Raw genomic sequence first — 144179 nt, forward strand, 5'->3', positions numbered from 1 at the left:
CTGGTATTTGTCAAGTGGAGCAAAATTGAAGCTTTGTTCTCACCCAGACACTCCAAGGACAAAGGTAGTGGCAGAAGCTGAGCTCTGCTGGAATAAAAAGATAAGATGACCACTCCTGAGGTCAAGGAAAACTTCCCTGTCTGCATACGCACGGCAAGGCTCCTTGGGGAACAAAAGGGGAGGGGGTGCCACCCCATAATAAGTGTGGACATGCACCCATAGGCCTCTGCAGTGGGATCCATCTTAGCAAAACGTTGCACATATATGTTGGGGAGAGTCCTAGGACAGGTCAGGTGTGAAAGAGAAACAAGAGAATTGGCCAAATGTAAACAAAGACCCAGAAGGACTGCACTCCTCATTAGAGAGGACGCCTATATCCTTTCTGCCTTGCTTCTGACTTAGACTAACTTTCTCTGTGTGCTCTCCCATATGTTATGCTGTGTCTCTAATAATAAACTTTGTACCTGTTTTTACAGTTTTTGCCTCCTTGAAACACTCTTGCTTTCAATGGGGGTAAGAGCCAGGGGAACTTTGCTTCTAGCCTCTAGCCCCTGGTGGTCTAGTGGCTAGGAGTCCTGGTTTTCATCCAGGCTGCCCAGGTTGAATTCCTGGGCAGGGAACTGAGATCTCTCTTTGGGACTGCTCACTGCTGTCTCTCCAAGATCACCTGTGTGTGTGCCTGTGTATTTGTGGAGGGGGCAGGGGAGGGTCCTAGTCTATGCTGCAGGGGAGCGGGGCAGAGAATGAAGATCTAGAGTCTAAAGCAAAGGTCTGAGCCTTGAGGTATTTTCAGTCTAGCTTGAGAGGCTGTCTTTTCTCCCAGCAGAGATTTTCATCTTCAAGAACCAACTCACTATCCAAGAAAATCTCTCTTTTTCTTTTCTTGAAAGTGATATTGTATGCCTTTTATTTCTCTTCTCTGAACACGGGGAAACAAACGGGTGATTTTTCCTTTCTTGTCAAACTTCTCTTTCCCACATATTAATGAACAATGTTTGAGCACCTGTTCAATGCCAGACCCTGCTTTAGGTCCCAGGAGATATGCAGTTGGCAGGAAACACAAGGCCACTGAACTCATGGAGCTGACTTTCTGGCATAGAAGATAGACAATAAACAACGAATAATTGATAATTTCCTATTGCAGCAAGTGGTTTAAAGGGATAGTGGTGGGTAAAAATGGAAACTGGGTGGGGAAGGGCAGGGCTTAGAAGCGGCACGCTCTGGGATGGCCTCCTAAGGGGGTGATGTCCAAGCTGAGAAAGGATGAGAGCATGCCAGCCACCAGTGCTTCAGTGAAAGGGCATTCCAGGCTAAGGGAACACAAAATGCAAAAGCCCTGATGTGGAAGAGAGCATGGCACCAAACAAGGACAAAGAGGAAGTCATCGTGGCCACACAGGTGGACAGACTTCGGATCTTTTTGAAAAGCACAATGACCAGGAGTTGTTGGTGGACTAGATATGGAGGGTGAAGAAGTAAAGGAAATAGAGGGATCAAAGATAATGTCTAGGATTTGGGGCCTGGGTAGTCAGGTGGATTATGATGCCACTTAATGATGAACAGTTTGCACAGAAAGATGAATTCTGGACAAGTGGCCATGTCAAGTAGGCAAATAGATAACACAATCCTGGACAAATCAGAGAGGGAGCCAAACAAGGGCTCAGGTTGAACGAAGCCAACAATTCCGGTGTTAGTCTCAGTTCTGATGTTAGGCTATGCTATCTTGGGTACCACTTCATCACTTCAACAAACATGTACTGAGCATCCACTGTATGGACTTTTCAGCCACGGATACAGAAAAGGGGGAAGGAATCTTTTTTCCAGGGTACAATTTTTTGGTGGAAGTGGGAGGGTTTAACGGATGAAAAGAAGTAAGAGTGTGAGGAATAAGAATTGTGTGCCGATGGGTAGGGATCACTCATCTTTATTGGAATTTTCTTTTTTTTTTTTTCTCGGTATGCGGGCCTCTCACTGCTGTGGCCTCTCCCGTTGCGGAGCACAGGCTCCGGACGTGTAGGCTCAGCGGCCATGGCTCACGGGCCCAGCCGCTCTGCGGCATGTGGGATCTTCCCGGACCGGGGCACGAACCTGTGTTCCCTGCATCGGCAGGCAGTCTCTCAACCACTGTGCCACCAGGGAAGCCCTGGAATATTTCTTAATTCTTGTCACCTGGCTGTGCTGAGTTTCCCTGAGTACTTTAGGGGAAGGGGATCAGAATTGCAACATGACATTTTTCTATTTCAACAGGGATAGAATGGGACTTCTTTTACTTTGATTTCTTAGTTATGGAAGAGGAGACTGAATCTCAAAAATGTGTATAAGGCAATGAATTATATTTGGGTCCAGTGACCCATGAGTTGGCAGACTGATTCGAGGTAGGTTTTTTTGTTTTGTTTTGTTTTGGTTTGGTTTTACCCTGTCATGGCTTGTGAGACTGAGATTCAGGTAAGAGTAGGATGCATTTCTCACATATTTGTCTTTTTGCTTTTATAAAGTCCAAATACTTGTTCCGAATTTGTCTTTGTAATAAGGTACTATGCGACTAATTTTGCTTTCAAACAATGCAGAATGAGGGAAAAGTAGGTTTTCTACTAAGAATGAGGGCATTTACTAAAGTAGGAGACGAAGAGTGAGTTTTCCCTTTTCATTTATGTACTTGGGGTCTCCTCTATACAGGACACTCTAGTTGGGTTGGCAAACTTTTTCTGGAAAGGGGCAGATAGCAAATATTTTAGGTCTTGTGAGCCATGCCTTGTAAACCATGAAATCTATTGCAACTGTTCTGTCATTGTAGGTCAAAAGTAGCAATAGACAATATGCAAGTGAGAGCGTGTCTGTGTTTCAATGACGCTTTTTTTTTACGGACACGGAACTTTGAATTTCACATAATTTTCACGTGTCATGAAATACTCCTTTTGGTTTGTTTCGCCCACTTAGCTTACGTAGGCCAGCTCTACATTACATAAGGTATATCTTTGTAGTACAAACTCCTGACAGTTTTCTGGATTACAGTGCAAGTGCCTGACTGAAGCCGATGCATCCACTTCAAAGATGGCTATCTCAGAAAACCACATCACCAGATAGAGTCAGGCCCCACCTCTCATTGACTTAGATAACTGACCATTTGGCCTCTTTAATTCCTACTCCTAATGTTATAAACTCATCAGTAAAGGGTGTGTCTGCAAAAACCTAGGTCCCCAACCCTGGACCCCAATAAAAGCAGAAGCCCAGGCCCGGGCTCCCTTTCTACCTGTGACCTCATCATGTGGACCTAGATCTGCTGTGTACCCTCCAGGACCTGTGAGTAAGAACCCGTGTCTTTCAAACTTTCCTGATGGTTATTGCTGAGGGCATCTTGCGATCCTAAGAAGAACCACAACAGTGGGCCAGCCACGACGTTGGTTCTGAAAGGGGACATGTCTGTGGGAAGCTCTCAGTGGCCCCACGTGGTGCCCCAGGCATTTCTAGCCATAGCCTCACTATAGGTGGGATGAGGGCGGGAAACAATCTTGCTGCAGATCTCATATTTCAAAACTAATTAAAGACTTATTTTTATCCCCACAAAATAAGAGAAGATGGATGTGTTGGTGAACAGAAACGTCAAAAATTTAAAGCACAATAAATACTTGTAGTAAGACTTTTGGTATTACTATCGCCTTTTTCCAGGTCACCCCAAAATACTAAATTCAAACAATAGTTTGACTTAAGAGCAACTGTACTGTAGCAGTGGTCATCTTGCATCCCTGAGCTTAACCTTTTTTGGGGTCCTTCTTCCTAGCATTTTATAATATCTAATTTCCATTCTAAACTTATTCTTGGGAAGTGTTTTTGTACAACTGTACTATTATTACCACTTAGTGTTTGCAGAGTGTTTTGGACTCGATACATTTTCATCATAATCATGAGATGTTTACATTACTAGACAGTGTCCCAAATCATTCCTATAAGTTATGAGTAGCTACAATAATACCCTTAATCATGCAATAATGTCCCCAAATGGTGAGGACATCTATCACCAGCTAAATTGTTTGAAAAATGTGGTAACATTAGTGTTCTAAAGTAATCCTTTTTGGTTAACTAACATTGTTTTCTTGCTCTATTTAAAACTCTGTATAACTTACATATGTATCTTCTGAATCCAATAACTTCTGCTTCATTGAGTGACTAGAACTTCCTAGACCCTTTAAGATGAAGATAGTTTTTTTCCCCAGTGGGTTGAAAGGTAAATGAGAGTCAACAGACATGAAGGTCATTTCAGAGAGCACTCATATGTTATCAGCTTCTTAGTTTAAATGTGCAAACCTTCTCATGACATATGAAATAAACTTCCATTCAGATTTGTGTTCTATCAGTTGTCTGCAGATAGATCCTTTTTAACTGTCCTGCAGTACATTCCAAGGAACCAAACACAGACTTTTGAGTTTCACTGGATATGTAAGACTTCCTAGTGAGTCCCACAAATCAGTTAGTTTCCGGTTTAACTGTTGGCAGCCTCTTATTAAATGTAGAATTTCAGAAAATACCACAGTTCAGCCACAGATGGTGTATAAGAGCGTAGATCGTATAGCTCTTTAGTTTTGTTTTTCTAATTGAAGTATAGTTGATTTACAATGTTGTGTTAGTTTTAGATGTAGAGCAAAGTGATTCAATTATACACACATACACACATATATGTATAATTTTTTTCAAATTCTTTTCCTTTATAGGTTATTATAAAATATTGAGTAGAGTTCCCTGTGCTATACAGTAGGTCCTTTTTGGTGATCTATTTTATATATAGTAGTGTGTATATGTTAATACCAAACTCCTAATTTATTGCTATTCCCAGCCCCTTTCACCTTTGGTAAACATAACTTTGTTTTCTATGTCTGTGGGTCTATTTCTGTTTTGTATATAAGTTCATTTGTATCTTAGATTCCACATATAAGTGATATCATATGATATTTGTCTTTCTCTGTTTGGTTTATCTCACTTAATATGATACTCTCTAGGTCCATTCCTGTTGTTGCAAATGGCATTATTTCATTCTTTTTTATGGCTGAGTAATATTCCATTGTATATATGTACCACATCTTCTTTTTTTTTTTTTTTTTTTGTGGTACGCAGGCCTCTCACTGCTGTGGCCTCTCCCGTTGCGGAGCACAGGCTCCGGACGCGCAGGCTCAGCGGCCATGGCTCACGGGCCCAGCCGCTCCGCGGCATGTGGGATCTTCCTGGACCGGGGCACGAACCCGTGTCCCTTGTATTGGCAGGCGGACTCTCAACCACTGCGCCACCAGGGAAGCCCCTAGCACATCTTCTTTATCCATTCATCTGTCGATTGATATTTAGGTTACTTCCGTGTCTTGGCTAGGACTTCCAAGACAAGTGGTGAGAGTGGACATCCTTGTCTTGTTCCTGATCTTAGAGGAAAGGCTTTCAGCTTTTTACCATTGAGTGTGGTGTTAACTGTGGGTTTGTCATATATGGCCTTTATTATGTTGAGGTATGTTTCCTCTATGCCCACTTTCTGGAGAGTTTTTATCATAAATGGATGTTGAATTTTATCAAAAGCTTTTTCTGCATCTATTTAGGTAATCATATGGCTTTTATTCTTCAATTTGTTAATGTGGTGCATCACACTGACTGATTGGTGGGTATTAAAAAGTCCTTGCATCCCTGGGATAAATCCCACTTGTTCATGGTGTATGACCCTTTTAATGAATTGTTGGATTCAGTGTGCTAGTACTTTGTTGAGGATTTTTGCATCTGTGTTCATCAGTGATATTGGCCTATAATTTGTTTTTTTGTAGTATCTTTGTCTGGTTTTGGTATCAGGGTGATGGTGGCCTCATAGAATGAGTTCAGAAGTATTCCTTCCTCTGCAATTTTTGGAATAGTTTCAGAAGGACAGATGTTAACTCTTCTCTAAATATTTCATGGAATTCGCCTATGAAGCCATCTGGTCCCGGACTTTTGTTTGTTGGGAGTTTTTAAATCACAGATTCAATTTCAGTACTTGTAATTGGTCTGTTCATATTTATTTTCTATTTCTTCCTAGTTCAGTCTTGGGAGATTGTACCTTTCATTAATTTCTGTTCTGATCTTCGCAATTTCTTTCCTTCTACTAACTTTGGGTTTTGTTTGTTCTTCTTTCTCTAGTTGCTTTAGGTCTAATGTTCGGTCATTTATTTGAGATTTTTCTTGTGTCCTGAGGTAAGATTGTATCACTATAAACTTACCTCATAGAACTGCTTTGCTGCATCCTCCCATGGATTTTGGATTGTCATGTTTTCGTTTTCATTTGTCTCTAGGTTTTTTTCTTTTTGTCTGTGCCATGTGGCATGCAGGATCTTAGTTCCCCAACCAGGGATTGAACCCTTGCCCCTGCAGTGGAAGCATGGAGTCTTAACCACTAGACCGCCAAGGAAGTCCCTGTCTCTAGATATCTTTAATTTCCTCTTTGACTAGAAGTAAGTTATTTTTTAAAGTGAGGGATGGCTTATAGCATAATGAATCACAGCTTTCTGAAAACTACTAAGTTTGGATGCATATTTGATGCACAATTCTTAAGCAGCTATAGGAATAGAGTTCCTGAGTATGCATAGGAACTTGCATAGAGTATGCAAGTGGATGGCCAGATTTCTCTCTCATGGAAGAGAGGGCCCATCATTTGATGCACAGGGGAATGATCCAACGGTACATAGTCAGATTCCTGAAAAGACAGAAACACAGAGCACGGATCCTGTGTTCATTGTTTCTAAGAAAAGAAGAGTAAATGTTTGTGTATAGATCTTGAGACAGAATGTTCTATCTATCTTTCAGACTCTGTCTTTCAGACAGCAATGATTCATTTGTAGTATTATATGCATGGTGTTATGGATGGTTATGGATACTTGACAATTTCAGTCTTCAAAACACATATTGTTAGGCAGGCATTTAATTCTTTTAGGAAGTCTTTGAATCCTAACTTTAGGAGTCTTCTGGGTTACCCTTTACTGTGGGTTATCTGCACATTCAAAACCACCATTCTGTACTCTTAATAATATTATTTTTAGGATCCAGGTATCTACTGATGTTGGAATTGAAAGATATTTTACCTTAGTTTGGGTTATAAAATTCTAAACAAAGTTTTAGGGGTTAAACTCTTATCTAAAATGACCCCAGTTAGTGTCCCAATACAAACAATTAAAAAATAGAATTTCTGTTCTGGAAGTACTTTGGAAACAGGGTACTTAACTAAAGCTTCATGACCATTGAGCAATATTAAGAAATGCTACTTGTAAGTTTCCTTACCTCAGCCATCTTGCAGAATCAATCTCTTTACCCTCTCTTTTGGCTTAGCCTGTTAAATTTTTCTTTGAGTACCAAATCAAAGGCAATTTTTAGAAACTCCTTTTTGGATAAAATGGGAGAAAAAGGAAATACATGTCTTTAGATCTATTTAGATATCTTTGTTTATGGACTGTTCTTCAGGTTGAACCAATTTGTTATTTGTGGCATCCACAGATGTGCTGCTCATATTTCCTTTCAAGGAGCGATGCGTTGCCCATCCCAGAACAGCCTCCAGCTGTTAACTCCATTGCTCCTTTAGCCTTTGAGCAGAGATCATACTCTTCTCTTGGGGGTTCCAACCCATGCCTGAGCAAGATTGGAACAAAGGTCTAGCCATTGCTGCCCAACCTGGGACTCCTCTCAAGGGCAATTTTTAGAATCCCTTGTTGGACTGGCACAGATACAGTCACGTCTCAGTCTTTGTCTGATGACTTCGCCTGATAAATTCTTTCTCTCTTTCCTTTCAGAGGAGTTACTCTTCGATAAAAACTGACACTTCTGAGGAGCCGAGTCAAGATGGCACAGTGGGAAGACCCTGAGTTCACCTCCTCTCGTGGGCACACCAAAAATGACAACTACTTATAGAGCAACTATTGAGGAGAAAGACTGGAATCTACCGGAAAAGATCCTCTACAACTAGAAATATAAAGAAAGAACCACAACAAAACGGGTGTGGTTGGGGGAGGATGTGGTATAGTCAAGACCCATATCCCTGAATGGGCAACCCACAAACAAGAGGATAATTACAATTTCAGAGTTATCCCCAAGGAGCAAGGGGTCTAAGCCCCACATCAGGCTTCCCAACCTGGGGGGTCCTGCACTGGGAGGACAAGCCCCCCAGAACACTTGGGTGTGAAGGCCAGTGGGGCTTGATTTTAGGAGACCCAGAGTCTGTGGGAAACAAAGACTCCACTTTTAAAGGGCTTTCACAAGATCTCACACATTCTGGGACCCAGGGTAGAGCAGTAATTTGAAAGGAGCCTGGGTCAGACTCACCTGCTGATCTTGGAGAGGCTCCTAGAGAGGCAGGAGGCAACTGGAGCTCACCCTGGGGACATCGACACTGGTGGCAGCCATTTTTTGAAGCTTGTTCTATCACATGGACACGGGTGCTGGCAAGGACCGTTTTGTAATTTTCCCTCTAGCTTATTAGCCTCAGGACTGCCCAGCCCTGCCCACCAGCCTGTAGGCACCAATACTGGAATGCCTCAGGCTAAGCAACTAGCTGGGTGGGGACACAGCCCCATCCACTAGTAGTAGGCAGGCTGCCTTAAGACCCCTGAACCCACAGCCATCCCTGGGCATGGCTCTGTCCACCACAGAGCCCAGGACCTGGCCCAGTACGCAGGCACTAGACTGGATATCCCAGGGCCCTACAGCCAGAGAGTCTGGGACACAGCTCTGCCCACCATTAGGCAGCACCAGTCTGGGGACCTGCTAGATCTCAGCCCTACTCACTAGTGGGCTGACACAAGCTTCAGGACACCCTCAACCCTGCAGCCAGCTGTGTCAGGAACTGGCCTCACCCACCAGGAGGCTGACACTAGATCTGGGAATCCTGGCCCCATAACCACCCAACCCAGAACCTGGCTCTGCCCACCAGTGAGCCAGCACTACCCCGGAGACCCCCAGATTTTCACAGCCAGACTTCTCATGACCTAGCTCAGCCAACCAGCAACTGGCAGCCTCCAGGCAGGCCCTGGCAACCAATCAGACCTGGGACCAGCCATGCCTACAAGACCACTCACAGCCCACCACAACAGAAGGACCCACACAGCCTGCATGGGGCGGGGGGCAGGGAATCCCTAGAGGATATAGCTCTGGTGACCAGGGGGCAGTGCACTGCTGGGACACACAGGACATTGCCTACAAAGGGCCACTTCTCCAAGGCTGGGAAATGTAATCAACCTACCATATACATAAAAATAAAAACTGCAAATTAGGCAAAATGAGGAGATAGATGAACACGTTCCAAATGAAGGAGCAAGATAAAACCCCCAAAGAAGAACTAAGTGAAAGAGAGATAGGCAATCTACCAGATAAAGAGTTCAAGGTAATTATCATAAAGATGCTCAGAGAACTGCGGAGAAGACTGGGTGAACAGAGTGAGAATGAGAAGTTCTTAATGAAGAGTTATAAAATTTAAGACACAAACAGATGAAGAATACAATAACTGAAATGAAAAATACACTAGAAGGAATCAACAGTAGATTAAATGATACAGAGGAACAGACCAGCAAGCTGGAAGACAGTAGTGGAAATCACTGATGCTGAACAGAAAACAGAATGAAAAGAAGTGAGGACAGTTTAAGAGACCTCTGGGCCAACATCAAACATCCTAACATTCACATTATAGGGGTCCCAGAAGGAGGAGAAAGAGGAAAATGTCTGAGAATGTATTTGAAGACATAATAGCTGAAAACTTCCCTAACCTGGCAAAGCAAACAGTCACCCAAGTCCAGAAAGCACAGAGAGTCCCAAACAGGATTAATCCAAAGAGGTCCACACCAAGACACATTGTAATTAAATGGCAAAAATTAAAGACAAGAGAATATTAAAACCAGCAAGGGAAAAACAACGAGTCACATACAAGGGAACTCCCACTAGGCTGTCAGCTGAATTTTCAGCAGAAATTCTGCAAGCCAGAAAGGAGTGGCATGATATAGTTAAAGTGATGAAAGGGAAACGCCTACAACCAAGAATACTCTACCCAGCAAGGCTCTCATTCAGATTTGCAGACAAGCAAAAGCTAAAAGAGTTCAGCATCACCAAACCAGCTTTATAAGAAATATTAAAAGGACTTCTCTAAGCAAAAAAGAAAAGGCCACGACTAGAAACACGAAAATTAAAAAAGGAGAAAGCTCATCAGGAAAGGTAAATATACAATACAGGTAGTAAATCAACCATGTACAAAGCTAATAGGAAGGTTAAAAGACAAAAGGAGTAAAATGATGTCTGCAATAAGCAGTTAAGGAACACACAAAACAAAAAATGTAAGGTATGATGTCAAAAACAGTCATCGTGAGGAGAGGGTAGTAAAAATGAAGGGTTGTTAAAATGCATTTAAAATTAAGCGATCAGCAACTTAAAGTAATCACATATATGTATATAGGTTGCTTTATATTAACCTCATGGTACCCAGAAACCAAAAATATATAATAGATACACAAAAAGAGAAACAGTTATTATACATGTTTAACTGAAAGATTCAAACTCATAGAAGCAGACAGTTAAATGGTGGTTGCCAGGACTGGGGGAGGGGAAATGAGGAGTTTTTATTTAACAGGTACAAAGTTTCAGTTAGGCGAGATGAGTAAGTTCTAGAGCTCTGTTGTACAACATTGTGCCTATAGCTAACAATATTGTATGGCACACTTTTTAAGAGGGTAGATCTCATGTTAAACTTTTTTACCACGATAAAAAATAACATTTCTGTTCCCAAAGTTGCCATAAACACTGTTAAGAAATAACATAATACTTTGCAAATCCACAAGGATTAGTATCCAGAATGTATAAAGAATGTCATGCAAATCAGCTGAAGAACAAATTCTGCTCAATATGCTATAATAATGTAAATGGGAAAAGAATTTGAAAAAGGATGGATGTGTGTGTATGTATAACAGAATCCCTTTGTTGTACACCTGAAACTATCACAACATCGTTAATCAACCATACTCCAATATAAAATGAAAAATAAAGCAAATTCTGATACAAAATGGACAAAAGCCATCAACAGGCAGTATACAAAAGAGGAAATGTGATAAAAGCAATCTCATTAGTAATCATGACACAGTTAATTAAAATCCAGAAGCACCCTTTTCCCCTTCCAGACCGGCAAATATTGTTTCCTGAAACCAAGTGTTGGTGAGGCTGTGGAGAAACTCTAGAGGGAGGATAAACAAGTACAATAGCTGTATTGAGGAACTGCTAACTATCTAGGAAATAGTAGAATTGTATATTCTGTGTGTGTGCACATATACATGCTTATGCACCCCAGCATTTCCACTCCCTTGGAACTACACCCTAGAAGACCCAGGAACACTCATACATACGCAGGAGGAGCTGTGTACAAGGATGTAAATAGCAACATTATGAAAACTAGCAACGGGTGGCAAGTTAAATGTCCTTCAGCAAAGACTGGACACATAATTTGTGGCATGATCATACAATAAAATATCGAAAGCAATAATGAACAAAGATGTACAAAACAATAGTATATAATATTCATGGCTGCGTGATACTTACAGATCCAGAAATTCTACTGTCATACATTTCTGGCCTATAGAACTAGTCCACATCTCAGAAACAAGGAGGAGCAGCCACCCTAGTAGGAGGAAGCCCTTCATTTGATCAAACCCTGAGCCAAAGCCCACTCAGGAAACAGGAAGTTGTGAGGGGCCGGCTGCTTCCTGAGTTATAGCAGCCGAAGCCATGCTCAGATGTTGGTAGTTAACCACATTTTGGACAGCATTAGAGAATGTCCTATTAGCTCAACCTCCTAAAGTTTGGTATTTTATGCTCAAAATTGCAGATTAGTGGGACACATAAGCAAAATGTACCATTTGAGGGTTTCTAGAACTTTGTCATCTTTAGGCCTGTGAAAGTACCGTTAAATTGTCATAGAGCTCTTGATTCAGGTTTAGGGAGTTGTGGAGGCTTGTCATGGCCCACTCTCTTGTGTAACTCCTTCTCTGTTAGTGTGGTAGAAGCTGTGAATATGCTGAAATGTCATTCCTGTAATTATGTTACTTTATAGGGAGAAGAGGATTTTTTTTTTCAGTTGACTTTGAGTTAATCGAAATGGAGATTATCTGGGTGGGACTGATCTAATCACACAGGCCCTTTAAAGGCAGAGTTTTCTCTAGCTGGTGGCAGCAGTCATTAGAGAGATTTGGGAATGTGAGGAGGATCAGCCCTCTTGCTGGTCTGAAGCTGGAGGGGGCCAGGTGAGAGGACACATAGGCGGCTTTCAGGAGCTGAGAAACACCTGGTTGAGAGCCAGCGAGGAAACAGGGACCTCAGGTCTATAACCGCAAGGACATCCTGAATGAGGCTGGAAGCACATTCAAACCCAGATCCTGCAAATAAAAGCTCAGCCTGGCCGACATGTTGATTTTGGCCTCATGGGAACCTAAACAGAGAACCCAGTTGATCCTGCTTGGACTTATGACCTATAGAACTGTAAGGTAATGAGTGGTATTGCTTTATGTTGCCAAATTTATGGTGATATGTTATGTAGCCATAGGAAACTAATACAGAGGGTGTTTTGGGTGCTTGAGAAAATGGAAAGATCACAGTTGCTGGACCCCAGTGAGGTGGGAAAGAATAGTAGGGAATACCATGCAACAGTAAAGAGGAATACGTTTGATTTGATTTAAAAACATGCATGTAGCTCAAACACAGAAAGGTAAATGAAAAATGCAAGAGAAAACCGTAAGATACAGTGCACCAAACTATTTAGAAATATACATTAAAATATATTTTTCACATTTGTACACATGTTAAAAATTTTGGAAAGTAGTATGGAAGGATATATAGTAAATATTTTTAAGTGTGACCAATATATAGTAGGATATGGAATTGGCGATGCTGAATTAAGGAAAAGAATAATAAGAGGGTCTTTACAGAGATGAATGATGCTAGGTGGCCATGCTAAAGAGTATGATCACAGAGTTCTGTCTCCTGAGATTCACAGTTACAGCATGTAGTAGAACAAAACAGTAGACAAGAGAAAAAAACAAAAAATAAATTCAATTATAGCTAATATTTAAGCATTTACTATGTGCCAGATACTTTCCTAATTATGATTTGTATTAACATATTTAGTGCTTCCAATAAGCCTATGAGAGAGGTACTCTTATAGTCCCATTTTGCGTTGATTTGTACACAGTTTAGGTAGCTTACATAATGTCACACAGATAGTAAGAGTCCATAGAAATGAAAATCTAGTAGTCTGTTTCCAGAATCTATTTTCTTTTTTTTTTTTTTTTTTTTTTTTTTTTTTTGTTTTTTGTTTTTTTGTTGCGGTACGCGGGCCTCTCACTGTTGTGGCCTCTCCCGTTGCGGAGCACAGGCTCCGGACGCGCAGGCTCAGCGGCCATGGCTCCCGGGCCCAGCCGCTCCGCGGCATGTGGGATCTTCCCGGACTGGGGCACGACCCCGCGTCCCCTGCATCGGCAGGCGGACTCTCAACCACTGCGCCACCAGGGAAGCCCCAGAATCTATTTTCTTAACCACTGTGCTAAGGTAGGCTCACGGAGTCTCATTTCCATCAATGGATTTCATCTCCATCAGCAGTCTCCATATTGGAATATTTCTATGCGTGAGAGTACACGAAGACTTTCCAGGGGGAGTTCGTGCAGCAATAATTTCAGTGCATTTAATTTCCAGAGTCTCAACTGCCATTTATACTCTTTCCAAACACTGATCTTCCAGAGAATAAACATGAGTTCTCAGTGTCCTTTTATTTTACAAATATAAAATATCACTTGGGTTGGGCAAGATATTCTTTGATGGCATGGGTAATAAAAACTGGAGTGCCAAACAAAATAAAACATTGAAACACTGGCTTAGTAACACTTCCTTCATCAAGACAAGGGGTCAGCAAACTTTTTCTGGAAAGGGCCAAGTAATAAGAATTTTAGGCTTTGTGGTTTCTTTCACAGCAACTCAACTCTGATGTTATAGTGAAAAGCAGTTTAAGTAAATGAATGAATGTGGCTGTGTTTCAGGAAAATTTTACTCCTGGGCTGTAGTTTGCCAACCCCGTTTCTGTCTTTCCTTATCTTATGCATATTTATATTAAGGGTGAAGCTTGGCATCACGAATGGAGAAATTTGACCAGGATAGAATGCTCTGAGTTCAAACGGTCAAAAAATTATTGGTTTCTGATGCTGATTATTTTTATTTAATGTTTTAATTGAAAATATTAAAAAAATTTAAGACACGTTATATCAAACCCATGGATAAAATTGGATGTGATTTTTTTTTAATGAAGTATAGCTGATTTATGTTGTGTTAGTTTCAGGTGTACAGCACAGTGATTCAGATATATATATATGTATATGTGTATCTACATGTGTGTATATATATAATATATATATATTCTTTTTCAGATTCTTTTCCCTTATAGGTTATTACAAAATATTGAGTATAGTTCCCTGTGCTATACAGTAGGTTCCTGTTGGTTATCTGTTTTATATATAGTGGTGTATATATGTTAACCCCAAACTCCTAATTTATCCCTCCTCCCTCCTTTTCCTCTTTGGAAACCATAAGTTTGTTTTCCATGTCTATGAGTCTATTCTCTTTTGTAAATAAGTTCATGTTATCTTTTTAAAAAAATTCCACATATAAGTGATATCATATGATATTTGTCCTTCTCTGTCTGGCTTATTTAGTATGATAATCTCTAGGTCCATCCATGTTGCTGCAGATAGCTTTATTTCATTTTTTTTATGGCTGAGTAATATTCCACTGTGTGTGTATGTGTGTGTGTATATACCCACGTGATTGTCTTTTCAAATTGGTGTGCTAATAGATAGTTAAAACCTACTTTGTCAAATCATATTATGGATAATTCAAAAGATAGTCAATCCTTATCTTATTTTGTCTTATAAAATATTTAACATTTTCTCTCTCCTACTTTGATAGAGACTAGTCATATACTTATTAATCTCATTTGTTCTTGTTGGGCATACAGGAAAGCTGCATTTCCTAGTCTTTCCTGCAGTTGTCTTGGAGTTATGTGACAAACCTAAGTATGCGTTATGGGCTGAATTCTGCCACCCCCCAAATTCATGTATTGAAGTCCTAACCCCTAGTATCTCAAAGTGTGATTTTATGGAGATAGGGTCTTTAAAGAGATAATTAATATAAAATGAGGTCATGTGAATTGGCCTTAGTCCAGTATGACTGGCATCTGTAAAGAAAAGGAGATTAGGGTGTAGACATGCACAGAGAGAAGACCACGTATGGAGACACAGAGAAGATGATAATCCACAAGCCAAGGGAAGAGGCTTCCAGGAAAAAAACAATATTTCTGAAACTTTGATGTCAGAATTCTGGGATTCTACAGGATAGGGCAATAGAGCTGTCAGCTCTGAACATGCATTATCCTTCAAGGAAAGGGAGAGAATAACTCTGGAGGCGGTTTGGAGTTTGGCAGGGCTGACACTGCCACCACAGGCCCACAAGGCCCAGGGTCAACGGGCTGGGGCCGCTGCCCCTGTGGGCCTGGAGTGCAGAGCACGGAGCCAAAGAAGATTATTCTTGAGCCTTAAAATCTAATGGAATTTGCCCTGCTGGGTTTTGGACTTGCTTTCCAATTTCTCTTTTCCAGCTTCTCCCTTTTGGAATGGGAATGTCTATCCTATGCTTGCTCTACCTTGTATTTTGGAAGCAGATAACTTGTCTGGTTTCACAGGATCACAGCTGGAGAGGAATTTTGCCCCAGGATGAATCATACCTCAAGTCTCACCTATACTTGATTTAGATGATGTTTAGTTAATATTTTGGTCTTAAGAGTTGATGTTGGAATGGGTTAAGATTTGGGGGGATGTTGGGATGGGGTGACTGTAGTTTGCATGTGAGAAGGACATGGTTTTGGGGGGACCAGAGGGTGAATTGTTATGGCCTGAATGGTGTCCCTCCAAAATTGCATACTGAAGTCCTAACCCCCAGTAGATCAGAATGTGACTGTATTTGGAAATAGAGTCTTTAAAGACCTGATTAGGGTTATCTGAGGTTGTTAGGATGGGCCCTAATCCTTTATGGCTGGTGTCCTTAAAAGAAGAGGAAATTAGGACAGGGACACATACACACAGAGGTCCGTGTGTGAAGACACAGAGAGAAGATGGCCATCTACAAGCCAAGGAGAGAGGCCTCAGGAGAAACCAACCCTGCCCACACCTTGATCTCAGGCTTCTAGCTTCTTAGAATTGTGAGAAAATAAATTTCTGTTTTTAAGCCACCCAGTCTACGGTGCTTTGTCATGAAAGCCCCAGCTAACCAATGTAGTATGAGACTAATATTTGTTCTGCTCTGGGACATTTGACTCTGTTATTATGTTCACTGCCTAAAAAATCTTTTTTTTCTTCTATGCTGGTCTATAGTATTTAGATATGTTGACCCAAAACAAATAGACTGCCAGCTATTCCTCCAGCAAAGATGGGTTTATTTGGGACTAGCAGAGAGTTGCAATCTGGGGTCTGGAACCATGGCGAGCCACGTGCAAGTCCTGGCACAGCAAGGGCAGGAGAACACTTTAATAGGGACGAAAAAGGCTCCATGGCTTTTCACTGGCTGAGTCCCTGCCAGGAAAGAAGAGGATTGTTTCTTCTTCCTGTTGGGCTTTTATCATCCCAGGGCGTGAGAGCTCCGCCTTCCGGGTCTCACAACTCTATTTAATCGAGGTTTCTGTTTATTACATTTTTACAGATCATAGGTAGTGAAAATATTTGGCGGCACCTGGAGAATGGGTGTGATGAGATGTTTATGTTATCATTAACAGGTCACTTCTAGAAATAGTTACAAATATTACCTAAGAAGAGGCATACCCCTGATTCAGGACAAGTTCTGTTCAGAGAACACCGAAAAGATTTTAATTTAATTTTGGACCTGGTGGTGGTGTTGGACTAGTAATCAAAGCACCTTCTTTTTTTTTTTTTTTTTTTTGCGGTACGCGGGCCTCTCACTGTTGTGGCCTCTCCCGCTGCGGAGCACAGGCTCCAGACGCGCAGGCTCAGCGGCCATGGCTCACGGTCCCAGCTGCTCCGCAGCATGTGGGATCTTCCCGGACCGGGGCACGAACCCGTGTCCCTTGCATCGGCAGGCGGACTCTCAACCACTGCGCCACCAGGGAAGCCCAAAGCACCCTCATTTTTGGCCTAGCAATTACCACCTGCTTTGTTAATCTAGGACTAAGCCCTTCTCCATATTGCCTATCAGAAGCCCTATCAGTAAAATGAGAATATTTCTAGGTGTCTTCCATTTCCTTTATCGTTTTGGAAATAAATAGTGTGGGCTGAAATAGGAAATTTTTACCCACAGCACTAACTTCATTTATTTCCAGCAGTTCTTTAATTTATTCTAACCAGTCCTAAATAAATTAGTTGGATTTCTAGGCTATGCTATTCAGCATAACTAGGATTGACCTTTAACTACAGGTACTAAACAACCAATGAAAACATAAGCCTGCATGTAACAAGTTTTACATAGGATGAAGCACCCTAGCACAGTTCGTTAAGAAATAATAGATAACCTATTAGGAGAAAATGCATTTTATTATAATTCCTTATGAGGTTAAAGAGAGAGGCAGACCCTACTTAATAAGGGATCGTAAAGCAACAAAGGGGCATTCCATTTAAAATCAAATTATCAGGGACCTTGAAGATGGCCGAAGAGTAAGAGGTGGAGATCACCTTCCTCCCCACAGATACACCAGAAATACATCTACACGTGGAACAACTCCTACAGAACACCTACTGAAGGCTGGCAGAAGACCTCAGACCTCCCAAAAGGCAAGAAACTCCCCACGTACCTGGGTAAGGCAAAAGAAAAAACAGACAAAAGAATAGGGACGGCACCTGCACCAGTGGGAGGGCGCTGTGAAGGAGGAAAAGTTTCCACACACCAGGAAGCCCCTTCGCGGGCGGAGACTGCGGGTGGCGGAGGGGGAAGCTTCGGGGCCGCGGAGGAGAGCGCAGCAACAGGGGTGCGGAGGGCAAAGCGGGGAGATTCCTGCACAGACGATCGGTGCCGACCGGCACTCACCAGCCCGAGAGGCTCGTCTGCTCACCCGCCGGGGCGGGCGGGGCTGCGAGCTGAGGCTCGGGTTTCGGTTTCGGAGGGAGCGCAGGGAGAGGACTGGGGTTGGCGGCTTGAGCATAGCCTGAAGGGGTTAGTGCACCACGGCTAGCTGGGAAGGAGTCCGGGAAAAGTCTGCACCTGCCGAAGAGGCAAGAGACTTTTTCTTCCCTCTTTGTTTCCTGGTGCGCGAGGAGAGGGGTTTAAGAGCGCTGCTTAAAGGAACTCCAGAGACGGGCGCGAGCCGCGGCTAAAAGCGCGAACCCCAGAGCCGGGCGGGAGACGCTAAGGCTGCTGCTGCCGCCACCAAGGGGCCTGTGTGCGAGCACAGGTCACGCTCCACACCCCCCTTCCGCGGAGCCTGTGCAGCCCGCCACTGCCAGGGTCCCGGGATCCAGGGACAACTTCCCCGGGACAACGCACGGCGGGCCTCGGGCTGGTGCAACGTCACGCCGGCCTCTGCCACCGCAGGCCCGCCCCGCACGCACTCCGTGCCCCTCCCTCCCCCCTCCGGGCCTGAGTGAGCCAGAGCCCCCGAATCACCGGCTCCTTTAACCCCGTCCTGTCTGAGCGAAGAACAGACGCCCTCCAGCGACCTACATGCAGAGGCAGGGCCAAATCCAAAGCTGAGCCCCGGGAGCTGTGAGAACAAAGAAGAGAAAGGGAAATCTCTCCCAGCAGCCTCAGAAGCAGCGGATTAAAGCTCCACAATCAACTTGATATACCCTGCATCTGTGGAATACCTGAATAGACAAGGAATGATCCCAAATTGAAGAGGTGGACTTTAGGAGCGAGATCTATGATTTTTTTCCCTTTTCCTCTTTTTGTGAATGTGTATGTGTATGCTTCTGTGTGAGATCTTGTCTGTATACTCTTGCTTCCACCATTTGTCCTAGGGCTCTATCCGTCCATGGTTTTTTAAAAAAATTTTTTTCTTAATAATTAATTTAAATAACTTTATTATACTTTACCTTCGTTCTTTCTTTCTTTCCTTCCTTCCTTCCTTCCCGCCTTTAGACAACGAATCATCCCAAATTGAGGAGGTGGTCTCTGAGAGCAAGATTTATGATTTTTCCCCCTTTACCTCTTTTTGTGGGGGTGTATGTGTATGCTTCTGTGTAAGGTTTTGTCTGTATAGCTTTGCTTCCAACACTTGTCCTAAGGTTCTATCCGTCCCTTTTTTTTTCTAAATAAGTATTTTTTAATTCAATAACTTTATTATACTTTTATTTTCACTGTATCTTCTTTCTTTCTGTCTTTTTTCCTTCTTTCCCTCCTTCCTTCCTTCCTCCCTCCCTCCCTCCCTCCTTTCTTTCCTTCTTGCCTTCTTTCCTTCTTTCTTCCTTCCTTCCTTCCCTCCTTTCCTTCTTTCTTTCCTCATACTTCTACTAATTCTCTCTACTTTTTCTCCCTTTTATTCTGAGCCGTGTGGATGAAAGGCTCTTGGTGCTCCAGGCAGGAGTCAGGGCTCTGCCTCTGAGGTAGGAGAGCCAACTTCAGGACACTGGTCACCAAGAGACCTCCCAGCTCCACATAATATCAAACGGCGAAAATCTCCCAGAGACCTCCATCTTAACACCAGCACCCAGCTTCACTCAACAACCAGCAAGCCACAGTGCTGGACAACCTATGCCAAACAACTAGCAAAAACAGGAACACAACCCCACCCATTAGCAGAGAGGCTGCCTAAAATCATAATAAGGCCACAGACACCCCAAAACACACCACCTAGAAACAAATGACAATGGAGACACAATGACCCAAAACCTATGGGATGCAGCAAAAGCAGTTCTAAGGGGGAAGTTTATAGCAATACAAGTCCACCTTAAGAAGCAGGAAACATCTCGAATAAACAACCTAACCTTGCACCTCAAGCAATTAGAGAAAGAAGAACAAAAAAACCTCAAAGCTAGCAGAAGGAAAGAAATCATAAAGATCATATCAGAAATAAATGAAAAAGAAATGAAGGAAACAATAGCAAAGATCAATAAAACTAAAAGCTGGTTCTTTGAGAAGATAAACAAAATAGATAAACCACTAGCCAGACTCATCAAGAAAAAAAGGGAGAAGACTCAAATCAATAGAATTAGAAATGAAAAAGGAGAAGTAACAACTGACACTGCAGAAATAAAAAAGATCATAAGAGATTACTACAAGCAACTCTATGCCAATAAAATGGACAACGTGGAAGAAATGGACAAATTCTTAGAAAGGCACAACCTGCCAAGACTGAATCAGGAAGAAATAGAAAATATGAACAGACCAATCACACGCACTGAAATTGAAACTGTGATTAAAAATCTTCCAACAAACAAAAGCCCAGGACCAGATGGCTTCACAGGCGAATTCTATCAAACATTTAGAGAAGAGCTAACACCTATCCTTCTCAAACTCTTCCAAAATATAGCAGAGGGAGGAACACTCCCAAATTCCTTCTACGAGACCACCATCACCTTGATACCAAAACCAGACAAGGATGTCACAAAGAAAGAAAACTACAGGCCAATATCACTGATGAACATAGATGCAAAAATCCTCAACAAAATACTAGCAAACAGAATCCAACAGCACATTAAAAGGATCATACACCATGATCAAGTGGGGTTTATTCCAGGAATGCCAAGGATCCTTCAATATATGCAAATCTATCAATGTGATAAACCATATTAACAAATTGAAGGAGAAAAACCATATGATCATCTCAATAGATGCAGAGAAAGCTTTTGACAAAATTCAACACCCATTTATGATAAAAACCCTGCAGAAAGTAGTCACAGAGGGAACTTTCCTCGACATAATAAAGGTCATATATGACAAGCCCACAACAAACATCATCCTCAATGGTGAAAAACTGAAAGCATTTCCACTAAGATCAGGAACAAGACAAGGTTGCCCACTCTCACCACTCTTATTCAACATAGTTTTGGAAGTTTTAGCCACAGCAATCAGAGAAGAAAAGGAAATAAAAGGAATCCAAATTGGAAAAGAAGAAGTAAAGCTGTCACTGTTTGCAGATGACATGATACTATACATAGAGAATCCTAAAGATGCTACCAGAAAACTACTAGAGCTAATCAATGAATGGTAAATGGTAAAGTAGCAGGATACAAAATTAATGCACAGAAATCTCTGGCATTCCTATATACTAATGATGAAAAATCTGAAAGTGAAATCAAGAAAACACTCTCATTTACCACTGCAACAAAAAGAATAAAATATCTAGGAATAAACCTACCTAAGGAGACAAAAGACCTGTATGCAGAAAATTATAAGACACTGATGAAAGAAATTAAAGATGATACAAATAGATGGAGAGATATACCATGTTCTTGGATTGGAAGAATCAACATTGTGAAAATGACTCTACTACCCAAAGCAATCTATAGATTCAATGCAATCCCTATCAAACTACCATTGGCATTTTTCACAGAACTAGAACAAAAAATTTCACAATTTGTATGGAAACACAAAAGACCCCGAATAGCCAAAGCAATCTTGAGAACGAAAAAAGAAGCTGGAGGAATCAGGCTCCCTGACTTCAGACTATACTACAAAGCTACAGTAATCAAGACAGTATGGTACTGGCACAAAAACAGAAAGATAGATCAATGGAACAGGACAGAAAGCCCAGAGATAAACCCACACACATATGGCCACCTTATCTTTGATAAAGGTGGCAGGAATGTACAGTGGAGAAAGGACAGCCTCTTCAATAAGTGGTGCTGGGAAAACTGGACAGGTACATGTTAGATCACTCCCTAACACCATACACAAAAATAAGCTCAAAATGGATTAAAGACCTAAATGTAAGGCCAGAAACTATCAAACTCTTAGAGGGAAACATAGGCAGAACACTCTATGACATAAATCACAGCAAGATCCTTTCTGACCCACCTCCTAGAGTAATGGAAATAAAAACAAAAATAAACAAATGGGACCTAATGAAACTTCAAAGCTTTTGCACAGCAAAGGAACCATAATCAAGACCAAAAGACAACCCTCAGAATGGGAGAAAATATTTGCAAATGAAGCAACTGACAAAGGATTAATCTCCAAAATTTACAAGCAGCTCATGCAGCTCAATAACAAAAAAACAAACAACCCAATCCAAAAATGGGCAGAAGACCTAAATAGACATTTCTCCAAAGAAGACACACAGATGGCCAAGAAACACATGAAAAGCTGCTCAACATCACTAATTATTAGAGAAATGCAAATCAAAACTACAATGCGGTATCACCTCATACCAGTTAGAATGGGCATCATCAGAAAATCTACAAACAACAAATGCTGGAGAGGGTGTGGAGAAAAGGGAACACTCTTGCACTGCTGGTGGGAATGTGAATTGGTTCAGCCACTATGGAGAACAGTATGGAGGTTCCTTAAAAAACTACAAATAGAACTACCATATGACCCAGCAATCCCAGTACTGGGCATATATCCTGAAAAAACCAAAATTCAAAAAGAGTCATGTACCAAAATGTTCATTGCAGCTCTATTTACAATAGCCCAGAGATGGAAACAACCTAAGTGCCCATCATCGGATGAATGGATAAAGAAGATGTGGCACATATATACACTGGAATATTACTCAGCCATAAAAAGAAATGCAATTGAGCTATTTGTAATGAGGTGGATAGACCTAGAGTCTGTCATACAGAGTGAAGTAAGTCAGAAAGAAAAAGACAAATACCGTATGCTAACACATATATATGGAATTTAAGGAAAAAAATGTCATGAAGAACCTAGCGGTAAGACAGGAATAAACACGCAGACCTACTGGAGAACGGACTTGAGGATATGGGGAGGGGGAAGGGTGAGCTGTGACAGGGCGAGAGAGAGTCATGGACATATACACACTAACAAACGTAGTAAGGTAGATAGCTAGTGGGAAGCAGCCGCATGGCACAGGGATATCGGCTTGGTGCTTTGTGACTGCCTGGAGGGGTGGGAGGGAGGGAGACGCAAGAGGGAAGACATATGGGAACTTATGTATATGTATAACTGATTCACTTTGTTATAAAGCAGAAACTAACACACCATTGTAAAGCAATTATACCCCAATAAAGATGTTAAAAAAAGAACAATAAACATGGGAAAATGCCTAACAAAAATATAAATTAAAGCAAAGATACGTTTTTTTTAAAAAAAATCAAATTATCTAAAACATTTAAAAATGTAAGATAACAAACGGGCTCCTTAGACAGAAATCCAGCTTCTCATGTGCAGTGGTGCTACAGAGGGTTGAATCAGCTTCAAAATTCTCAGGTGGAGCAAGGTGGGCTGTGTGATTTCTCAGGTGGAGCAAGGTGAGCTGTGTGATTTTTTCAAGGGGTAGAACTGCACACTAAGGTAGTTTTTCTGCAAACAGAAGAAAGGAATGAGAATCTGCTAGTGTAGTTCTCTACCTTTTGTCTCGGAGGACCTAGTGTCCGTCCCTAAGTCACAGGGAGGGATGGAGAGGGCAGGTAAGAAAGAGGTAGTGTTTGGGATCATGTCCTAAGAAAATTAATATAGGAGTTATTTATGTCTAGGGATACAAATATTTTTGCTTCTCTTAACTATGAAATATATCAGAGATGTAACATGTTTAATATAGCATCTATAACACATCTCAAATTTTTAAAAGTGCTTACCATCTCTCTAGTATATAAACATCCAAAGTTTATAATAAATATATCTGTATGTATTCAGAATTTTCCTTCTCAGCTGTGTAGGAAGGAAAATCCATACAATTTAGGCAATATACTCCTTGGCAGATAGGCATTTAATCCTTTCAGGACAGAGTCTGAGTTTACGATATTTCTGAGTGCACACTATCATGGATTATCTACCTTACCCAAGTCCATGTTCTATGGTTTTGGTATTTTAAAACATTTCTCTTGGGCTTCCCTGGTGGCGCAGTGGTTGAGAGTCTGCCTGCCGATGCAGGGGACACGGGTTCGTGCCCCGGTCGGGGAAGATCCCACATGCCGCGGAGCGGCTGGGCCCGTGAGCCATGGCCGCTGAGCCTGTGCGTCCGGAGCCTGTGCTCCGCAACGGGAGAGGCCACAACAGTGAGAGGCCCACGTACCGCAAAAAAAAAAAAAAAGATAATGTCTAAATGAGCCAATAAGAGCCTATCCCATGGATAATGAAGTTAAAATATTTCACATTTAACTAGTTAAATCTAGTATTCTAGTAAACTCTACTTTGCCTATAAATTCATAGTAATCAGTCTACCCTCAGCCCCTTGTTGATTTAATCAGAACATCTAATATTCCCAATTAATTCTTGGCTAAGAGATAAGAAGTATAATTTGTAATATAGACACTGTGTTAATTGCAACAAAGCGATTTCTTAGTCTAAGAGCTACTAGATATATGGTGAAGTTAGACCTGCTGGTATCACACACAGCTTTCTACCACAGTGAAGAGAATTAACTGATGGAATGATACACCAGCTACTATGTCCTGCAAGTGTTTTATGAGCCAAGCACTGTTCTAACCTCTTTACGTGCATTCTCTCATTTAATCCTCACCACAACTCTGTGAAATAGACAGTATTACTTCCACTTTAAAGATGGGGAGACTGAGGCCCAGAGTTATTAAGTAACTTCCTCAAAGTCACACTGGTCATAAGTAGCAGAGCTGGGAGATGAAGAACACAGAATAATTTGACATCAAGAGAGAGAGGGTCTCAGGAGGCTTTGGTTAACCCTGTCACAGTAACTTAATCTCTCAGCTCTCCTCTCCTCCAAGAGCCTAAGGCAATTGAGAGGATATGGCATCAGTCTGGCATCCTAGACTCACCGAGGCACAGCACAGACCACAGGGATTGAAGCTCCAAGATCTGAGAACTTGGACTTAAAGATGATTTTAGATACAAAAAGGAGACGATCTTCTGGGAGGACCTGATGAGACAAAGGGAATGTGTACGTTGACTTCAAGATTCTGTTAGGAATTAGTGGTTCAGTCAACATCTCTTAAAAGTGGGCACACCCACACTGAAAGTTATCTTCCCAGTGGGACAGAGGACTGTTGTCTAAGTGGTCAGAATAATTAACATCTGGTTTGGGTATGGTTCATACGAGGCGAGAGTACTTGCTGGTTGAGTTTGAATAATATTGCTTCAAAGTCGTTATTTATTATTATCAGGAAAAAGTTTATAACTTCTCTTGACAAACTTTTTAGATTCTAGGAGTCCTTAAAATACTGAACATTTGAATATTAGATGAGTGAGAGATGTCTAATTATAAAGAATACTTTAAATAGGTTTATATGGTCTTCCAAAATAATAAGGAAATGTGAAAAATGTAGTACACACCATATGAAGATTTCATCTCATCATCTGGAGACTGCCAGATGAATATTTGGGCATTTTTTCTTTGTTTATTCTCAATATTATTTAACATAATTGAAACTCTCTTATTAGCTTATCTGGCCCTGCCATTCATTCTCACCAACATCCTAATATATATATTTTTTACAGGAACTTGAAGATACTATTAAAATTTGTTTTAAAAAGACACTAAATCTTTGTTTCTTAGTTTTTGAGGGGAGAAAAGTGAAAGGAAATGACTCTTCCCTTGGGGCTTCTCACGGGAGGTTAGGTGTTATAAGATTGATGACATGTGAACACAAGGCATCGGACCTACCTATGAGGCTTTCAAACTATCCATATCCCTCCTCAGACTGATGCCCTTGATCTACCCATCCTGACTCCCAAACCAGGGAGGGGCACCAGAAGCTCTGATGGGAGCCAAGGTGTCAGGAAGTGGTCAGGCAGTCATTTGAGGTATCAGATGTGTCAACCACTCCCACTCTTCCTCCATTTGCCTGCAGCCAGGAGGGACTGGCTGCTTCTTAAGACTATAAAAATTTAGAGGGATGTGAAGCTATTTGCTTAGCTTTTACACTACAGAGCAGGGATGGGCGAAGTTTTGTAAGGGGCTAGATAGTACACCCTTTTGGCTTTGTGGGCCGTGACTCCTCTGTTCCAGCTACTCAATTCTGCCCTTATAGTGTCAAAGTAGCCACAGACAATTAGTAAATGCATGAATGAATGAACATGGTTGTGTTCCAATAAAACCAAATTTACGCACACTGAAATTTGAATTTTAAATACTTTTTACCTATCACAAAACATTATTCTTCTTTTAATCATTTAAACATTAAAATATATTTTCTTAGCTCATGGACCACATAAACGTAGATGGTGGGCCAGATCAGGCCTGCAGCCTGTAATTTGCTGACCCCTGGTATAGAGAAGAAAAAAATAAGCCTGTTCTTTTCTAAAATTAGGGCAAATTCCACGTCTTATTTAGGTTTGCATTCTCCAGCGGGAGGTACAACTGATTGACAAGTGGATACTGTTCATTCCTACCTTCCTTCACTGCCCATGGCCTTGATATGACATTTGGCAAAATCAGTTTAGCTTGTTATTAGGGAAAAAAACTAATAAAACCCCCACAGCCTGCAGTTTGTGAGCCTGAATGTCTCTGAGATGACTTAGTTAATTAGGAGGATACCTAATTACCTCAATCCTGATGTTGCAATCAGTGGGATGGTATTGAAACTCATAAAATCTTTGATACACTGAGGTTACAGGACATCGATCTCCTAGAAACACTTCATCAGGAGCCACAGGTAGACCTTATCAAATGCAGTTGACTTAACCCTGGCCAAGAACAAAGAGGGGCTGCATCGTACATATACTATTGGGAGGAAGAAAAGAGAAAGTGTCAGATAATACAGTGGTCCCACTTCAGGGAAGCTCAGGGCCAGTTAACAATAAAAGACACCCTCATTGGCAGAGAAAAACAAACTTTTGAGGTGATTTTCCTAGTCCTACCTTTAGAACACTCACATGCCCTCCCATCTCCAAGAAGAATCCAAGTGATCCAATCCAAGTGATGAGAATTAACCCAAACAAGATCTTAGATGCCTTATTTTTCAGTTCTAAGTGGAAGACCATCTCCCTTAGGACATTTATATTAGTAATTATGGACAATTACTAATATAATTACTAATGGACAATTACTAATATAATTACTACCTTTATTCCTGATTTAAATTCCTGGAAAGCGAAACCTTTGCTCTAATCTTGGTATCCCTGTTTAGTTTTGATATTTTCTCAAGCAATACAGTCATTTGACCAAAATTAACAAAGCTAGGATAGAAATCTACTGATCATAGCTTAACCCAGTGCAATTTTTCAATACTTCATTTTCTCTTACTACTAACCGTGACCTAGTAATTATTTTCATGTCTTTTTTTTTTTTTTTTTTTTTTTGCAGTACGCGGGCCTCTCACTGTCGTGGCCTGTCCCGCTGCGGAGCACAGTCTCCGGACGTGCAGGCTCAGCGGCCACGGCTCACGGGCCCGGCCGCTCCACGGCTGTGGGATCCTCCCGGACCGGGGCACAAACCCACGTCCCCTGCATCAGCAGGCGGAACCCCAACCACTGCGCCACCAGGGAAGCCCAGTAATTATTTTCTTTAAAATTTTGTCCTCTTTGCATGAGAATATAAGCTCCATGAGAATGGAGACTTGGTCTGTTTTGTTCATTGTTGTAATGCTTAGAGCCAAGAATAAGCCAATACAATAACTGCTCAATACGCATTTGTTGACTGAATATATGAACGATACTTGCCTGTCGCTGAGAAAGCGAGAAGCAGGCACAGAGCCCCCCGATCACTGGGCTGTGTTTTAGGAGAACTAAACAGAAGTAAAACTTGGACTTGTGATGAAGAGAAGGGCCCAAAGATGAAGTCTTCTAGATGAGCTTCTAAAGGATCAAAGAGAACCAGTGTTCAAGATATATAATACCCTGCCAGTCAAAAGACAATCAAAGAGATAATATTTATAACTGAAACATTCAAGTTTGCTAAAGGCCAAGAAACAAGGTGGTGAAATATAGGACCTGGCAGTTAAACCCCAGAGTAATTTGGGACTGCTGGTAAATTAGAGGATAAATTGGAAAATCTGAGAAGGAATTATCTGCTCTTTTAAATAGGCAGGCAGGGACTTCCCTGGCAGTGCAGTGGTTAAGACTCTGAGCTTCCACCACAGGGCGCACGGGTTCCATCCCTGGTGGGGGAACTAAGATCCCTCATGCCACACAGTGTGGTCAAAATGTAAAAGAAATATAAATTTATTTAAAAAAATAGACAGGCATAGAACTACTGGAAGGTTACCTATGGTGGGACTGACTAGCTTTTAGGGGTAAACTGTTCACAGTCCCAAAGCCATCTTTAGCTGCCAAATTACCTCAATCCTGATGTTGCTATCAGTGGGATGGTATTGTAGGACTGAGAATCTCAGTCCTACAATTGTGAAAGTGACTCCACATAAAACAACTGGCCTATGAAAAGAAACGAAATCGAGTTATTTGTAGTGAGGTGGATGGGCCTAGAGTCTGTCATACAGAGTGCAGTAAGTCAGAAAGAGAAAAACAAATACCGTATGCTAACACACATATATGGAATCTTAAAAAAAAAAAAATGGTTCTGAAGAACCTAGGGGCAGGACAGGAATAAAGATGCAGACGTAGAGAATGGACTTGAGGACACGGGGAGTGGGAAAGGTAAGCTGGGACGAAGTGAGAGAGTGGCATTGACATATATACACTACCAAATGTAAAATAGATAGCTAGTGGGAAGCAGCCATATAGCACAGGGAGATCAGCTCTGTGCTTTGAGACCACCTAGAGGGGTGGGGTAGGGAGGGCGGGAGGGAGACGCAAGACAGAGGAGATATGGGGATATATGTATATGTATAGCTGATTCACTGTTATAAAGCACAAACTAACACACCATTGCAAAGCAATTATACTCCAATGAAGATGTTAAAAAAAAAAAACAAAGAGGGCTTCCCTGGTGGCGCAGTGGTTGAGAGTCCGCCTGCCGATGCAGGGGACACGGGTCCGTGCCCCGGTCCGGGAAGATCCCACATGCCACGGAGCGGCTGGGACCACGAGCCATGGCCGCTGAGCCTGCGCGTCCGGAGCCTGTGCTCCGCAACGGGAGAGGCCACAGCAGTGAGAGAGGCCCGCGGACGGCAAAAAAAACCCAAAACAAAACAAAGAAACACAACTGGCCTGTCCATTCTCCCTTTTTGGCTCGTATATGGTGGGTGGACTAGGTATTCGCCCTTTACACAGAGAGGAAGAGGGTGACTTGAACATTAAATCACTTGCTATTCCGGGCAGTGAGATTTAGTGCAACGGCCCTGGTTGGCGACTTGCCAAAACAGAAAGGCCAGTGTTGTCAGAAGGTAACAAACCAAGAATGAAATAATGCCATTTTCAGCAACAAAGATGGACCTGGAGGTTATCATGCAAAGTGAAGTCAGTCAGACAGAGAAAGGCAAATATTTGATACATATACATACACTGTGAACGTGTTTCTCCAAGGTCTGTTCCCAAGCATCACTGTCCACAGCTGAAGCCAAGATAACCTGTGTCCATCTCAGATATACGGAAACTTCTTCAATCTAATTAACCAACCCAATGAGCTACCCTTAACGGGGAAAGGGATATTATGGGGAAAAGGAAGGTGCCAGGGGTGAAGGCAGGTGGGGAAACAGGGCATTCCCACCTCAACCATCCAAAGCAGATCATCTAGTGTAGGCCCTTAGCTATTAGCAATGTAGCAGCTAACTGAAATGTTCAGATTTGCAAAGTCAAAGACGCAGCCTCATTACTGATCATCAATTACCCACCAAGTCTCCTATTACTCTGTAAATACCTGGCTGTTCTCCAGAGCAAGCCCAAATCAGAGAAGAAAGGAGTTGCAGTACCAGAAAAAGCTCCATCTGGCCGGATCCCAAGGCAACATCCGCTCGGGAAACAGGAAGTTGTGAGAGGTCCAATTGCCTTGTATTAATATAACTGAAGCCCGTCAGGTGTCTACAATAATCCATCACTTTGGGCAGCCTGGGGAGAGCCTTTACTCTTTATAAGCAAAACCTCCTAAAATTTAGTATTTTATTATTATAGGTACTAATGATTAATAAGGTGAGTAAAATGTATCATTTGAATATTAGCACTGAGCAAAGTTTATAAAGCTATGTGTTTCTCCAGAGAAACAGGACCAACAGGATGTATGTATGTATTTTTTGTAAGGAATTGGCTCAAATTCATGACATGTGATTGTGGAGGCTGAAAAGCCCCAAGATCTTTAGCTGGCAAGCTGGGGACACAGGAGAACTGATAATGTACTTCTAATCCAAAGGCCTGCAGGCTCAAGATCCAGAAAGAACCAATGTTTCAGCCTGAGTCTAAAGGCAGGAAAAACCAATATCCCAGCTCAAAGGCAACCAGGCAGAAGCCACGCCCTCATTCAGCCTTTTTGTTCTATTCAGGCCTTCAGCTGATGGGATGAGGCCCACCCACCTTAGGCCGACAATCTTCTTTACTCGGTTTACAGATTCAAATGTTACTCTCATCCAGAAACACCCTCACGAATACACCCAGAATAATATTAGACCAAATATCTTTTTTTTTTTTTTTGCGGTACGTGGGCCTCTCACTGTTGTGGCCTCTCCCGTTGCGGAGCACAGGCTCTGGACGCGCAGGCTCAGCGGCCATGGCTCACGGGCCCGGCCGCTCCGCGGCATGTGGGATCTTCCCTGACCGGGTCACGAACCTGTGTCCCCTGCATCGGCAGGCGGACTCTCAACCACTGTGCCACCAGGGAAGTCCCCAAATGTAGTTTTAAAAAAAAGAGATAGATACAGCCATCTTTCTTTAAATCGAGAGCTTCCTACAGGGAAGCTCTGGATTTAAAGGAAGGATTGGACTAAGGAGGAGCTAAGAAAACTTAAATAGTATTATTCTCGATGGGAGAAGAGGCAGTTAGATACGGGAGAATAGCTGATAACGTGAACTAATGTAATTTAGTGAGAAGGGGTGAATGCATGAACTGTGAGTGGGAAGGGAGGACAGATAGGACAAGGATGACTTAATGAGAGCAAATGAGAGATAAGAGGAGAGACCGGTTAAATGTGAGAAGCCTCAGACTCTATTTCTGAGAGAAGAGATAACAGTGTGAGCTCATCAGTTATTCAACAATGCTGACTGGAACCAACGAGAAGATAATATCTAGGGCTAACTGGAACCACCCATTCTCAGCTTTTAGGAAAGAACAATCAGACTTAGCCTGGAAGCCCAATGTCTCATGGTCATCAAGACACCACCCTTTCAAACTACTATTAGCCAGAGTCCACTCACTCCTGGCACTTCCCCAGAACACGTCTACGTCAGAGAAACAAGTAGAAGGTCACTCCACAAGGGCCTTCATTATGCTAGGTCACAGGTTAAGAACACCTTGGGTGGGCAGAAGTTGAGAGGAGCTGGGAAGCCTGAAGTGGGTTTATACCTAATAACACACTTAAATGCATATGATGACCCATTACTCTGGAGAACAAAGAGAAAGCCCTTGACACGCTTATAACTCCACCCTCCTGAGGTATGAAGTGCAGGATGTTATTGTGTCAACCCAAATAGAAGCATTTTGCGAGTCATGTTTAGGACTTTTGAAGTGCCAGGGAGGGTGCTGTCCACAGGCTAACCTTCAGTACTATTATAGGGTGGTTCCCAAAGTGGGGTCCCCAGGGTGGCAGCCTCAGCGCCACCTGGGAACTTGTTAGAAATGCAAATTCTTAGTCCCACCCTGGGAGTGGAAGCCCAATAGTCAGTGTTTTTTAACAGGCTCCCCAGGTGATCCTGAGAGCCACTTTCCTTTGCAGGGGGCTGCCCATGTGGGATGATTCTAGGAACGCCAAGCCTCTGGTCGAAATGCTGAGATACTAATTATTCCCTGTTAGAGTTCATCTTTCAGGTTTGAAGTCTGCTATCCATCTGGGAAAGACGAGAGGAGTAGCTTCATCTACTTCCCACTTTAGACAAAATCAAACTAGGTAGAGTTACACTTCCGAAAGAGATTTCAGGGGTCAAGTTAAGCACACGTTGTTATCATTGGCCAACGCAAGACGTCTCTTGATTTAACTGAGTTAATGCATGAATCCCTCCTCCACCACAGGCGACTCTTCGGATGTATTTAATGACTACCTTCTGAGTCCAATGTGAAATGTGTGCTCTCCTCCCCACCCCATCTAAAATTTCACATACAGTAAGATTTCATATCCCTCTTCCTTTTTCATTTTTCCTTCTTAGCACTAAACACGTACAACCTATTTTACCCCTCTATTTTGTTTGTTTTTTCTTATTAGGGTATAGGGTCAAAAAGGGAAGAGATTTTTGTTTTTAAAATTCATGTATTCTTCAGGCATGAAACAATATTTTGCTCATAGAAACCTCTCAGTATATACTGGTTAACTGAATGAATGGTACTGTGGCAGCGTAACTGAAGTAGCAAATCACTGATGATTCTATTTCAAGTACAGTTCTGTACAGAATTGACTTCTAGGCTGAAGTCAACAGTGTGGGATAGTCTTGCAGTGGGCCTCTTCAAATATGCATGTGCTAGAAGATATGATTTTTGTATCTATCTGTCTCTTCATTCATCCCTACACATTTTTTTTTGGTGGGAGGAGGTTTGTTTTGGAATCTTGGCTTGTATACATGATTTCTGCAGTTTTCGGGGGGTTTGGATTGCTCCCTGAATGGCTTTGTTTACTAAAACATTGCTAAGAGCAGTAAAAATAAAAGATCATTAGAAGAAAAGGTGGAAAGGGGAGTTGCACAGTTAGCTGGTCAAGTATCAGGAACTCTGGCACTGGCAACACAGGCAGGGTGAGGTGGGGGGGGTCTCTTTAGGTGTGTTGCCGATGTTACAGATGCAGACTCAGCTGGACAGTTTCTTAATACCTGAGCCCTATGTAGGGAAGTTTTCAGAGTCTTGGTCTTGCCCTAGGCAGACTGAGATCAAGGTGCCCTGTACCCTCACCGAGAAACTAAGCTGCTTCTTGTAGAAATGACAGTGTAAAGGACCTGGGCTCTTCAGAAAGTGTCTTTTCTTGGCTTGAAATCAGGCCAATTAGACATGCAAATTGAAAACATCTATTATTAGTAATGTCTGCACAGAAATTGTGGGGCTTACGAGGGCAGGGCTGGCTCAGCAGTTAAGAGCTCATCCAGGTCCACGACCAGAAGCTCAACGGGCAGTTTGGACTCTGGAAAAACTCTGTCCTGTATCTGGGGATATTTTCCCTTCTCCACCATGTTATACCACAGAAAGTGACTTGTGTTTGAATCATTACCGCAGAGCATACGATTGAGATTCCTCTGATGGTAACATGGCTTTGAAGTTGTAAAAGGTGATACATCTTGACAGAAGTAAACTTTGAAAAGGCATCAGTAGACATGATCAGAATTTTCTGTGCAAGTAGCCGCTTGACACAGAATCTTTGGGACCAAGAATGGGAGGGTTGTTGATATTGCTTGTATTGGGGGATGTGTCATAGAATGACCAAGTGACTGTTGGAGGAACACATGGACAGAGACAAAATCCAACCCTCTGAGCTTGTATTATAGAATAATTTGGCGGGGGGATCTAAGTAGACATCCGGTTCACTCAGGCTTCTGAGCTCTCTCTGCTTCTAGTGGATTTCAACTTCTATTCACTCTCTTGCAAGCAAGCTTACTGGCCATATCCCTGCATGCAACTAGCACCAGTTTTCAACACCTGGGTGCTAAATAGCTACTGAGAACAACGTTGGTAATAACCTTTCCCCCAGCTCCCACCTTTCTGGTAACTCAGCCCAACAGCTTAGAATGCTACATGAGAAATCCAATAAATACAGATATACCGTAAAGTAGGTCAAGTTTTATTCATGGACTTGTGGCCACTTTGAAAGTTAAAAACACAGATGGCCTTTCTCAAAGGCATCGTGGTTATAACTGATTAAAACCAATTAAAAATATGTAAATATATAAAAATAAAATGCCACATGACATTGTTGAACTGGGTTACTTCTGTGGTGCTGCTGGATGTCCAAGAGCACAGCTTCTACAGTTCATAGGGGAACGGAGGAGTCACGTTCCTCAGAAGGGAGTAGTTGTGTGGGCCAGAAAAAGGTCCCTGGTGGCACAGCGGTTGAGAGTCCGCCTGCCGATGCAGGGGACATGGGTTCGAGTCCTGGTCCGGGAAGATCCCACATGCCGCGAGCAACTAAGCCCGTGCACCACAACTGAGCCTGCGCTCTGGAGCCCGCGAGCCACAACTACTGAGGCCATGCGCCACAACTACTGAAGCCCACGCTCCTGGAGCCTGTTCTCTGCAACAAGAGAAGCCACTGCAATGAGAAGCCCGCGCACCGCAACGCTCGCTGCAACTAGTGAAAGCCCACGTACAGCAATGAAGACCCAAGGCAGCCAAAAATCAAAAAATTAATTAATTAAAAAAAGAATAACACATTATCCTGTCCTGTTCAACACCCTCCGCCCCTCACCGCCCCTCATCCTTCGCCGTGGGCTAATAAATTACGGACATGTCTCAAAGTTTATTAATAGGTTTCCAAAGAGCTAATGAAGTCCTATTCCTTTTACTCAAAAGACTACATCAGTCAGGTGGGAAGCTGAGAGACAAGAGCTCGCTGACAAAGAATGGCAGAGGACACTGATGCAAAACAGTGGTTTTCGAGTCATTCTACCTATAATTAAATCTAGGGCTTTCCAGCTGTGACATTAGCAACTCATTTAACATGCCTGTGACCAACTGTCTCAAAGATTAAATAGGGGCGATATTAGTGACTCATGCCTAGGGTTGATAATGACGATTAAAATGCCTGAACTTCTTGTAAACTTGTGGTTGGCACATAGTAAATGTTCAGTAAGTGGGATTACTGTCATTAGCAAGGGCTAAACAGCATTTTTTGCTCAAAAGCTGTTGCCTGAAAGAATCTGTGCTTAGCAAACGTTCTAGTTCTGTGTAATTCCAATTGGTTTATAAGAAATTGTATACTTACTGCTCAAACTATAGAATTTTCTTTTTCTTTTTAAAAGTGGGCTGTTGGGTGCTTTTTTTTTTCTTTTTTTTTTGCGGTACACGGGCCTCTCACTGTTGTGGCCTCTCCTGTTGCCGAGCACAGGCTCCGGACGCACAGGCCCAGCGCCCATGGCTCACAGGCCCAGCCGCTCCGCGGCATGTGGGATCTTCCCGGACCGGGGCACGAACCCGTGCCCCCTGCATTGGCAGGCGGACTCTCAACCACTGCGCCACCAGGGAAGCCCTATAATACATATTAGACAGTAGTATCAATAGTTAATTTCTTGACTGTAATAATTATGTTGTGTTATGTAGCTGAGTATCCTTGTTCTTAGGAGATTCAGGTTCAAGTATTTAAGAATGAATGTCACGGTATCTGTACCATACTTGAAACTGTTCAGAAGAATTATAAATGTAAATATACAAAATCATACACACAGGATATAAGAGAGCGAATACAGCAAAATATTAACAATTGGTGAATCTAAGTAAATGCTATATTGGTATTCATTGTAAATGCTTTCAACTTTTCTGCAGGTTTGAAACCTGAAAAAAAATGGTGGGGGAAGTGTTATCGAATAGGCCCATAGGTGCAGAGAAGACTTGGTTCTTTGGACGTTGTTTACCTGCACTTTTCATTTAATCAGAACCCGCGATCTCCAGTAATACAATGATTAGGAGAAAATACAGCACTCTTGAGGAAAGAACCATTCAAGCTGCATTAGTGATGTGTCAGCTGCGTGTGGCAAGTCTATTGCATTTTCCTGTTTACTTAATACGCCTTACCCTGCGTCAGAGGAGATGGGGGCCTCTGTGCTGTTAGCAAATGTTCCTCCTTATTTCTTTGATTTGGTCTGCATGGGGTCTATAACCAGGTATGAATAAGAGAGAATACAGAAGAGCAGTTGTGATTTAAGTGGTATGATGGCCTCTTAAAAAATCGTGTAGGGCTTCCCTGGTGGAGCAGTGGTTGAGAATCTGCCTGCCGATGCAGGGAACACAGGTTCGAGCCCTGGTCTGGGAAGATCCCACATGCCGCGGAGCGACTAGGGCCGTGAGCCACAATTAGTGAGCCTGCGCATCTGGAGCCTGTGCTCCGCAACGAGAGGCCGTGATAGTGAGAGGCCTGCGCACCGCGATGAAGAGTGGCCCCCGCTTGCCGCAACTAAAGAAAGCCCTCGCACAGAAACGAAGACTCAACACAGCCATGAATACATAAATAAATAAAATTTTTTTAAAAAATCGTGTAAGTAGTTCCCTTTATGGCTTTCCGAAATGGGCTTAACCCTGATTGTCAACTGGTAGCTAGTTCTACGTGTTTCCAATCAGATTCATGGTTTTATCATTGCGTGGATGCCATCTTGGCCTTCCCTTCTGACCACCTAACATGCTGATCCCAATATATTATTTTCATATTTTATGAACAAGTCAGAGGCATCTTAAATTTTGGTAGATTCTCTTTTGTCGTCATCTTTCTTCTAATACTTAGTCCCATGCTTGTCATACAATGTATGTTACTGAATTTAACCAAACTAGGATTAGTTGCTTAGAGATTTCTGGGAGAGATTTCTGGGCTTCAGGACTGAGAAGACATTGGCTTTCTTAACTCTGGTTATGGTGATTGAAGGTTGGAACACATAGTAAAGGGAATGAACAGCTGCGTTTGATTGGATTCTGATGACTTTGCCTCCACACACACTCAGGCTCTGTACAGATTGAGATTTCTCTGCCATTTATTTGCCGGATTTCTTTGAGTGAGATACTTGAGGTTTCTGTACCTAAGCTGAACCATATGCTAACATCCCTCCCTCACAGGGATACAGTGAGGCTGGAATAAGATAATTCATTTAAAGCATTTGAACAGTGCCAGTCTACTGAACACCCTCCAAAGGAAGTTGTTTTCACAATTATTTTTATCTATTTAAGAAGGAACCTTAGTTTGCTCCAGTATGCCTACCTTCTACTATTGGAGTTAATATTGATTAATATCACCATTGGTGCATTTTCTCCACCTGGGTTGGCCAAAAAGTTTGTTCGGGTTTTTCCGTAAGCCTAACCAACTTTTTGGCCAACTCGATAGAATGTTTTAATTCTGCAAAGAAGAACATCAGTGAATGTGTTCAAGATGCCTTTTTCCCCCCCTAGGAATCTATAGAGAGATTGCACCTTTGACATCATTAAAACCAGTGCTATGGCATCGTTCCCCAGGCTTTCACATCATCCTGACTGATCAAAGCTAAAAGCTAAGGACTTCCTCCTTCTGATAACCCTCAGAGCTGCATAACTGTGGATACACTTGAACAAATCTTAAATCATGTGTGCTCATTTTCCATAAGCAAATTTAGCTGCTCCAGAGGGTGAGTCAATATATCCATCATATGCTCCCAACCCTATATCATATTTGTGTTTATTTGATATTTTTCTCCTATTCAGGTTTTAACTGCTCTATTATATGCCTCCTCCCCATGGCCCTTGATACATAGACTAGCTTCTTTACTAGCTTCTTTACTAGGAGACCTAACACCAAGTCCTAGGTGATTCCTTTCTCTTCTCTTTCCTTCCTCACAATTAGTCCAAATGCCAATAGATAGGTTTGAGCAAGGTAGGCCTCTGTGCCGGGGGTTTGAAGTAACTTTTGTGACCCCAAGTTGGGGGTTGAAGCTCCACTGGTATTACGATAGTGTTCACACAAGGGTATAGGGTGAAGGGGCTTGGTTCAGGGTTTTAAAACTCAAGCCACTTCCTAGTTGAGTGAAAAGGACATTTGCTTGGAGGAGCAACATAACCTTGGGTATCAGAGCACTGGTGGGATGTGAAGAGGTTATCCACATGGGGAGGGATGGTCACAGCATGGGGGGGCAGTGTTGGGGCCTGAGTGAGGGGAGTATAGTTTATACATGGTGGGGATGGGGGGGTGATAGTAGATTGTTTCATACAGAGATTTTGGTCTGAAAATTTCATTTATTTTTGGGGGGGGGTTTGTTAAAACTATCTTTATTGCCTAAAATGTTTTTGTCTTTTTTTGAAATAAAAATATGTTTTCACAAATATTACACAACCACAACCTTATTGTAAAACATGCAAACAATGAAGAAATATACAGAACAAGATATAAAAATCACTTTTTTTATGGAAGTATAGTTGATTTACAGTGTTGTGTTAGTTTCTGGTGTACAGCAAAGTGATTCAGTTACACATGTATGTACATATTCTTTTTCATATTCTCTCCCCTCATGAATTATTAGAAGACATTTAATCTAGTTCCCTATGCTCTACAGTAGGACCTTGTTGTTTATCTATATTATATATAGTAGTTTGAATCTGCTAATCCCAAACTCCTAACTTATCCCTCCCCCAAACCCCCTTTTCCCTCTGGTACCCATGAGTTTCTTTTTTTTTTATAGGTCATTTTTTCCTTTATTATAATCCATTCAAGACAGCCCACACATTTTTAGTTAATAATACCAGAATCACAAGACAGGAGGTAACATTGTTTATATAGCAACTGGGCTGGGAATAAGCTAACACAACACTGAAAATCAACTATACTTCAATTAAAAAAACGACAAAATGCAATGCAAACTTCAAGGTGAGATTTGGAATTACATGCTGTTGCCACGAATTGATGTACCAAGCTTGTTAGTATTCCCAGCCCACTTGCTACGTGAGTTTGTTTTCTGTGTCTGTGAGTCCGTTTCTGTTTTGTAAAGGAGTTCATTTGTGTCATGTTTTAGCTTCCACATGTAAGTGATAAGATATGGTAAAAAATTACTCTTTACCTTCAAATTCCTCTATTTTTCTCCCCTAGATAAAACTCTCTCAACAGTTTGCTGTGAATTCTACAAAGGCATCTATCTATCTATTTATCTACACACATTCAAACATTCTGAAAAGCTCATTTATTAAAGATAATGGAAGTCAGACTTCTCACTATTAGAGAAGGGAATTAAAAATATAGAAAAAAATATAGAAAAAACCTTGAAATGAACCATATAGGTTTGAATTCAAATTGGAGATGTGAATTTGAACTCATGGTTTTCAAGTTATAGAAATCATGTAAATCTAAGCATGCACATACCTTGCTCCTTCATCTGCTGCATATTTCTCTTCTTATTTTGTTTAACTTACTGTGTTTGGGTCTCCTTTTCGCAGGCTGCAGGTTCGTAGTTCCTGTTGTTTTTGGTGTCTGCCCCCAGTGGGTGAGGTTGGCTCAGTGGGCTGTGTAGGCTTCCTGGTGGAGGTGACTGGCGTCTGTGTTCTGGTGGGTGGGGCTAGATCTTGTCTTTCTGGTGGGCAGGGCCGCGTCCGGTGGCGTGTTTTGGGGTGTCTGTGAATTTAGTATGATTTTAGGCAGCCTCTCTGCTAATGAGTGGGGCTGTGTTCCTATCTTGCTAGCTGCTATCTTTGGCATGGGGCAACCAGCGCTGGAGTCTGCTGGCTGTTGGGCGGAGCTGGGTCTTAGCGTTGAGATGGAGACCTCTGGGAGAGCTCTCGCCGATTGATATTACGTGGAGCTGGGAGGACTCTGGTGGTCCAATGTCCTGAACTCTCCTCTCCCACCCCAGAGGCTCAGGCCTGACACCTGGCCGGAGCACCGAGACCCCGTCAGCCACACGTCATAAGAAGTTCTTCATAAGATCCCCAAGATGATTTCCCCTAGTCCTGTGATAACTTCATAGCCACCTCCTGTTGCTACTGCATGGAGCTCGAGTGTTGAGCATTGGCTTCCAACGCCAGAGACGCCAATCATCCCCACCTGAGCAGGTGTCTCCCTAAGCATTCGTATAAACATACGTCTGTTTTTGTAGTTTTATCCACAGACAGGCCATGGGAATAGTGACCCTCCATAACAATGATCACATCTAGCACACACATCTCAGTTCCTAAATACCATGTTCTACTTAAACCAGAGTTCCATGGAGTAACAGCCAACACCAGGGCTGGGGCAGGAGAAGTACAAGTTAAACCGGGAACAACTTTTGGTGCCAACAATTGGGAAAGTGCTCAAAGAACGCTGCAGAAATGTCAAAATTATATAGGAACTATTTCAAGGGGCTCCTCCTGGTCAAATCTGAAATAATTTGAGCATAAATATAAATAATGATAGTAATGAGTTATAATCTACATAATTAAATAGGAAATCACAAGTGTATACTAATATAAGCAAGTAAGTTGAAAGATTAATGAGGAACAGGATATTTACAGTTTCAGAGTATCTCCCCATAAAACATAAATCAAGGGCTTCCCTGGTGGCGCAGTGGTTGAGAGTCCGCCTGCCGATGCAGGGGACACGGGTTCGTGCCCCGATCCGGGAAGATCCCACATGCCGCGGAGCGGCTGGGACCGTGAGCCATGGCCGCTGAGCCTGCGCGTCCGGAACCTGTTCTCCGCAACGGGAGAGGCCACAACAGTGAGAGGCCCGCATACCGACAACAACAAAATATATATATAAATCAATTACAAAGTGAGAAAGAGGAACTTTACAGTGAAGAAGCCTGGAGGAAAGTACCTTAATCAAGCGACCAAATTTGCATCATCAGTAATGGGAAAAATTGAAGTTGAGTACCACTTGATAGGATGCAATAAGAACCGGACACCACTGCTGTGATAATCCTGCAAACCTAATGAAGAAGAAATATCAAACACAAATTGAGTGCAATGTACAACATACAAATGTCGAGGTCATGAAAAATCAAGGAAAGATTGAAGAAATGTTGGAGAATAAAGAGATATGACAGCTACGTGCACCACAACATGTGAGTCTGAACTGGATTTTATTTTATCATTATTTTTTGCTATAAAGGCCATTAATGAGACAATTGGAGAAATTTGAAAGATGTTAATATTAAGTTTTTGATTTTGATGATACTCAAACTTTTGGTGTCAGGACCTCTGACACCAAATAGTCTTTAAGATATTGAGAATTCCAAAGAAATTTGTTTATGTGGGTTTACTCTATGCAAATTACCATATTAAAAATTAAAGTAAAATTTTAAAATCTTTATTAAATAGCTGCAATAAACCTGTCATGTGTTAACATAAGTAATAAGCATTTTATAAAAAATAATTATTTTCACAAAAAATGGAAGAGTAACATTGTTTTACATGTTTGCAAGTCTCCAGTCCAGTTTAATAGAAGACCGCTAGATTCTCATATGTCCTTCTACATTAAGGCTTTGTGATATGTTACTTTGGTTAAAGTATGTGAAAAAAACTTTGCCTCCAACAAATATGTCTTTGGAAAAGGGAGGAATATTTTAATACTCTTCAAATAATTGTGGCTGTTGTTTGATACCACTAATTCTCTACAAAAGGTAGTTCTTCAAGGTTAGTTGCAGTGTGGAAACAGAAAATATATCAATGAACATTTCATACTCAGTTATATTAAAGTCCATTGATCTCGCTTGTATTTTGAATGAAACGTTTACACATGCATGCTTATATCACAGTATGCATTGGTTATGTGGAAAATATTGGTTCACTCAGTTAGGCAGAACTTCCAAATGTTAACATGTTTCATTATGCAATATAAAAAAGAAATATCACAGTTGCACTCTGAATGTGCGGAATGCAAGTTTTCTAAATTTTGCTTGTAAACTTGAATTTTATTTCTGGATACAAAAACTGTCAGTTGTTTTCTTTGAAGTGCCAGCCAATATTTCATTCTGTTTCTAAAAATATCTGTCAAAAACCCAAGTGCAAATAGTCAGTGTTTGTCTGACAGTCATTCTTGCAGGTAAATATGATGTTCTATGAAAAAACGTGTTCAGCTCACAAATCAAACAACCAATTGCATAATCTCCACGTTTTGATACACAGCAGAAGTGCTTCATTCACACTTTCCATTTTATAATGCAGAATATTAAAAAGACATGTACTCAAGAGTCAATCAACATTTAATAAAATGAATAATTTTTACTGCTTTTTTTTTTTTTCTTTGCGGTACGCGGGCCTCTCACTGTTGTGGCCTCTCCCATCGCGGAGTACAGGCTCCAGACGCGTAGGCTAGGCTCAGCGGCCATGGCTCACGGGCCCAGCCGCTCCGCGGCATGTAGGATCCTCCCGGACCGGGTCACGAACCCGTGTCCCCTGCATCGGCACGCGGACTCTCAACCACTGCGCCACCAGGGAAGCCCTACTGTTTTGATTCTTAAGTGAAACTGGCTTCTACTGCGAGTATGTGGTGGTGAAGAATACAACGATGACTAACACAGCTTGGTGGCGCTGCCTTTCTTGCTTAGGCAGTGGTGTTGACCCCCATTGTTTTTATACATCTGTGCAAAGGTCAACATGGTGAAAAGGGCATATTATGTCTTAGCATTATTATGAAAATAGTTTTGATCCTGTGGGCCCACAGCATCCAAGGACAACATATTGAGAATCATTGCAGTGGGAGAATGTCCTTATTTGCAGGAAACATACTCTAAAATATTTAGGAATGAGGGAGTATCATATTAGCAAATTATTCCCAAAATGTTCAGGAAAAAATAAGTTACGTATATTTGCAACATTTCTCTAAGTTAGAAATTGCTTAAAAATAAGATTTATATATTATCTCTGCCTTATCTCTATCCATTTTACATTAAAGTTATATTGAAATTCCATTATCCTTTCACAACAAAATTTGGAATTAAAATTGGAATTTCAGAAAAATGGACTTTGCTCATTCTGTGGCTTTGAGTAGTCCCAGGAACACTGCATAAAACCCTGGAATTAACTGTGCTCAAGTTTGAGGAAAACAGTCATGTGTTATATGTTTTTTTTGTACGCTATTAATTTTGGCTAGACTGTTTACCTTTATCTCTAAATATTCAAAACAAACTTATAAGGTAGGTAGTATCATTATCTCCTTTTTACAGAGTATGAACGTGAGCCTTGTTTAACTTTCCCAAATTTATATAAACTGAGTGGAGAAATTAGTCTATGATTCTAATTAAGCTCTTAACTAGTAGACACAGGTGCCTTTAGGAAAAAAATATTAAGATGCCTATATTGGAATGATTTGAAAGTTAACTGTAAAGTTTATGAATTTTAGATGAAAGAAATGTTAATAGCATCAGGAGAAAGTTTTTTAAAAAAAGAAAATGAAAGACAAAATAGTAACGCGGACTTATCTTTGTCTTTCTTCAGCTCTCTTTTGTCTTTGTAGTTGGTGACTGGGTTCTCCAGGCCTTCCATATGCAGGAACTGTGTGAGTCCCCGCTCTGAGGTTTCACTCTCCGTTAGAGGACGTGATGTTGGAAACGAAAGTCCTTGTTGTGACATGTAGGGAAGCCCTGTGCACGTGCTTATTTGAAAGCAGACTGTAACATTGAAAATATAATTCAGATGTCACTGAAAACAATGATAGGCCTTCGACTCTGATTCTTTGAAGTTTATTTACTGTGAGCCTTGATTTCCAAGTTCACTTTAAAACTAAAAATGTCACGATTGACATTTTAGCAAAAACAAGAAAGATCTTTAGCTGGAACTTTTATTCCAACTATTAAAATGAATTTATGTTTATTATATATAAAATTATAATACATATGTATATAAAACATGAGGAGAAATATATATATATATTTACCCTTATGATATTGTGTGTGTGTATATCTTGTGTTATAAGCAAATAATTTTAAGGCTTGACCCAACTAGAGTAACTAGAACAATTTATGGAAGAATTAACAGAGATGAATTTGTGGATTTTCTTGAGGTCAAGAAAGACGGCTTTTTGGGGCTTCCCTGGTGGCGCAGTGGTTGAGAGTCTGCCTGCCGATGCAGGGGACGCGGGTTCCTGCCCCAGTCCGGGAAGATCCCACATGCTGCGGAGCGGCTGGGCCCGTGAGCCATGGCCGCTGAGCCTGCACGTCCAGAGCCTGTGCTCCACAACGGGAGAGGCCACAACAGTGAGAGGCCCGCGAACAAAAAAAAAAAAAATACGGTTTTTCTTTAGGTCTCTGTCTCAGGAATTAAAGTCACTTTATCACCTCTGCTGCTGATTCTTCCACAGCCAAACCTGTAGAAATTAAGAAATAATAGTCTTTTGATTTCAAATATGTACGATTTAGGTTATTCCGCATATTAGATGACACCTGAAAATCACCTAGTGAAAAGAGTTTTCTATGCTTCAGCTTTTTTGGAAGTGTGTGCCTTGCCAGCTTCTCAGATGATTTTAACAGGCCTCAGGCACACACAGTTATCAATTAGCACTCTTCACCTGATGGGCCTCTTTGAGCATCAGGGTTGGGGTAATCAGGAGAGTCTCAGGTTTTAGTTGGTTGACACTGTGGAAACCACCCCGTGGGTGATCTAACTAAGTAGCGAAATGAAGGCAGCTGAGCATGGGATGCCATATAAAATCACGTAAGCAGTTACCACTTCCTATGTCCCAAGAAGTCCTAGGCTGGGGGTCTGCTCACATGGAGGTCTCTATGGCTTCAGAAATCTTGATTCTCCTTGCTGCCTTGATTTGGCCTTGCGCTGAGAACATCAACGGTAAATGAATTAGAGAATGCTTCCTTGCAGGGTTACTCAGAATGACTGCTTTCCATCTTTCCAAGCAGGTGCTCTACTCCCTATAGAGATCTGATCTTACCATTTGCTAGAAAAGAAGTGCTTTCAGGCCAACTGGACTCGAGTCTTTATATTGAAGACACATTTTAACTTTCTGCCTAAATGTCTGAGATGTTTCTTTCTTCTGTGTTATGATCTTCTATCTGAATCCTCATTTGCAGAGATTCTTCAGAAATAGTCCTCGGCTCTACGTTTCAGGCTCTGCCCTTTTGAACTCACTGCCAATTACCAGTACTTGGTGGTATTGCAAGATATTTGATTGTATCTTTACTGACCTTCCTGCTTCCAGGCCCTTCTTATTTCCCCTTGATGATGATACTGCTCTTTTGTTCCTTTTAAAATTCTATCTGGCCTTCCCTCATGTTAAATTCATCAGCAGTTCTGCAAAGCCAATAGGATAAAGCTAAATCAGTGTCTGGTCTGTCTATAAATTGATTCAATATCTTTTCTATTATACCTGGTGTAGTCTCCATTTTTTTTGTGTTATCCAGATGCTTCCCAGCTTCAAGGCCAGACTAAATTTCAACTACTCTAAGGCAGCATTTCAATATTACTTTTTGTGTTCTCTAAGTTTTTTTGAAAGTCACTTGATGTTCCTGTTTCCTTCTGCTTGAAGTGGGGTCTTTTTTGGGGAAATGATATGTGAATTTCTTACCCATTTGGCCTATAAGCCCTTTCTGAACAAGGACCACATTTAGTTTCTGATCTTTCCATTTTACCTAAGATGAATCTTTCAGAATGCCTAGGTTACTGCAGCTCACCCTGTGGCAGTTAACTATTGGCATTTCGGTAATTTCAATCATTTAATTCCATACATGTGGAGAAAGGGCAGTGTGACCTGTGAGTCAGAGAAGAATTCCAGTTATCTGGGAAGGGTGAGTAGGGTGTTCAGGCCTGGCTATGGTACATGATGCTTGGGTACAAGGAAGGTTCTACCTCAGTTAGTGTATGCACAGCTATGCATGTTCCTCAGGCTTTTTTTCAAACAATTTCTCAGCTACTTGAGACACAAGCTCAGAATGTCAAACTGAAACTTGACCCTAAAACTAGTATGAACAAAAAGTAGTGAAGCCAGAAGCATGGACTTCCTGTATGTCCATATCCACTTACCCTTTTGAATCTATCCTAATCCAATTGTTGGAACCTTTATTCATTTAGGAAGGATTTCCCTGGTAATCTTATCTAGCTGACGTTAGAACAATATTTTGAACACGTGGAGAGAGGTGATCTGGAGGTTACAAACACTGATGTAGAACACCTGCCTTCTCCAAAGCCTACTTTTTTCTTAAACACCTCCCTACATTTTCTTACTTTCTTGATGATTTATCCTTAAAAACCAAGAACTTCCAGGCTCAAATGTGCTGGAGGTATCTCGCTCATTAATCGTAGAACTATTTCTTCATGCTGGGAAGATTCAGATTTTCCAAAGTGTTTAAGAGAATCCTGGATGTCCTCCAAGGCCTACTAGGTCTCTATGACTCGTTTGGAAACTTTCCTCAAGATTTGAATGACTAGCTATTTTCGTTGTGTGATCTTACTTTATTACTTTGCAATGGATATGTAAATGAGCACTGTCACATAGAAAAGAAGATAGTAAATGACAGTTAGCCCCTCTGACACATGACTAGCTTACTTACAGTCATGTTAGGTTTATTTGTGAGAAGTTTGAGATACTAAAATATTGACGGCAGATGGTCATTTTTTAAAAGTTTTATTTTTTTATAATTTTAAAAGGTTATACTCCATTTATAGTTATTACAAAATGTTGGCTATATTCTCCATATTGTACAATACATCCTTGTAGCCTATCTTACACCCGATAGTTTGTACCTCCCACTTGCTCACCCCTATATGCCCCCCTCCCCACCAGTAATCACTAACTTGTTCTCTATATCTGTGGGTGTTTCTTTTTTGTTATACTCACTATAGTTCATTGTATTTTTTAGCTTCCACATAAGTGATATCATGCAGTATTTGTCTTTCTCTGTCTGACTTATCTCACTTAGCATAGTGCCCTCCAAGTCCATCCATGTTGCTGCAAATGGCAAGATTTCATTCTTTTTTCTGGCTGAGTGGTGTTCTATTGTGTGTGTATATATACCACATCTTCTATATCCATTCATCTGCTGATGGATGCTTAGGTCGCTTCCTTATTTTGGCAATTGTAAATAATGCTACCGTGAACATTGAGGTGCATGTAGCTTTTCATATTCGTGTCTTTGTTTCTTTCAGCTACATATATCAGATGGTCATTTTTAAAGACACTTGTTTATTTCTTCCAATGACCACCTGTTGTCAATTCCTAAACTAAGATTCATCTATAGGGAAAGAAGTTAATGAGTTCCTGCTGTGGAAAAATTAGCTGATTCTTAGCATTTCTATAGTTACCAGAGAGGAAGAGTTTACTAAGTAAATCTGTGAAGAGTATACGGTCAAAGTCAATTATGATTATGATTTGTGTCTTAGAGCACATGTACCAATAAGTAATGTTTAGATGAGATATAAACTCCAATTATAATGTTTGGCACATAATGTACTATCAAGACTGGCATCAGTGACAAGTTATCTAAATTGCATTAGGAAGAAAATCTTGCCTCCTAATAATTTTTCTGACCCCATACCCATTCACCAGATATCCTCTAAATGCAGCTGTTAAGTAAGGCTTTAGACTTGGAACCCCTTACCAATTTACTCATCACCTGATATTCTTCCTGGAGGAGATAATAGCTAGTTATCATCGTACCTGAGTCAAACTCCTATTGCTGCTTTGCTGTTTCATTTTATCCTTCTGCCTTTAAAGACATGCTGGTGGGGGATTGGAGGCATTGATCAGACTTCCGCAGTGACTGAATTACTTATTTGTGGAACAAGAGGATACTACCTTTGTTTACTTTCTGGGTTTTGTTAGGTTCCAAAGAGAATTGACGTGCAAATGCTTTGGTTGTGGCTATATTCAGAACATATGTAGTAACTAAGGAGACCAATGAGAGTCTAGGAAATTTGTCTTAAATGTCACCCCAACCCATTGTAGCTTAAGTTCCAGTTACCCGGAAGAATTGCCCCCTGGAGTGAACTTAACCATTTCAGCCCGGTTTACATCTTGGTCTGAGTCCTCAAGTACAATCAGTCTAATTGGCAGAACTTATATTCAAGCTGACTGTAAATCTTTGCTTTTGGTGGCCTTCACTGACTCATGAATACACTGTATTGCAGTCTACCAGTTTCTTTTAAGCTAATAAAGGTGTGTCTGCAGAATTCAAACCCCGTCCGGCCAGCAGCAAGAAGTGTGTCTTCCTAAAGGTGAGATTACCAGCCAGGCTGTCACTCTCCTGTTCTTCCTTTCTTAAAGTAGAAATTCTGCAATTTCTGTTCATCTAGAAGTCCTGCGTGCAGGTACTACTATCGGCAAGGGCTGTGATTCAAATATATATATGTATCTGTATTCTGTTTCACTGGGAATATAAAGAAAATTGAGAAATAAAATCCATGTTCAAAGTATTTATTCTAGCTTTGATGATAGGTTGTATTACAGTTGCTTATATTAACGTCAAAATAAGATAAGCTTTAAACCCTGTTACTCTAGCTTTTGTAAAACACGAGGAGGCTGTATCAGATGAGGTCGAGAGTCATGTTTTGGGTTATGATTCTAATACCTTAATAAATATAGGATATAGACTGGATATCTAAGAATAGTCTGTTTGCTTGGGGAAAAAAAGCTTTTTAAAAGTGTTTATTTCTCACTTGTGTCAATAGATATATAAGGTGTATATTGTGACTTGCTTTTCTCATAATTGTTTTTAGATTTATATGTTTATAGGTATAACTATAATTTATTTTCCATGTTGTATGGAATTTGATTATAGAAATGCATTTCAGTTTATTTCATCATTCTTCTATTGGTGATTTGGCCTGGAGTATTTTGTTCATTTTTTTTTTAACAATATGTTTCATTTACATTTGAACATTTGTTCATTTACATTATTATTGCTAGTATACTTGTAATTTATTTATTTAAATTTTATTTATTTTTGGCTGCGTTGGGTCTTCATTGCTGTGCACAGGCCCTCTCTAGCTGCGGCGAGCGGGGGCTACTTTTTGCTGTGGTGCACGGCCTTCTCATTGCTGGGGCTTCTCTTGCTGCGGAGCACGGGCTCTAGGCACGCGGGCTTCAGTAGTTGTGGCTCGCCGGCTCTAGAGCGCAGGCTCGGTAGTTGTGGCACGCGGGCTTAACTGCTCCACCGCATGTAGGATCCTCCCAGACCAGGGCTCGAACCCGTGTCCCCTGCATTGGCAGGCGGATTCTTAAAGACCGCACCACCAGGGGAGTCCTATACTTTGTAATTTATTGCAACCATCTTACTGCTTTTGTCTTTTTTGATTTGTTTTTTTGTCTTTTTACCTTTTCCTTTTTTGCCTCCTTCTATGTTGTTTGAAACTTGCTTATTTTTGTCCTTCATCCTATTTTGTTCTCCTCCAATTTGGAAGTTTTACCATCTAGTTTATTAGGTTCCACACCCCTCCCCCCCACCGACTACTTATCATGCATCTTTAAATACTAAAGCTAATAAATCTTGACTTTCCTTCTGAACAACAGAAGGACCTATGAAATTTAACTCTGGTCATCCCCCGAGAACCTCTGGTTAATGACTATCTAGCACACTAAGTCAGAATCCAGTACACTTCATTTCCAAAGGGAAAATGACTCATTTAGAAATAGTGACTATTATGACTTACTGAAGACGCTCCACGTAAAGGATAGGATGGGTTTTACGTTAAAATTTTCATAAAACTTCCATCCCAGACAGTAGATTTTCTCTCTTCAGACTATTTCCTCTTGTGGCTATGACTGTTTCTGGTTCTGGTTGCTCTAGATATGAATTCTACCATACCAACTTTCCTCCTTTTCCCTCTTTGAAAAGTATTACAGAGAATACATCACTCTTCTAATGTACTGTAGTTGACTTCTGTCCCTTCTGTGTGGTCCTAACTACATCATGCTCTTTAAGAGGAGGCAGGGGGAACTGAAATTTACTTATTTGAGGCTATCATTATGCAGCTGTTTTGGAAAGTAGTGGTAATATGAAAACCCCCTATATGCTGTTCTTTAAGCTGTGATAACCTTTGCCAGAGGAAGGAATATCTTTTATCACAAACGGCATAGCTGGATGTTCTTTGAGCTCCCCCTTAAGATAAATATACATCTGACCTTTTCTCATATGATTCTTTCTGCAGTGAAAATAAGTTGTTCTATGGACTGGTTGATGGTCTCTGTAAGCCCATGTGCGTACAGCAGCAATTTGTACATATTTGCTGATGAATTATATCTGGGATCGGGTTGCCCTGTGACTCGGATACAAACATATACCTATGATTTTATATACCCTGTGCACGACTGTGGGATCAGGACAAAGGTAAGAATAATGATTATCTGTTAAAAAAAACAAAACCAAAAAACAAACCTAGATATTTTTTCACAATTTTATGCCTGGTGCTAAAATTATTGTCCTCGTTTTCTTTGTTGTTTAAGAACAAATTTTGCTTCTGGTTACAGTAATTTATGGATAGACGATGATACAGTTCCGTACTTGGTCACTGAATATTGAGTCCTCTTTGTGCATAAGACTTAAAGCACAGATTTCCAGACTCGTTAGTGAACTGATTTTAAGTTGTCTTTAGGCTTCTGTCGTATTTCACTAAAGCTCAGGAGATAGTTTTAAATTCCATTCAATGTTCCTAATGTGAGAGGTCACCAATTCTGGGAAGGTATTTTATATTCACCCCTGCTCTTTCAGGATGTGTGCCTCTATGCAGACAAGATTTTTACCGGAATAAAATCTCTGCCAGTTATTTTGCCAGGCACAAATCTTAAAACTGTGCTGTTATCTTGGGGTGTTATCTTTTCATAGATTCCCAAATTTAAACAATTTATATTCATACTATAAAAGTATTTGGGGTCAATGCCTATTTAAAACTGTCACCTATGAATTAGATGTTGTCTTTATTTTAGAAATGAGGGAGCTAGAACTTCAGAAGGTGCTTTAATAATCTGCCCAGGGGTGCACAGCCAGTTGGTGGTAGTTTAGATGCCCAAACAAGAGGATTCCCCTCCAAAGCTTATGTTTTAAACCACTCTGTTATTTGATCTCCAAATCGTCTTTCTCAGAAGAACTACTGAAAACCCTTTGTTAATGCATGATAAAGATAGCTCTGAGTAACAGTTTCAGTTTGCTCCTATGTACTGTTGAGATTTTCTTCCAGGTACTTTAAGTTCACTCTTACAGATAATACTCCTCTTCTGTCCCAGTGGGTTGTCAGACCTTTGTATGTACCTGAAAGTGACAGTAGCCATTTCTGAGACCTTGAATGTTTTCTACTTCCTATTCAAATGTGTACATGCCCCCTCTGTTACTAGAAATATCTTCTACTTAACCTGTGTGCTCTCCCAGGTTGTTTCGGAGGATACTCTCCTTTTTCAAACAGAGGTGTACTTTAACCCTAGGAATATACACTGTGACCATCAGACAATCCCTTTGGAATGTTCTGCCTCTAGGTGAGTCCAATAGACCATACTCCTTTTGAATATGTTAGTTTCACCTTTACTTACCACGTGCTTCTACAGAAGTGTAGATTTTAGAGAGTATAACATGACTCGCTCATAAGCATAAGTCCAAATGAACACCAAATTAGCATTTAAAAATATTTTGAGTACTTTTTAATTTTAAAATATTCATCTTAGAATAAAAACATTACATAATCTTGTGTAACTAGGTTATTTTACAGTAACTGAACTTTAAAGCAAATCCTCAGTCACCTTAGTAAGTGTGTTAGGAGAGTAAATGACTAAACAGTTAAGAGAAAACCAATTCTTCATCTTAATACTAACTCATGGACATACATGAAAGGAAAGGCTTATCAGCCTATCATTAAATGCAGTTTGTTTGCAGTTCTGTGGAACCGAGAGGCTGAATCCCAAAAGGACTCCACGTGAACTTTGACACCAAGTGGAATAGTATATCCTGATACACTTTCACCATGCCACTGAAATATTTACCCTGAGTGTTATAAATCTGAGTGAAAAATCTTAGAAACCACCTGAAAACCACAAGGAAAAATTTTATCCTTGTTGAATATATGGAAATAGCTGACATGAAAAAAGAATTTTCAGCTCAGAGCAAATGTGCAATATCTTTTAACATCATCAGAGTCCCTTTTTGGGGGGTGAGGGAGAATTGGTATTTTTAATTGTTGTAAAATACACATAAGAGAAAATTTACCATTTTTAAGGGAATAATTCAGTGGCATCGAGTACAACCACATTGTTGAATACTTTTTTTTTTTTTTTGCGATACGCGGGCCTCTCACTGTTGTGGCCTCTCCCGTTGCGGAGCACAGGTTCCGGACGCACAGGCTCAGCGGCCATGGCTCACGGGCCCAGCCGCTCCGCGGCATGTGGGATCTTCCCGGACGGGGGCAGGAACCCCTGTCCCCTGCATTGGCAGGCAGACTCTCAACCACTGCGCCACCAGGGAAGCCCGTTGAATATTCTTGATCTTCCCTTTATTTTAAGGAAAGACCAAGGCTGAGAGACTCAGTGATACTCTGGGGAGTAGCTGACCCCTAAATAGAAATTAACAGTTGATTCTGTGTACACACACACACATACACAGAGATACACACAGAGACACATATACACACATACATACACACACATACTCACTCACTCACTCACACATACACTTTCATTCCTATATACTGGCCAGTGCTTAGAGTAATGTAAAAAGTTCTAACCTAATCCCCTCGGGCTATTGCTTCTCCATAGGCTACCAGATTAAGAGTGATAACTAAGGCATTTCTATTTTGATTGTAATATTATTATATTGTTTGCGGCTATCTTTCTTAAAAATGAAGACTAGGCCAACAAAGGTATATGATTAGGTTTTTGGTGCATGAACTTTACTGCTACACACACACACACACACACACACACACACACACACACACACACACAAAACACACCTCTGTCACCAGTATACTGGGTCGCATTAAGCTTTTGACAACTTTTACTGTTCTTAGGATCCATTTGTCTAAGTCTGTTTTACTGGGTGCTTTGGTACTCTACTAAGACAAGTATTACAAATCATCTATTATCCAGAGGGTGCAGGTACCCCTAAATAACCATATTGAAAATTATCATGATGTTAAACAGTGGTAAAAAAAAAATAGCTTGGCCCCAAATTTACAGTCAGAAATACCTGGTAACAAGTACGACAACCCTATCTGCTTTCTGTTTCTCTTCTCTTTAGGAAATCAGTGTGGCTCACACCAGTTTCTACAGATAATGAAATAAAATTGGATCCCAGTCCCTTTACTGCTGATTTTGAGACAACACCAGAAGAGCTAGGATTATTAAATTCTAGTCAAACTGACTCCATATTTACAGAGAAATTGAAACTTGGAAATTGGGCTCATGAATTTTGTTGGAAAAACAATGGTTTTTCTTTAGGTATCTGATGCCTAAAACCCCTAATTCAGTGAAGGTCCTGATTCAGTGAAGGTGAATTTTTAGATACTTTTATTTATTAGGGGTATGTCTTATTAATTTAATGTTGACTATCAGATAATCCTATCACCCATTAAATTTTATTTTTAGTTCTATAGAGTAGATTCAGAAATAGGTCTTCAATGACAACAGGATTTAATTGATATAAACCTCCAATAAATATTTTCTAAAAACATTTTTTTGAAGAATAAAATAAGAGATAGGTATGTAAATGTGCCAGAGACTAAAATTTAACATACTAACTCCCAGGAAAGCCAAAGTCCTTTTATATGAAGATAGTTTAACTTGTGTGGGTTTTCCTAATTAATAAGTAAAGTTGAGTCTTAAAACTAATTGAATATACTTCATATTTGATTATTAAAGAAGGAAATTAGGGGCTTCCCTGGTGGCTCAGTGGTTGAGAATCTGCCTGCTAATGCAGGGGACACGGGTTCGAGCCCTGATCTGGGAGGATCCCACGTGCCACAGAGCAACTAGGCCCGTGAGCCACAACTACTGAGCCTGTGCGTCTGGAGCCTGTGCTCCGCAACGAGAGGCCGCGATAGTCAGAGGCCCACGCACCGTGATGAAGAGTGGCCCCCACTTGCCACAACTAGAGAAAGCCCTCGCACAGAAACTAAGACCCAACACAGCAAAAAATAAATAAATAAATTACTAAAAAAATAAAAAAATAAAGATGCCAAAAATATACAATGGGGAAAGAATTGCCTCTTCAGTAAATGATGTTGGGAAAACTGGATTCCCACATACAAAAAAACAAAAGAAAGAAATTGGATTCTTACCTTACACTATATACAAAAATCAACTCCAAATGGATTAAAGACTTAAACAGAAGATCTGAAACTTTAAAACTCTAGAAGAAAACTGGCAGAAAGCTCCATGACATTGGTTTTGGCAATGATTTTTTGCTTATAGCACTGTATGTACAAGCAACGAAAGTAAAAGTAAACAAGTGAGACTACATCAAACTAAAAAGCTTCTGCACAGTAAAGGAAACCACAAAATGAAAAGGCAAACTACAGAATGCGAGACTGTATTTGCAAAAACCATACATCTGATAAGGGATTAACATCCAAAAGATCTAAGGAACTCCTGCAACTCAATGGCAAAAAAAACCAAATAACCAGATATAAAAATGGGCAAAGAATCTGAACAGACTTTTCTCAAAAGAAGACATACAAATGGCCAACAGGTTCATGAAAAGGTGTTCAACATCACTAATCAGGGAAATGCAAATCAAAATCATAATGAGATATCACCTTACACCTGTTAGAATGGCTCTCCTCAAGAAGACAGGTGTTGAGCAGGCTGTGGAGAAAGGGGAACCCGAGTACAATATCGGAAGGAATGTAAATTGCTTCAGCCACTATGGAAAACTGTACGAATGTTCCTCAAATAATTAAAAATAGAATTACCGTATGAGCCAACAATCCCACTTCCAGATATATATCCAAAGGAAGTGAAAACAGGATATCAAAGACATATCTGCACTTCCAAGTTTATTGCAGCATTATTCACAAGAGTCAAGATATGGAAACAACCTAACTGTCCATCAGTGGATGAATGGATAAAGATGTGATATATCTATATATCTACATCTTTAGAAAGTGGAATATTATTCAGCCATAAAAAGAAGGAAATCCTGCCATTTGTGACAACATGGATGAAACTGAGGCATAATCTGCTAAGTGAAAAAAGCCAGACAGAGTCAGAAAAGTCTTGCATGATCTCACTTACATGTGGACTCTAACACAGTGGAACTCACGGAAACAGAGTAGAAGGGTGGTGGTCAGGGTTGGGGGGGGAGTAGAAGAAATGGAGAGATGTTGGTCAAAGTATGATTTTCAGTTATAAGATAAGTAAAGCCTGGAGACCTAAGGTACAGCATGGTGACTATAATAAATAATAATGTACACTTGAAATTTGCTAAGAGAGTAGATCTTAGATATTCTCAACACATACACACACAAAATGTTAACTATGTGAGACGATAGATATAATTAGCTTGATAATGGTAATCATTTCCCAATGGATAAGTATATCGAAACATCACATTGTACATCTTAAATATATATAATTTGTATTTGTCAATTATACCTCTAAAAAAGCTGGAAAAACATAAAGACAAAACTGGGTGATCTGGATCCAGATCTGTCTGCCATTAACCACTACACTCTACTGCCTCCATCGCTTTAAGTTGCTGAAGTTCAGTTGCTAGAAAACAATAGCCATTAAAGCAGTTCCACAGCCCTCAATAAAACTTAAGAAGTTTAGCTATGGACAGAGAGTGCTTCTTTCTGAATCTGGAACTAAAATTACTTTATGCCAACAGATTTGGGAGGATATAGAGTAGGATGAGTGATTGCTCAAGGCAAAGGAAATTATTGGGCGTGAGGTAACAAGTTTCTTCAATATTCTCGTGCTAAAATATGAAGAGTGTGCAGGGTGGCCCTGAGCCCTCTCATCCTGCCACTGCATTATATAGGCAATGTCAGGTAGGCTTAGAAAGGGGAAGCAGTTTGTCTTAAACTCATATGAACATTGAATAATAGAAGCTAGAACAACTCCAGTCCCATTTCTCATTTCACAAACTCTCCCATCTTCCTTAAATATCATGAATTCAGTTATTTCTCTTTTCTCTGTATTATTTGTATTTATTACTTTAAAACATTTGGAAGTGCTTATTTTGATGGAAAAAAATGTCAATTCCATGGCGTTCAATCAGAGTTCAGTTTAGTTTCCCTCTCTTCCTCAGAGAGTACAACAGGGAATATAATTTATTTAAGAGGAAAACACATCAGTGGTTAAACATATAAATTAATTACTCTTAAATTCTGTTAACTTTTAATTATACAACTTCTAACTTTACCGTCACAAAAACTAAAAGTACCCATTAATTGTGACTGGGCTTTGTACATTATCTTTTAACAAATTTATTAATCATTTACCAAAAGAAGAAAGAGAATGTCCATGTCCACAAAAACTTATATCATTACGGGGAACCTCTTAAGGCCACCAGAAGGAACATATAGTTTTTATCTCAGTGAAATGAGAAGCTATTGCAGGCGTTGTAAGCAGGGAGTGACGTGATTTGATTTATAGTTTAAAATCACTCATTACCCTATGAACATGGATTAGAGCAGTAATTAGGAGGCATTGTAATAATTTAATTTGACATTAAGGCAAGTGACGATGTTATCATGGCCGGAGCTTGTGGTAGAGAAGATAGAAAATATGTAGACCAATTTTCTATATGCTTTGGAGATGGAAGAAAGAATTTCCAAATGGATTTAAAGTAGGGTAAGAAATAAATCACGATCAAGCATGACACCCTGGTGTCTGGCTCAGGCAACTGTATGGATAGTAATAATTTTACTAAAATTGAAAAGATTGAGGCTAGGACATTGCCCATGATAAGCTGAGATGTCACAGTAACTAGATAATTAATCAAAGACCACCTTAAATAGCATTTGAGAAAATGAAAGCAAGGGGTGGGATGTGACTATGGGATCTACTTTTTGACTGAATTCAATTTAATGTTTTTCACTCTCATTCAAATATACGGAAACTATATTCGAATTTAAATTAAGTCTTCAGTTTTATAATTAATTCAAAAATATATGAGTACGCCCTTTGTTCCTCTCCCTTCCACACACTGCTTTTTTCTTTTCCTATTTGCTCATGGAAACTTGTGTGCTTTTTTTTTTAAGTTGAGGAAATGATGGTCTTTGGCCTGTTCTTGAATAATAATTTAGGGTAACTTGACTGTGTTGGAACAGCTGGAATCTAGGAGTAAATGAGCTCAGATTTGAGTCTCATTGTGCCAGTTGTATAAAGCAGCATAAACTTGTTTCTTCACCTGCATCAAACAGTGTTGATTAGGTTCTGCTACAATAATACTGCCTCAAATATCAGTGGCTTAAAAGGACACAAGTTTATTTCTCACTCAGGTAAAGTCAGCCATGAGTCTTAACAACCTCCCAGGCAGTAGGAGCTCAATATTTCAATCTACAGATATTTTATGAAACCTTCCTATTCCCTAATGCTTCCATCATCACCCAGGAAAGGAAAATGCATATAAAATGTATTATTGGTTCCTGTGAGTTGGGCAATAAATGATGAGAGCTGGTAGGGTTAAAAATCAAATATGCAAAGATTTCAGAGCTTCAACATAATTATTTTGGTTAAGGTGTCACTTAAATCATTTCCAGTCCTTATTGGAAATAAACAATGAATAAAATTGCAAGAATGTCTCTGTTGTTAAATATTCTGTGTTGGTAAGTTTGTAGCTGGTAGCTTGGACAGATTCTCCACAGAAGTATCAGTCTTTGTTTATATGTTCATTGTCTGTTTCATTATATGTGATTGAGGAATAAACACCAAGAACACTTACAAAACCCAATATAATCACACAAGTAATCAACACATTGTTTGCAGTTTTGCTAGAGGCAAAGCCTGTCTTGGTATAATTAAAACTCATCAAAGAGTTAGTATTAAGTCATATGCTTAAATGCTGATTTATTTTCTTCTTGGAAACACCTTTCTGTTTTCCTTGAGAAGTGGAGAGCGGGGCAGGTGAGAGTAGGAATTCTTTTTCTTCGGAAGTAAGTTTTAGTGACATCATGGAGTTAGAGTTCAATTATAAAGCAAAAAAAAAAAAAAAAAAAAGAAAAGTTCAACATTCCAAGAATTGGTAGTGGCTCTTAGCTTGATTATGGTTCTGTTTACATTTCTTTATACACTAGTCAAAACTCACAGGACTGTACACTTGAAAAAGGAGAAAGTCTATTGCATGTAAATTATATTTCAATGAACCTGACACAAAAAATATGCTAGCCTGGCTACAAGGCACAATGACCTACACAGACCATAGGAGTCTAACTGCATGGGGATACATTTAATAGTACATCCGTTAGACTTTTAGGCTGAGATGTACTGTTCTATCAGAAAATTAGAATTGTTCTATGAAACATATGCTCTTAAATGTATTGAGAGGCCAACAGGGATTTTTGTGGAAAGATGGGAAGAAGATGGAAAAATGAGGAGAGGAAACATCATCAAGGATCAAGGACATTTGGACTGAGGCATCCAGGCAACTTCCACGTGAGGGGCTCAACCACACTCCAGGGACAGACCCAGGGAGGATCTTGAGCACAGCCCACCAAAGGGCTCAGAAAACTCCCTAGTGGAAATCTGCAGGCTGACTCTGAGAAGGAGACAGAAAAAGGTGACCCATTTAGTCTCAGAGAATGAGTTACCAAGAAGCAACTGGAAGATGCTCAGAAGGTCCACCTGGTCCATAAATTGGGGCAGACTGGTCAGGGCGGGATACTATAAAGGGTATCACATACGGCTCCCTGCAAACTAAATGCGGTTTTTCCTGAGGAATCTATGGCTACTTGCAAACTGGAAGTCTAATACCATGGTGGGCTGAGAACACCACCCGAGTCCCTCTTGGGAGATTTCCTTTGTTGATCCTGGGACTGTACAGGTGGTAGAAGAGCACATTGTATGGTTTTGCATCTGTAGGAAAAGGAACTCAAGTTCCTTTAAAATATGGAACTGTTTTAATTCCGGTCCCTCCCCCATTGGAAAGGACTACAGGAAACTGCATACGGTAAGTCCCCTACATACGAACCCTCAAGTTACGAACTTTCAAAGATGCAAATGTGCGTCCGCATGTCCAATCACGTAAGTTGGTTCACGTCTGGCGTACATTGTCACACGCGTGCCTCCTCTACAAGCAGCTGTGCTTTTGTGTACTTTACTGTACAATACTGTATAGAGAACAGTAGTACAGTATCTTTATTTCAAGACCAGGATGTCTGGAAGCAAGTGTAAAAGCAGTGGTGATGTAGCTGGTAGTGCTAAGAAGCGCCAAGCGGTAACGATGGAACTTGCTGTGCAACACAGGGAACTCATGAATGAAGACCTGATGGAATTGGAGGCCCACAGAAAGGATGAGGAGAAACAAGAGAAAGAAAAAATAACTGAAGAAGCGAAGAGATTCACGATGCAGGAAATGGCAGGGGGATTTTCTTTATTTGAGGAGGCACTGTTAGTTTTTGAGGCACAGGACCAGAACATAGAATGGTACGCAAAGGCTGCAGCAGCGGTTCAGAATGCAATCCAGCGCTACGGTGTCACCTACGACGAGAACAAAAGAGCTACTACCCGGACATCACTGGATGGTTTTTTCAAGAGGGCAGATAGAACTGAATCCAGCAAGGAACCAGAACCTGTGCCCTCAACGTCAGGCGTGAGTGAAATTGCAGCTTGCTCTCCATCTGTTTTCTCTATTTCTTGTGTTTGTTTTTATATGTATTATTTGTGTGAAAAGTATTATAAACCTATTACAGTACACTATATAACTGATTGTGTTAGTTGGGTGCCTAGGCTAACTGTGTGGGACTTAACGAACAAATTGGACTTAACGAGTGCGCTCTCAGAACAGAACTCGTTCTTATGTAGGGGACTTACTGTACATTATATGTGCAGGCATTCTAGAGCATACAATGTAACAGTCATCAACAAAATTGATCATGTGCAACTATAGTTTTAATTGTATATCTCAAAAATTTTTTCACACAGATTTAGGGAAGATGGATATGAGAAGAATCTTTAAATCCTTACAGTGGTGAGAGGTTGGATTCATTTAGGTGTTCATCTCTGGATTGCCGGTCAGGTGAAAAGTGGCCAATGTGCACTAAGGAGGGGCATTCAGCAGCTGAAGGCAGCAGAGAGGACACAGAGAATAAAGATGACTGGGGATTCATGGCAGAGGTCAGCAGAGAAAGGAGATAAATGAAATCTATAACACAGTGGCATTTATGTACATTAAAAATGTATGATTCACTTTGTTATAAAGCAGAAACTAACACACCATTGTAGAGCAATTATACTTCAATAAAGATGTTAAAAAAAAAAAAAAAGAACTACCATATGACCCAGCAATCCCACTACTGGGCATATACCCAGAAAAAAAAAAATGTATGTATGTATGTAAAACAGAAATATGCATTTCATAAGGATACAAATAAAATAATATGCACTAAGCTTATTATAATTGCTGCCTTTGATGCAGAGGAGAAAGCAGACAAAAAGCAACGGATAAGAGAGAGAGAGAATAAACGGTAATTCTTCACTTAATGCCCATTTTGCATCACAGAGGACATACTTATCAGTATGAAGTTCTACAAAAATAGCTGTCAATGGGTGAAATCTGCTTAACTTCAAGCTAAGGTTCAATTTTTCCCCCTAAAATAAAGTATATGAGCCACCTTGGTAGAAGGGACAATCTTTTTTGGAGAAATTAATTTTTTCTTTCCTATCTCATCCTCTAACCATCTGATTTTAATGATCTTTCAAATTTACCCGGTGGTACCCCAATCTGGCTTCACATTAGAATAACCTTGGGACCATTTTAAAAAGTGTCCGTGTGGGATGGTCTACTCCAGTGATACTGATTTAATGCCTTATAAACTCCCCAGAAAATTTCACTGGGCAGTTGAAAGTTGAGAACCACTGCACTAATGTTTTCTTATCTAGGCTATTTCTCTTTCTTCTAACAAATATCATGATAAATTCTCCTAGTTTCCTGAGGCACTCTAAAAACGCAATGTCTTCCTTCGAATTCTAAGACTATACCTCTACCAAATGTATTTTCCCCTTTATCCAAAAACAACATGAGGTCAAAACAGGAAACAAGGCTAGTTTCTGATCTTTGCTTTCTTTTTATTTGATGGCTCACTGTTTCCCACCTCTAGTTACAACAGTCCTTATCTATCATAACTTTTTAGTGTCTTACAATTACACAGAACAGTGTCATTTCTAGCAGGGCATGTGACTGAAAAAGCAGTGACTGAAAAACTTGCAAAGTTATAAGCTAATAAGCAGTGAATCAAACACATTTAACATATTCCAAAGTCAGAGACTTTATATGGTTAACTGCTGGTTTTTCTCAACTAGAGTTTATATACTCGTTAAGACATATAAAGGTATTACCCTAGAAGAGCATAATTTTAGTAAGTATGTGTATACATCAGCATGCGTGGGTATAGGGATCAAACCAACAATGCAAGCATTGCTATTTAGTAACTGGATTAAGACAAGTACGTCTTGAGAAATACATCAGTTTTCAAATTGTCTGATGGGTCCCTTGTGAATGAACAGCTAGAACGTTGATTCCACTCACATAAAGATTTATTTTTTCCTTTTGGAAATCAGCAACTCGAATTTTTTGTTTTGTTTTGTTTTTTTGTTTTTTTTTTGCGGTATGCGGGCCTCTCACTGCTGTGGCCTCTCCCGTTGTGGAGCACAGGCTCCGGACGCACAGGCTCAGCGGCCATGGCTCACGGGCCCAGCCGATCTGCGGCATGTGGGATCTTCCTGGACAGGGGCACGAACCCGCGTCCCCTGCATCGGCAGGCGGACTCTCAACCACTGCGCCACCACGGAAGCTCCAGCAACTCGAATTTTGAACTTGATTATTTGTTATGATATTTCAGCACCAAAAGCTAGCCCGCCTCCTTGAAAATATTTCCTCTTGTAATTAGGGGATATTGCACACAAGTGGAAGAAATCCCTACGAATCTTCTTTTGGAAGCACTTTCTCATAATCATTCTCTCTCTAAAAAATTGAAGCAGCTTCTCATTTTCATTTATTTATTTTGAGTTCACGTGAAGACCGTAGTTCCTAAGACCTCAACGTGCATTCTGTCTTTAATCTTGATACTGTTCCCTGAGGTGGGTACTAGGATCTGAAATTTACAAATGAGATAACTGAAGCCTTATTTAAGCAACTTCCTTTCTAAGCTCTTTCTTTCTACAGCTCTAAATTTAAACATGTTGAAAGGAACTGCTTTTGGGGGGTTTACTTCCTCATATTTCTTCCTTTCCTTCCCTTTCAGCACTTTTTGCCCTTCCTTTCTTCTTCAATATTCTATTTGTAATGGCTCTGGCTAACATGAGGCAGGGAGGGTCACAGTTTTCCTGCCATCATTTTAGCTATTTCTTTATGATTTCCATTTGTTCCTGCCATCATTTTAGCTATTTCTTTATGATTTCCATTTGTTCTTCTCTGTATTCAGTCCCTTCTTTCACTCCCAGATAGTTCCTTCAGAGGCCTTGCTCCAGGCTCCGTTGCCAGCCCTGTTCACAGAGTTCCTGTACGTTATGTTTTCTTGGTTGCTGGGCCCCTGCTCACTTTATATTCGGTGCCCCAGACTTCACAATCCCCCTTCCCAAGCTGTCTCTCGGTTATGGCATCTGGGCTTCTTTCTCTTTCCTGTGACCAAGTCTCCACTTATGCTCCAGTTTCTAGAACTAGAACTTCGCCTAGTTTGCTGTGAACATTCTTCTTTTTCTCATAGACTTTCCCAACCTGACATGCGGATCAGGGACTGAGCCCCAGTTCTAGGCCTCCCCCTCAGGTCCTGCCTGGGACCTCACTAAGGATTGCGGTTTGAATCTTCACCTGTTATCTCTTTCCTTACTCCCTGCCTCTTTCCTCTGATTTTTCCATCACCTATTTCAGGACCTTATTTATTTAGGATGACTGTACCATTTATCTTCTAAACAGCGACACTTCTGAAAGCGAAAGGAGGCGTAATTAAAGTCCCACTGGGGGAACAGGCCTGACTGTCACTTCACCTGACCCAGAACCTGAGTTTTGCACACAGCTTGACTGTTTACCGTGTGATGTTGGGAAAGCTGGTCAACATTTCTATGCCATACTTTTCTATATAAAATTGGGTTGACGGTTATACCTAGAAGAGCTAGGTGTTACGAGAAAGAAAGGAGTGAATACATGGGAAGCATTTAGAATGGTGCCTGGTACATAGTAATCATTAAATGCATTTAAACTACAATTTGCATCATCTTTATGTTGTTGGCGAATGCATTAGCCTTTCTAAGACTGTGTGAATTGAATGTGATAATGAACCTAACCGCCCTCCCTCCTCCAGACACGACTCTTATAATCCAACTTGGTCTCTTCTTACCGCGCAAATAACTACCTCCATTCCTCAACCCTTTCCCACCCACCTCCCCATATTTCCGCTTGTATTTCTTGTCCTAACGATGTATTAAGCAACATCTCAAAGCCAGAAGACAGTTACTCCTGACACCAGTTTCCTAATCAACACTCAACCTTTGGGAGAGCACAGTGGAATCGAGAGGCCGCAGAGCCAGATGTGGTTAGCACACTCTGTCTGCAGGCCACCGAGAAAACATTTTCACTGACTCCTCTAAGGCAAAGGTACATCAAGCCTGAGGCAAAAGAGGCTGCTGTCTTCCAGAAAAGACACCATAAGTGATCCTTACTGAGTGGCTCCTGCTTGCAACGAAATGGGTTTGAGAGGATAGAATTTGGCCAATGCCTGAAGCCTCCAAGATAAATCCTAGAGATTCTCTCTCCACAGAAAGCCCCGTTTCCTTATTGTCTGTCAAAGGTGCCACCCAGTGGGCCACTGAGAATGTCTGCAGACTTTTTTGTTTGGTTGTTGACTAGAGATTTGGAACATTTAGTATGAGGATGGCTTCCCCTTAGAATTTGATTGTTACTCTGATGCCAAAGTAAAAAAATGCTAGACATAATTACGTAGTTATTGCTTTGGAGAATGTGGGCATGGATACACAGACACACACCCCTTAGATATATTAAGTCCAAATGGCTGTACCCACATTTGGCTGCCAGCTCTAGTAATGAGGGATGGTCTTCATATACTTGAAGTGTCGGATTTGGTGAGTGAATTTCTGCACAAGCTCAGAGGGACAGAAATGATACTCAAGCCAGATTACAGTTTCTGATCTCTAGCTCCTCAAATTTCTGGCTGTGTGGCCTTGGGCAAGGTACTTAACTCTTCTGATGTTCGGCTTCCTTGTCTGTAAAATGGAAAGGATCATAACGGTAGCCCCTTTCATATGGATATTGTGAGAGGTAAATTGGTGAAAATGAGTAACACTTATAGAACAATGTCTGAAATACACTAAAAGCTAGATGGGTGAACTTGGCTGAGGGGTTCTTAGGAAACCCACACTTCTCTCATTTAAAAAAAAAAAAAAAAAAAAAAAAAGAAAGCTAGGGCTTCCCTGGTGGTGCAATGGTTGGGAGTCTGCCTGCCAATGAAGGGGACACGGGTTCGGGACCTGGTCTGGGAGGATCCCACATGCCACGGGGCAATTGGGCCCACGAGCCACAACTACTGAGCCTGCGTGTCTGGAGCCTGTGCTCCACAACAAGAGAGGCCACAACAGTGAGAGGCCCACACACCGCGATGAGGAGTGGCCCCTGCTTGCCTCGCACAGAGATGAAGACCCAACACAGCCAAAAATAAATAAATAAAAATAAATAAATTTATTAAAAAAAAAAAAGAAAGCTAAATTGACCAAATTGTAGAACACAGTTGATTTTACCTGGAGGCTGAAAATTCTCCTTGATATTTATGGTTATTTTAGAAAGTCAGACTAAATAATGTGGTTAGAATAAATAGATAACCAACAAGGACCTATTGTATAGCACAGGGAACTCTACTGAATATTTTGTAATAACCTATAAGGGAAAAGAATCTGAAAAAAATAGTTATATACGTGTATATAACTGACTCACTTTGCTGTTCACATGAAACTAACACAACATTGTAAATCAACTACATTTCAATTAAAAAAAAAAGTGCTTAGAATAGATTTTCTCCCTCCAGAACTGCTCTGGAGTTTCTCTGTATGAGGGGTTCCAATCCTTGCAAACATATTTTCTATTATCATCCATAAGACGTGACTACATCAGGCTGGACCAAAAGTTTATTTATTTATTTGACGTGTACTAACTGAGTGCCCACCACATGACAGACTGGCATTTCAACGCTGAGAAGACAGAGAGATACAGTTAAGTATCCAGTCAGTTGAGGCTCAGACTCATAAGTGTATGACAAGGGAAAATTCTGAGAGTATCTAAAAGGGGTGCTTCATCCAGACTTGGCCAGGACCAAAAAAGTCTTCCTTTATCAAAGTATGACATGTGGGCTGAGAGTCAGGCCGGAAGAAGAGCAGAAATTATTCAGGTGGAGCTTGAGGGGAAATGTGTTTCAGGGAGATGGGAATAGTACTGATGAAGGTTCCAGACTTCTGAGAGTTTGGGAGGATTGAAAGAAAGAAAAGGCTGGACTGAGCTCTGAGCTAGGGAGTGGTGAGGAAAGAAGCTGGAGATAGAACCAAGTAATTCTCTGATGATGAAGGAGCAATGCTCCCCACATTACATACATTTTAGCATATTAGATATTCTCTCTAAAATATATACCTATTTCCCAAGGGATAGTTTTTGAGCCTGGACTTTGCAATGTTAATATGAAATTAAAATTATTTCCATCTTACACATGTGAAAACTGAGATCCCCACTACTAGGTCATACAACTAGTAACTGGTCAGATTTGGATTTGCAACTGGCTTCTCCATGGTTCTTAAACTTTTTCCATTGTGCTGTATTGCTATCCAGAAAGGTATCTTCCATATACTACTATATAATATAATGACTTAAAAAATGTTGGACCTTAAAGAATATGTCTCAAGTAGAATCTGAACTCACGAGCTGTATAAGTTTGAGAAAGTTGCTCAAGCCGTCCATGCCTCAATTTTCTCATTTTTAAAATGGGAATAATAATATTGTGACATAAAGTTGTCGGAGGGATTAAATATGTTAATACAGAAATTAGACAGTGCTTGGCACATAGCAGTGAGTGAGTATTCAATAAATGATACCTATTATTATTACTAGAATGTGACTAAAGCTATCTTCCTCACATAAGAGATCACTGCTCAGTGAAACCATATATGTGGATGTCCAGGATTGAAGAGAGGCAGGGACTACATAATATATCCATGCATGTAAGAATGAAAAAGAAATGGCTTTTTACTGTTCCAAAGTTAAGCGCCATGCCCCGGCCTGTTATAATGGTCTGATGATGCCTGCTATTCCAAGATAAAATGGAATTGAACAGTGTAAAAACTCTGCACCTCTGCCCCATTGGTGGAGAGTCATTTTGATGTATAGACAAAATGGAACGCTTTTGTTGCACTCAAAAAACATTATTAGTTAGTAGTAAAAGGGAAAACATCAAACTCTTGGATTTCTTTTCTATGACAGCCATCAACAACCCCACATGGCCTCCCAAGAAGTTGACAGTGCAGAGCTCGGGGCAGCCTTGGCAGGTGGTGGCCCAGGAAGCCAGGTGGAACCAGAGGTGGTGAATAATTCTGCCTACTGGCCCATTAATTGATCATAAAATTACCAAGAGGGGGCTTCCCTGGTGGCTCAGTGGTTGAGAGTCCGCCGCCGATGCAGGGGATGGGGGTTCGTGCCCCGGTCCTGGAAGATCCCACATGCCGCGGAGCGGCTGGGCCCATGAGCCATGGCCGCTGAGCCTGCGTGTCCGGAGCCTGTGCTCCGCAACAGAAGAGGCCACAACAGTGAGAGGCCCGCGTACCATAAAAAAAATAATAATAATAATAACCAAGAAGAACCAAAAGCCCTCAGGGTAAGTCAGCCTCAGTTAAAAACTTGGCTTAAGATGGAAAAAAAGAAATATCATGTGGAAAACCTTGTTTATGCCCATAAGGGGGAACTTCTGAGTTCCTCATCACTGAATCAATAATGCTGTTCCTTTAAGAAAAGAGTGGGGAATATATTAGACCGGAGGAGTAGAAATGCAGAGGCATAATCTCATGGTGGGGGACATCCTATCAACACTGGAGAATGGTTTTCATCATATTATGGCCCCAAAGTATGCTGGGAAGACAGTTCCACCCAGTCTATGTTATCAGCCGTATCTCCTTCACTCTTCTGCCACTTTCTGAAAGGAGTCTGTGAGAATGAGCAGAAGTAGGAGGAAAGGGGAAGTTGAAATGTTGCCACTGGAATCGGTGGGATTCCAGGGAACAGAAACCTCCCAGAGTAGGCTTCTGCCCAGTTAATTTAGGCTTCATTTTTTTGACCATTTCAAGCACTGATATCTCCCTTCTGAGGAAAATTAAAATGATCTCTTCTCCAAATACCATATGATATCGCTTATGTGTAGAATCTAAAATATGACACAAATGAACTTATCTATGAAAGAGAAACAGACTCACAGACATAGAGAATAGATTTGTGGTTGCCAAGGGGGAGGGCGGTAGGGGCGGGTTGGATTGGGAGCTTGGGATTAGCAGATGCAAACTATTATATATAGAATGGATAAACAACAAGGTCCCACTGTATAACACAGGGAACTATATTCAACATCCTATAATAAAACCATAAAGGCAAAGAAAAATAAATAAATAAATAAAATGGTCTCTTCTCAATGTACACTAGTATTGGACCATTTATGCATTCTCTTTTTTTGCTTCTTACAGGCTATCCAGATCCTGAATGGAGCAATAATTCTGTCTCTGGGTGTTTTTATGGGTTCCTTACAAAACTTGCCCCATCCATCCAATTACATATTTTTCTTGATCGCTTATACAGGCTATCAGATATGGAGCGCTATATCTGTGAGTATTCAAATTTCACTGACCGTAGGCAATTTCTTAGATACCACTACTAGAAATGTATTTTGGCAACTTTTCTCTCAAATTTTAGGGGTGGCTTGGTAAACGATTGTGAGACTTATGAATTAAAAACTAGAATGAAGTTTTGAGAGGGTCATGAACATGTAGAGAGTTCCATTTATCAAAATTAGAGTCATGGAACTAACAGCAGGTCAAAATAATAACTAGGAAATTAGTGGATATGGATACTGAACCAAGAGGGCGGAGGAGAATGATGTGCTCTCACTCCCTCTTGCGAGAAAACCAGAATCACAACTAGCTGCTGGACAATCATCGACAGGAGGACACTGCAACTCACCAAAAAAGATACCCCACATCCAAAGAGAAAGGAGAAGCCAAAATGAAATGGCAAGAGGGGCTCAATCACAGTAAAATCAAATCCCATAACTGCTGGGTGGGTGACTCACAGACTGGAGAACACTTATACCACAGAAGTCCACCCACTGGAGTGAAGGTTCTGAGCCCCACGTCAGGCTTCCCAACCTGGGGGTCCAGCAACGGGAGGAGGAATTCCTAGAGAATCAGACCTTGAAGGCTAGTGGTATTTAATTGCAGGATGTCGACAGGACTGGGGGAAACAGAGACTCCACTCTTGGAGGGCACACACAAAGTAGTGTGTGCATCGGGACACAGGGGAAGGAGCAGTGACCCCATAGGAGACTGAACCAGACCTACCTGCTAGTGTTGGAGAGTCTCCTGCAGAGGCAGGGTGTGTATGTGGCTCACCGTGGGGACAAGGACACTGGCAGTAAAAGTTCTGGGAAGTACTCATGGCGTGAGCCTTCCCAGAGTCTGCCATTAGCCCCACCAAAGAGCCCAGGTAGGCTCCAGTGTTGGGTTGCCTCGGGCCAAACAACCAACAGGGAGGGAACCCAGCCCCACCCATGAGCAGTCAAGTGGATTAAAGTTTTACTGAGCTCTGCCCACCAGAGCAACAGTCAGCTCTACTCACCACCAGTCCCTCCCATCAGGAAACTTGCACAAGTTTGCATTCTTAGAGAGCCACATCCACCAGAGGGCAGACAGCAGAAGCAAGAAGAACTACAATCCTGCAGCCTGTGGAACAAAAACCACATTCACAGAAAGATAGACAAGATGAAAAGGCAGAGGGCTATGTACCGGATGAAGGAACAAGATAAAACCCCAGAAAAACAACTAAATGAAGTGGAGATAGGCAACCTTCCAGAAAAAGAATTCAGAATAATGATAGTGTAGGTGATCCAGGACCTTGGAAAACGAATGGAGGCAAAGATTGAGAAGATGCAAGAAATGCTGAACAAAGACCTAGAAGAATTAAAGAACAAACAAACAGAGATGAACAATACAATAACGGAAATGAAAACTACACTAGAAGGAATCAATAGCAGAATAACTGAGGCAGAAGAACAGATAAGTGACCTGGAAGACAGAATGGTGGAATTCACTGCTGCAGAACAGAATAAAGAAAAAAGAAGGAAAAGAAATGAAGACAGTGTAAGAGACCTCTGGGGCAACATTAAACACAACATTTGCATTATAGGGGTCCCAGAAGGAGAAGAGAGAGAGAAAGGGCCCGAGAAAATATCTGAAGAGATTATAATCGAAAACTTCCCTAACATGGGAAAGGAAATAGCCACCCAAGTCCAGGAAGCACAGAGTCCCATACAGGATAAACCCAAGGAGAAACATGCCAAGACACATAGTAATCAAATTGGCAAAATTTAAAGATAAAGAAAAATTATTGAAAGCAGCAAGGGAAAAACGACAAATAACATACAAGGGAACTCCCATAAGGTTAACAGCTGATTTCTCAGCAGAAACTCTACAAGCCAGAAGGGAGTGGCATGATATACTTAAAGTGATGAAAGGGAAGAACCTACAACCAACATTACTCTAACCCAGCAAGGATCTCATTCAGATTTGATGGAGAAATCAAAACCTTTACAGACAAGCAAAAGCTAAGAGAATTCAGCACCACCAAACCAGCTCTACAACAAATGCTAAAGGAACTTCTCTAAGTGGGAAACACAAGAGAAGAAAGAGACCTAACAAAAACAAACCCAAAACAATTAAGAAAAATGGCCATAGGAACATACATACTGATAATTACCTGAAATGTCAATGGATTAAATGCACAAAGCCAAAGACACAGGCTTGCTGAATGGATACAAGAAAAAGACCCATATGTATGTTGTCTACAAGAGACCCACTTCAGACCTAGGGACACATACAGACTGAAAGTGAGGGGATGGAAAAAGATATTCCATGCAAATGGAAATCAAAAGAAAACTGGAGTAGCAATACTCATATCAGATAAAATAGACTTTAAAATAAAGACTGTTACAAGAGACAAGGAAGGACACTACATAATGATCGAGGGATCGATCCAAGAAGAAGATATAACAATTATAAATATATATATATACCCAACATAGGAGCACCTCAATACATAAGGCAACTGCTAACAGCTCTAAAAGAGGAAATTGACAATAACACAATAATAGTGGGGGACTTTAACACCTCACTTACACCAATGGACATATCATCCAAACAGAAAATTAATAAGGAAACACAAGCTTTCAATGACACAGTAGACCAGATAGATGTAATTGATATTTATAGGACGTTCCATCCAAAAACAGAAGGTTACACTTTCTTCTCAAGTGCACACGGAACATTCTCCAGGATAGATCACATTTTGGGTCACAAATCAAGCCTTAGTAAATTTAAGAAAATTGAAATCATATCAAGCATCTTTTCTGACCACAATGCTATGAGATTAGAAATGAATTACAGGAAAAAGACGTAAAAAACACAAACACATGGAGGCTAAACAATACGTTACTAAGTAACCAAGAGATCACTGAAGAAATCAAAGAGGAAACCAAAAATACCTAGAGACAAATGACAATGAAAACACGAAGATCCAAAACCTATGGGTTGCAGCAAAAGCAGTTCTAAGAGGGAAGTCTATAGCTATGCAAGCCTACCTCAAGAAACAAGAAAAATCTCAAATAAACAATCTAACCTCACACTTAAAGGAACTAGAGAAAGAAGAACAAACAAAACCCAAAGTTAGCAGAAGGAAAGAAAACATGAAGATCAGAGCAGAAATTAATGAAAGAGAAACAAAGAAAACAATAGCAAAGATCAATAAAACTCAAGCTGGTTCTTTGAGAAGATATACAAAATTGATAATCCATTAGCCAGACTCATCAAGAAAATGAGGGAGAGGACTCAAATCAATAAAATTAGAAATGAAAAAGGAGAAGTTACAAGAGACACCATAGAAATACAAAGCATCCTAAGAGACTACTACAAGCAACTCTATGCTGATAAAATGGACAACCTGGAAGAAATGGACAAATGCTTAGGAAGGTAAAACCTTCCAAGACTGAACCAGCAAGAAATAGAAAATATGAAGAGACCAATCACAAGTAAGGAAATTGAGATGAAAAATCTTCCAACAAACAAAAGTCCAGGACCAGACGGCTTCACAGGTGAATTCTATCAAACATTTAGAGAAGAGCTAACACCCATCTGTCTCAAACTCTTCTAAATAATTGCAGAGGAAGGAACACTCCCAAACTCATTGTATGAGGCCACCATCACCCTGATACCAAAACCAGACAAAGATACTACAAAAAAAGAAAATTACAGACCAATATCAGTGATGAATATAGATGTAAAAATCCTCAACAAAATACCAGCAAATACAATCCAACAACACATTAGAAGGATCACACACATCATCAAGTAGAATTTATCCCAGGAATGCAAGGATTCTTCAATATACACAAATCAATCAATGTGATACATCATATTAACAAATTGAAGAAGAAAAACCATATGATCCTCTCAATAGATGCAGAAAAAGCTCTTGACAAAATTCAACACCCATTTATGATAAAAACTCTCCAGAAAGTGGGCATAGAGGGAACCTACCTCAACATAATAAAGGCAATATATGACAAACCCACAGCAAACATCATTCTCAATGGGGAAAAACTGAAAGCATTTCCTCTAAGATCAGGAACAAGACAAGGATGTCCACTCTCACCACTATTATTCAACATAGTTTTGGAAGTCCTAGCCATGGCAATCAGAGAAGAAAAAGAAATAAGAGGAATCCAAATCAGAAAAGAAGAATTAAAACTGTCACTGTTTGCAGAATACATGATGCTATACATAGAGAATCCTAAAGATGCCACCAGAAAACTACTAGAGCTAATCAATGAATTTGGTAAAGTTGCAGGATACAAAATTAATGCACAGGAAACTCTTCATTCCTATACACTAATGATGAAAAATCTGAAAGAGAAATTAAGGAAACACTCCCATTTACCATGGCAACACAAAGACTAAAGTACCTAAGAATAAACCTACCTAGGGAGACAAAAGACCTGTATGCAGAAAACTAAAAGACACTGATGAAAGAAATTAAAGATGATACCAACAGATGGAGAGATATACCATGTTCTCGGATTGGAAGAATCAATATTGTAAACATGACTATACTACCTAAAGCAATCCACAGATTCAATGCAATCCCTATCAAATTACCAATGGCATTTTTTACAGAACTAGAACAAAAAATCTTAAAATTTGTATGGAGACACAAAAAACCCTGAATAGCCAAAGCAGTCTTGAAGGAAATAAATGGAGCTGGAGGAATCAGACTCTGTGACTTCAGACTATACTACAAAGCTACAGTAATCAAGACAATATGGTACTGGCACAAAAACAGAAATATAGATCAATGGAACAGGATAGAAAGCCCAGAGATAAACCCACGCACCTATGGTCAACTAATCTATGACAAAGGAGGCAAGGATATACAATGGAGAAAAGACAGTCTCTTCAGTAAGTGGTGATGGGAAAACTGGACAGCTGCATGTAAAAGAATGAAATTAGAACACTCCCTAACACCATACACAAAAATAAACTCAAAATGGATTAGAGACCTAAATGTAAGACTGGACACTATAAAACTCTTAGAGGAAGACATAAGAAGAACACTCTTTGACATAAATCACAGCAAGATCTTTTTTGATCCGCCTCCTAGAGTAATGGAAATAAAAACAAATATAAACAAATGGGACCTAATGAAACTTCAAAGCTTTTGCACAGCAAAGGAAACCATAAACAAGACGAAAAGACAACCTTCAGAATGGGAGAAAATATTCGCAAAGAAATCAACGGACAAAGAGTTAATCTCCAAAATATATAAACAGCTCATGCACCTCAATATGAAAAAAACAAACAACCCAATCCAAATATGGGCAGAAGACCTAAGTAGACATTTTCCAAAGAAGACATACAGAGGGCCAAGAAGCACACGAAAAGCTGCTCAACATCACTAATTATTAGAGAAATGAAAATCAAAACTACAATGAGGTACCACCTCACAGCAGTTAGAACAGGCGTCATCAGAAAATCTACAAACAACAAATGCTGGAGAGGGTGTGGAGAAAAGGGAACCGTCTTGCACTGTTGGTGGGAATGTAAATTGATACAGCCACTATGGAGAACAGTATGGAGGTTCCTTAAAAAACTAAAAATAAAATTACCATCTGATCCAGCAATCCCACTACTGGGCATATACCCAGAGAAAACCATAATTCCAAAAGACATATGCACCCCAATGTTCATTGCAGCAGTATTTACAATAGCCAGGTCATGGAAGCAACCTACATGCCCATTGACAGACGAATGGATAAAGAAGATGTGGTACATATATACAATGGAATATTACTCAGCCATAGAAAGGAATGAAATTGGGTCATTTGTTGAGACGTGGATGGATCTAGAATATGGGTATTTATTATATGATAAATTATGCACACCCATATAAACCTGTAAAAGGCCAAGAACAAAACAAAATGAAAATCTTATACATTTATTCAAAATTTAGACTCATTTAAAATTTTATTTGTATAAAATGATGAGCAAAGTCAAGTATAATTTTGGGTTCTAGAATGCGAATTTGAAAAGGAAGTTTGTACAAGTACCGCTAGGTATCTGCTAACCAAGGAAAGATCAAGAAAAGATGGTTGAGACTTAACATTCCTTTATGTGCTTCACTTCCTATTTGTAAGCAGTTTATGGTTTCAGGAACCTTATCTGTCGTAGTTGGGAAAAAAACCCATAAAAACCCTGGTAAGTGAAGTTCTTCTTTTTCTACGGTCATAGGAGTAGAAATAAGTCATCCATTAACAGTAAGAGAGTTGAGGTTGGTGAATCCAGCCGAGACCCTGAGTGTCATTTAATGGGCAAGAAAGTTAATTTTCTTTTCTTAAGGCATTCAGGTGGTAGATCATCAGAAAATCATATAGATTGTGAATCTGGGATGATTACTACGACTACCTGATGAATCTGAAGCTTAGAAAAAGGCTTTTTGATATTTGTGTGTTCTTAAAGTTAACAAATTCTAATGATTTTCAGGGGGCACTCTCCTGCCATTAGTTTCACAGCTGAAAGCTAAGTACTCTATATTTTTAGTGCTCATTAAACACTTAGTAAGTCTCTATTATGTGTTCCCACTCAAGCACCTGCCCATTTATACTACTTTTCTAGCCCATTCACATTTCTACTCTATCCTCAAATGCCAATGCCTTTTTTCTCATCTCTACTCTGTGTAGATTCCCTTGCTTCCTATTCCGAGAAACTCAAGCCATTGGAGGAGATATTTCAGACCCCCACTATAACTACTTCATGGGTCAGATCTGTACCGATATATTTTTTTTCATTCTAACCTCTTACCGTAGGTGATTCCTCTATGATTTTCTTCAAACCAGCACCCCTTCTGGAATGCTAGATTCTGTTTCTTTTTCTCCATGCAAGTGCATCACTCCAATTCTCTTCCTACTAGATCTTTTTAATCAGCCCATAAGCATCCAATAACTGCTAAGAAAAAAAAAAATCTTGACCTTATTTTCTGCTGCAAGCTACAGTCACAATTCATCTTCCCTCCTGTAGCTAAACTCCTTAAAGGAATGCTCTACACTCTGTCTCCAATTCCTATCTACCCAGTTTCAACTAAACCCACTGCAATAAGGCTTCATTTTCTTCCCTATCACACTTCTGTAACTGCTCCCTTTAAGATCACTGAACACTTCCACGTTGGTAACACAGAGCTCAATTCTCAGTCTTCATCTAATTGACCCGTTAGCAGTACTGGTCTCACGCTCCTCCTTCCAATAATTTCTTCACTTGGATTCCAGGAAAACTTGATTAGCCGCTTTTCCTCCTGTCTTCTTCTTTCCTCCCTCTCAATCTCCTTTCCGAGATCCTTTTCTTCTCTCCAACACTTTAATGTTGGGGCACCCCAAAGCTCCGTTCTTTGTCACCTACTCTCTTCACTCCTCTGGTGATGTCATCCACTCTCATGGCTGTGACTGGCATCTACATGCCCACAACCCTGAAATAAACACTTCCAGCCTACATCTCTCTGCTGAACGTCAGACTGGCACACCTAATTGCTTAGAGTCCTAAAAAGTTCAAAACTCAACCCCTAATCTACCTCCTCAAACCATTTCCATCCACTGTCCTCATGTCAGCTGATGGGAACCCCATCCTTCCACATTGCCAGGCCTCAAACCTTAGAATTGGCTTAGGTTCTTCTTCCTTTGACAATCTTGAATCCAGTTTGTCAGCCAATCCTGTTGGCCCTACATTCGACGTATATCTGAGTTTGACATTTTCTCATCTTTCTACTGATAACACCTCATCTAATCTCCACCACCTCTCTTAACTGGGCTCCTTGCTTCTACCCTCGGCCCTCTCTAACTAGACTCTCTTGAGATATCAGTGTTCCCTTTAAAATAGAAATCAAATTGTGTTGCCACTTTGCTCAAAATCCTCTAGCTCTATGTTTTCCTTGGAGTAAGAACAGAAGTCCGTTGTGTGACCTGTGGGCTTTATGTGATCTGGCCCTCTGTTCACTTTCCACCTTCATTTTCTAATGCTCTTTGTTTTGGTCACTCCCCTCCAACACCCTACCCCCTTGCTTCCCTGGACCATACCTGGAACACTCTGGCCTCAGGCCTTTGAACTGACTGCAAGGACATGCCCCCCAGATGTCCTGGGGGGACTAACTCCCTCAGCTCCTTAACGCCTCTCCCCAGGGGTCATTTCTATTTAACATCACAAACTCCACTCCTCTCTCTGGATTTCCTGGTCCTCCTTACTTCCCTCTATTATCCCATAGCACTTAATCACTTTTAAAAATGCTATATAATTTATCTATTAGTATGCGTAATTGTCTTCTTTGTCTTTGCTACTAGAACGTAAACTCCATGAGGGTGGGGAGTCTTTGTTTACTGATGTTTTTCCAGGACCAACCTAGGTTATAGCTGGGTGTGTAAACCACTTTCAATGGCTATTTATTTAAATGACTGCAACCAAAGGAATGAAGTATGTGCTGCCTATATTAATGGAAATTTCTGTTTCTTTTTTAGATGGAAAGCAATTTTAGGGTGAACATCGCCAGTGCTACTATTGCACTAGTTGGACTTGTTTTTCTCTCAATCAATTTATTCGCTAATGACCCATTACTCAAGGATTGTCAGTCTTCTCAGCCACAGGACTTATGCATTTACAAAGAAGCTTCCTCAAGTGTATGCCTTTAAAAATTAGAGAAAGCCCACTCACAGCAACGAAGACCCAATGCAGCCAAAAATAAATAAATAAACTAAATAAATTTTTAAAAATTATGTGTAATTATAAAATATTTCGACAATCTAAAATGTAGAGAAAATATACATCAGGTACCATGCTGCCTTCACTTGAATCTTGGTTCTGCCACTTAGTAGCCCTGTAATGAAGGGACAAATTAGATAACCTCGTTGTGTTTCAATTTTCTCATCACTGAAATGAGGATAGTGGTAGTATCAGTCTTAAAGGGTTGGTGTAAGGATTACGTAAATTAATATTTGATAAGCAACTAAAACTGCATATTATGTACTACTACTGTTACATTCTCCAGAGAGATTACATTTTTTAAAAATTTTATTCACATCTTGCATAATGAAACTAACTTGAGAGATTTACAATTTTCTGCGTGGTCTGGGATTTTCAAATAGTGACTCGTTGAAGTTTTGAATGGCTTCACTTTTGAATTTATTTGAGTATGGTATTTTAAAAGGGAAGTTCTTTAATAACCTTTTCAAAGTATTTTTTCTTCATGTTTAGGTGTTCTCCTTCTTCTGTGGTCAACTGAGAAATTAATATTTTCCTCCAAATTTGTCCATTTTCCCCCTGATGATTTATGAACTGTTATTTACTGACTTACTCCTAATCCTCCTGTTTGCTGATACTACTCAGGCGAGTTTGTGTCCTCACATTTTTTTTTTTTTTTTTTGCGGTACGCGGGCCTCTCACTGCTGTGGCCTCTCCCGTTGCGGAGCACAGGCTCCGGACGCGCAGGCTCAGCGGCCATGGCTCACGGGCCCAGCCGCTCCGCGGCATGTGGGATCTTCCCGGACCGGGGCACGAACCCGTATCCCCTGCATCGGCAGGCGGACTCTCAACCACTGCGCCACCAGGGAAGCCCTAAAACTCCAATTTTTAAAATGATTATTTTATAGGTTGCAATGTGCTTCTACTTATCTTTTCTTCATTGAGTCTTACCAAAGTCCTTCTGTCAAGCCCAGGTTTTATCTTGGGTAGGCTGGGGACAGGGAAGCAGTAGAGTGTGGTTTAGAATAGTTGGAATCCTGAAATCAATATTTTGACATTGCTTAGGGAGGGGATATTTTAGAAATATCTCAGAAAGAAAAAGAAATATATTACTCATAATCTGATTGTGACAAAAATGTAAGAGCTAAAAAACAATAGAGGAAAAATAAAATCAGAGAATGCTAAAGGGAGCAACTGGAACGCTTAAGGGTCACTGAGAGAGACAGAGAATGATGCCTTGATATTTAAAAAATATAACATTTTTTATTGCTCTTTGAATGTTCCTGGTGAACCTTTCTCCAAAGAGAATCCTCTGAAAAATCTCTATGAAGACCTATTGTCTCTGATGAATTAGCAGTTTGAGAAGACCTTGGAGTTTACAATCTGTAATTTGTGTACTGAGTCCAGGCATTTTCCTCCAAGTTTACCAGTAAGCTGGGGACATGGGAGAAGTGATTGATTGATCCATGTTTGGTTATCACTCATTCATTAACTCATTCAATAAATATAGTGTTCCTACCATGTGCTTTGTCATTGTGCTAAAAATTCAGAAATAAAATTGTAAGTTGTAGAATTATTTTGTTCCTATTTTCATTGAACGATAATGCATTTAGTCAAGTGTTTAAAATAAAACCCCAACCAAATAAGGGGTTATGTAAATGGCAACAATTTGATACTGATTAAAGAAGAATTTGAGTCATTAATTTAGGCATTTGCCTCAGAATGAATTGTCTCAACCATATCTGATTCAGAGGATATTTAGATGAGACTTTGGACTTAGTCCTGAAACAAATTAAGGCTATTGGGATGGACGGGTATATTCTGTATGCAAGGAGAACATGGAAAAGGCAAATTCTGGATGCCTGCCATCTCCCTAATAAGATGTTCACAAAGATTAAACAAAAGTTTATGAGGAACTTATCCAAAAAGAAAACATGGGAATTTTTTCCCAATTGTTTCTTTTAAAAATTAAATTAAGAAATAAATTTATTTTTTTAAAGTTTTAAATATTTTATAAAAATTTTAAAGGTTACTTACAGTTATTACAAAATATTGGCTGTATTTCCCATGCTGTACAATACATTCTTGAGCCTGTCTTACACCCAATAGTTTGTACCTTTCACTCTCCCCCCACTGCATTGCCCCCCTCCCCATACTGGTAACCACTAGTTTGTTGTCTATATCTGTGTCTGCTTCTTTTTTGTTTTATTCACTAATTTGTTGTAGTTTTTAGATTCCACATATAAGTGGTATCATACAGTATTTGTCTTTGTCTGACTTATTTCACTGCCATGGGAACATTTTTTAAAACAAAGCACATGGCTCTCTAGTCTGAAAATGGTTACTGGCTATCCAGTAAGATTAATGCATAAGATTTACAGTAAATCTTAACATTAGGTATGTCTTACCTCTATGGATTAAAAGGCATTATAAAAGTTTTCAGAGAGAAAATGCATGGCACATACAAATATCTGGAATTAAAAATTAGGGTGAAATTCTCAAAATGAAATCTAGATGCTGGAAGAAAACGGAGTGAATGATTCTGGGTCAAAAACATTTTCTGGTTCAAACTCTATATGTCTTTAGAATTCAATTAAGTCTAAGGGTATTAAAGAAAGGAAATGTTCAGGCCAAAAAAGACTCAAAAATACCACCCAGGGCTTCCCTGGTGGTGCAGTGGTTGAGAGTCCGCCTGCCGATGCAGGGGACACGGATTCGTGCCCCGGTCCGGGAAGATCCCACATGCCGCGGAGCGGCTGGGCCCGTGAGCCATGGCTGCTGAGCCTGTGCGTCCGGAGCCTGTGCTCCACAACGGGAGAGGCCACAACAGTGAGAGGCCCGCATACCGCAAAAAAAAAAAAAAAAAAAAAACCCAGATACTGTTTCTCAGCATGTGACCAGGGAATATATTCTATCAACATGCAATAGCCTACTAAGAAAGAATAAAAGGTGATATGGAGCAGGACCCTGTGGGGCTTCTGAGCACACAAGCCTTTCTGTGTCCCCCATTTCTTTGATTAGGAAATAGACTTCCTTCAGCCTCCAAGACCTTCCCTGAGTTCCAGCTGGGCAGGTTCAAACAGTTGTTAATCAGAAGGGAGGAGGATGCAGGACAAGGGAGCAGTCAAGAGAAACAACAGTGCAGCCTTGGGGCAGGGTCCTGATTCCCCTCAAGGGATACACACACGACAATATCTTTGAGCTGTTTGGCAGATACTGAAACGCCCACTAGGTGGCAGAAGTAAACAGTGTGCTGCCCACTAGCTCGGAGACCCCAGATGGGTTGGAACCAGAAGGATGATGACGTTGACTCCCGCTTACCTCCCCACCATCCAATCAGAAGAATGTCCACAGGCTGATCACACCCTCTTTGAACCATTACGATAAAACTCCTCACTACCCCCCTCCAGGTTGGAACACACAGTTTTGAGGGCATTAGCCTGCTGTTGCCTCCTTTGCCTGGCAAAGCAATAAAGCTGTTCTTTGCTACTTCACCCAAAACTCTGTCTCCGAGATTTAATTCCGTGTCGGGGTACAGAGGCTGGATTTGGCTTCAAAGGTGGGGCCAGGAAATAGGAAATCCGGTATAAAACAGGGCAATGGGAAGTCCTAGGATCATTCCTGAGTGGCATGTTTACTGGCAACCAGTCCAGATTGAAGCATGAGGTGACACAGGGGACTCCAGGAAAAGAAACATGTGATACATCACTCTCCAGGGTTAGCAAAATGAGGACTGATAGGCACTTTATGCAACATGTGTAAGGTATTAGGAGATGAACTTATGTCTAGAAAATAAGCCAATAAAGAACAGGAAGTCACTAAAAGTTGTGAAATAATACTGAAAATAGTAAAACTGAATTTGAACAAACATTCAGATATAATTATGTTAGAAGGATAGGTAGAAAGGAAGAATGGGTTTAAGAAAGCAAACATGCTAATGATCCATAATAAAGAATAGAACAGTTGATGTCCACGCCTTGTCTATGATGCTAGAGGTCTCATAATTTTCCTCTCTGAGCAGATGTTCTTCGTCACAAGTGGACAAACACAGTTCACACCTATAATTTTCCTTGTTGAAAAGTGTCATTTTGGAGAATAGAAGGAGTGTGAGCTAATAAAGAATTAACATGTGCTGGACCTTGGCAGTTAAGTGGCCTAGAGGCTGAGACAGCAGTTAAACTCCAATTTTAGAAAGAGATCAAAAAGATTTTAAGCCCTTGGATAGTCTACATAAATATTTCCGAAGTCATATAAATGAAGAGACAGAGGTTTTCTCTTCAAGTTTGAACTCAGCTCTAGGCCTTTTAGAAACACTCATCTTGTTTCATAAACAATATTTTCTCATTTCCTTCATTTTAATAACCACGTTTCCCATGGAACATTGGGAGCTTGTATCAGTCTCAGCCTCTCTCACCTGTGAACCATATTTATTGAAGCCATACTTGGCTCTGGGATGTAGAAATGAGAGAGAGAGAGTGGGGTGGGGACTGGAATTCCTTTGGGAGTATCAGAAAATAGCTCGAAGACATAGCAACTTACAATTTGCAACATGTAAATTCGTGCATGTTTAAGTGAACTGAGCATTCAGTTTGAGAAAACAATTGTTCAGATGGGATCTCAAAGCAAATTTCTTTTGCGTTTGGGGAAGTAAACCCAGTGTATATCTGAGAGAAGAAACTTTGCTTGTGAAAGAGGAAGCCAGATGATGACTGGGTGAAAAGCATGGACAGATGTGCTGCCAACAAGAGGAAATATAAGCTGTAGGAGGGAAGTGTTAGGGCCATTATCTCTTCCTTTCAGTCAGAGGCATGGTTAAAACTCATCTTGATAATATTGCCCCCACCAAAAAAAAAAAAAAGACATTTTGTCATAGGCTTCAAAGCTTACTATTGTGAAAGATGAAAGAGTACGTCTATAAGGACCAAAAGTGAGGGCACAGAGATGATAAGCATCTCAGAAGGGGGTAAGAAGAAGATGCTGGTGAAAACTGAGATATGAAACAAGTTGAAGATCACGAGATACATCTCAGTTACAGATTTGCATGCTGCAAGTTTCTGTTGAAAATTCTCACAAAATAGCATTCTGTCCAAAGACCATCCTCAATGTTCCCTGTCTACAACTCAAGTTTAATTTCTAATTATTCTCTGCAAACATAATGAACTATTATAGACTACTCCCAGAAAACACCACAAACAGGCATTTTTTCAGGCCCTGTTTTAGCAGATGTGGTGTTAATTCCACTGAGGGAGAGGCAAATGAACGAAAACTCCTGAGGTTACCATTTGAAGTCTTGGCTGAAATGTGAACTTTCTCTGGGAATCTCTTACTTGACTTCTACATACCCTCTAAGAGGTAGAACTGTACATCCTCCTGTGTGTTCCAGCAGCCTCTGACATGCTGGTAATATATTATTTATCTTTGTTCTACTCTGCCAGATAGTGAGCCAGACAAAGGTGGGGACCATGGTGTTCATCTCCGCATGCTCAGTGACAAGAGCAGTGCCTGACATGGAGCATTAAGTCCCTTTTGGAGGAATGTGTAAGTGAATGAGTTTCATTAACTCCAACAACATACTGGTCAGGTCCACCGATTCTGGAAGACACAGTGGGAGGATGGCATGTGGGTTAATACATTTTTGTTATGAAAGGTGCGCTAATGTATCTTTTAGTGTCCCCTGTTCACACAAACATCTTAAGTTTCTTGGAGAAAGAGAAGAAATTTGTATCACAAACCAGAGAGACAGTACAGATGTACAGAGGTAAAATTTATAGTATCTTTATAGTTTAATAAAGAGCCATTCAAGATTATGTCTATAATAAACTGAAATAAAAGAGTCCCAAATCTGTGAATCTCACCTGTATATTCATTTTGCTATGGTCTAGCTAGATATGCTATTAAAATAAGCACGTCAGTTTAGCTCCGACCCTAATTTAGGCATACTGCTCAGGCCAAGGCTGCTTAGATCTACTCATAGAATTTGTTATGAAGTTCATGCTCCTCAGTGTTTCCATGGGCCCATCCTTGCCATCACAAAAACCAAGGCAGTAGAGAGTCAACCTAACCTTTTAGTAGACAACGGAGTCTTCAGTGTGAAAACTTCTTAGCTTTCACACTATCAGGAATGGTTCCCAGGCCTTAGAACTCTGCCTGTCCAGTTTCTGAGACCATCTGCTACAAACAGCCATATATAAGCACTGTCCAAAAGACAGGAAGAAAGAGAAAGACAATAAATATTGAAGTCAAGGACAAATCCAGAGATTCAGAGACTAAGACACACTCATACTTGCAAACTGTGCTTCAGCCTTAGATTACGTGTGAAGCCAAGTCTTCCAGGGACAATTGGAGAACTTCTGGCATAGGAGTGGCTGAACCAGGTCACAAGCAGAGAAAGCACCAGGAGAGAAGCCAATCTCTTTATGTCCCGCGGTTCTCTCTCACCTTCTCAGTCCCCACTAAACCGACTCATTTTTAGGTCCTGTAAATCCTGCTGGTTTCAGGCAGAATTATCTTCCAGGAGTCTCAAATTTCCCCATTTCACTCTCATCCCTATTCAGTAGCCCACTCAACTTGGCTCTTCCTTATAACAAGAAAATCCCTATTGATCTTAGCCAGGAAAATTATCTTTCTGACCAACGTCTTAAGCATGAAGATAGTTATCAGTGTCATGCGTCAACCCATCTTAACTGACCATCCGGAGACTCTGTGAGAGGGACCCCACCCAGGCTCATTGTAGCACTGCTCTTCACCACCATATAGCTCAGTTAATGAAAAAATGGACACCGAACTTGCGAGAAGAACAGATCTTGCTCTCCCAAACCCACAAGAGCCCACCAGGTAGGTACAGGTTATTATTTTCTTCTATTTCCAGTCACTTAGTGAACCAGAGATAGTCACAGTGCTGGGCAGATGCCAGATCATGAACATAGGCATGGACCCACCAGGTTTAACTAAAATACAGTGTATAAAGAAGCTATTTGCTATACTTTTTCACTAGTTCTCTCTGGTTGATGGGGAAGAAGGTTTTTACTTAGCTTTTAAATTGGGAACAACTTAAGTTTTCTAACAAAAGAGGTTCCTATTCTGGGTATGGGGTAGGGGAGTTTGTGTTGGTTTGGCCAATTTTCTGTACGACATTACGGGAAAAAATCGAATGAACTTTTTGGCCAACCCATACTATCAGTAGAGATCTCTTGCCTATGTGTCTGATGTGTGTTAAGGGACAGAAGGTTTTCAAAATGACCTCGGGCTTCTTTCTGGTTAGTCTTTGTGAATCTCAAGCTGCGGGATCCTGCCCCACTGTTTAGAGGGGAAATGTTCCCAGAGTGAAATCTGGTGGAGATGTGCATAGTCTAGTTTTCCTTCGAATACCAAAAATTAACACATGTTAAGACTTTCTTCTTAAAGGTTTTAGGAGAAACTAAAGACAGAGCTTTGGGAATCAATATTGGCTTGAATATCATTGCAAAATATTGAGTAGACTCTGAAGACACAGTATTTCCAGTTAGCTTCCTCTGAGGATGAAAACAGGAGTAGAGATCAACAAATCCTTCAAAACCATTCCTTTATGCACATGAAATTGAGTGTGTCATTGACAAAATATTTTCAGATACATTTCTATGTTAAAAAGACTGAGAGATGCATAGGTAAACATGTCTGTTGGATTATTTTTAGTTGTACACATCAATACACATTAATGAGAAAGAACCTGGTAATAATTCTAGATTAAGAATAAGACTTGGGGGCTTCTCTGGTGGCGCAGTGGTTGAGAGTCCGCCTGCCGATGCAGGGGACACGGGTTCGTGCCCCAGTCCGGGAAGATCCCACATGCCGCGGAGCGGCTGTGCCCGTGGGCCATGGCCGCTGAGCCTGCGCGTCCGGAGCCTGTGCTCCGCAATGGGAGAGGCCACAACAGTGAGAGGTCCGTGCACCGCAAAAAAAAAAAAAAAAAAAAAAGACTTGGCCTGGGGCTTTTGTTTTTGTTTTTTTTCCCTTTTGTTCCATCTAATCATTGATGAGACAGTAATCTTGGCCATTAACTTGGACCCTCTGAGCCTCAGAATCTCTTGTACTTTACAGTGAAGATTTTCATTGCAGGATTGTTTTGAAACATAAACAAGGACAATTCCCCTGTCAGTTGAGAGCTTTGCACAGGGAGTTAGAGCATTTTCTCATGGCTGCATTTCTGTTTAAACTTCATAGTGCGCCTGAAATTGAACTTTCAATAGTATCTCTCCATGATAACAACTTACCGGAGAAAGCTACCCCATCCCCACCACGCCAAACGTGGCTGACTCTTTTGAAGAAGGAGCTGGAATTCCTGGGGGTGAGTGAGCCTCCTCTAATCACAACCAGAGTAAAGACTGGCTCTAAGGAAGTGTATTTGTTGGCATCCACATAGTTTCCCTACTCAGACTCAAGAGGAGTGAAATACCTGGTAGACGAAAACTTGACACTTACTGCACCCTGTTGGGTAAAAAGAAGCATTTCCTCATGAAGACCAGGATAAGAATAACAAATAGGATCTGTCAACTCTGGTCAGTTGCCAGTTGATTAATATCATGCTGTGAAGGATTTCTAATCTTTATCTTCTCTTAGATGGAAAGAGCCATTATTGATGTCTACCATGAGAATGTAAATAAAGACACAGGAGAAATGTACTGGCTATTCCTGCCTTAAGTCGTGCCTACATAAATTCTTAGAGTGGCCAGACGATAGTGGAAAATATTGCATTTGGATACTTTCTCAGGGCTGCCTAAGACACCAAAGCAATTTCTTACATTTCCCCTTGATTATAAGGAAATTGATGTAATCTTAGGAAAACGTCTTCTTATTTCACAAAACTTATGCATTTTTCTACAGGTAACACAAATTCTGATTAGTTTGATATGCCTTTACTTTGGAATAATCGTCTGCTCCGTGTTCAATAATTCAGAATTTAAAGAATTTTTTTCATCATTTAAAGCAGGCTACCCATTCTGGGGAACAGTATTTGTGAGTATATGTCTAAAATTGTCTCTGAAATAACACTGTACATGGCTTTTCTTTTATTCAGATCAGATCTGACCAATTGTTTATTCTAGTATTTAGAATATATGAATATATTCTAATATGGAGATATGTAAATATACATACATATTTGCAGTTTACGAAGCACTTTGGGTTGAATGTGCTAACACACGTTTATCAGATGAGAAACCTGGGGTTAATAAAAGTTAAACATATTACCCAAGAGGCATTTAGCTAATAAAAATTGAAACTAAACTTTCAGAACTCAATTTCAGAAAAATTTCCCTAACACTATCCATCAATAAAGTTATCTTAGTGAAGGGAGGGGCAAGAGATTGCTGAGGTGAAGAGAACAAGACTGACATCTGAGGAACTTCTATTGTGCCCTAGAAACTCTTTTTTTTTTTTTGCGATACGCGGGCCTCTCACTGTGGTGGCCTCTCCCATTGCGGAGCACAGGCTCCGGACGCGCAGGCTCAGAGGCCATGGCTCACGGGCCCAGCCGCTACGCGGCATGTGGGATCTTCCCGGACCGGGGCAGGAACCCCTGTCCCCTGCATCGGCAGGCGGACTCTCAACCACTGCGCCACCAGGGAAGCCCCTTAGAAACTCTTTTAGGTGCTTTCTCGTTGTATCTTTTTTAGTCATTGTACTATTTAGAAACTAGATGGCTGAATGAGCTCACAAAAATATATAGCTTTATTGAAGTATAACTGACATACCATAAATGGCACATTTTAAGGTGTACAATTTGATAAATTTTGACACATGTATACACACGTGAAAACCTTACCACATCCATATAATGAACATACTCATAACTGCCAAAAGTTTCCTTGTTTCCCTTGGTAACCCTTCCCTTCCTCAAGCCCTATCTTCCCATCCTTAAGCAATCACTTGTTTTTTGTCACTATAGATTAGTTTGCATTTCCTAGAGTTTTATATAAATGGAATTACACACCACGTTCTGTCTACTGTCTGGCTTCTTGCACTTACATAATTATTTTCAATTAATCCATGCTGTTTTTTGTATCAACACTTCATTCACAAGGATATATTATTTTAACCCTAATCACATTGGCTTGGCACTCCGCTAAATACTTAGGTCTCTGGTCACTCGTTCAAGACTCTCCTTGAACCTTTGCCATATTTTATTTGAAACTTCCTTACTGTCTTTTCATTTCAAACAGCTTATTAGATGTCTCTCAGCTCATCACACAATCTGAATCTTTGGAATTTTGTTTTAATTTGTGCTACTGGTGGATATCTTCACTAGATCTTTCACCATACGCATTTTCATAATTACCATATGTCTATACGATACATGGCAGACTCTGGAGACAGACACATGTTTCTGGCCCAAAGGAGTTGACAACTACAACACACAAGTTGCTCATGAAAGCAAATGATCACAAAAAAATTAGAGTAGTGATATAATCATGCACCAGGGCTGCTGGAACTTACAATATTTAATAGTAACCCATGGACTGTTCAGGGTTGGCATCACCTGGGAGCCTGCTAGAAATAAAGAATCTCAGGCCTCATCTAGGACTGACTGAGTAAGAATTTGCATTTTAACAAGACTCTCATATAATTCATATGTACATTTAATTCTGAGAAGCTCTCTCTAGGAAATAAAAAATAAAATAATAAAATTTAAAAGTAAAGGAGAACTTTATAGAATACCCACAACTTTACCTTCTGTTTGGAGGATGGGGGTGAAAGGGACACAGACAAGAACAGAGACTCACTGCGCTATTTTTTTTTTCCTCCTCCCTTTTGAACAGTTTGCCATTTCTGGATTTTTGTCAGTTATGTCTGAAAAGAAACATGCAACATATCTGGTGAGTTGCATTCTGTCTTTGTCCATCCTTGAGAAGGTAAGAAAAATCTAATTTTGAGAGTCTTGAAAAAGATACGTCATCATCTCTTATGAGCAAATGTGGATATGCGATATTTTTCCAATCTACTTGGTATTTCATGTAATCACTAAAAATAAAATCATTAGAATGCCAATTGTATCATTTAAAAACAATAAATGTAACTACTCTGACACTTGCTGAAAAAATAACCTCACACCTTCTCTGTCCTCATAATCTAGTCCTATGATGAAATAGAGGACTCGTTTCCAATGAAGGAGTCTATTTGAGGAGAGGCTATGAGTATCCACGTGGCTTTTCCCGAATGCAGTCCTAGCAAGAAAGTTATAGGTCCTTATTACACAAGTACATTTTCAAGATTTCCCTTTTTCATCTATATTTTAAGCAAATGCACAGTTTATTGGATATATCCAGCCCTGAAATGCAGATAGGTTTATTGAATACTGTGACAGGTGCAGGACCAAGTCTAAATGTTGTTCTTTGTCATCAGATACGAGGAAGTCTGGGGGCAAACACTGTCAGCAGCATAGCTGGAGGAATAGGAATCATCACCCTGATCACTAACCTAAAGAAGAGCTCAGCTTATATCTCCCGTTGCCGGGATATTTATGAGAACGACTTCTGCCTTGCGGCTTCTGTTTCCATTGTATGTATTTCTTGCGGGAAGACTGAGATTCTGGGTCTTAATCTCAGTAAGACGCCTTCTCTTCCTTTCCATGAACACAATCCTTTCTTGCATCCTCAATTGCATAATGCAGTGTTCCGGAGGCTCATACCCAGAGATGTACCGGCCTCCTTCCCCTGCCCCCTGAGCTGAATTCTGCAAGGGTGGAGTCATCTGCTTTGAGTAACCATCTCCTGGTTTTCCCACGTGTCATCTTATAGGGACTGGTCTTGAGGGTGGGCGGTCATGAAAACAAGGGTTGCTGTAAGGGAATGTACTTCTGGGACACCTACCTTGTCACTCTAATTGTCTTTCTGGTTGTTATTCAACAGGAAATTGTGGCAATGATCCTGTTTCTCACCATTCTGGGGTTTTGCAGTGCTGTGTCACTCACCGTCTATGGGATTGGAGAAGTAACTGAAGGAAATAAGGTAGGCAGAGGCCTGAGATTAAATCCTAAACAATAAGCTAAAGAATTCGAGCTTTGTTGCTTAAAAGCATGGCCTGGGTTTCCTGCGACATTTCTTCCAGTTTCAGCATTCCGTTTCTCCAAGTTTCAGCACTTTGATTTCCAAATCTCAAGTTCTGAATCAAGTTTTCCACTCACAAATCTCATGGTACGTCCCTGCAACTGAGAAGTTTAGGAAAATCGGATCTTCATCATTTCAGAAAATGCACATGCTTTGAAGTTGATGAGCATGAGAGATGAATACACAGGTAGCAAGTGGTGGAGACACTCAGGTATCTGGGCTCATTTGCTTTCCCAGAATAGTTCTATTTGTTCCTGCTCTCTTTTTTCTTGGCTTTCACCTTCCCACTTGCTCTGAAACCTCAAGCTTGTCTCCTCCCTAATCCGTGACTACCAACTGCATTTCCACTTGTCTTACACATTTTACACCTTTGATGTATGAAAAAGACTTACCAATACCTGATGCACATACATTTACTCAGATCTTCCAGATAAAACATGCTCTCTCCATCTGTCCACTTGCCTGAAGCATTCAAGTCTGGCTGCCTTTTCTGATCACTTTCCTCCAGAGATAAGACAAGAGATATACCAAAGTTCAGACACAGAATCTTCTCACCAACTTCTCAATGACTGACAGTTTCTTCTGAGCCCACTTGGCCAGACAATCTGGCTTGGTTTGTTAGAGATGGAGGTATTAATTACAGTGTAATGGGAGATGGTGAGATTCAGAAAGGCAAAAGGAGATGAGATATGCCTCTTAAGAAAGTCTTCTCGTGGCAGGAAGTTCTTGGTGATTGATAATGATTTTTTCCCTCATCAGATTCCAGAAGATCGTCTTTATGAAGAACTAAACATCTATGCACCAATTTACAGTGAGTTGGAAGATAGAGGGGAGGCAACTTCTCCTACTGATTCGTAAGAATCGTGACTCCAGAACATTCTGATTCATAGCAAAGGATCTAGAAAGCCAAGATCTTTGTTTAAGGGACTACTGGCAAAATTTCAATTCTTTCTGTGACCTGCCAATTTTACATTATGATTTATTCTCCAGATGACAAAATTCTATTTTTGTTGTTTCCATTCACTTAAATCCCCCTCCATTTGTAAATATGAAAGACTCCTATTTTTCTTGTTTTCTGTGGCTGTTTCACACCCATCCCTTCTGGGACGTCAACAGAAAACAAGAAAAATAAGCATTTACTCTGTGCCTAGAACTGTGCAAATAGAGAAAACAAGAGGAAGGCTGGTTGAGAGTGGAGTTAAACTTAACAGTTTGGTAATATTTGTCTCTTAGCCCCTTTTCGAGTTTACAAGAGCTGCAGCTGTCTGCGATAGATGTCCCCCACCCCTACGGGCTTATAAGCACCTTGAGGGCAAAGTCCACTCAGCAAACATAAACTGAGAACCAACTAAGTAAAGTTTTTCACATCTGTCTCTTTCACTTTGTGTATCCCAGTATTTTCTCCATAGTGGGTGCTCAGTGTGAATTTATGGAGTGTAGGGGTGAATATTCAGGGAGGGTATATCACCAGGTCAAGACAGAGGTAGGGGAGAAAAGGAGAAAGAAATGATTCTGAAGGGAATTTGGAGGTGATAAGAAGACCTAATTGACCTATATTAAGAATAGAGTTAGGAGGACAGTCAGATGGCGGTTTGAATAGAGATTCTTCAGGTATGTATTAAACATTTTGGTGGAGCCGCATCAGGTTAGCAATGGATGCTTCCTGCTTGTGTTTGGTCTTACATGGACAAAACAACGTGGTATGTTAGAAGGATCACTGATTTATAAAGCGCAGGGAGCCTGCATTGGAATCCCAGGCCTATTGCTTATTAGTTGAGTGAGTTGTGGCAAATCATTTAACCTTTTACTTAATCTGGGTTTTCTCATCAGTAAAATTAACATATTAGGAATAATTTACCTGCCAGTGCTAAAAGTGTGTGTGGAAACACACACACACACACACAGTATAAATTAAAAGTGCTCTAAAAGAGAAAGAAATTATTAATAAATCAATTAATTCTTATATACATAAAGCAATCTACAAATCTTAGTACTCGCTAATGATATAAAATTTAAGTCCATTTGATCTGAAAGGCTCCACTATTTTTTTAAACAAAAATTTAATCCTAAGAGCCAAATATGTCAAGAGTAGTCAGTGAAAACAAAGCCACATTTGCTCAATGAAATCAGCTATGTTAAACAACAACAAAAATTTAACCCATTCTATATGAAAAAAAGTATGTCATTACCTTTGAAATAATTGTGTCCTCCATATGTTATTATTATTATTTACAATAGGTCCTTGTTGGTTATCTATTTTAAATATAGCAGTGTGTACAGGTCAATCCCAAACTCCCAATCTATGCTTCTCCCCCACCCTTCCCCGCTGGTAACCATAACCTGTCTTAAAGTCTCCACTTTCTAAACCCACTTCACTTTCTCTTTAATATGCTTTGTGCTTGACCACCTCATGTCAACATCCTAGCTTCAAATGTTCTGCCTTCCCTTTTGTGCTTGCTTGAAGTTCTTCTTTCTGTAATGCTTATCTTAAATCTCACCTGATTCTTTAAGTTTTTCTAGTTGATTGCTCCTCTCTCTAGAAGATAAGTTTTTCTAATCGAATACACACACCCCTTATACTCTATATTAAACTTTCTATATGCAAATATTTTATGTCCCCTCAATGATAATATATTTTTTCAAAGGCAAAAAGTCTCATAAAAATCTGTATGTTGCATGAATCAGCAACACATTCACGGACACAATGTTGTTCAGTAGTGTTTGCAGATTCATGAATAAGCAGCAGGGGGTTTTATTAAGTTACTCAGTATCTGGAGATGGAAACCGTAATGGAGAGATCACTTAATGAAGAACCTGAAAGAAGAATAAATTAACGAAGACATGAGCTAAAATGAAGTCAGTGGAAATGGAGAGAAATGGTTGTGTCTAAAACATGGAGAGAAAGAGTAAATGGTCTTCTTGCTAACAAGTTGAATTAAAGGATAAAGTTAGAGAAGCAACTGGTCGATTAACACATTATGTGTTTAAGTCGATCAGAGAACAACGGGTAATGTTGAAAGAAATGATAGGAAGTGAGAAATATGAATTAATAAGTGAGGCGTACAGACAGACCCAGATTAAGTTCAGTTTTAGACTGTCCTTTTTAGGAGACCAAAGACAAATGCAACTAAAGAGTGCCTGGTGGTATCCAATGTAGAGTGCTGGTAAAGATGGAATTTGGTAATAGAGATTTAGTGTTGTTATAAGAGAGATCATTATTAAATGAAGCAGATTAACATTCTAAGGGAATTATTTTGAGATAAAAGTAAAGCCAAGTTAACCTGTACATGCCTGTAATCAGAGGGGAAAAGGAGAGAAAATATCTAAGGTAGAATATAAGGGAATTAGACAGAAAAATGCACTGTGAAACAGTAGATAGCAGGTAGCCCAAAGCAGAGAGAGGTTAGACAACAGAGAATAAATAATCATCAGAGACGGTATCTGCTGACTTGGGTAAGAGAAAAGTCTATAGTGATAAATCAAATCCAGTTAAGATGTAGAAATTGGGCAAAGAAATAGCAGTAGTGAATGAATGCAAAAGGTGCAGAGAAATTCAAAACAGGGTTATGGTGATGAGTAAATGAATAAAATATTTGCAGAGGTATTTAGAGAGAGAGAATGGTGGTATGTGTGATGTAACAAATAAAGAGAGGAGACTGTGAATAGAAGATAACGAAGAAAAATTAAGTTCAGCCAAATGATTTTGTTGTTGTTGTTATTTTTATTTTTAAGAGAAGGAAAAAGTAGTTCACACCTTTAGCCTATGTAAAAGAGTCATGTGGAGAGACTGAAAAAAATCAGCTGGGGGTATTATTCACAGATTAATTACTAAAATAATTAAGTACATTTAATTTACTTGGGATGCCAAAATTAAAAAGTGATAAGTAGATGTTAATTTCCCCAGATTATGAAAGTGATCACCTAACCACACAACCAGTGACTTAAGTGAATTGTCATGTTTTTCTGACCTCAGGACCCTGGGTTTTCTACTTTCATTTTTCTGAAATTAAAATTTTGTTTCTCCAAACTTGACAGCAGCATAAAAATATACCCTTTCACTGCACAGCTGTATCACCATACTTGATCATCTACAATCACATCACTTTCATGGCATATGTACTCGAGTCCACACTCCTAAACCTGGCCCACCAGGACCTCTAGAAGTGAATCCAGTCTATCTTCATACTGTGTGATATTTTACACCATTCTTTCCCCGACTCAATTAATGTTTTAACCACATCTTTGACTGTATTTCTATATACGTCACACAGTTTTGGTCTCAAGACCATTCTGACGATTGTTCTGCCCCTGCCCGCTTTTTATCACATGCTCACTTCAGGCACACACTGAGAACACAAATAGCATGCTCTTCACATAGTTAGTGCCCCAAATTATCTTTTTAAAAATGTCAACCTAAAGGTTATCTTCTCCATGAAGACTGCCTAATGCACACATATTCATCCAGCCATAAGATCCTGCTTCATAATCACTTTACCCCATGACTCAATGTATTATCGTGTATTGTTAGTATACTTATGACCTCCTTGATGTATCCTCAATCACTGGTATTTGTTCAATAAATCAGACTCATTTCACTTGATTTCTTCTCTGTGTGCACGTGTGTACATGAGGGTGGGGGACTGATCAAGGATAATTGGGAATCAGAGCATCAATTCAATGATGCTAAGGACCAAGAACAGTTTCTGGAGTCCTCCTTTTAAACAATGCTTTATCAAATGGGATAATCTATAAACAACCCCACAGACAGAAAAGAGCTTGTAAAAAGAATCATCAGCCATCTCGTCAATAAATGGTAGGATAAAGTTGAAAGGAACCTGGACCATAAGTCACATTTTACAAGTTAGCCCTGACTCTGATTTATTTGTTATGCTATGTGAACTTGGGACTGTCTTTTCCCTTGGAGGACCTCAGTTTTTCCATCTGAAAATGAGCAGTTTGGAACAAAAAAATCCCAGCTGAACTTCCTGCTTCCATATTCCCTGCTTTTAGATACTTAAGACTGTCGGCAATCACAATTACTAGGTTTGTGACTGGGATAGCAACAGCAATCAGTTATTTGATGCTATTTGATGTATGGTCCAGCAAGACATCTGGGACAATAACATTCATTCTAGACTCTCCTGACAAAAGCTAATCAAAGGTCTCTTTCTAAAAACTGTCTCAGAAAAAAACATTCCCAAATAATTCCCATTCTATGAGGTATGGCTCTACTTACAAAAAATTCTAATAAAACAGGGTACCATATTCATAATTTCAGCCTGGTTTAGAGTGTTGAAGTAAATTTATATGTACAAGGGTGTGAGAGGCCACTGGTAGTCACCATCTGTGTTTCATGAGTATTTCCCATCACTGGAAGACCTCTGCTCACTCCACAAACAGTTAAGTGGGCTCAACTTACGTCTCCTAAACAACTTTCATCTGGGACCCCCTGCATAGGCTTGTGTTGAACAACATTGTGGGGCAGGGATCGTTTAGAATGTGAATGTGGAACGTAATATACCCAGAAGCAAATTGTAGAAGCTACATTAGATACTAGCTCTATGATCTTGGATAACCCTTTAAATTTTATCTCAGTTCATTTTTCTTATCTCTTAAATGGTTATATTAACTATAATTACTTCAAATGTACTATGCATGTTCATAGATCGTGTAGCCAGTGCCTAGACTGGTGTATGGGACATATTTTTGCATGCATAAATATTGACGCCTAATCCTGAACCTACCCCAGCTCCTCAGGGGCCCTTGACAAGATGTACCAATACCTTGTTATTCCTGGTTGGAGGAAGTGGTTATGGGACAATAGAAGAGACCAGGGAAGGCAGTCTATGGAAGGAAGCTATGAATATGCTGTGAATCCTGCCTTTTAGGAGTTCATATTCAAATATATAGAGAGAAAGTTTCACTTGGCAAATAGAAGATTGTATTAGAACATAGAGGAAGAATACTTCTAGGATGGGGAGTCACCATGGGAAATTAACAATTAAATTAAAAAGCTGAACTGGAATTCTAAATCTTATGAGAGCGTAAGAAAGAGAATAAAGCTAAGATTTAATTGAACTTCTGTTATGTCTTGACTTCTGCTGGAAGCCTAACTGGTGTTACTTCATCTTAATCTATAAAACAAACTTTTGAGGTAAGCAAATATCTCTTTTTTTAAAGCCGTAAGCTTCTCTACACAACAAGGATAAAACCAAGTTGCCCATGGTTGTTTAGTCAGTAGATCACAGAACTGGGGTTTAGATCCAGGCCAGTTTGTCTTTCGTATCCATGTTATTTCCACTTGGCTCAACTACCTCGCTTAGTTAGGGGAAGTGTGTAATAAGTGAGTCTTATCTTCCAAGGGATTGGTCATTCTTTCCTGCTATAGAAAACATGAGCGTTGGAGTGACACCAGCATCATGGCAGCATAAGACAGCCCTCCTTTGGTCCCCGCTTTTAAACAGCGAATTCTGAATCCATCCATGAACAAAAGTACCTCTGTGGGAGTTATGGGATTCAGCACCATACACCAAGGGACCCAGGAGTCTCACTCACCCACCCATGCATCAGACGTTAGGCAGACTGAGCTTGGTAGGGGCTGTGGAGCTAGCAGGAGTTTGTTAACTGGCCACAGCCCCTCTCAGCCCCAGCAGGCAAAAAGCAAAAGAGGGCTGACTTGGAAAGACATCCATAGATGAGAGAGACTTTGTAAAAGTCCAGCCTCCCCAAGGAGAGAGTCCAGCTTTCCACTAGAGAAAAAAAAAAAGAACTGGACACATTGAAGAGGGCAAGAGAAACTTTGCTAGTGGTGCCCCTTCCTGGCGGTGGCACAGCATGGGGATGAAGTAGTCAGTGATGACTTCTCCCCTCAGGAAAAAGAGAGAGCAGTGAGTGAGTTCCCAACTACCACAGCTATGGGGGATGCTGCTGGAGAAACCTGTTTCTCTCCTGCAGCACCCTGAGTATGAAGGCAGGACCTCCATAGCTGGGAGAAAGAAGAGATCAGGAAAGAGATAGATAAGAATATCAAAGGGCATTAAAGGAACATGGTTCCTGCTGACTGCCTCTTAGACTCAGCAGGAAGCCCGCTCACACTGCTGGGAGAACCTCATCTGAGGTTCCCCACTTGGCCCGTGGGTAACCCCAATGCCCCAAGTGCTAAATCCACCCATTCCCCAACACTGTGTGCAGCAGCAAGAGAGCCCCAGTAAACAGTCTTCTCAAACAGGTCAGGGTCTGTGGACAAGGGAGACCCTGATACTGAAAAAACACAAGGGAGGTTTCCAGTAGCCAGTTTGGTGAGTTGTAACAACCAGAGAAGACAGAAGTTTCAGAATTTTGCCACAAGGAGTAAGAAGTGTGGAGCAGGTATCCATACGAGGTTGGAGGAAATACCAGCTATAAGCAGAACCAAGAAAACAGTATCTCTCTCTAGAAGACAAGTAGAGATTTGAGGAGGTGTCTGCTGATTCAAATGAGAAAACAGCAACACAAACTCCAAGGTACATGAAGAATCAAGGAAATACGCTACCACCAGAAGATGACAAGAATCCTCTAACAGCCGAATTCAAAGGCATGAAAGTTTGTGATTTAGCTGATAAAGAATTCAAAATAGCTGTTTTGAGGAAATTCAAGGAGGTACAAGGAAACAAAAATAATTTAAAGAAATCAGGGAAACAATTCATGAACAAAAAGAGTTATTGAACAAAGAGATAGAAATCATAAAAAAAGATCCTAACAGAAACTCTGGAGTTGAAGATTTCTTTTTCTTCCAGTTTTATTAAGATATAATTGACATACAGCCCTGTATAAGATTAAAGTGTACAACATACAGTAATAGTTCAACTTACATACATCATGAGATGAGTACCATAATAAGTTTAGCGAGCATCCATCATCTTGTATAGATACAAAATTAAAGAAATAAAAAAAGCTTTTCCTTGTGATGAGAACTCTGAGGATTTGCTCTGGTCACAACTTTCGTACGTAACATTCAGCAGCGTTCATTGTATTTATCATGTTGTGCATTACATCCCTGGTATTTATTTATCTCATAACTGGAGGTTTATACCTTTTGACTACCACCGTCATTTCTTTCTACTGATTAATTTATGTTCCCTTTTATCAGGAAGAAGGAGATTTAGAATGGAACAGGGTGCTAGGGTGGAAGCAGATGTCTGTCCCTAGAGATGACTCTCCAAAACTAAAATTGAGGGGTTTAGTATGTGTGGAAGTACAAATACAAGCTATAGGTTCAATGTTGCCTTTCTTCCATGTCTTTGTGAAAGTGTTCAACTATATTTGTAGATCTATAGTGCTATACCTAATGTCGGGCCCAACTTTTACATCTCGGAGATTAGTCGCTAAATATCAAATTTTTATTCTTGGTTATTGTTAAATATTGGTTCTGTATGTTACCACCGATGGTGTTGAAGATGATTCCATTTCCAGTGTAGGAGAAGGTGACCTCATAGAGTTTTGTAGAAAGGAGAACGTCTCTGCAAAACAACCTTATCTTTCTTGCCTTTCTTCCTTTTCCAGTCATAATGTAGTAAGATATGCAGTCTCTTATAATAATTATGTACTCTTTTTTATTTGGCTTTTTTTTTGGCTTTTTTATTTGGATTTCACCCAGCAAACTTATCTTGGTGCTCATCCATGTTTTTGTGTGTACAGGGTAGTAGTATTCCATTGTATGGATGTACCACAATTTGTTTATCAGTTTGCCTATTGATGGGCATTTGGACTGCCTCCAAGTTTGGGCTCTGACAAATTAAACTATTATGAACATTCATGTTCAAGTCTTTATAGGGATACAAGCTTTAATTTCTCTTAGGTAAATTCCTTTCCACTTAAAGTGAAAAGGCTGAGTCATATGGAAGATGTTTGACATTTAAGAACCTGCCAGATGGTTTCCAAAGTGATTGTACCATTTTACATTTCCACCAGCAGTGTATGAAAGATCCCATTTCCCAACATCAATGCCAGCACCTGGTATGGCCAGTCTTTAAAATTTTACCATGCTAATAGATGTGAAGTATTACCACACTGTGATTTTAATTTGTATTTACCCAGTGACTAATGATTTTGAGCTTCTTTTCATGTCATCATTTGGTGACGTATCTGTTCAAATCTTTTGATTTCTTTTAGACTGAATTGTTTGCTTTCTGATTATGGCGCTTTGAGAGGTCTTTATATACTTGCATACAAGTCCTTTATCTTAAATATGATTTGAAACTTTTTACTCCCAGCCTTTTGCATCTTTCTATTCTAGAGGAATGGACACTCAGGTTGCTTCCATGTCCTGGCTATTGCAAACAGAGCTGCAACGAACATTGTGGTACATGACTCATTTGAATTATGGTTTTCTCAGGGTATATACCCTGTAGTGGGATTGCTGGGTCATATGATAGTTCTATTTTTAGTTTTTAAAGGAACCTCCATACTGTTCCTCATGGTGGCTGTATCAATCTACATTCCCCACCAACAGTGCAAGAGGGTTCCCTTTCCTCCATACGCTCTCCAGCATTGTTTGTAGATCTTTTGATGATGGTCATTCTGACTGGTATGAGGTGGTATCTCATTGTAGCTTTGATTTGCATTTCTCTAATGATTAGTGATGTTGAGCATCCTTTCATGTGTTTGTTGGCAATCTGTACATCTTCCTTGGAGAAATGTCTATTTCTCTGCCCATTTTTGGATTGGGTTGTTTTTTTGATATTGAGCTGCATGAGCTGCTTGTATATTTTGGAGATTAATCCTTTATCAGTTGCTTCTTTGCAAATATTTTCTCCCATTCTGAGGGTTGTCTTTTCGTCTTATTTATGGTTTCTTTTCTGTGCAAAAGCTTTGAAGTTTCATTAGGTCCCATTTGTTTATTTTTGTTTTTATTTCCATTTCTCTAGGAGGTGGGTCAAAAAGGATCTTGCTATTATTTATGTCATAGAGTGTTCTGCCTATATTTTCCTCTAAGAATTTTATAGTGTCTGGCCTTACATTTAGGTTTCTAATCCATTTTGAGTTTATTTTTGTGTATGATGTTAGGGAGTGCTCTAATTTCATTCTTTTACATGTAGTTGTCCAGTTTTCCCAGCAACACTTATTGAAGAGGCTGGCTTTTCTCCATTGTATATTCTTGCCTCCTTTATCAAAAATAAGGTGACCATATATGTGTGGGTTCATCTCTGGGATTTCTATCCTGTTCCATTGATCTATATTTCTGTTTTTGTGCCAGTACCATACTGTCTTGATTACTGTAGCTTTGTAGTATAGTCTGAAGTCAGGGAGCCTGATTCCTCCAGCTCCATTTTTCTTTCTCAAGATTGCTTTGGCTATTCGGGGGCTTTTGTGTTTCCATACAAATTGTGAAATTTTTGGTTCTGCTTCTGTGAAAAATGCCAGTGGTAGTTTGACAGGGATTGCATTGAATGTTTAGATTGCTTTGGGTAGTATAGTCATTTTCACAATGGTGATTCTTCCAACCCAAGACCATGGAATCTCTCTCCATCTGTTTGAATCATCTTTAATTTCTTTCATCAGCGTCTTATAGTTTTCTGCATACAGGTCTTTTGTCTCCCTAGGTAGGTTTATTCCTAGGTATTTTATTCTTTTTGCTACAATGGCAAATGGGAGTGTTTCCTTAATTTCTCTTTAAGATTTTTCATCATTAGTGTATAGGAATGCAAGAGATTTCTGTGCATTAATTTTGTATCCTGTTACTTTACCAAATTCATTGATTAGCTCTAGTAGTTTTCTGGTAGCATCTTTAGGATTCTCTATGGACAGTATCATGTCATTTGCAAACAGTGACAGCTTTACTTCTTCTTTTCTGATTTGGATTCCTTTTATTTATTTTTCTTCTCTGATTGCTGTGGCTAAAACTTCCAAAACTATGTTGAATAATAGTGGTGAAGGTGGACAAACTCGTCTTGTTCCTGATCTTAGAGGAAATGGTTTCATTTTTCACCATTGAGAGTGATGTTGGCTGTGGGTCTGTCATATATGGTCTTTATAATGTTGAGGTAAGTTCCCTCTATGCCTACTTTCTGGAGGGTTTTTATCATAAATGGGTGTTGAATTTTGTCAAAAGCTTTTTCTGCATCTATTGAGATGATCATATGGTTTTTCTCCTTCAGTTTGTTAATATGGTTTATCACCTTGATTGATTTGTCTATATTGAAGAATCCCTGCGTTCCTGGGATAAACCCCACTTGATCGGGTTTTATGATCCTTTTAATGTGCTGCTGGATTCTGTTTGCTAGTATTTGTTGAGGATTTTTGCATCTATGTTCATCAGTGATTTTGGCCTATAGTTTTCTTTCTTTGTGACCTCTTTGCCTGGTTTTGATATCAGGGTGATGCTGGCCTCGTAGAGTGAGTTTTGGAGTATTCCCCCCTCTGTTATATTTTGGAAGAGTTTGAGAAGGATAGGTGTTAGCTCTTCTCTAAATGTTGATAGAATTCGCCTGTGAAGCCATCTGGTCCTGGGCTTTTGCTTTTTGGAAGATTTTTAATCACAGTCTCAATTTCAGTGCTTGTGATTGTTTATATTTTCCACTTCTTCCTGGTTCAGTCTTGGAAGGTTGTGCTTTTTTAAGAATTTGCCCATTTCTTCGAGGTTGTCCATTTTATTGGCATAGAGTTGCTTGTAGTAATCTCATGATCCTTTTATTTCTGCAGTGTCAGTTGTTACTTCTCCTTTTTCATTTCTAATTCTGTTGATTTGAGTCTTCTCCCTCTTTTCTTGATGAGTCTGGCTAATGGTTTATCACCTTTGTTTATCTTCTCAAAGAACCAGCTTTTAGTTTTATTGATCTTTGTTATTGTTTTCTCCATTTCTTTTTCATTTATTTCTGATCTGACCTTTATGATTCGTTTCCTTCTGCTAACTTTGGGGTTTTTTTGTTCCTCTTTCTCTAATTGCTTTAGGTGTAAGGTTAGGTCGTTTACTTGAGATGCTTCTTGTTTCTTGAGGTAGGATTGTATTGCTATAAACTTCCCTCTTAGAACTGCTTCTGCTGCATCCTATAGGTTTTGGGTCATCGTGTTTTCATTGTCATTTGTTTCTAGGTATTTTTTTATTTCCTCTTTGATTTCTTTAGTGATCTCGTGGTTATTTAGTAACATATTGTTTAGCCTCCATATGCTTGTATTTTTTACAGATTTTTTCCTGTCATTTATATCTGGTCTCATAGTGTTGTGGTCAGAAAAGATACTTGGTATGATCAACTTTCTTAAATTTACCAAGGTTTGATTTGTGACCCAAGATATGAACTATACTGGAGAATGTTCCATGAGCACTTCAGTAGAAAGTGTATTCTGTTGTTTTTGGATGGAATGTCCTATAAATATCAATTAAGTCCATCTTGTTTAATGTATCATTTAAAGCTTGTGTTTCCTTATTTATTTTCATTTTGGATGATCTGTCCATTGGTGAAACTGGGGTGTTAAAGTCCCCTACTATGATTGTGTTAGTCAGTTTCCCCTTTTATGGCTGTTAGCATTTGCCTATGTATTGAGGTGCTCCTATGTTGGGTGCATAAATATTTACAATTGTTACATCTTCTTCTTGGATTGATCCCTTGATCATTATGTAGTGTCCTTCTTTGTCTCTTGTAATAGTCTTTGTTTCAAAGTCTATTTTTTCTGATATGAGAATTGCTACTCCAGCTTTCTTTTGATTTCCATTTGCATGGAATATCTTTTTCTATCCCCTCACTTTCAGTCTGTATTTGTCCCTAGGTCTGAAGTGTGTCTCTTGTAGACAGCATATATATGGGTTTTGTTTTGTATCCATTCAGCCAGTCTATGTCTTTTGGTTGGAGCATTTAATGTGTTTACCTTTAAGGTAATTATCGATATGTATGTTCCTATTACCATTTTCTTAATTGTTTTGGGTTTGTCATTGTAGGTCTTTTCGTTTCCTTGTGTTTCCTGCCTAGAGAAGTTGCTTTAGCATTTGTTGTAAAGCTTGTTTGGTGGTGCTGAATTCTCTTAGCTTTTGCTTATCTGTAAAGGTTTTAATTTCTCCGTCAAATCCAAATTAGATCCTTGCTGGGTAGAGTAATCTGGGTTGGAGTTTTTCCCTTTCATCAGTTTCAATATGTCCTGCCACTCCTTTCTGGCTTGCAGAGTTTCTGCTGAAAGAGCAGCTGTTAACCTTATGGGGATTCCCTTGTATGTTATTTGTTGTTTTTCCCTTGTGGCTTTTAATATTTTTTCTTTGATTTAATTTTTGATAGTTTGATTAATATGTGCCTAGGCATGTTTCTCCTTGGATTTATCCTGTATGGGACTCTCTGTGCTTCCTGGACTTGATTAACTCTTTCTTTTCCCATATTAGGGAAGTTTTCAACTATAATCTCTCAAGTATTTTCTCAGTCCCTTTTACTCTTCTCCTTCTGGGACCCCTATAATTTGAACATTGGTGCATTTAATGTTGTCCCAGAGGTGTCTAAGACTGTCCTCAATTCTTTTCATTCTGTTTTCTTTATTCTGCTCTGCGGTAGTTATTTCCACTATTTTATCTTCCAGGTTACTTATTCGTTCTTCTGCCTCAGTTATTCTGCTATTGATTCCTTCTAGAGAATTTTTAATTTCATTTATTGTATTGTTCATCATTGTTTCTTTTCTCTTTAGTTCTTCTAGGTCCTTGTTAAACGTTTCTTGTATTTTCTCCATTCTATTTCCAAGATTTTGGATCATCTTTACTATCATTACTCTGAATTCTCTTTCAGGTAGACTGCCTGCTTCCTCTTCATTTGTTTTGTCTGGTGGGTTTTTACCTTGTTCCTTCATCTGCTGTGTGTTTTTCTGTCTTCTCATTTTGCTTAACTTACTGTGTTTGTGGTCTCCTTTTTGCAGGCTGCAGGTTCATAGTTCCCTTCATTTTTGGTGTCTGCCCCAAGTGGGTGAGGTTGGTTCAGTGGGTTGTGTACGCTTCCTGGTGGAGGGGACTGGTGCCTGTGTTCTGGTTGATGAGGCTGGATCTTGTCTTTCTGGTGGGCAGGACCACATCCGGTGGTATGTTTTGGGGTGTCTGTGACTTTATTATGATTTTAGACAGCCTGTCTGCTAATGGGTGTGGTTGTGTTCCGTCTTGCTAGTTGTTTGGCATAGGGTGTCCAGCACTGTAGCCTGCCGGTTATTGAGTGGAGTTGGTTCTTAGCATTGAGATGGAGATCTCTGGGAGAGCGTTTGCCATTTAATATTACATGGACCTGGGAGGTCTCTGGTGGACCAATGTCCTGAACTCAGCTCTCCCACCTTAGAGGCACAGGCCTGACACCTGGCCAGAACACCAAGACCCTGTCAGCCACATGGCTCAGAAGAAAAGGGAGAAAAAAATAAATAAATAAATAAAATAATTAAAATAAAAAATTATTAAAAATAAAAAAATTAATAAGTAATAAAAAAAAGAAAGAAGAGAGCAACCAAACCAAAAAACAAATCCACCAATGATAACAAGTGCTAAAAAGTATACTAAAAAAAAAAAGACAGACAGAACCCTTGGACAAATGGTAAAAGCAAAGCTATACAGACAAAATCACACAATGAAGCATACACATACACATTCACAAAAAGAGAAAAAGGAAAAAAAATCTATATATATATAAAAAAAGGAAGAGAGCAACCAAAGCAATAAAGAAATCTACCAATGATAATAAACTCTAAATACTAAAGTAAGACAAACATAAAACCAGAAACCAATTAGATGCAGAATGCAAACCCCAAGTCCACTGTGGTCCACAGCTGCTCCCAAAGTCCACTGCCTCAATTTTGGGATGACTCATTGTCTATTCAGGTATTCCAGAGATGCAGGGTACATCAAGTTGATTGTGGAGATTCAATCCACTGCTCCAGAGGCTGCTGGGAGAAATTTCCCTTTGTCTTCTTTGTTCGCACAGCTCCTGGGGTTCAGCTTTGGATTTGGCCCTGCCTCCGCCTGTAGGTTGCCTGAGGGCGTCTGTTCCCCACCCCACCACAGACAGGACGGGGTTAAAGGAGCAGCTGATTACTGGGTTACAGGAGTGAGCAGCTGGCTCACTCAGGGCGGGGGGAGGGAGGGGTATGGATGCAGGGTGAGCCTGCAGCGGCAGAAGCTGGCGTGACATTGCAACAGTCTGAGGCACGCCGTGTATTCTCCCGGGGAAGGTGTCCCTGGATCACGGGACCCTGGAAGTGGTGGGCTGCACAGGCTCCTGGTAGGGGAGGTGTAGATTGTGATCTGTGCTTGCACACAGGCTTCTTGTTGGCTGCAGCAGCAGCCTTAGTGTTTCACGCCCGTCTGTGGTGTCCACACTGATAGCCGTGGCTCGTGCCTGTCTCTGGTGCTTGTTTAGGTGGTGCTCTGAATCCCCTCTCCTCGTGCACCCCGAAACAATGGTCTCTTGCCTCTTAGGCAGGTCCACACTTTTTCCCGGACACCCTCTCGGCTAGCTGTGTTGCACTAGCTTCCTTCAGGCTGTGCTCACGCAGCCAACCCCCGTCCTCTCCCTGGGATCTGAACTCTGAAGCCTGAGCCTCAGCTCCCAGCCCCCGCCCACCCCAGCAGGTGAGCAGACAAGCCTCTCGGGCTGGTGAGTGCTGGTCGGCACTGATCCTCTGTGCAGGAATCTCTCCGCTTTGCCCTCTGCACCCCTGTTGCTGAGCTCTCCTCTGTGGCTCCGAAGCTTCCCCCGCTGCCCACCCCGCCTCTCCGCCAGTGAAGGGGCTTCCTAGTGTATGGAAACTTTTTGTCCTTCACAGCTCCCTCCCAGAGGTGCAGGTCACATTCCTTTTTCTTTTGTCTCTGTTTTTTTTTTTTTTTCCTTTGCCCTACCCAGGTACGTGGGGAGTTTCTTGCATTTTGGGAAGTCTGAGGCCTTCTGCCAGCGTTCAGTAGGTGTCCTGTAGGAGTTGTTCCACGTGTAGATGTATTTCTGATGTATTTGTGGGGAGGAAGGTGATCTCCGCGTCTTACTCCTCCGCCATCTTGAAGGTCTCTCTGGATGCTTTCTTTTTCTGCTTTATTGCCCTGGCTAGAACATCCAGCACAATGTTGAACTGAAGTTGCAAGAGCAGACATCCTTATCTTTTTCCTGTAGTTAGGGAGAAAGCATCTAGTCTTTCACCGTTAAGTATGATGGATGTTGGCTGAGGACTTTTTTCAGATGGACTTTATCATGTTGAGGACATTCTCCTCTCTTTCTAGTGTATTGCACATGTTTATAATGAGTGTTGAATTTAGTCAAATGCTTTTCTCTGCCTATTGAGATGATCTTGTGGTTTTTGTCCTTTATTCTATTGGTATGGTGTATGGCGTTGATTTATTTTTTTTTATCTTAAATAGACCTTACATTCCTGGGATAAATCCCACTTGGTCATGGTGCATGACCCTTTTTAAATGTTGTTTGATTCAGTTTTCTAGTATTTTGTTAAAGACGTTTGCCTCTATATTTATAAGGGATATTGGTCTATAGTTGTCCTTTTTTGTGATGTCTTTGACTTTTTGTGTCTGGTTAAAACTGACCTTACAGAATTAGCTGGGAAATATTCTTTCCTTCTTATACTTTTTGGGAGATTTTGTGAAGTAATGGTATTAAATTTTCTATAAACGCTTGTAAGAATTCACCACTGAAGTCATCTGGGCTTGGGCTTTTCTTTGTGGGAATTTACAAAATTACTTGTTATAGGTATATTCAGATTTTCTATTTCTTCTTGAGTTAGTTTCAGTGGTTTGTGTCTTTCTAGGAGTTTGTCCCTTATTGTCAGCATGCAGGAATGAAGAAATATGCCAATACTAATTTTCAAAGAAGACCATCTTGGTAGTACCATGTTTGTAGGGTTGTTTATCAATATTCTAGAACATTGAACTAACCCAGAGAGGAGAAAATAGCCAAGAGGGTAAGCACATCACCATCAATGGCATCTGTCATTTGTTGGCGGGTGGGGGGGTGGAGTTTTGTTCCAATAGTCTTGAGTGAAAGCAATTTACTTGGTAATTCTGAGGTGCTTGGGCCACCTGTCTTTTAGCTGTCCTATCTTTTGGACCATTTACTTCTGGAGAAACTCTAGAGGACTACAGCTTTAGGTCAGTAAAGGTATGTGGTGGTAGTGATGGTGGTGGTGTTAGTAAGGTCTTATCTAACAAGGCTCAAGTGTACTCTTTCTCTGATGAAGTATCCGAAATAACCAATCTCCTGCCTAAGGTGACAAAGAATGATAAATAGCTGTCAAGGGAAAACAGTCCAGATCTGTTAGTGGAACAAACTGACAAATTTATTACATAATCCATATTCTCAGAATGGGAGTCAAATCATGCATTGACATATAACACAGAATTAATTTCTAAGGACTCAGTCAATGATTAACCAGGAAGTAAGAAGATATTAGGAACAGTGAGAGCCTTGGAAATCCACCCCTGCCTGCCGACATAAGGAATCAGCTGGCTCTGACAGGTGGAATTTGTGAAAAAGAATCTCTCTGACAGCCAATTTCTCGTACATAGACAAGACTAAAAAAAGTCTTCTAAGATTTTAATGAGTAATTAAAGATAGTTGGTGCTAGAACCGATATTGGTCAAAGAGACCTTTCACTCATTAGTCCCTGTAGCTGCCTAAGAAGACAGAATTATAAAATCTATCATGACTCCTGCCCTATACTTCTTCTTATAGATGTACAAAAGTATAGATAAAACGCAGATGGGTGGACAGGATGGCTAGTGGCAAAGTTCTGGCAGAACTTCACTAGACGAAAAAGAAAACAAGAACAAATCTGAAGAGACAATGAAAAAGTCCTGGGAGACCAGAGTCCTAGGACAAATAAACCCTGATCAGTGACAAGTGCTACACTCACCTCACCAGCATGGATGTGCAAACCCCAGACAGGGAGGCTCACTGGGATCCAGTGAAATAGGCACTAGATGAGTCAAAGGACCAGGACCATAATGGTGAGGGGTCTGGCTAGACCTCTCTGGGGCCTCCATGACTGTCTGGCACCTTCAAAGACCACTAGGAAAATCTATGACAATTAAAAGCTTAATTTATTAAATTTGCTAACAGAGGAGAGTACAGAGTCTCAGACTCAACAGGGGAAAGTAGGGAAGGGTATTAATAGGGTTTCATCAGCTCGAGTTAGTCGTAAGGTGGTTTTAGGGGACAGTAACAGTAGTCTAGGAAGGAACTGGCTAGATTTGCAAACTACAAGAGTTGCAGGGACAGTCAATGGTCTTAGTTTTGGAAAACATGAATTAACATAAAATTGCCATTAAAACAGTTCTCTGTGGTCTTATCTTGAATAATAATAAGGCTCTGAAAAACCTTATGTTAAAACCTTGAACTTAGATAATAGTCTTGCACACCATGCTTTGGTGCACTTTATCAATTTGCTGAGTTATTTTTCAAACCATGGTTTCTTTTCATTTCTTAATTCTCAGTAATCATAAGTAAAACTGAAAAAAAATTCAAAGAATATGAAAATTACAAAAAGGAGAAAGTTGAAGCAACTGGATGGACAGCTAACTTCCCAAAAGCATTAATAAAAGCCAGAAGACAGCAGAACAATATCTTCAATATGCTGAATAAAATAACTGCCAACCAATAATCTATTGTTACACCCATTAAAATATCTTACAAGAATGAAGGTGATATGAAGAATTTTCAGAGATACAAAAATTGAGTTTGCCTCCTGCAGACCCACATTAAAGGAATAATAAAGAATGAACTCCAAATAGAAGGAAAATTATAGCACAATGAGATGCAACAAGTAATAAAGAACAAAGGATGGGATAAATATGTGGACACTCACAAACAAATCCTGCTTGTGTAATGCAGTAATAATAATATATACTAGGATTAAAAATAAAGTATTTAAAATACCAGGCAACATTAACATACAACTAGAAATGGGAGCAAATGATGTTTTTGCTATTTGTGTTTGCTAAGGGCTTTAGTTTTACCTGAGAAGAGGGTAAAGGTTTGAGGAACTTTAGACTTTGGTATGCTTTAATGCTTAAGATATCATCAAAAGTAAGAAACTAGAGCTAATAGATATATTTACCCAACAATGACAGAATACACATTTTATAGCACATACCAATAAAAATGACTATATATTGGTAAATAAAACAACTACAGATTAATACTGAAGGTTGAAGTCATACAGTGAATGTTTTATGCAAAAAAACCAGAGCAATTAGAAGTCAAGAAGGAAAAGAGAGGAGAGGAGAGGAGAAGGGAGGGAAGGGGAGGGGGGGGAAGGGGAGGAGAGGGGAGGGAAAGGGGGGAGAGGAGGGAAGGGGAGAGGAGGGAAGGGGAGAGGAGGAGAGAGGCATCCAAATCAGAAAGGAAGAAATAAAACTGCATGTTTGTAGATGACATGATATTATATATAGAACACGCTGAATACTCCACAAAAAAATTGTTAAAACTAAGAAACAACTTCAGTAAAGTTGTAGGATATAGAATCAATAAACAAAAGTCAGTTGCATTTCTATACACTAACAAACTATCAGAAAGAAAAATTAAGGAAACAATCCCATTTAAAATTGCATCAAAAAAAGATAAAATGTACAGAAATAAATTTAACCAAGGAGGTGAAAGATTGGCACACTGAAAACTATGACATTGATTAAAGAAATTAAAGAAGATATGAAGAAATGGAAAGATATTCCCTGCTCATGGATTAGAAGAATTAATATCATTAAAATGTCCATACTACCCAAAGCAATCAACAGAGTCAATGCAATCCCTACCAAAATTCCAATGGCATTTTTTACAAATATAGAAAAAAAATCCTAAAATTTGTATGGAACCACAAAAGACCAGAAATAGCCAAAGCAATCTTGAGAAAGAGAAAGCTGAAGGCATTACACTTCCTGATTTCAAACCATATTACAAAGCTATAGTCATCAAAACAGTACAGTATTGGCATAAAATCAGAGAGATGGATCAGTGGAACAGAATAGAGAGCCCAGAAATAAACCCACACGTATATGGTCAATTAATTTATGACAAAGGAGCCAAGAATATACAATGAGGAAAGGACAATCTCTCCAATAAATGGTGTTGGGAAAAACCAGACAGTCACTTGCAAAAGAATAAAACTGGACCACTATCTTACACCATACACAAAAATAAACTCAAAATGGATTAAAGACTTGAATGAAAGACCTAAAACCATAAAACTCCTAGAGGAAAACATAGGTGGTAATCTCCTTGACATTGGTCTTGGTAATGATTTTTTGGATTTGACACCAAAAGCAAAAGCAACAAAAGCAAAAATAAACAAGTGGAACAAAATCAAACTAAAAATCTTCTGCACAGAAAAGGAAACCATCAATAAGATAAAAAGTCAACCTATGGAATAGGAGAAAATATTTGCAAATAATATATCTGACACAGGTCTAATATAGAAAATATATTTGAAAAGCCAATCAACTCAACAGCAAAAAATAAATCCAATTAAAAAATGGGAAGAGGGTCTGAATAGATTTTTTTTTTCCAGAGGACATACAAAAGGCCAATAGGTACATGAAAAGATGCTCAGCATCATGAATCATCAGGAAAATGCAAATCAAAACCACAATGAGGTATCATCTCACACCTGGCAGAATGGCTATTTATCAAAAAGACAAGAAATAACAAGTGTTACAGCCAGAATGTGAAGAAAAGGGAACCCTTGTGCACTGTTAGTAGGAAAGTAAATTAGTGCCACTACTATAGAAAACAGTATGGAGGTTGCTAAAAAACAATTAAAAGTAGAACTACCATAGGATCTAGCAATTCCACTCTGGTATTTATCCAAAGTAAACTAAAACAGTAACTCAAGAAGTGTACCCCCATGTTCACTGCAGCATTATTTACAATAGCCAAGACATAGAAACAACCTGTCCACTGAGGGATGAATGCATAAAGAAAATATGATACACACACACACACACACACACACACACACACACACACAGATATTATTCAGCCATGAAAAAGAAAGAAATCCTACCATTTGCAACAACATGGATGGACCTTGAGAACATTTTGCTGAGTGAGATATGTCAGACATTGAAAGACAAATACTGTATGATATCACTTATACATGGAATCCAGAGAAGTCAAATTTATAGAAACAGAGTAGAATGGTGTTTACCACGGGCTGGTGGGTGGGAGATTTGGGGAGACATTGGTCAAAGGGTATAAACTTCCATTTACAAGATGAGTAAGTTCTGGAGATCTAGTGCACAGCATAGTGATTACTGTTAACACTACTGTATTACACACTTGAATGTTGTTAAGAGATTAGATTGTAAATGTTCTCATCACAGAAAAGAAATGATAATTATGTGACGTGACAGGTGGTGGCTAACGAACACTAAGGTGTAATATATAAATGTATCAAATCAACATGTTGTACACCTTCAACTTACACAATATGTCAACTCTATCTCCATTTTTTTAAAGAAGTAAGTGAAAATGGAGGCACAGAATGGGAGATAATCTCCTCAATACATATATCTGACAGAGGACCCATATCCAGAATACATTAAGCACTCCAGAAAATAAATAATAAAAAGACCAAAAAATAAATGAGTAGGACCTGAAGAAGCAGTTCACAAAGAAAGACATACCAATAGCTAGTGAGCATGTAAGTATGTGCTCAACCTTATTAATTACCAGAGAAATGCAAATTAAAATCACAATTAAGATACCACTGCACACACACCAGAATGACTTTAATTAAAAGAACTGGCAAAACCAAGTGCTGGCAGGAATGTGAAGCAAATGAAATTCTTATCCATTTTTGGTGGGAGTGTAAAATGGTTCAACCACCTTGGAAAATTATGTGGTAGCTTTTAACAAAATTAAGCATAGACCTGTTTTATGTCTCAGAAATACATACAAGAATGTTCTTGGGAAATCTATTCATAGCAATTAAAAACCTGAAACAATTCAAATGTCTATCAGCAACACAGTGGCTGAACAAACTGTGACTATTCAAACAACAGGATACTGATGCATGCAGCAACATGGATGAAATTCAATCCATTATACTGAACAAGCAAATTCAGATACAAAAATTAGCAGGCAAATTTAACAAATGGTGTTGGAAATCAGAATAGTGGTTCCCTCTAGAGGGGGTAGGGAGATTGACTAGGAAGAGACACTAGAGAACTTACTGAGGTGATGGAAATGTATGATATATCTGATCTAGAAAGCAAAAAAGGGTAAAAAATATATACATTGACATTAAAACTCTGGCATGATAAAAGAATTGGTAAACTATTTTTAAAGCAGACAACAGCAAAGTTTTAATGTTTTTATACACAAAGAGAAAACAGAAGTGACAAAAAGTCAAGAACAATGAAAAAATAGGCAAAGATTATGAGGAAGGAACAAAAATGCAAATGTAGCAGCCAAAGACACTCAGAGTGATGCTCAAATTCAATAGTAGGGAAGTGCCAAGTAAATTAACAATAGACTAGGATTTACATACACTTGATTGGCAAAAACTAAAGAGATATAAAAAATTACCACTGGCAGGGAAATGGTGAAAAGGATGCTCCTGGATTGTATATCAGTGGTAGAAATGTGAACTGTTACTACCTTTTTGAAAAGCAAGGAGACATTCACTTATATGAAAGATACACATAACTTTAACCCAGGTAGCCATCCCCACAGCAATTACATCACCTATATATAGGATATGGTGCAAGAATGCTTATTGCAGCATTGTTCAGAGTAGTAAAAACAGAAAACAGGCAAAAACACCCAAAGAAACAAAAAGCAGAAAAGAAGAGGAAATAAATTCTTTCCTGTTACTAAAGAATAAATGAATTATGGTAACTACACCAAGAGATACTATGTGACTCTAAAATAAACAATTCTTCAACCTAGAGTCAAAACATGCAAACATGACTGCAGAACAGAATGTTAACCATATTCACCTTTACAAACCTTTGCCAGCAAAATACAAGTGTGTCCAGCCTCTGGGCTCCTGAGGAGGTGTGCGTCCCTGTAGGCACTCTTAGTTATCAAAATACAAAATATTTTAAAGGTCTTTAGTGGTAACAAAAAGAACACAAGAAGTTACTATTAGCGTCTTTTGATGTGTCTTCTTCTGTATTTTCCTCTTTTTCTGAGCCTGTAGTTTTCTCTTCTCCCCTTTTTCTTTCCTTTTCTATTTTTGCTCCTTTTTCGTGCTTCTTAATCTTCTTTCTTTCTCCTTCAACAGACCACTTTTTTGTGTGTGTGTGCGGTACGCGGGCCTCTCACTGTTGTGGCCTCTCCTGTTGCAGAGCACAGGCTCCGGACGCGCGGCTCAACGGCCATGGCTCACGGACCCAGCTGCTCCGCAGCATGTGGGATCTTCCCGGACCGGGGCACGAACCCGTGTCCCCTGCAACGGCAGGTGGACTCTCAACCACTGCGCCACCAGGGAAGACCAGACCACTTTTTAAATATTATTTCTTTGTATTGCATATATTTGTGAAATGGAGTATTTCCTACACGTAATTTAGAAAGTAGATGATTTTGTTTAACGTTCTCTAGAAAATAACATGCTGTTCTATACTGTGTTCCGCTGTGCCACGCTGTACCATACTGTGCTAAAATAGCTGCATGCTCTCCTGATCCTCCAGTAATTTGATTCCTGAGCATCAGATACACTTGAGACACGTGGAAGAGCTTTTCTTACCTGGGCACTGACAGCTACCTCATCATCATCAGAAATTACTATTATATTAGTATTACTGTACTAATACCATGACTCTTTTCTTCTTCTGTTACAGGGAATTTTGATTAAATTGATGGCATTCAGCATTATTGAATTATTCATTTCCCTGTCTTTCTCAATGATGAGGGGACCAGCTGACCGTGGTGATTGTGAGGAATGCTGTTGACTAGCACTGTGAGAATAAAGACATGATATAATATTACTGAGAGGTGAATTATACTTGTGAGGAAAAGCCAGGAGGCACATAGAATCTTAAGGCCAGCAACTCCTTGAAGCAAAGGGGAGTGACTCAACGGAGTGGGGTCTGGGAACATTTTGGCTGATAAAACACATCCTGCCTCTTTGTAAGGCCATCTCCTCCTCTCCCCAAATCACATGGTTGCCTTGGTGTCACCTCCTTTGTTAGTCATGCATTCACTGAACAAAAGGACAGCAACGGGTTGGTTGTCACGGTTTAAACAGAGAAATGAACCAGAACCCAGGGTGTGGCGAGACCAGGTCCAAGACGTCTCCTGCTGCTTTCTCCAAGAGACTCTACCTAGGGGTTCCTGCTCCACTGCTGTGTGGGAAGATGAGTTGGCTGGAAGAATGGCTTGGCCCACAGCTTCTACATCGATCAATGTTAGCCACTTATAACAACTAGAATCGTTAACAATAATTAGGGCAAATAGTGGTGGAAGCCACTACAAGGTTCCAGGTGCCACGCTAAGTGCTCATTTAATCTCACAAAAATCTAAGGGGCAAATTTTATTATTATACTCATTTAACAGGCAATGAAGCTGAAGCACAGAGAGGGTACGTCATGTACCCAAGGTCACAAAGTGTGCAGTGGCAAAGTCGTGGTATCAACAGGTGGTCTGGCTCCAGAGCCCAAGGTCTTACTCTCTATACCAACATACCAATGTCTCTTAAACTTTTGGTCTCAGAACCCCTTGACACTCTGAAAACTTATTCGACTCATTACACATTAATACAAGTAACATTTTTACTAAAAGAACTCTATTTTCCAAAATAAAAAAATTTAGTGTGGAGAGTGGCACTGATATAGTTTTGCAAATCTCTCTTTATTTTTAGGTTACTTGACACCCTTTTATTTTTTTAACTTTATTAAGTTGTAGTTTATTCACCAAGAACACTGCACACTTTTAACGTGTGCATATGCCCCAGTACCATCACCATCACCAAGGTACTAAGCATATCCATCACCTCCAACATGTTCCTTGTGTTCTTTTGTGGGGCCCTGGTCTCGGTTTTTGGTAGAAAACACTTAACATGAGGTCTATCCTCTTAACCTATTTTCAAGTGCACAATTCTGTATTATTAACTATAAATACTCTGCTGTACAGCAGATCTCTAGAATTGACTCATCTTGTGTAACTTTACACCCACTGAAAAGCAAATCCACATCTAATTTGACTGTGCATTCAAGGGGAACTTTTAGAAGGCCCAGGGCACCGCACACCGCCACATACCAATTAAATCAGAATGTGGTGAGAGCCGAACATCGATCATTTTTGAAGGTTCCCAGGTGATTCCAATGCAGAGCAAAGCTTAGAAACCACTACTTCACTCTGGCTTACCAGAAGACAGCTGGATTCTCCTGGCTGCTTTTGCATTCCATCTGTCCTAGTGTCGCATGTCCTGTAGCCCGTGGAGAATACTGCCGTAAGCCCGTGTAAAGGGGAAATAAGGCCTTAGCATTACGATGAAAATTGTTCTGAGGTCACAGACCCCCTACAAGGGTCTCAAGAACTCCCGGAGGTTCCCAGACCGCCCTTTAAGAACAGCTGCCTGACGTCATACTGCCTTCCACTGACAGAATAGCTGAGAGGCGTTAAGGATCTTACCTCTATCATCATCTCAGTTACTTGTCATGACCGCCCTCTGACAGAGCTCTAACTAGCCCAGGTCACAGACGTGAAACTGAAGCTCAGACTGGTTAACTTGTCTGAGACCACAGAAGCGAGTATGATTTAGAACAAGGATGTGATTCAAGATCCCTGACTCCAAATCCTATCACCCTCTGCCTCTTTTGGCATAGAAAAAACTCAGCACACTCCAAGAATAACCTAGCAGGCTTTCATTTCTGCGACAAACTGGGAGGAGAAAGGCCTACAGTTGCATAAGTGAAGGCAGGGGATGGGGGCCAGTGGGGTTCCTATGAAAAATATTTGGCAGCTTAGTTAGGTTCTGACGGGTGGGGTTTGAGATGTATTTAAGGGTGAGAGGCCTGGTCACCTAATGGTAAATAAGGGTTTCTAAGTCAGGCCTGGGTTTAAACGTTGGTTTTGCCATTTAAAGTAAAGTGACTTGAACAAATCATTTAACCTTTGTGAGCCTTACATTCCTCCACTAAAATGTAATAATAACACCCACCTGATGCGTTTTCTGTGCGCCTCAAATGAAACATGGGAACTGATTCTGTGAATGTTTGGAGCTTAAAAAACCACTCAGAAAATGGTAGGTTTTCTTTTAAATTTATAACTGAAGTTTTCTTGCTTCCCAAACATCACTATCACTTACTATGTGACTTTGAGCCAGTCTCCCCCGAAGTTCCCACTGAACTTTGGTTTCCACAATTACAACACTGTAGGTGTTATATGGACAGTGCCTGGCATATAAGCAGATATTCAACTAATGTTATTTTTTTAATGTAAAGTAGTCCCTCAGAACAGAAGGAAGGCCTCATAAACTACAAAGCTCTTAAGTACTCGAAATTATATTTTCCTTAGTAGTAATTATTTTTTATAAATACAACATTGGGACTTTCCAACTTATAACCAAGTTCTATTTGCAAAAGGATCTTTATAGTTTCACCTCCGAGGGACCCTGCGTCTCCTTTACCAATTCTCTGAAACCAAAACGCTCTAACACCGAATGATTCTGGGTACCAATGCCTTGTTGAACAGTTGGGAACACACCATAATATTACTTTCTGATACTGGATAGCATTGTGATAGTCATCTGGATGGGAGAAAAAAACCACATCAGGACCACCGCCTCTCACAGCACCGCAGAGAACATGGCGGTTCAGAAAAACCAGCCCTGCTTTCCAGAGACGCACAGGACAATGGCGGAATAGGGCAAGGACACAAACAATTATGACGTAGAATGTAGTTCTCATAAGAGTGGCAAAATGTCTCAAGGATAAAAAAGATGGGAGCGTTAGGAGGTGGGGGGAATAAAAGAAAGACAAATTCCTATGAGGCAAATATTAACTTAATAAAAGGTTAGTTAATAAACTTCGATGTAGACTTTAAGGAAGCAATCATCCTTTGGAAGCAGGAAAGCCACTAGACAATCACAAGAGGTTTAACCGAGAGAGAGAAATATTAGATGTGTAATAGACCTAATAAAATAAGCTCAAACATTACAGAGGGGAAAAAAAGATGGAATAAAGAAAGTCCTACTGAATCCAAATCCAGATCATAGGAGGATTTCAACACAAACACTGAAAGGTCAATTAATCCAAATTGGCACCAAGGTGAACGTTTATATAAATTCAAGTTCAAGCTTATTACAGGAAGAATCACACATAAAACCACCTACGTGATCTCACTGTAGCAAACCAGAGTAGCAAACACCCCAAGACAGGCTTGGGGAAATACACAGGGCCTACGCAGAGATAAGGATGTGAAAAATCCGGTTGTGAAACTCCAATTCAACCCTCATTAATGCATTGCGTTTGCCAAGTTCTGACCTGCTCCCACAGTCACTGAAATGAAGGCACACTCCTCCAGCCACCCGTAATCCAGGACTCAGACCTCCGGCCTCACAATCATCCACAACTCAGACCCAGTGTCATTAGCATCCCTACACCACCAACCATTCAAGCACTTCAGCAGATATCCATAGACCCCCAACCGGAACCTTAAATGGGTGGCGGATCTTATGTTTCCACTTCTCTTCTCTCTATAGCATTAATGAGAGGTGACCCCCTGGCTCTTACCTGTGTATACTTGATGACAGCAAGTTCTCTATTCAAACGTTAGCCTGTTCCACTAACGAACTGCTCCAATGGTGGGTGGGGACATGGCATTTTTTTCTATGTTGCCCCCAAATCAGCCTCTCCAGAATGACTTTTACCCATTGGTTCTAACCCTCTGATTCCAAACCATCTTAAAGAAAAGAGAGGCAGAGGGAGAATTGGAGAAGAGAGGAGAGAGAGTGAGAGAGAAGATATGAATGAACCTCAGATTCAGCAACAGAGCTGCCACGTTTCAGCCCTTTAGACTCGGCAAACGATTACCTAACGGCAGCCCTGGGTCGCTAATGAAATACATCAATGGATAAGAAAATGACAAAAGCAAGAAAACTCCAAAATATGAACATAAAGGTTGTATATGGTAGGGCAGTGGATACAATACCTTTGGGCAAAACTTTCTTTGATGCGTCTCCCAAATGTTTACTCTCCTGGCCACCAGCTTCCTCTGCTTCCTCACCTGATCTAGTGCTGGGCTTGATGGCCACACAGCTCTGGCCCTGACTGAAAAGAGAGGGGACGCTAGGGTACTAGACAGATGGAGGGAAAAGGTGGGTTTGTAGGTAAAAGTACTATTTCAATGTACATCCCCAAATATGGAACTCTTGCCTCAAGCTTCTGGGGACATGTTCCACAGCACCAAAAGATATTTTTAGGCCATTTCTACTAAATTCAACACGAGACATACACGGTCCCACTCGAACCCTAAGTGCGGCCAAATGAGGATGACATTTGAAGAGGATACACACGACACTTCCAAGGGTACGGGCTTAATAATTTTTCAATCTCTCTGCATGGATGCCTCCTTCCCACCCACCCATTCCTAAAAAAGTAACAGAGAAAGGTAAAAGTCCTAACAGCCCATCTTTGCAGAATTTCTAGAGCCCTTCGTGCCCTTGGGGACCCCCCATCCACACCTGCTTACAGGGTGGGGGCCTACATAGTTCTTCTAATTAAGGCAGTGTAAAGTACGCCCGGCAGTCCCCTGGGATCTTTTTCAAGAAGTGAAACCTCCTGGTAAGGCAGAAACTTTTTTGTATATCCTCTCCAGCTCTGATAAGTGTGTATTAAACTAAAGTAATTGGGGGCAAAACCCAAGGTAGCAGAAGCCACTAATTTCCTGTCACCTGGTATCTATCCGCAATCCCAGGCCTGGTCCATCTCACTCGCCCGCTGTGTACTTGAGAACCTGGCTGTCTAAGCGAACTCGGCAGCAAGCATCCACGTCAGCCCTTGAGCCTTATGACCTTGGAGACTCAGGTAAGGAATCCATTCGCTCTGCTTAAGTGTCTAAAAGGAGTGACAGATAAGGCATGAGGCATAGGATGGTTTGGGAGACTGGAGATTCTTGGCTTTAATTCTAGGGCTTCCCTGGTCAGGTCTTCTGATAGTGTCATCATTTGAGGAAAGGCGATACCAAGGCCTGCTGTCTGTCCACCTACTACCTTAACCACTCTCTCTCTCTCTCTCTCTCTCTCTCTCTCTCTCTCTAGAATGACCCTGGCCAATCTACAAAAGTAGTAAATTGCCACATGTAGATTAAAGCACGGTTACTACCTGCTGGGCTCAAACCTGAGCTCTACCATCAACAAGCCATATAACCTCAGGCAAGTTACTAAACCTCTATGCTCCTCGGTTTCCTCACCTATAAAGCGGGGGCAATAGTAATACCCACTGCGTTATGAAGAATAAATGAGCTAAAATCCTAACGCTCTTAGAACAGCCTCGAACCAAATAAGAAAATAAACAGTCACGGCTGTAACGAAAATAACTCCACGCCTCTCGCTTTAAATGCTTTTGTCTCCAAAGCTATCCCACTAAATGTGAATACCCCTAGATGTTGTTAAGCCTCTCGGGTGAACATTTTCTGGAGGGGATTGGTGGACACCAAATCGAGCACAAAACCCTGCCTCAAATCCATCACAGAAACCGAGAGAGAGAGAGAGTGGGCACTGGAGACTAGAGGAAGATCTGATGAAGGCCGACAAAGACGACCTCTAACCCTGCCGTCACGGTCTCCTGAAACCAGTTTATAACATTCCCTTCCCCTGTTGCCCATAACATGGCTTGATCGCACTGACTGACCGGTGAGAGGAAATCAATCACCTTTTGGTCCGACATCCCGAGTGTCTGTAAACCTGTCCCGAGGAAGTAGTTCAGTTTAATGTTCAGTTTACCATTTCTTGAGCTCATGGTGTATAGGAAACAGGTTCCCTGTGTAATCCCAGTAAGGCGTTCCCAAAAGGAATTTACACTCCATTAGAGGGACTAACAATATGACATGAGAAAGAGAACCCTTGGTGACAAGTAAGGAATGCAGAGAGCTGTGGGCTTTGAAGGAGAATTCCTGGCCAGGAAGAGCCTCGGGTGATGTGAACGTCTGATGGGCAGCGGCACTGAAAGTGAAGGGGGTGGGAGGAGAAGCATTTCAAAGTTGAGAGGGTTCAAAGAAGAAAGCGGGAGAGGCATCCAGACCAGTGGCTCTGTGGGGAGTAGTGGGATGTGAGCTTAAGAGATTACGGAGAGGCTGTGAGCGACCAGGTAAAGGGTTTTCCCTGGCAGGCAATGACAGATCAGAGATGAGTTCAAGTTCAGCGTCACTTCGGCAGGGATTTAAGGGAGTCTGATCTAGCTGCCTTGTGGAGGATGGGTTAGAAAAGAGAGAGACAGAAGGCAGAAAAGCAAGATTTCTGTGCTAAACCAGTAGAGGAAATGAGAGGAGAGGAAATGAGAATGAAACTCATGAGGTGACACTGGCACCTGCAAAATACGATACTTTACAGAGGTAGAAACTACCTGACTTAGCTTCCATGTGGGAGACGAAGGAGCTGGAGCGGAATATGGCTCCAACTTTTTAAGCCTGGGTGACAGGGATACAGATGTGAAGCCATCCGAGGGATGATGCCTGGCTTTGCAGCACGTTCTTTCTCTCGTGGAGCTTTTATGCCCCCACCTCGCAGCATGCGGGGTCGTAGTGGCATGCAGGATCTTAGTTCCCCAACCAGGGATCAGATCTGTGCCCCCCGCAGCAGAAGCACAGAGTCTTAACCACCGGGATGCCCGGGAAGACCCTGCAGCACAGTCTTTGAAGAAGGCAGTTTCACCTGAGTGGCTCTGGCAGGAAGCAGCCGCCGAGTGTCGAGGAGTGAGTGGGTAGTGAGGAAGTGGAAGCAGAGAGGAAGCTTTTAAGACGCTGGGAGTATAGGACTGGGGAGACTGGGCAGTGGCTGGGACAGTCCTGGATTAAAGGAAGGGGTTTTGGGACTGGGGAGACACCGCAGCACATTTTAATCATAACAGAGGTTCCAGGGATGATAATTATTCGTTGAGCCTTTAGTAGTTTATAAATTGCAAATTATCTCGTGTTCTCAAAACAAAACTTTGAATAGAGAGATCAGATCACAAAGGTAGCAAGCAACAGAGCTAGGACTAGCTCAATACTCCCCAAATATAGCAAGAGATTGAAGATGCAACCAATCTCTTTAAAGGACTGACGACACAGTAGAAGGAGACGGGCTGTAGAGCAAAGGCAGAGGAAAAGGAAGTATTAAGAATATTATTCCTCAGAGACAAGCGCACAGGAGGCCACAAGGGATGAAAATGCAAAACTATTTGAGCGGCAAAGGAGGAAGTGGAGGTAACAAAATCTGGGCGGCTTTGAACTTCTGAGTAAATGATGGAAGTATTAGACCTAAAAGTCATTATTCAAACCAAAGCCCATAAACGCTGTGAGATCTTCTTCAGTAGAAGGACATGGAAATAGTGGTGCCTTTTAAGAACCCAAGAAGATTTGCAGAAATTGCTGTAATAAAACAGGGCAGTGTCTGATAAACTGAGTCCTGATTTTAGCATAGTTCGGTGATAATAAAATCTTATGACCGCATTTTGACCAATGTGATCAGCAACCACTACTAGTGTACCAACTCGTCTTTGAGCATAACTGGAAAACACACAGTTGGGACAAACAGTCATGGTGAACAATTAAAGAAAAAATATATATAGGGTAAGGCTACAGGAATCTACAATAACCTGATGAGTCTGTGGTCTAGTTTCACATATTCCCATAGAATAAAATGAATAAAAGCTTTCATTACCCAGTCAGTCTACAATGACCTGGCATGCATATATACACACACACACACACACACACATGCCATAAAAAATGAAGTAGCATAGAGAAACAAGTATGTTTGTGTTTATAAACTATTTTACAGTGGTATGTGTTGCAGGCTTTGTAGAAATATAGTGGCCATAGTGAGACACCATTTTAAGAGAAATAAAATATTCCCCTCCAATGGTCATTGTTGCCATTAGTCATGGCAGACAAAGCCCAAGTAGGACTTGTTTACATAAGAGCTTTATCTGACTAACAATATAGACACAGCCTTAGGCAGATGAAAAGTGAGGAGAAATTAGAACAATGGTAGTCCAGTCATCTCCTTCTGTCCAGATAATTGATGACCTTTGCTTTATAAGTTGTCCTCATTAAAACGAGCCCTCTGGAGAGGAGTGTGGTAACCTCAGCTCATTCCATACTTACGGTGGGAAAATTAATTAAGCTCTCAGAAGCCCCATTTCCACAACTGCAGAAAAGAAGAAACTGCCCACTTAGCAGGGAAGGTGCGGCAGGGTGGGAACTAAGTAGCACAGAGTGCGCGCTCAGTGAGCAACTCTACCTGTGTGGTCCAGCCCCAGGCACAGCAGAGAGAGCACGAGCCTCGGAGCCCTAGGGGCTGCCGCTCTGGCTTGGTTCCGTCACTAAGTGCAAGGTCTTTAACAAGGCATGTCTCATCCTTGGGTCACAGTTTCCTCATGTATCAAATGAACGGAATGGTTTCTGAGGTCTGACTGGCCCTAAAAACTCTGCCTGAATCCGTCTGTAAACACCTTAGTGGTCTATATTAAAATATTCCCTCCTGTTGGTGGTCTTGCGGGGTGGTTTGTGGTGCAAAGCGGATCCCTAAGAGCACATGACATCTGGTAATCTAGGGCTGGGGTAAAATCAGGTGTGAAGCTCCCACAGCCTCCCCTCTTCCCCTTCAGCCATGGCCCAGACAGATACTCTGTTTTCAACGGATTTATAGTCATCCAAATCGCACATCTATTTGAAGGAAAAGGAAGAGATTCATAAGTGAAAGGCTGAATTCCTATTCCCCACGGGGGACAAAGCAGCCTGGTACCACAGAGACCTTGTTGGCTAGGTCCAAGCCCTCATTTTAAATCTCTGATGGTTGTGTAACTTTGAACAAGTTACCTAACTTCTCGGTGCCCTTGTTACCCTTTCTACAAAACAGAGGCCACGATTCATCCCTTGTCTGCCCTGTGAGGCTCAGATGAGATGCCAGATGTGAAATGTCTTTGTTACTAGGAAGTGGGTACAGATGTGAGGCCTGGGAGACTCCCGAGCCCCTATCTTCCAGCATACCTGCAGGTGCCCAGCCCTGCGTGACTTTAGGAAGATAAGTAAGCTGGACAGACAGCCTTGGCCTCCAAGGCCCCTTACATGACTTACAGTCGGTAAAGACAAGACCAAAATTGCGTCCCTAAAGAGAGATTTCCAGGTCCCAGGAAAGACCCAATAGAATTCATGAAAGTAACTGACATAAAGAAATGAATACTGAAGGGAATCACGTGATGAAGAAGGTAGAACAGTCTTAAAATGTTAGAGCTGGAAAGGGACATTTCTATTCAGAAACTGATCACGATGAAGGACGAACAGCATTTACTACTTTCTGCCTGTGTACTAGGCACTTTCACTTACGTTAACTTATTTATTTCTCACAACATGTCTCTGAAAGTGGTATTGTTCTCATTTTTCAGATGGGAAAAATAGAAACTACTGCTCCTAAAGGTAAAAATATTAAGAACAAGAACAAAAACAAAAGCAGCTAATAATGATTCAGACATGGGTGCTTTTTTTTTTTTTTTTTTTTTTGCGGTACGCGGGCCTCTCACTGCTGTGGCCTCTCCCGTTGCGGAGCACAGGCTCCGGACGCGCAGGCCCAGCGGCCATGGCTCACGGGCCCAGCCGCTCCGTGGCATGTGGGATCTTCCCGGACCGGGGCACGAACCCGTGTCCCCTGCATCGGCCGGCGGACTCTCAACCACTGCACCACCAGGGAAGCCCCAGACATGGGTGTTTTGCATACATTTACTTCTTCAATAATATTCATGAAGAAACTACTAAATCCAGGCATAATTTTAAATACTAAACAAGAGAGAACACAAGGAATTTATATTCTAGTGGGGAGAGACTGACAGTAAACAAGCAAGCAAATACAGTAATTCCTCACAGTGATAAGTGCTACCAAATAAATAAAATGGGATGTTGTGAGAGAGATGCATTGTGGATTGAGGGTTCAGGAAAGGGTTCTTTGAGAGGCTGACATTTGAGCTATCCCTGAACGGAAAGAAACCAGCCATGCACACACCATCAGCCCATTTAAGTCTCACAGCAACCCTATGAGATAAGAATGATTACTATCCCCATTTTACAGTTGGAGAAGTTGAGGCCCAGAGAGTTTAAAGAACTTACCCAGAGTTTCACAGCAAATAGAAGAATCATGATCTAAACCTAGGCAGTCTGATTCAGAGGCCACAGTCTCACACAGAACCTTCAAGAGCCTCCTTGAAGTGATTTACTCAAGGTGGCAGAGCTAGCGGGAGGAGGGAAGATTGACTCGGCCCCTCTCGACTCCAACAGTCTTCACCATCCTCCATCACGGTGACTCTGGCCCATCCCAATGGACAAAAGCAGGTAAGCAAAAGGACAAGGACGAGCCCACACAGAACACATTTTCCAATATGAAAGCACAAGAAAAGCATCCAGAAATGACAGACGCACAGAACATAGAGAATATGAGCGTGACGTTCTCGACAAAGAGGAAACATGTCCCAAATGTGTCTGTCAAGAATACTGGCAGGGGCTTCCCTGGTGGCGCAGCGGTTGAGAGTCCGCCTGCCGATGCAGGGGACACGGGTTCGTGCCCCGGTCCGGGAAGATCGCACATGCCACGGAGTGGCTGGGCCCGTGAGCCATGGCCGCTGAGCCTGCGCGTCCGGAGCCTGTGCTCCGCAACGGGAGAGGCCACAACAGTGAGAGGCCCGCGCACCGCAAAAAAAAAAAAAAAAAATACTGGCAGGGATCCCTGGGCCCATAAACCCTTGCATGAGATGCCCCCTCCAGATCCTGCCTTAGAACATGGCAGGAGGCCTTGCTTTAGATCCAAAGTCACTAGGAAGAGGCCGTGTCTGCCTTCAGTGACACCCACAGAGAGGTGCACAACACGAGATAAAAGACTGCCAAGAATCCTGTTCTCTCTCTCCTCATTTTATTATTTGTTTTATTTTTAGGACTTTTGAGGGTGAAATGACGACGCCCAGAAATTCCATGAGTGGAGCTTTCCTGGCAGGCCCTATTGCCATGCAGCCTGTTCAGAAACTAATTCCCAGGAGGGTGCCTTCAGTGGTGGGCGCCACACAGAGCTTCTTCATGAGGGAATCTAAGGCTTTGGGGGTAAGTCAGTTGCCCTCCATTCCACATCCTAGGGACTCTCTGGCCTACAGAAGCAGATGCTGTAGGCCAGGTACAAAATTCAGTCCGACTGGAAGGTATCTGATCCCACCTGAGGTGATCTTTATGTCTGACACAGGGGGCCAAATCAGGGACGTACAGAGAGACTATCATGGTGATCTTATGCCACTTGATCTTGAGGCTTGCATAGTTAGGGGTCTTCCATCCCAGTTCATCACCAGCATACCACATATACCTGCCTTGGAAACGCCCCAGGTGGTGGGGAAAATGAATCAGAACAAGACAAAGGTCTTGGCACCTTCACCGCTTGCTTTGGACATCTTACACAGCCCCATCCAGGTCAGGAACCAGGGCTTCCGGCCTCACTTTCACTTTCTGACCTGACGATGACGTCAGTTCATCCATCAGTGCCCCTGTTCTCTCCCCAGGCTGTCCAGATTATGAATGGGCTCTTCCACATTGCCCTGGGCGGCCTCCTGTTGCTTCATGCGGAGGTCTATGCACCCATCTGCGTAACTCTGTGGTACCCTCTCTGGGGAGGCATTATGGTAAGTAAAAACTAACAACCATTTGGGGGGCGATACAGACAAAAAGGTTAAAAAGCGCCACAGGAATATACCAGGTTATTTCTGTGTTGAGGAAAGCACAGGAGTAGGGAACAGGTTATCTGGTTGACGTGATTTAGTGGAAAGAGAGGTTGACTGCATTGAGCATGAATCCCATGGTTGAGAGTCAGTGGTCATGCTTCATGGGAATTCAGAGAAAGCTGCCCTACATGGATGTACACAGGGAGGAAAGACTTCTCAGAGCAGGACCTCTCCAAAGTCAATGTCCAGCATGAAGCGGGCTGGGTACTATACGTTTGGACTGTAGAGCATGGTGTTTCAGAAAGCAAACTTCCTCCCACCTGGTCCTTCTTCCCTACAATTCTCTTTAGTTACTATCTCACGTGGTGAAATTAGTCCCATCCCAAATAAATCTCCCCTCACTTATCAGCAGAGCAGTACTCTTTATGGCTGTTTCACATGCCTGTTTTCCAAGCTTGTAACCCTGTCTGGATGTGGTATGGGACGGTGATGTTTTCATCACCATTACACCTTCATAGATGCGACTATGAAGACAGGTCCAGGATTGAAATTTTCAGCACAAGGAGAGATGGATTAGTGAAAGAGTTTCCTCCATCTTACAGCTTGAATAGTAGAAAAGGAAGATGAGAAATAATGACCACTTCCTGTAGCAGCCCATGTTTGAATGAAGTGCCTACGACATTCAGGCCAAGTATTTCTTCTACATCAATTCACTCATCATTGCCATCAACGCCATTTAAAACACTGTGAACTCCAAAGAGCAATTCCCCAAATTACAAAAAGGAAAACTGAAAATAAAACTTTTAGATTCACAGTGTGAGTACTAATTGACGTGGAAATGTGAATTCTGCCTCTGGTCTTACTATATTCCTAGTCACAGCTCCCCATCTGATTGAATAAAAGGCATGGACTGCATGGCATTGAGCTGAGTAAAGGAGAAATATGCTGAAAAATGAATAAATCCATTAAAAAGGACGGGATAGCTTAGTGAAAGTGGTTGAAAGTGTGGATAGCTTTTTTACAACCAGTTCTCAATGTTAAAAAGTGATCTCCTTCTCTGCCCCCCTCTCTCTCTCTGCTGCTTCTCCCGTCTCGCCCCTGCCCTTCCCCACCCACCACCTCTCTTTTTACAGTATATCATTTCTGGATCACTCCTGGCAGCAGCGGAGAAAAACTCCATGAAGAGTTTGGCAAGTAATCGTATGTCCTTCTTTCCCACACATCAGAGAAGTAGCTATTTTCTCGGTTGAAAAGAAGGACCCTTGAAGACCTTTGGAGTTACAGTAGCACTGAGTTATCGCTCAATCCGAAGAAGCAAAAGATCCTCTATGATGCCGTTGTGATTTCATTCATAAAACACATGGAAATGAGATATTCATGGAAACAGAATTAAAGGCAGATCGTTGAAGAGCATGCTTATGGTCTTAGGAATGTGAGATGCTGTGTGAGACTGAGATTTCTTTCAAAATCTTGTCATTTCTCTCAGACCAGCATTTAGGAAAACTGTCTAATCAACGCTATGACTGACTCAAGTCCTAGTTAACCTTCAGCTGTAACCCTGAGCAAGTCAGTTTACCCCTATGTACCTCTGAATTTTATTTTATTTTTTGCGGTACGCGGGCCTCTCACTGTTGTGGCCTCTCCCGTTGCGGAGCACAGGCTCCGGACACGCAGGCTCAGCGGCCATGGCTCACGGGCCCAGCCGCTCCGCGGCATGTGGGATCTTCCCGGACCGGGGCACGAACCCGTGTCCCCTGCATCGGCAGGCAGACTCTCAACCACTGAGCCACCAGGGAAGCCCTGTACCTCTGAATTTTAACCTATAAAATGGAGATAATAGTCCTTGCTACCATATGAAACTCTCCTGAGGATAAAATGGAGTAATATATATGAGGGTGCTTCAGAGGCTATAAAGAGCTAGAGTGGTCTTGTGCATATAACCCCTCAGGACACATTTACACCCAGAAAGAACCCTGATTCTGTACAGGTCAAGAGCTTACCAGCAAGCTTCCTTCTTCAACTTTTCTCCACTTACTAAGCTGTTACTAATTTGAGTCACTTCCGAAGTCAATGGAGATAGAGGAGATTGAGATGGCTCCTGTCTAGAGGTGGTCTGACAAACTCAGTTTGGGGGAAAAGAAAAACTGTTTATGAAGATCAAGTTGTATTTATTCTCCAAATACAGTCAGTCCTACTGACTTGCCATCTGTAGGTCATACAACCAGGGATGAAATATGTGTCTTAAGATAATCATCAATAACCCCACACCATTATGGTACTTTTTGCACATACCTTCTTGTTTCGAACTCTTATCATCTCGGCAAGGTAGAACATTCACACTGACATCCTCTTACCTGTGCTACCCGGAGACATCAGCCTTAATTGTATTTTGAAAGATGATAGACTGGGGCTGACTGCAACCTGGGGCAAGAGGGAGGGAATAGGTGTTACCATTTGCTTGTTTCCACTTGATGGTACAGACCTAGAGGGCTCTATGTGCTCTTTCCCTACCTATACCCACAATACCATCCTGCTTCACTGTGATCTAATCTGAATACTATTCATTTCATTTACTCAACAATTGTGTATTGAATGTCTACTAGTATTCTGGTGGCAGTGGCAGTGAAAGGAAGTACAAGGATTACTCCTAGGATGTTTTCTTGATGAACTGATTGGATGGTGGTGGCATAAGTGAGATGGGGAAATCTGCGAAAGGGACAAGGTTCAGACATGAAGCTTTTCATTTTATAGTGACAAAGAGACTAAAAACAACTGAGAGAAATAGAACTTAGTATGATTTAGGTGTAGTGCCTTTCTGAGTCAGGGGAATGGGATCTGGAATTCCTTCCTAGCTTATATTCTTCAATTGGTAATTAAACTCAATTAATAAATCTTTATGTCTCTATTTCAGGTCAGAGGGAGAATAATAATGAACTCATTGAGCCTCTTTGCTGCTATTTCTGGAATAATTTTTTTGATCATGGACATATTTAATCTGACAATTTCCCATTTTTTTAAAATGGAGAATCTGAACCTTACTAAGGCTCCCACACCACACATTAACATATACAACTGTGAACCAGCTAACCCCGCTGACAAAAACTCTCTATCTATGCAATATTGTGACAGCATACGGTTTTTGTTCTTGGTAAGTGTGAAACTGGATTTATTTTCAGGGAGGAAGTATGGCATTTTTCTTATGACCATCAACTCTAGATCCAGACTGTCTGTGTCTGCTACTTATTGCCTATATGGCGTTGAGCAAGAATTCTGATCACATTGTCTCATTTTCTTCAACTGTAAAATGGGGAAGGTGATAGTATTTATTACTGTTTATAGTATTTATAGGGCTGTTTTGAGGGATGAGTTAATACATGGAAAGCACTTAGAACAGTGTCTGGTACAAAGAAAGTGCTATTTAAGTGTTTGCTTTAACATTTATTATTATTATATCATTAACAGAAAATTTATTATTATTATTGATTAAGATGAACACTGAAGAACCTAAGTTGTATTAAACATCATTTGCCTCAAGGAGTTTTTTTTTTTTTTTGCGGTACGCGGGGCTCTCACTGCGGTGGCCTCTCCCGTTGCGGAGCACAGGCTCCGGAACGCACAGGCTCAGCCGGCCATGGCTCACGGGCCCAGCCGCTCCGCGGCATGTGGGATCTTCCCGGACCGGGGCACGAACCCGTGACCCCTGCATCGGCAGGCGGACTCCCAACCACTGCGCCACCAGGGAAGCCCCCTCAAGGAGTTTTTAGTGTAGAGCTTGAAGGGGAGAAAAATGCATCTCCCAAGTGTGGAGAGGTTTCCTTAGTGTGATACTATACCACCTAAAGCTGGATACAGTTCAATTTGGGACTCAATAATTGTTCTCGCCTACACAGAATTGATTCTTCAACTAATTATTACTGCTTTACTTTCTGTCAGCAACATGCCCTATCTGTTATGTGCCAGGAGTTGTGCTAAGGGTTAGGGTTACGTGGATACTAGCAGTTCTCACAGTCAGTCATTATTTCCCTAAAGAATCGATCTTTCAGTCCACAGTCACTTACTGAGCACCAGCCATGTTCTTGTATTTTCATTATTACCTTTTCACCCTCACTTTTCTGTTCTTCAGGGCATTTTTGCAGTGATGTTGCTCTTTGCCTTCCTCCAGAAACTTGTGACAGCTGGCACTGTTGAGAACGAATGGAAAAAAATATGCTCCAGACCCAAAGCTGTAAGTAGAAGCCATGCTGTTCACAAACTCCCTGTAGGAAAATCACATCTACAAAGAGTCATTGACGCAGAGTGTAATCTGATGAGCCTGGGAACATCATGAAAAGTGATCCTAGCATATTTCTGGAAAGCAGAAAATACCAGTAATGGAGAAAAGTGTCTTGAAATCTGAAATAGATTTAAAGGTTAGACAGAGGATACAGTCCTATGCTATGTACATCCTCTTACTAACCTTGCTGGACTTCAAGTCATCCCTCTTGACTTCAGAATTCCATACTTAATGCATAAAAACAGGATGGCTGAAGGCTGATTAAAGCCACTATTTCTTGCACCTCATTTCTCAGTATTCCCTTCTCCTCCCCTCTTTTTTTCTAATCCCTCTTCCAAAACAATAGGTTCAAAGAGGCTCCACAATTGGGAGATATGAATATCCCAGTGACAGGTCTATTATCAACTGCTTCAGAACCATAGGATGTTAGCTTTGGAAGAGAATTTAGAAATCATCGTCAATTCCTTCATTTTGCAGATGAGGAAGACAGGATTGGAGAGAGAAAGTTACTTTCCCAAGGTTATCTCCAATAAAGGCCAGTCAAAACTAAAATCTAAATTCCTCTATTATTGCAGTGTTATTTCCCAGACACTGTGCTATCATTCCAGGCAAGTGTCTGCTCGCCTTGAGGATGAGCCTTGATAAGTGATTTGATAAGGATCTGAGCATCTGGGAGATCAATCCTGGTACTGGGAAGCATATAGAAAGTAACATGAATAGCATAAAAACCAGGAGGCATTTGATATTCATACAGATTGCTGAGAAATGTGCCAGTGATAAAGGTCAAGAAAAGTTGGTTCAATTTTGTGTTCCAGAACGTAGTTCTCCTGTCAGCAGAAGAAAAAAAGGAACAGGCAATTGAAATAAAAGAAGAAGTGGTTGAGCAGATTGAAATTTCTTCCCAACCAAAGAATGAAGAGGACATTGAAATTATTCCAGTCCAAGAAGACGAAGAAGAAGAAGAAGAAGAAACAGAAATAACCTTTCCAGAACCTCCCCAAGATCAGGAAGCCTCACCAACAGAAAATGATAGTGTCCCTTAAACTAGTTTTTTTCTGTTTTCTGTTTTCTTTTTTTTTAGACATTAACATTCACAGCTTCCAAGAGACTTATTTACCCCCATTTCTGAAGGCACTCTGCACGCAGCCTCCATGTCGCTCTGGTCTTTGCATGGAGTGACCACAGCTCCCTTCGCCCCGTCCTCATTCAGAGGATGAACATAGGCCATTGTAGTAGACTGTATCATCATGTTTCTTGTTTAGGACAGCTTTCTTACGTTAAAAAAATAGGCTGAATAAGGGCTTCAGAATGTGGTTTCTCACTGGTCTGTTCCTTGGATAAGGTGTAGTAGTAGTCACAGCAGTAGTAGTTCGTTTGTTTTTTCATTTTTTCCCTCTGCAATAGGCAGACTCTGCACCAGATGAAAAATGTAAGTGACTGCTCCATGCCGTCCCTAAGCTACCTTTAATTCCTTCCACATCTACATTTTTCGAGGAGTCTCATTTGCACCACTGTTTTCCGGAAAGCAAAAAATAATAATGAGGTACAATAAAGATCCCATTCCGTCTATCTTTATATGGGGCTGACACTGTGGCTTCCACACCCCACTGGGGCAGCTCTTAGTGGCCAGTCCTCACCCCTGTCTTTGTACAAACAGCACCGCTTACACATCTCCGTCTGTCTTAACTTCCCCTAACTCCTCTTCTAGGCTCTTGGTTGCACTGTCTACCTACTTTTAGCCTTTAGGCAAAGGAAGAAAGAATGATAGAAAAAGTGCCATGAGGAGTACCCAAATTACAAAGGATAATCAATACTTGTATTTGTATAATATTTTCCAGTTCACCAAGTATTTTATCAAATAATTGCAATTAAGCTTCCACGATCAAGGAAAAAAAATCCCTATCCCTATTTTACAAATGTTCAAAGAGAAAATAAGTAAATAAATAAGTAAAGGTAATTTGTCAGTGGTCACAGCAAGTAATTTTGAGAGCCTGTTTCATACCTAGATCTTCTTATTCAAATGCTATAATGCTTGAAATAACCAAATTGCCTATCCAATGTCTACATAAACTACTAGAGCCAAGTCAACAGGTTTTATCAGCACCTGCTCTCTGACCAGCATGAAACAGGTGTTGAGAAACACACAAAAGAGTCAGAAGTCAGGTTTTACCCCTTGGGGACAAAAAGACTTAGACATTCACAACCTTTGAAAAATCATTAATATACAATTAGCTGTCAGATTATAGAATGCAGACACTAAGTGCTATAGACATTCTGAGAAAGAAGATCATGCTTGAAAATAACATAATTACTTATGATGCCAAATCTCAGGGAATATTTACCCTATTTCTAGATTCTTTTTCATACTCAGAGACGTTACTACCCTACATAGAAAGAATGTTAAACTAGGAAGACGTCACTATAAGCTATCAGCTACATTTGAGCATTTGCTACATGCCGAGTGCTGTCAGACTCTGGTAGGTACACAGACAATGTAATTTCCACTCTCAGTGCTATTTCCACTTTGACCACCAATGGAAGATAATTCCTGTGATTAGGAAAAAAAAAAAAAAAAGGAGGTGGGACGTTTCAGTCTATGTCCTCGAAAATGGCTTTAAATGAATAAAACTATATGTGTGTTCTCTTCTACAGCAGATGACTCCAACATGGTGTTTCTCTAATCTTCTTAACTCTTGTAACATTCTGACCATGGGTGGCTCCAGCAGCCTTAAGCTCATATTCACATAATCCCAATCTGGGTTTGAACTGTAAGATGTCAAGACATCGACTATTCACGTCAACATATTCTACCACACACACATATTCCTGTAGAAAATTTTCCTGGAACAGGTCATTAATAACACATTCCTTGCTGTCTGCGGTCCAGAATGTGACTGGAATATATGGTGGTAGACTAGGACCAGTGCCTGCCTTGGACTAGGGGAAAGGGAAGAGGTGTGGCAATGGCAGACTCAAGGCAAAATTCAGTGAGAAAACCTTCAAAAGAGACAAGATCTTATTTCTATCTCATTTTCTCCACTTCTGAAATATATATGAGCATCCTTCTCCAAACTCATGGTTTCCTTAAGAATTTTAGTTTATTTTATTCATTTTTATGACCTCAAATAGTTAGTTTTTTCTGACCTCACATTAACTCCTTATAACGAGACACCACTGATGTCTACTCTTAGAAAAGAATGAAAATCCTTGCTATGACCTTCTCCCCAATTATCTCTTAGGCAATTTGTTCATAGTAGGGTGACGGACCACCCCACTCTGCTCAGGACTGACAGATTTCCTGGGATACAGGACTTTTAGTGCTAAAAACCAGATAGCCCGAGGCAAACCAGGATGGTTGATCACCTTAGTTCACAACAGTACATAATTTTACCTAGTTGCAATCACTGCACAATGTAATCTTTTTATACTTAAATTTATATCATAAATATGTTTCTTTACTGGTATATAATTTTCTTAAGTATTATTTTTAGTTGCAACTTGGCACTTCATTGAATCAATATAGAATAAATTCACCCTTCCTCTATAATTGGATACTTAGCGTATTTCCTTTTTTTCTTTTTTTTTTTTGCAAATCACTTTTATAGCTGCAGAAACCATGAGCAAGGAAGAAACATATTTCCTGTTCTCATTATTCAAAATATGTTTTCACACATTAGGCCTTGTCAAAGCCCACCAATAGGAAGTACTGGCACTGGTTAAAAACCAGGGAATTCATTTTTATTACACTTTCAGAAGAGAAAAGTCCAATACACAGAAATGGTAGCTTGGATTTGATTTGTTTTAAATTCTTGGTACATCACCTAAAACACAAATCAGAAAATTTCCTAAGTCTAAACCTTAAAGGGGTTTCCTTTCATTCAAAACCTGGTTATGTGTTCTGAGCTTAAGAGGACCAAACAATCTAAAATGAATATGGTAGAATCATATGGTGGCAAAATCAAAGCTAAGCTAGGATTTTCCCATGGAGTCATGTTTGCCCCTTGTTCACCTCTTCCCTTGGTGACTTACTGTAAGAAAATTACTCTTACCTAGTATGCATCCTGCTGCAAGGGAGAACAAAAATCCTGAAGTAAGACACGAACTCATCATTGGGAAATCATTAATTCAATCATCCAAAAGTACTTACTGATCCCAGCCTACCGGTAAGCAAAAATAAGCAAGTCCTCTCATTTTAAGAGCTTACTATCTGGTTGGAAAGACAGACGTTAGTAATCTATCCATCAGACGCCTACTATGGGTAGGGCAACCTGTTAAGTACAGAGGGTATACCTAAATATAAGAGAAACCCCCTGCCCTCAAAAATCTTACTGCCTAACTAGAGGTGATAAAAACTATATATGTTAAAAGGTAAGCAGTAGGGATCCAAGAAAATTCAATGGGAAAAGAATAATATTTTAAAAAACCGTGGTGGGAAAACTGGGTAGCCACATGCAAAAAAGAATGAAATTGGACACTTACCTCATATCACATACAAAAATTAATTCAAAATGGATCAGAGGCCTAAATATAAGAGCAAAAACTACAAAACTCTCAGAAGAAAACATAGGTATAAACTTCATAACCTTGGGTTAGACAATGGTTTCTTAGGTATGACAACAAAAGCATAAACAAATTAAAAAGTGAACATCATCAAAATTAAAAACTTTTGTGCTGCAAAGGGCACTGAAAAGAAAGTGAAAGCAACCTACAGAAGGGGAGAAAATATCTGCAAATTATATATCTGATAAGGGTCTAGTATCCAGAACGTATAAAGAAAGCTTACAGCTCAGCAATGAAAAGACAAATAACACATTTAAACTTGGGCAAAGGATTTGAATATATACTTGTCCAAAGAAAATACACAAATGGTCAATAAGCATACGAAAAGATGCCCATCACTAGTCACTAGGGAAATGCAAATCAAAACCACAATGAGATATGACTTCACACCCATGGGGATGGCTATAATCAAAAAGAAAGTAACGAGCTTGGTGAGGATTTGGAAAAATTAGAACCCTCATACATTGCTGGTGGTAATGTAAAATGGTGTAGCTGCTTTGAAACATTGTTTGGCAGTTCCTCAAAAAGCTAAACATAGAATTACTATAAGGTAAGGCTCAGTAGTCCGCTACTAGGTATATACCTAGGAAAAGTGAAAACACAGGATCACACACAAACTTTTATACAAATGTTCATAGGAGCGTTATTCATAATAGGCAAAAAGTGGAAACAACCCAGATGTCTATCAACTGATGAACAGATAAAGAAAATGTGGTATATCCATATAATGAAACATTATTCAGCCATGAAAGGAATGATGTACCGGTACATGTCATAACATACATGAGCCTTAAAAATATCATTTTAAGTATAAGAAGTCAGATATAAGAAACTATATATTATATGATTCCATTTATATGAAATGCACATAATAGGTAAATCCATAAAAACAAAAAATAGATATAGGCAGAAGACAGGGGGGCAGGAGAAACAGAAAGTGATTGTTAATTAGTTGGGTTTCCTTTGGCAAGATGAAAATATTCTGTAATTATATAATGGTGCAATGATGGTTGTATAATTTTGTGAATATATTTAAAAAATTTTAAAAGATGTGTGAATTGTATTCCAATAAAAATAATTTTAAAAGAGATGATAAGTGACATAAGATAGCCAGGAAGGACTAAGTAACAGTAAAAGGCTCCAATGCCTAGCACAAAATAATTGCTCCATAATATTATAGGAACGAGCTCAATGAAGGCTAGGATATTACCAGGAAATCTCATGGAATAGAAGGGATTTGAGTTGAATCTTAGGGAATAAGTAGAAATTATATAATAAGAGAAAAAGAACATTCCAGGTAGGAGGAACAATACCTATACAGGATGAAACAGAAACATTCTAGTTGTGTTCACAGCCAATCAGAAGAGCCTAGATGGATCATGGTTAAATCAGGGTGTAATTAACTTAAGGCAATAGACAAAGGCTGGAACCACACTATGCAGGGTCTTAAATGCTCATGGCATCTGGACTTTAATCCATAAGCATTAGAGAATCATTGGAGGTGAACTGAGAAGGGAAGAAAGAAATTACAATTAATAGTTTATAAAACAAGTGAGGCAATAGGAGTAAACAAGGAGCTAGACCTGAATTAAAGACTAGAAATAAAGGTGGGGGGCTATATTTTAGACATTTGGGGGTAGAAAGGATTTAATAAATGTGAAGGAATTTATTAGATATAAGGAGTGAAAAAGAGGAAGAAATCAAAACATCTCTCAGCTTTGGGTTTGGATGATGGGAAGTAGGAAGGGCATTAGACGGTGATGATGCTAAAAGAGGGAGATAGGAAGCTGAGAAAGGAGAAGCATGGGAACTGGATCATGAGCTCAGAATGGAGCAGTTCTATGATTTCACATCATAGATTGAAGATTCATTATGATATGCATTGCAAATCGCTGGAAATGCAAGCTTGAAAATCAGATGAGAGAACAGGATTGAAAGAACATGGCACTGCATGAAGAATTCACCTAAAATTGGTAAGTTATGGGAATGAATGAGAGTTCCCAGGGGAGGGTGACACCTTGTAAGGAATGCTCACATCTGGCTGTCTGAGAAAGTGAAATTAGTGAAGATGAAATTGAGGATGTCAAAGAAAGTAGGAAAGGGATTTAAGAGAATGTCCTGTTTGGGAAGCTAAGGAAGGACAAGCATCTCAAAGGGCCAGGAGGAAGCAGAGCAGTGTTGTTGAGAAATCCTAAAGAACGGGGATTGAATAGAGCTCACTGGATACAGCTAACAGGTCGTCACTAGCAGTATTAGGGGAAACAATTTTAGAAAGGTATTAAGATGAGAAGAAAGACTGCAATTCACTGAAAATTGAATGTGACATGGAAACATTTAAGCTGTGAGAGAAGATTCTGCTTTGGGAATGTTTGGTTGTAAAAGATGGTAGAGAGATAACCGATGGTTTGAGAAACAGGGCAAGAAATTACCCAGAACAGTGGGTGGTCTAAAACCTGCAAGCACAGATAGGCACAGGGTACCTTTCATTTAACAAATTCAAATATTTATTGCACGTGGGCCTGGTTCTAAGTGATGAGGATATAAGCAGTGAACAACACAGACAAAAATTCCTGCCTTTATCGAATTTACATCACTAAATTTCATTAAGGCATTAATCTGCTGTCACTGGTGAGCGGTCAAGAGGATATTGGAAAGTTTGGACACTTTTCACTTCAGGCGTTTCACTGCCAACTTATTAACATTCTAACAACTGACTGACAACTGTGTGTGGCTTTTACAGTGTTTTTGATCTTCAAAACAATATTTCCTCAGCTTTGATAGGAACAACCAGCACAGCCAATATGGTAGAAACAAATTTGTGGGCTGCAGCATCAGACAGGAGCAGTATTACTCCAGGAACCAGGTGAGATCAAGGAAGGGAGAAGTAACTGGCCCCCTAAGATGTCAAGAAGCACTCATAGCATAACTATTGGGCACCATTTTTCATCAGCTTCTGCAGGGAAAGAGCTGCCCAGGGATCCATCAACGAATCTCTGTGCTTTTATCTGTACAGGAAATGAAACTTAAAGTTATGCTTTTGCATTTTGCAGGAAACAGCTGCAGTAAATCTACGTTTATGACAGGAACAATCCAAGTCATAAGATGGTAAAAAAACTTCATTAAAACTTATTCAATGAAGCAGACACATAATTCTTTTTTCTTTTAAGAAAACTTGCATTTTTAAAAACTCTCATGTGATTCTAATGTGTAGCAGTTTGAGGTCCACTATTCTAAGTTCCTTCTATGGAATCCAAATAAGATGTTAAGAAAATAGATAACTAGTTATCACTTTAAATGACTTCTGAGAGATTGGTCCAAGATGGCAGAGTAGAAGGACATGCTCTCACGCCCTCTTGCAGGAGAGCCAGAATCACAACTAACTGCTGAACAATCATTGACAGGAAGACACTGGAACTCGCCAAAAAAGATACTCCACATCCAAAGACAAAGGAGAAGTTGCAATGAGACGGCAGGAGGGGCACAATCACAATAAAATCAAACCCCAAAACTGCTGTGTGGGTGACTCACAAACTGGAGAACACTTATACCACAGAAGTCCACCCACTGGAGGGAAGGTTCTGAGCCCCACGTCAGGCTTCCCAACCTGGGGGTCTGGCAACGGCAGGGGGAATTCCTAGAGAATCAGACTTTGAAGGCTAGTGGGATTTGACTGCAGGACTTCGACAGGACTGGGGGAAACAGAGACTCCACCCTTGCAGGGCACACACAAAGTAGTGTGCGCATCGGGACCCAGGGGAAGGAGCAGTGACCCCACTGGAGACTGAACCAGACCCACCTGCTAGTGTTGGAGGGTCTCCTGCAGAGGCAGGGGGTGGCTGTGTCTCACTGTGAGGACAAGGACACTGGCAGCAGAAGTTCTGGGAAGTATGCCTTGGTGTAAGCCCTCCCAGAGTCCACCATTAGCTCCACTAAAGAGCCCGGGTAGGGTCCAGTATTGGGTCACCTCAGGCCAAACCAACAGGGAGGGAACTCAGCCCCACCGGTCAGCAGACAAGCACATTAAAGATTTACTGAGCTCTGCCCACCATAGCAACAGCCAGCTCTACCCAACACCAGGCCCTCCCATCAGGAAACTTGCACAAGCCTCTTAGATAGCCACATCCACTAGAGGGCAGACAGCAGAAGCAAGAACTACAATCTTGCAGCCTGTGGAACAAAGACCACAATCACAGAAAGATAGACAAGATGAAAAGGCAGAGGGCTATGTACCAGATGAAGTAACAAGACAAAACCCCAGGAAGACAACTAAATGAAGTGGAGATAGGCAACCTTCCAGAAAAAGAATTCAGAATAATGATAGTGAAGATGATCCAGGATCTCGGAAAAACAATGGAGGCAAAGATCGAGAAGATGCAAGAAATGTTGAACAAAGACCTAGAAGAATTAAAGAACAAACAAACAGAGATGAACAATACAATAACTGAAATGAAAACTACACTAGAAGGAATCAATAGCAGAATAACTGAGGCAGAAGAACAGATAAGTGACCTGGAAGACAGAATGGTGGAATTCACTGCTGTGCAACAGAATAAAGAAAAGAGAATGAAAAGAAATGAAGACAGCCTAAGAGACCTCTGGGACAACATTTAACACAACAACATTCACATTATGGGGTCCCAGAAGGAGAAGAGAGAGAGAAAGGACCAGAGGAAATATTTGAAGAGATTAGAGTCGAAAATTTCCCTAACATGGGAAAGGAAATAGCCACCCAAGTCCAGGAAGCGCAGAGAGTCCCAAACAGGATAAACCCAAGGAAAAACATGCCAAGACACACAGTAATCAAATTGGCAAAAATTAAAGACAAAGAAAAATTATTGAAAGCAGCAAGGGAAAAACGACAAATAACATACAAGGGAACTCCCATAAGGTTAACAGCTGATTTCTCAGCAGAAACTCTACAAGCCAGAAGGGAGTGGCATGACATATTTAAATGGATGAAAGGGAAGAACCTACAACCAAGATTACTCTACCCAGCAAGGATCTCATTCAGATTTGATGGAGAAATCAAAAGCTTTACAGACAAGCAAAAGCTGAGAATTCAGCCTCACCAAACCAGCTCTACAACAAATGCTAAAGGAACTTCTCTAAGTGGGAAACACAAGAGAATAAAAGGACCTACAAAAATAAACCCAAAACAATTAAGAAAATGGTCATAGGAACATACATATCGATAATTACCTTAAACGTGAATGGATTAAATGCTCCAACCAAAACACACAGGCTCACTGAATGGATACAAAAACAAGACCCATGTATATGCTGTCCACAAGAGACCCACTTCAGACCTAGGGACACATACAGACTGAAAGTGAGGGGATGGAAAAAGATATTCCATGCAAATGGAAATCAAAAGAAAGCTGGAGTAGCAATACTCATATCAGATAAAATAGACTTTAAAATAAAGAATGTTACATGAGACAAGGAAGGACACTACATAATGATCAAGGGATCAATCCAAGAAGAAGATATAACAATTATAAATATATATGCACCCAACATAGGAGCACCTCAATACATAAGGCAACTGCTAACAGCTATAAAAGAGGAAATCGACAGTAACACAATAGTAGTGGGGAACTTTAACACCTCACTTACACCAATGGACAGATCACCCAAACAGAAAATAAGGAAACACAGCTTTAAATAACACAATAGACCAGATAGATTTAATTGATATTTATAGGACATTCCATCCCAAAACAGCAGATTACACTTTCTTCTCAAGTGCGCACGGAACGTTCTTCAGGATAGATCACATCTTGGGTCACAAATCAAGCCTCAGTAAATTTAGTAAAACTGAAATCATATCAAGCATCTTTTCTGACCACAATGCTATGAGATTAGAAATCAATTACAGAGAAAAAAACTTAAAAAACGCAAACACATGGAGGCTAAACAATACGTTACTAAATAACCAAGAGATCACTGAAGAAATCAAAGACAAAATAAAAAAATACCAAGAGGGCTTCCCTGGTGGCGCAGTGGTTGAGAGTCCGCCTGCCGATGCAGGGGACACGGGTTCGTGCCCCAGTCCAGGAAGATCCCACATGCCGTGGAGCGGCTGGGCCCGTGAGCCATAGCTGCTGAGCCTGCGCGTCCAGAGCCTGTGCTCCGCAACGGGAGAGGCCACAACAGTGAGAGGCCCACGTATCGCAAAAAAAAAAAAAAAAAAAAAATACCTAGAAACAAATGACAATGAAAACACAATGACCCAAAACCTATGGGATGCAGCAAAAGCAGTTCTAAAGGGGAAGTTTATAGCAATACAATCCTACCTCAAGAAACAACAAACATCTCAAATAAACAATCTAACCTTACACCTAAAGGAACTAGAGAAAGAAGAAAAAACAAAACCCAAAGTTAGTAGAAGGAAAGGAATCATAAAGATCAGAGAAGAAATAAATGAAATAGAAACAAAGAAAACAATAGCAAAGATCAGTAAAACTAAAAGCTGGTTCCTTGAGAAGATAAACAAAATTGATAAACCATTAGTCAGACACATCAAGCAAAAGAGGGAGAGGACTCAAATCAATAAAATTAGAAATGAAAAAGGAGAAGTTACAACAGACACCGCAGAAATACAAAGCATCCTAAGAGACTACTACAAGCAACTCTATGCCAATAAAATGGACAACCTGGAAGAAATGGAGAAATTTACTTGATCTAGAGACTGTCATACAGAGTGAAGTAAGTCAGAAAGAGAAAAACAAATATCGTATATTAACACATATATGTAGAACCTAGAAAAATGGTACAGATGAACTGGTTTGCAGGGCAGAAATTGAGACACAGATGTAGAGAACAAACGTATGGACACCAAAGGGGGAAAGTTGTGGGGGGATGATGGTGTGAAAAATTAGGAGATTGGGATTGACATATATACACTGATATGTATAAAATGGATAACTAATAAGACCCTCCTGTATAAAAAAATAAATAAAATAAAATACAAAAATAATAAAATAAATAACTTCTAAAATATACTTTTGAATTGTAAAAACACTGAAGAATTTTGAAGACATGACAGAGAAAAAGAAATGACAAAAAACTCCATCAAATAAATAGAATGGAGAAAATACAAGAAACGTTTAAAAAGGACCTAGAAGTAAAGAGCAAACAAACAATGATGAACAACTCAATAAATGAAATTAAACATTCTCCAGAAGGAATCAATAGCAGAATAACTGAGGCTGAAGAACAGATAAGTGACCTGGAAGATAAAATAGTGGAAATAACTACCACAGAGCAGAATAAAGAAAAAAGAATGAAAAGAATTGAGGACAGTCTCAGAGACCTCTGGCACAACATTAAATACCAACATTCGAATTATAGGGATCCCAGAAGAAGAAGAGAAAAAGAAAAGGACTGAGAAAATATTTGAATAGATTGTAGTTGAAAACTTCCCTAATAAGGGAAAGGAAATACTCGATCAAGTCCAGGAAGCACACAGAATCCCATACAGGATAAATCCAAGGAGAAACACAAGACCCATATTAATCAAACTATCAAAAATTAAATAGAAAGAAAAAATATTAAAAGCAAAGGGAAAAGCAACAAATAAAACACAAGGGAATCCCCATAAGGTTAACAGCTGACCTTTCAACAGAAACTCTGCAAGCCAGAATGGTATTGCAGGACGTATTTAAAGTGATGAAAGGGAAAAAACCTACAACCAAGATTACCCAGCAAGGATCTCATTCAGATTCGATGGAGAAATTAAAACCTTTACAGACAAGAAAAGGCTAAAATTCAGCACCACCAAACCAGGTTTACAACAAATGCTAAAGGAACTTCTCTAGGGGAAACACAAGAGAAGAAAATGACCTACAATAACAAACCCAAAGCAATTTAAAAAATGGTAATAGGACATACATATCGATAATTACCTTAAATGTAAATGGATTAAATGCTACAACCAAAAGACATAGACTGGAGGAATGGATACAAAAACAAGACCCATATATATGCTGTCTACAAGAGACCCACTTCAGACCTAGGGACACATACAGACTGAAAGTGAGGGGATGGAAAAAGATATTCCATGCAAATGGAAATCAAATGAAAGCTGGAGTAGCAATTCTCATATCAGACAAAACAGACTTTAAAAGAAAGACTATTACAAGAGACACAGAAGGACACTATATAAACATCAAAGGATCAATCCAAGAAGAAAAAATAACAATTGTAAATATTTATGCACCCAACATAGGAGCACCACAATACATAAGGCAAATGCTAACAGCCATAATAGGGGAAATTGATAGTAACACAATCATAGTAGGGGACTTTAACACCCCACTTTCACCAATGGACAGATCATCCAAAATGAAAATAAATAAGGAAACACAAGCTTTAAATGATACATTAAACAAGAAGGACTTAATTGATATTTATAGGACATTCCATCCAAAAACAACAGAATACACTTTCTTCTCAAGTGCTCATGGAACATTCTCCAGGATAGATCATATCTTGACTCACAAATCAAGCCTTGGTAAATTTAAGAAAATTGAAATCATATCAAGTATCTTTTACGACCACAACGCTATGAGACTAGATATCAATGACATGAAAAAAACTGTAAAATATACAAACATATGGAGGGTAAACAATACACTACTAAATGACCAAGAGATCCCTGAAGAAATCAAAGAGGAAAGCAAAAAATGCCTAGAAATAAATCACAAAGAAAACACGACGACCCAAAACCTATGGGATGCAGCAAAAGCAGTTCTAAGAGGGAAATTTATAGCAATACAATCCTACCTCAAGAAACAAGAAACATCTCAAGTAAACAACATAACTTTACACCTAAAGGAATTAGAAGAAGAAGAACAAGAAAACCCCAAAGTTAGCAGAAGGAAAGAAATCATAAAGGTCAGATCCGAAATAAATGAAAAAGAAATGAAGGAAACAATAGCAAATATCAATAAAACTAAAAACTGGTTCTTTGGGAAAACAAACATAATTGATAAATGATTAGCCAGACTCATCAAAAAAAAAAAAGGGAGAAGACTCAAGTCAACAGAATTAGAAATGAAAAAGAAGTAGCAACTGACACTGCAGAAATACAAAGGATCATGAGAGATTACTACAACCAACTTTATGCCAATAAAATGGACAACCTGGAAGAAATGGACAAATTCTTAGAAAAGAACAACCTCCTGAGACTGAACCAGGAAGAAATAGAAAATATAAACAGACCAATCACAAGCACTGAAATTGAAGCTATGATTAACAATCTTGCAACAAACAAAAGCCCCGGGCCACATGGCTTCACAGGCGAATTCTATCAAATATTTAGAGAAGACCTAATACCTATCCTTCTCAAATTCTTCCAAAATATAGCAGAGGGAGGAACACTCCCCAAGTCATTCTATGAGGCCACCATCACCCTGATACCAAAACCAGACAAAGATGGCACAAAAAAGGAAAACTACAGGCCAATATCACTGATGAACATAGATGCAAAGTCCTCGACAAAATACTAGCAAACAGAATCCAGCAGCACATTAAAAGGATCATACACCATAATCAAGTGGGGTTTATCCCAGGAATGCAAGCATTCTTCAGTATACGGAAATCAATCAATGTGATAAACCATATTATCAAATTGAAGGAGAAAAACCATATGATCATCTCAATAGATGCAGAAAAAGCTTCTGAAAAAATTCAACACCCATTTATGATAAAAAAACCCTCCAGAAAGTAGGCATAGACGAAACTTACCTCAACATAATAAAGGCCAGGTATGAAAAACCCACAGCCAACATTGTTCTCAATGGTGAAAAACTGAAACCATTTCCACTAAGATCAGGGACAACACAAGGTTGCCACTCTCACCACTATTACTCAACATAGTTTTGCAAGTTTTAGCCACAGCAGTCAGAGGTGAGAAAGAAATAAAAGGAATCCAAATCAGAAAAGAAGAAGTAAAACTGTCACTGTTTGCAGATGACTTGATACTATACATAGAGAATCCTAAAGATGCTACCAGAAAAATACTAGAGCTAATCAATGTATTTGGTAAAGTAGCAGGTTACAAAATTAAAGCACAGAAATCTCTTGCATTCCTAAACACTAATGATGAAAAATCTGAAGGAGAAATTAAAGAAACACTCCCATTTACCACTGCAACAAAAAGAATAAAATACCTAGGAATAAACCTACCTAAGGAGGTAAAACACCTATCCTCAGAAAACTATAAGACACTGATGAAAGAAATTAAAGATAATACAAACAGATGGAGAGATATACTATGGTCTTGGATTGGAGGAATCAACACTGTGAAAATGGCTATATGACCCAAAGCACTCTGCAGATTCAATGCAATCCCTATCAAACTACCACTGGCATTTTTCACAAAACTAGAACAAAAAATTTCACAATTTGTATGGAAACACAAAAGACCCCAAATAGCCAAAGAAATCTTGAGAAAGAAAAATGGAGCTGGAGGAATCAGGCTCCCTGACTTAAGACTATACTACAAAGCTACAGTAATCAAGACAGTATGGTACTGGCACAAAAACAGAAATATAGATCAATGGAACAGGGTAGAAATCCCAGAGATAAACCCACACACATATGGTCACCTTGTCTTTGATAAAGGAGGCAAGAGTATACAAGGGAGAAAAGAGAGCCTCTTCAATAAGTGGTACTGGGAAAACTGGACAGCTATATGTAAAAGAATGAAATTAGAACACTCCCTAACCTCATACACAAAAATAAACTCAACATGGATTAAAAACCTAAATATAAAGCCAGACACTATAAAACTCTTAGAGGAAAACATTGGAAGAACACTCTATGACATAAACCACAGTAAGATCCTTTTTGACCCACCTCCTAGAGTAAGGGAAATAAAACCAAAAATAAACAAATGGGACCAAATGAAACTTCAAAGCTTTTGCACAGCAAAGGAAACCATAAAGAAGATGAAAAGACAACCCTCAGAGTGGGAGAAAATATTTGCAAGCGAAGCAAAGACAAAAGATTAATCTCCAAATATACAAGCAGCTCATGCAGCTCAATATC

At 40.4% G+C, this 144179-nt stretch overlaps 3 protein-coding genes across 3 annotated transcripts; all 3 read left to right on the forward strand.

Annotated features, from left to right (window-relative positions):
* The first annotated feature begins 44462 nt into the window (after nucleotides 1-44462).
* LOC136127027 (oocyte-secreted protein 2-like) lies at nucleotides 44463-53115 on the forward strand. Its single transcript, XM_065882448.1, has 4 exons — nucleotides 44463-44526; nucleotides 49837-50015; nucleotides 51051-51154; nucleotides 52908-53115. The coding sequence occupies exons 1-4, from the start codon at nucleotides 44463-44465 to the stop codon at nucleotides 53113-53115; spliced, it is 555 nt and encodes a 184-aa protein (XP_065738520.1).
* A 30059-nt stretch (nucleotides 53116-83174) lies between these two features.
* Nucleotides 83175-89340, forward strand: LOC136127483 (high affinity immunoglobulin epsilon receptor subunit beta-like). Its single transcript, XM_065883031.1, has 7 exons — nucleotides 83175-83236; nucleotides 84602-84725; nucleotides 85262-85393; nucleotides 87196-87252; nucleotides 87779-87934; nucleotides 88285-88383; nucleotides 89242-89340. Exons 1-7 carry the CDS (start codon nucleotides 83175-83177, stop codon nucleotides 89338-89340), a joined length of 729 nt encoding a protein of 242 aa, XP_065739103.1.
* A 34199-nt stretch (nucleotides 89341-123539) lies between these two features.
* LOC136127498 (B-lymphocyte antigen CD20-like) lies at nucleotides 123540-129607 on the forward strand. Its single transcript, XM_065883048.1, has 6 exons — nucleotides 123540-123686; nucleotides 124133-124252; nucleotides 125425-125481; nucleotides 127203-127439; nucleotides 128415-128516; nucleotides 129380-129607. Exons 1-6 carry the CDS (start codon nucleotides 123540-123542, stop codon nucleotides 129605-129607), a joined length of 891 nt encoding a protein of 296 aa, XP_065739120.1.
* Nucleotides 129608-144179: the final 14572 nt, after the last annotated feature.

Source organism: Phocoena phocoena, chromosome 8, assembly GCF_963924675.1.
Source record: "Phocoena phocoena chromosome 8, mPhoPho1.1, whole genome shotgun sequence".
Taxonomy (NCBI): domain Eukaryota; kingdom Metazoa; phylum Chordata; class Mammalia; order Artiodactyla; family Phocoenidae; genus Phocoena; species Phocoena phocoena.

Excerpts from the sequence above, each read along its gene's own strand:
- LOC136127483 (XM_065883031.1), top strand. The coding sequence starts at position 83,175 with ATGGACACCGAACTTGCGAGAAGAACAGATCTTGCTCTCCCAAACCCA. Across the intron at positions 83,237-84,601 it reads AACCCACAAGAGCCCACCAG|TGCGCCTGAAATTGAACTTT; the intron begins GTAGGTACAGGT and ends TAAACTTCATAG. Across the intron at positions 88,384-89,241 it reads AAGTAACTGAAGGAAATAAG|ATTCCAGAAGATCGTCTTTA; the intron begins GTAGGCAGAGGC and ends TTCCCTCATCAG.
- LOC136127027 (XM_065882448.1), top strand. The coding sequence starts at position 44,463 with ATGGCTTCAGAAATCTTGATTCTCCTTGCTGCCTTGATTTGGCCTTGC. Across the intron at positions 50,016-51,050 it reads ACTGTGGGATCAGGACAAAG|GTTGTTTCGGAGGATACTCT; the intron begins GTAAGAATAATG and ends GTGCTCTCCCAG. Across the intron at positions 51,155-52,907 it reads TTGGAATGTTCTGCCTCTAG|GAAATCAGTGTGGCTCACAC; the intron begins GTGAGTCCAATA and ends TCTTCTCTTTAG.
- LOC136127498 (XM_065883048.1), top strand. The coding sequence starts at position 123,540 with ATGACGACGCCCAGAAATTCCATGAGTGGAGCTTTCCTGGCAGGCCCT. Across the intron at positions 123,687-124,132 it reads GGGAATCTAAGGCTTTGGGG|GCTGTCCAGATTATGAATGG; the intron begins GTAAGTCAGTTG and ends TTCTCTCCCCAG. Across the intron at positions 124,253-125,424 it reads CTCTCTGGGGAGGCATTATG|TATATCATTTCTGGATCACT; the intron begins GTAAGTAAAAAC and ends CTCTTTTTACAG.